Source organism: Pezoporus occidentalis, unplaced genomic scaffold (assembly GCF_034315485.1).
Source record: "Pezoporus occidentalis ecotype Australia unplaced genomic scaffold, CSIRO_AGI_Poc_V1 ctg67, whole genome shotgun sequence".
Lineage (NCBI taxonomy): Eukaryota > Metazoa > Chordata > Aves > Psittaciformes > Psittacidae > Pezoporus > Pezoporus occidentalis.
The window spans coordinates 1,258,558-1,366,447 of record NW_026916019.1 but is presented as its reverse complement, the minus strand read 5'-3'; the positions used below and the strand labels follow the sequence as shown (position 1 = coordinate 1,366,447).

The 107,890-nt window shown below is 40.6% G+C and overlaps 2 protein-coding genes across 5 annotated transcripts in view; one reads left to right on the top strand and one right to left on the bottom strand.

The window, feature by feature from the left end:
* Positions 1–26,503: 26,503 nt before the first annotated feature.
* Positions 26,504–88,361, top strand: IPCEF1 (interaction protein for cytohesin exchange factors 1). 4 transcript variants are annotated; one of them, XM_062640835.1, is made up of 11 exons: positions 26,504–26,724; positions 43,779–43,829; positions 47,899–47,935; positions 48,600–48,769; positions 57,236–57,309; positions 58,942–59,013; positions 61,827–61,888; positions 65,597–65,685; positions 71,473–71,842; positions 80,617–80,807; positions 84,367–88,361. In XM_062640835.1, the coding sequence occupies exons 2-11, from the start codon at positions 43,806–43,808 to the stop codon at positions 84,565–84,567; spliced, it is 1,290 nt and encodes a 429-aa protein (XP_062496819.1). In that variant the 5' UTR covers positions 26,504–26,724; positions 43,779–43,805; the 3' UTR covers positions 84,568–88,361. The 4 variants fall into 4 exon arrangements, with proteins under 4 accessions (XP_062496819.1, XP_062496821.1, XP_062496823.1 ...); XM_062640837.1 differs by lacking the exon at positions 26,504–26,724 and having other exon boundaries at positions 43,742–43,829; positions 71,476–71,842; XM_062640839.1 differs by lacking the exons at positions 26,504–26,724; positions 43,779–43,829 and adding an exon at positions 47,567–47,754.
* Positions 88,362–104,920: 16,559 nt separating this feature from the next.
* The window catches only part of OPRM1 (opioid receptor mu 1), a 23,634-nt gene continuing 20,664 nt past the window's right edge, over positions 104,921–107,890 (bottom strand). Inside the window, 1 exon segment of the mRNA XM_062640754.1 lies at positions 104,921–106,456. Coding sequence (XP_062496738.1) covers positions 106,418–106,456 — 39 coding nt within the window. The 3' untranslated portion in view covers positions 104,921–106,417.

The following is a 107,890-nucleotide window of genomic DNA, read 5'->3' as shown; positions in this document are numbered from 1 at the left end:
GGCACTCTTGCATATATGTATGCTGAGATTTCAGGAATGTGCACTTCAGAAATATTGAGCAGCCTTCCATTTAGTCTGCAGAATACTTGCAAGCCAATTCCTTGTGTGTTCCCTTACATAATCAATTGCAAGAGAATGCTATTCTAGATGGTAATGAGGAAGAGGAAATAAGACATAAAAATGAATAGGGCTGACTTATAGAGACAGAGTTCAAGGTGATTCTTCAAGCAATGTGTTTCCCCTAATATTATGGAATAATGATAATATTAGGCATAATGAAATTATTCAGTGTTTGACTTCTGGCTGGCCAACAGAGGTGACAAGAGTACTGTATTATATTGATTTTATGCTAAAAAATGAACTGATAACTTTTTGTTTCGTCCTAAGCAGGGCTTGTTTTAAAAACAACTTATTCCATAAGCTGGGTGCTCACTTAACAGAAAAAGCGGGGAGGGGGAGAGGGCAATTCTAAAACTTGGCCAAACCAGGAAACTGATGGTGAGGACCAGCTTTATAATTGGAGAGGATAAAAGCATTTTTTTTCACAAAAATTGTTTTCTTTTGGTCCAAATCTTATGTCCTGCTTTATTGCATTCCCAACAGGCAGTCTTCATAAACTACTCTATAGCTGCAGCCATACCCTGAGTAGGTGAAGTTAAATCCACCATCAGGCTTAAACTTTGACCTTGATGATAAATTCAGCTCACCTTTTTTACAGGTTTTACTTTCTCAAGAGCTTTTCTACATTCATCAGTAAATTTTTGGAGTCTCTTCTGCATGATCTGAGCTGCAAGGCTCTTGTGTGCATGCGTTCTCAGAACTGCCTTTGACAGCAGGATTGCCATTTTGGAGGAGGATGTGTGCTGGCTTGTGCTTGTGGCTTCTGGACTCAGATAACTTTTTTTCCCCAGCTTCCACTGTATGTGCAAGTGCCACCCTCTCAGAGTTCAAAATGCCTGTGCCCAATTGGAAATATGTGTTTAGTGCTTTGGAGTAAACTGACTTTGTCCCACTGTACAGCTGTGGCTCATTTCTTCTCTTTAGTCTGAGTTTTCCTTTGTATGTGCTGTGGCTACGGAGCACACGCTCTTTGTGGCCGCTGCCGGCAACTGCATAGAAATGCTTTTGTCATCTTGCAGGCTTCAAGGTTTTAGAATGGACAAGAGCTCTCAAGAAAGCTGCCTACTTAAACTAAAATGTAGGAAGAGCACTTCAAAAAGGCTCAGTTTGGAGAATGAAGGAAGAGGGGCCAGGCTAAGCTGAATGTATGGGTCTGTGTTGTGTTGAACACTCTTTCAGCTGTGTAGCACTAACTGCAGAGAAAACAACCCACACAAGTGCTACATTCCCATTTGTTGCTACTGCTACATTTGTGTGGTGCTGGAATATGAAACAAGCAGTCACTCAAAGTAGTTATATATAGTTCCACACATGGAACTTGAGCTGTAAGAAGCCTGACAAAAGCAGTCAAGAGCTCCTGTCAATATATAATTTCACCAAATTCTACTGCCTACACCGCTGCTGCATCAGTTTAAAATAGTAGCCCCTCTTTATCCCGTTGCCTGCGCGTTGTTAACCCAGCTCTCTGGCAAGTGCCAGTTTTGCCTTCTCTTTTGGTAGTCAGTAACTGCTCGTGAGATTGTGTCATTCCCACAGTGGTCCAAAAGCTTGCTTAGTTTGGGTTACTCACGACTCAATCCAGAAGTGGAAAGTCAAATTTAAAACCAATATTACTGGGCCAATATCACTTAGAGTTGGGATTTTTTCTACATGTACTAAATATGAAACAGGCAGCAGTTCTCTGTTATGCATACTTTGCCAGTAGGAAATAAAATGAGGATTACATATTTGGTGGAGGAAAAAAATCCAGACCTTTGGGTGTCCTCCAGTTCCTGCCAGTGGGAGAAATGTTTGTTTTAGCATGACATAGAATAGATGTGAACATTTATTTTTAAACCTCCCTGTGTGGCCACCTCATCTGATCAGGATGATGTAAAGCCACTGACTTTCCCCCTTAAGTGGTTATGGAATTAACCTAATATATTTTTTGATGACAGGGCAAAGATACATTTTCTTAGGTGATAATATGATTTGTTACCTGGGTATGGAGACAGGAATTGACCATAAAACAAATGCTGGACAGTGCTGATTTACAAGCAGAACTGTGATTACAATTTCTGTTTTTTCCCTGGGCAGAGGTGAGGATGGAAGTTTATCGAGCATGGTGGCAGCTTGGCAGCAGCCAAAGAATTAGAGGACAGCTAAGTCCAAGATACAGTGCCACTCTCAGCAAAGTTCTTTGAGGTTTTTTTGGTTTATTTTTTGTGTTTTTTTTTTTTTTTCCTCTTCTGTAAGTGTAGCTCTCTTTGAGTATGGATGGGCCAGAACAAGAACTGTTGAAACATATCTGCGGAGCAGACCTGATGAGATTGTGATGAAGCAGGGGGCTGTGCTTGCTGCTGGCACTCAGCTACCGTGTGTTTTAATATATTTTGGGAGTGCTTTGCAGGTAATGAGCCTCCAGACCCCTGTGACCTTTGCTTAGAGGCTTTTTTGTTTGGGGAAATATTTACTGAGAGCCATAGAAAATACCACAGTCTAACCTCATACAGGTATTTAATGGTTTTTCCAAGTAATCCCATGCTTCTCAGTGTTCCGTATTAACATGTTCCCTCTTCCATCTCACATCAGTGCAAATGCTTCTAATGAAATCCTCTTATACTTCCAGTGAGAATGTTAATAATGCCAAGTAGTCACAAATGGGCTGTAAATTTTTGTGTAAAGTGTAAAAAAAAAAAAAACCAAACCCCAAACAAACAAAAACCCAGAACAAAAAAAAAAAAAACAAACACCCCCCCCAAAAAAAAAAAAACCCAAACCAAAATACAAAAGTCCTTTTTCAACCTTATGCAAAATAACTTCATGAATGATAATGAAAGGAAGGATTTTCACCCAGGTGAAATGATCAGCCAGACTTCACCAGCTACTAAAAAAAGTTAATTTGATTTCATTATATGATAGTAGGAAGTAGGGGCTGTAGTTCTGGTAGGGCAACTATGGTGTTTAAATTTCTTTCCACAGAACTTGGACAAAGGCTTTCTTAAGCATAACACAGCTCTAGCTGTGATTCTTCCCCAAGCCCACTCAAAGTCCCATTGAACATGCAGAAGTCTTCATATCTTCTGGCATAGCTCTTGACTGCTTGTTTCTTGTGAGGAAGTTGGTATAACTTGTTATAAAAGTGAAAAGGATGAGAATGTAATAAATAATCTCCAAAATGAATTATTTCCTTTCCCTACTTCCTTCTTCTTCTCTGATCTTTTCCTCCCTACGTTAAGGTCAAGGGACTTTCCAGGAATTTATTGCACAAACAAACAGCTATAAAGCTTTTAATATTTACAGCATAATCTAGTTTTGTTTTGTTGTCCAAGATATTTTGGCCAGAGCTTTCCAGTCAAAATAGTGCTGCCGGCAAGACAGTGTTTCCAAGCTCTCGATTCACAAAAGAATTCCTCTCTGCTTAGTCAGCTGTTGGCTTAGACTTTGCTTTGAAGCTGCTTAGACCACCCCAAGCAGTCCTTCACCCTTTAGCTCCAAACACATCAGCTTCTTATCACTGGGGAGGAAGATCTGTTTATTTTCTTCTTCTTCTGAGTTTTGTTAACTCTGGATGCTCAGGCCCCGTTGGAGAGATGGGTGCAGGCCCTTTCCTACCTGCCCCTCTGCTGTTGTCTGTGCAGCTGCTAGGCAGAGTGGAGACATGAGAAGCCATGGAGGAACCCAGAAGCTAAAGCAGCAGTCCCTCTCTTCTCTTCCTCCTGCTCAGGAGCTGAGTGACAAGCCTCTCTTTCAGCTCCTAGCTTCATAAAGCTTTTGGTTGTTCAGGTATTTGGAAGTAATAAATTCAAAGGCAGGAAGTAAAAATGCTTAGAATTGATTTCATCTAATAGCTTCCCAGTGGAAAAGCTTGCCTGGGATGCTGCTAATGTGACTGGGCATTAACGCTTAAAGCAGCAGGCCACTGGTGAGCTCCATGGCCCTCTCTCTGCTGTTGTGCAGGGGCTGCTCTTCTTTTTCAGGGATGGGCTGGACCTTTACTAACAGCATCTGCACTGTCAGCTTCTTTCTGTCCTGTAGTCAGGTAGGGGATTTCCTTCCTCCCCCAGTGTGGCATTTTCATGAGCTGTGAGCCAGGGGAGGCTTGCTCTTTGTTAACAGGGAGAGAAGGGAGAGGCTGGTGGGGTGTCCTGGATCATATACCTGGTCCACATCAGCCATGTGTTGTCCTGTGGTGAGTACCCTGCACTTGGTTGACTTATGGTCCCAATAAGCTGTAGGTCAGAACTGGCTTATGAGTATACCCAAGCAGCAAATGAATGTGGGACTAGAGAACTAAAAACCGGAGGAAAAGGCTAATGTGATAAGATAGATGAGTTGTTCTTTGATTAGCAAAGTTTCTTCTCCTGTGGAAGTGTGGGAACAGTCTGTAGGGATGATGTGTCCCACAGCACAGTGTTAATGCAGAGGTAAAGGGAAGGAGTCGTTATTCAAAAAACTAAGTTTAGCAGTGTATAAGCTCCTTGTAAGGCATGGTCATGATTCATTCACCTAGTACTGTGCAGAAAGGCCTTCATTGATGTGAAGTGGGCAAGTAAGCTGGGATTGTTGGGGAGAGACTGCAAAGTGAAGCACTGAGGCAGACACCTGGGGTGCTCACTCGTGGGTGGGCCTTACCTCAAAAAACGCAACTACTGACTGGAGTTTGCTGTTGCGCTGGGGATGGATGTGGTTTGTGTGTGGGGAACAAGGCATCTTTTAGCAGGATGTGGAAGAGGCTCAGGTTCCAGTATCGTGACTCACTTTCCCAGTGGTTGACCGAAGAGGGGCAGTGTGATGGGAAGCCCTTAGGAGAAGCACTCCCGTTGCTATCAATACATGGTGTGGAATGAAAAAAAAACATCACCAGGAATCTGAATCTCAGAAAACCTGAGCCCCCCACGTGCCGGTATCCGTAGCGTGTGACATCTTCTACAGCTCGCTCCTCCAAATGTGGACTTCTGTCATCTAGTTTCCTATGAAGTGTTTGACGTGTTTTCAAGATGTGGAAGGTTTCAGGCACCCTCTGGACTCACACAGTGCTTGTGGCTCACATGGCTGGGTGTGATTGGAGTGAGTGGATTAGTCTGGCAGTGTTGACTCGGGGCAGGAACTGCAAGGTGAGAATTGGACCAGCCTAATTAGCTTGATACAAGTTCTTTGGTTCGTATATACATAACATCTTAAAATGGAGTGAATGTTGGTTATAAAAACACAAAAACAAGTAAAAGCTATTAGTGGAAGAAGAGATATTGCCAAAGCATGGTTCTCTGGTTGTTTTTCAGTGCTCTCATGTACCTTGCAGCCCTAACACAAGATCCCAGGTAGTGTCTTAATGGAAAGGGGCACACTAGGTGACCCTCAAAGGCTTCCTTCTGTTGGTCAAAGCACCAGGTCAAGCAATGTTTCTGTTATTTTTCTCTAGGTCTTCAGTGACTTCCCATGATGACCAGTCCATTCAATCTGTTGCCACCTTCTCCCTTTTCTAAAGTGAGCTGGCCTGTGGTGGTACAGGTGCTGCTTATGCCTGGGGGCATCAGTTGTGTGTTCCCCTAGACAGATCCAGTGTGGCTGCCCTTGCTGAGCACCTTGGGCAATTACTGCATTGTCATGTTTGTGTGCCTGCAGAAGGCGCTGTTGTGTTCCATATGCTCTTGCTGTTCTTCAGCATAAATGGGCATTTCTGCTGAGTAAACCAGGCTTGTCTGGCAAGGGGTTCTGCCCAAGGCAGCAATAGGTTTGATTCTTCTTCTTACTTTTTGTGTCAAATTTGTTTTGTTTATTACAGCCATTTCTGATTTATGGCTGCAGGGGTGAAATGAAAATAGGATCTTGTTAATGAAGAGGATTCGAGTGAACACTTGAACAAATGGGAAGCAGACAAAGAAATTAAAGAAGTAAAATCAGGCACTATTTCTTAAAATGTGAGCAGTAAACTTGTATGTATTTTGCACTATTACATCTTTTCTACCCGCACACCGTCCAGCCCCGAAGCCCGCTCTCTGGAAACTGTTAATATTATTATCCTACAAGCTTCTAGACAGTGAGAATATCTCGAGCTTTCAAAATGTAGCTGCTGGTAACTTTGTGGGACATTTACAATCAAGCTGCTGCTTATCATGCTGTTTTATCTGAGAGAGCAGACTGTAACATCTGGCTTTTCTGTTCCTTCGCAGCCCTCCCATTCTAAAACCAATGCACATCACATCAGGTGGCCTTCAAATTTATGAGTTTGTCACTAGATCCTCTTTTCACTGCCCTGTTTGGTGCAGTTTTTGAGAACAGTAAAATATGGATTTTTAAAGGCTGGAGTTACTGCAGTATCTAAGCATAGGTAGATGTAATTACTCTTCGATTTGAGGACTAGAGCTGTTGTAAGGTAACGGATACACTGCTGCATTTTAGATGGAAAGTTGCTTTTCAAACATAAATTGTGTTGATATGTACATGGACTGTTAATGACACTTGATTCAGAAATGCACAAAGGACCATTTATGCACTACTTCAGCAAAGTTCAAGTGGAAAAGCTGAATCATCCAAGCCATCTGAATGATGTGCACTATTTGGTGGTTGTTTTCTTCAGCAGGCAGCTGGTGATCTCTCTTCCTGTATTTGGAGGGAGGGGGAAGAAAAGGAAGATGGGAAGGAGTGTCCATTGTGGGGGGAGCCCTTTTGGTTCATATGTGCAAACTTTACAATTTCCTTAGAGATCTCTGGATTTGTGGTAAGTTAAACTATATTCAGAGGATCGAAGAGGCAATATATGCCACAACTAAGTTATGAAGTGATTTTATTTTAAAATAATAATGCTTTATATGCTTTTCAGGCATGATTTGCTTAATATAAGTTACATTTCAAGCAGTGCTTCACGGGGAGGACATGGGAGTTGTGGGAGTTGGGCTTTACACTGGGTGGCTACTCCCCTCTCAAAATCAAGAGGTAAACTCTGAGATTTGGTGCCTCTCAGCCACCAGCCAGAAAATGGTAACTCAACTTATCTCTTGTGCTGCCGATGTTCTAAACTTAATTTGTTTATGAACATAAGCTCAGTAGTAGTGAAGGGGTGTTTAATGCTAGAAAAAGTCCCAGCTATGGAGTAGGACACACAGGTGACAGGGCTGGGTGGGAGCAGTGGTTTTGTGAACATCCCTCTGACCCTTTCACTGCAGCTGCATCATCTTCATTTTCCACATGTAGGATGTACCTAGTTTCTTGTGGGATACTTTGTTTATGTTAACATTGGCAAACAAGCTAGCTGTTTCTTTGTGCTTTATCCTTTTATTACAGTCTGATATCTATTTAGACCACAAAGTCTTTCATAGCAAGTGGTATCTTACAGTTGTAGCTTCCTGAGTATGCTGGGTTGGTGATTCAATTGGTCTCTAGGCATTTTAGTACTAAATAGTAACAATACTGTTCAAAAGGCCTAAAGTGCAGCAGAATGGAAAAAGCAACACAATGAAGCTTTGCTCAGAGATCTTGTTGTTTTGATTTTTATTTTCTTTTTTGTCTCAAAGCTAAAGAGGGACACAACCAGCAGGCATTCACTTCTTTTGAGTCTATACCAAACTGTGACTGTGTTAGTATGAATAATAATCTGCCTAGGAAATAATGGTAAATTGCTGGTATTTTGAACCAACACAAAACAAAAAAAAGAGTCAGGGCTCTTGTTCCCGGCAGGTTCTTCAAGAGACTCTCAATTACTGCACTATAGGAGCACTTCTATTTCTTTTGGTGACTGTCATTTTAGGGTTGGCAGTGCTTGCCACATAACCTGAAGTACTTGCTCCAGTAGGTAGTTCTAATGAGGGGGCAACAGTTCCCTTAGAGGGCTGTTTGCTTAGAAAACATTGGCTTTTGAGAAAATATTAAATAAAATGGTGTTTCATAGTCTTAACAGGTGACCAAATTGGTGTAATAAGAACAAACATGATAAACATTTATATAAAAATTTTATAGGACAGATTTTATTGGGCAAGAGATAATAGGCTTAAATTACAACATAGAGCTTGAAGTTGGGTAGAAAAACCTAATGTCGAGAGTTAAGCACTGGTTTAGGCTGCTGAAGGATCCTGTGGAACCCTCATTATTTGATGTCTTTAAGAACAGGTTAGGCAGCCTCTGTCAGGAACAGCCCAAGTATGATTGATCCTGCAGGGAGGGGCAGACTTAATGATCTTTTGATGTCTCTTTCCAGCCTTATGAATCTGCAGAGATGTGAGTAGGCTGTATATAATTACATTCTGGTGGAGGTAATCAAGCACTTGTAGGTCTTTCTGGATAAAAGCCACCATATACACTCCAACTGTAGTGCTGTTTTGAGGTTTAAAGGAGCCTGAAGCAATTGAGTGAATGCATAAGAAGATTCAGTTCAGTGGCACAGGAGAAAGGACAGGGAGCAGTAACATACAAAATCAGGTATTTTGCAGTTTTGTAGTTATCTAGAATAAAATTGTCATCTTCTGCGATTTCCATTGTCATTCCTTCAGCTGAGGCACTTGCAGAACACTGGACAAACGTGGCTGCTTTGAAGAACTGTGTTGTTTTTTCCCCTCAACAAGAGGGAAGTGTTAGGGATAGTACTATACTTCTGAGTCTTCAAGGGAAAGCATGTTGGTAGTACTAAAAAATACTTTAGTCTTTGAAAACCAAAACAACAGATCTACAATTTCTACTCTTTCATATTGCTTCATTTGGTAGATAGATTTGAAAGACCTTTGCCCTCCCCCACCAACCTTTTCTATTGTAATCTTTCATTTTTAAAAGGAAAATAAGTTGCAGGCAGGCAGGGTAGCTCAGTGCTTATGGAAGTAGCTTGTTTCTGTATGTAAGTTCCTTGTTAAAACAAGCTGTGAAGCTAAAGCGAGCTCACCCTCATCTTCTTTCAACCGATGGGTGGCCCACGAATAAGAACTTTGTGTGGAGACCCAGTGATGGTATTACAGTGAGAAATTAATTTTGAATGCAGTGCAAGTTATCAGTGGCCAGAGAATCCAGAAAGCAGCACCAGATGCCCTGAATATTTTGGCATTCAAATGTCTGTACAAAACTCCAAAGAGGAGGAAGTGAAAGAGCAGTGGCAAGTCTCTTGCAAGCAATTTTAGAGATGCAGGACTTCATTTGCACATGAGTATGACAGCCCTCTTCAGCAAGAAGGATGGAGGGAAGTGGGATAGACTTTTTTTTTTTCTACAAGGCAAAGGACTGAACCATCTGCTTTTCTCTGTCACCACTGAACACTGTCTGGTCTCTCCCTCTTCTATGGACTATTAATTCTTTCTGTAAGTAACACATATACTTCTTCAGGCCTGTCACTGTTACCCTCACTGTGATTCAGTGCACATGCAAAGGCAATAGCTATTTTAGGAAACAATAGCTGAGTCTGTGCATCAGATTCCAGGTTATGTTCTTGGACAAGTTTTCAGATAATCCATTTTGTATTCAGTTAAAGTGCTTTGAAGCTATAAAGTGCTATGTTACTGATAAAGACTGGTTAGTCATGCAAATAAATGGAAATATTTTAATTAGGGCAATTTCAATGTGACTTGTACTGTGAAAGACAGCTTATGTAAACGTATTTAATAAATAATTTATTAGTGAGAACAACTGTGGTTAAGGGTGTTTGCTTTAATTTTTTGGGAGGGGGTAATAATATACATAACAAAGTAGGAATGCAAGAGAATAACAATCTGATAAGCTGAAAAACTAACTAGTAACCTCTGTTTTTAAAACTATGTAGAAAGCTACAAATGAGATATTTTTGCCTCTTCATCTTTGTTTGAGCCACAATACAACTCCTGCTAGGTTGGCGATGCTCAGCCATGTACTGCTTTAAATGTGCCAACTTTGCCATCTGGTCACTGTTAGAGTCTACCTACATGTCCTATGGAGCTATAGTAGTTTTGTTCTAGGGTTTACCATTACTCTCAAAACCCTTCTTTCCTACATCCTGACTTGGAATAACAGCAAGTGGCTGGAGCATTTGCCATGAGGCCTTTTGACGTTATGCAGGAGGTGTATGTCAGATGTGGCTAGGTTTGTTATATCTACTGCATACTCACTTTTGTATGTGTGTACAACTATGTGTAAGCTGAATAGAAATGGAGGGTGAGAATCAAGGTATCGTGTTATGCTGTACATATTCAGGAAGGCTTCAGAGAGTTAGAGGCAGATCTTTCACATTCTTGAATGAGGTTGCACCCTACACTTTTACTTCCCTTGGAAATCAGGGTCAGGTACTTCTGTGATGGGGAATGGAGCAGAATATTAGACTATTGTTATTGATATGAGTATGTTTATCGCTTCTGACAGTATACGTGGGCAATGGAAGTGATGAATGTTTATTGGACTATGGGAATACATTCATGAAATCATTCCTTGTCTTTTTGTTTTTAGTGCCAGGACTTGTTTATAGTAGGTGCTACAGAATTCAATTAACCTCCAATTAAAAATCAGGAGAAGCAACAGTTCACCTCATGGGAAACCACCATGGAGTGGCTCAATTTATCATCTGTCAGTCGGTCACATCGCCCACAGTCTATTTAATTTATGAATAAGAGGAAAAGGCTTAACGTAAATTGAATCTTCCAGTCTGGCTTCCTAGTTTCAGTGGAATTTGCCTAAGCTTTGTATGAAGTTTACATGTATGTACATCTGTGTGTACGCACATATATACACCCGTGTATTTTTGAATCCTGCACAAAGTTAAACTACTTGTCTGAAGTACGTATCAGACACAGAATGGCAGGACTTGTCTGCTGTCTTTCAGAGCCACTCTTACACCTTTGCTGCACCCTTCCCAAAGAGTTTAGACTTACAATCTATAGTTGAGACACTGTACTGTGGCAAAATTGCCACATTTCCCTGTCACTACAGTAAGTTCCCTTACCAGGAAAGGTGGTAAACTCAGGTTCAAGTGAAAGCTTTAATGATGTAGCTCATGTGTAACATCATGCCTGTATGACAGGTATATTTCTCTTTCCTTTTTTATTCTTTAAACTGAGAATATACAATAATAAATCATATCTACGGAGTAGGTATGTAAATATTTTTATGGCTGTCTACATGAAGTTCAATGCAAAACATCTTGTTAATCATTGCTATTACCTTTCTAACATAAGGGTGCAGCTGCATCTGTCTCTGCTTTTAAAAAGAGGTCAAATTGACATTTAGAGTTGTGCTTTGAAAAACTGCTGTGACTCCATGACCTTTCTAAAACTGGTGTTCTCTGCCTTTTAAACAGGGACTTTCGCTTGAAAGAATTTACAACAGATTTGACTCTCAGTCCTTCACACTTAGATCCTGGCTTCATTCCAGATTGTAGAAACAAGATTTGTAATTGCCTTATTTACAAAGTAGGGTTTCCCCCTCCCCTTGTTTGCTTAACGTGACAGATTGTAGACTATCAGGCGCCACTTAACCTCTTTGGAAAAAATGGGTTTCTTTTTTTCAATGCTTTCATCTTAAAGATCCACCTATTCTCTTGAGAAACACTCGTCAGAATTAATAGGAAAAAGTGAGTTATTCTGGATTAAATTCGCTATACAGGAGACTGCATCAAATAGTGAGTTTACCAGAATAGCAGAAACTAGGTTAAAGTTGTGCTTAGTTTTATTAGCAGAGAATTTGTCTGAAAATTGCTATTTTATTTCTCCTGTGAATTTGCAGATTTGGATAAAATTTGCATAAAACAAGTGGTTTGAATTTCTGAGCTTAAAATTATTCGAACACGGTAAATGTTTCAGGTAACAAAATCCGTACCCCAGATGCCTTCTGGCTTGAGTCTGTGGGTTATTTATTTTTACCTTCAGACTCTGCCTCTTCGATACCTGACTGACACTAGGAACCTGAAGCACAGATCAGAGGGACACACAGCACAGGGGCACACCTCAGGAAGACTTGTGCATTCATGACATGCTCAGGCCTTTCTCATCTAAACATGCTTTTCTGCCTCTTTGCTGTCCAGAACAGCTGCTCATCAGTATCTTCTTCTTCCCAGTGACTCTACCAGCAGGTCCTGGGCCCTGGTACTGGTCACAAGGTCTGTCTAAGAAAAGTATTTCTCTTGGATTCAATGCTTTTTGGTGCTTGCCTGCTGGAGCCTCTTCACTCTGCTCCGTTCAGAGGACATTAGAGGACAGGAAGGGATTTAGAGGTACAGCTGGAGAGATCTACAAACTGCAGCACCTTGTATTGGTAACCCTGGCAGACCCTACATGAGCCTGCTGGTTTTGGCCAAGATGGGAACTTCTGTGTGAGTGTGTAGATTGTGACTACCACAGTATAGTCACAGCATATTCTCATATCACTTCTTCTAGATTTCAAATATAGTCACAGCATATTCTCATATCACTTCTTCTAGATTTCAAACGGGTCCACGCAAAAGACTAGCCCTCACCTGGAATTTCTCAAATGTTTTGTTGCTGTATTTAACATTTTTTTTCCAAGTATCACCGTGTAAGCTGATGACCCTCACAGTCTGGTTGTGCAATCAGGCTTTTACCTGTACGACAAGCAATAACAGGTCAGCTAGCTGGGCTACTGAGCAGTTGTCAGTGGTAGCTAGCACTAGTTAAATATTCTGGTCTGCTAAGCCCCCTTTTTTTGTTTTCTCTTTGATTGCAAAGACATTCTGAATTGTACAAATTGACTTGTTCGTAACACTGTGACAAGCAGCTTGTGTGTGACAGCCTAGTGTACGAGTCCTTCAGGAATTGTTTTCCTCCCATGTTTTCCTATTTATTATTTGTGGCATTTGGTTGCCTGGCTGAGCTGTGTGGGTCTTTGTCTGTTCCTTGACAAACTTTTGCGGTGGGAGAAAGATGATTTGCTGTTCTCTGTGAATGGGTGGGTATTCATGCAAAACACAGACTGTCCAGTCATGCTTATAAATAAAAATCCATTCAAGATGATGGTGAGAAAGGAACATACATAAATAGATCATCTTCTGTAAATCCAGATAATAGTGAGGTCTGTAGAATCTCTTCAATTTAGGCCCTGATCCTGTAAGCATGTATCAGCCTGTGAATACATTTATGTAGCACTGTTAACATTTAAAGGACTGCTCAAGTTTATAAGATTAGTTCGAAGGCTATGGAATACCCAGAGTAATTTTGTTAAATCTCACCTATTTTGAAGTGTTCCTGTCCTCAGGCTGTTGTCATATGTATTTTGTATTTCATAAGTGGTGAAAGTTGTCCCGGGGTGTAGAGGTATTAGATGGGGACTTGCAAGTTGTTAGCACAGGTCCCAGAGCTGCTGCAGCCTGCATGTCATCTTGTGTCTCAGTAGTAGGAAAAGGAAGGTCATTGTAGAGAAAGTAATGATTAACTGTCATATTACAAAGTCTTATAAAAGTGAACGCTTTCAAAACTGCAAGTCCATCAAGAGCTGGCCACAGCTCTATATATCTAACTTGGGGTTAAACTTTTCTTATAAATGCCTTTGGATTTGCCTTCAGGAAGCAAACAGAATGATTTGTTTAGCCACATCAACAAGGTAAAATAACTAAAAGAAAAGGACTTTGGAGGTAAAAACTGTTTAAAACCACTCTGGTAGAAAAGATGGAATTTATTAGATTTTTTTTTGATTTTTTTTTTTGAAATAGATTTTAAATATGTGTTAAATATGATGGCAATGAATGTTGATAGTCATTTATAACTGTACTCCTTTTTGACACATTAAAGATTTGTAAACTTCAAAGTTCAATGGACACTGAGCAGGAGAATGATGCTCATTCCTGCGTTGTGGTTGAACTGACAGAAATGTGAAAGCCCAGATGTCTCTTTAGGGGCTAGTCGCATGTTTTATCATATACATATGTATTATTAGAATTCACTTTTGAATTGATTCCATCCCAGTGAAAAATAATGTATAGCAGAGTCGTAATGGAAACCTGGATACAATGACTAGCAAGAGAAGAACTTGAAGGGAAAGAATGAGAACAGGAAGTCTAATCTTCAGCTTTTCTATATATAGAAAATACCTCAAGGGTAAGTACATACTGTTTTGTATAAATACATTTAAAATGTGTTTTGTAGGCACATATTTTCAATGTGTTGCCATGATCGAAAACACATGCAGACTTTGAAAAATTATGTGAAGCATGCAGAGCCCTTGCTCATGCACATAAGTAAAAGCTATGCACAGTTTATACGTGTGTAAATATTTAGCTGGAGGAACAGCCACATGAGAACTCCTGCAGAACCATCCCCAAGTCAGGAAGCCACAAATTATAGGTCTGACATTTACCACACTGGCATGTCTACATAAATAAAACCAACTGGAAAGATAGGAGGGAGGGAAAATGCATTTACAAATAGTATTGGATTAGGGAAGAAGAATAATGCTAAACTTTTTTCTTGGTTCTAATCAGAAGGCAGGAAGATTATTACAGGCAGGAGCTTGCAGACTTCAACTAAACAACTTCCCGGCTCTTAGTTAGAGTCTTGATTTTTATTTACTTGTATGCATACAATCAGGGCTTTACACGTAACCATTATTTAGAGACCAAGAGGGGGCATGGTTGTATTTGTTTTTTCCCTTTCCAGGAACACCGCCATCATCTTACTCCCTCTTTATCTTTGTCAAGTCTTTGGGATGGGATGATGTCATATTCTTTATCTACCTAGTATCTACTATGATGAGGCCTTGATCCTGACCAAGGGTGTTGGCTGTTTCATGAATGTTGAATTGGGAAGCAGCCATAGGAAACCTGAATTTCTATTGCAGATGGCAACACTTCAGCTAGAGTAAATACAACTGATACTTGTAAAACCACGGAGACAACTGCTAGTTGTCACAAGGCGTTGGTACGTCGGCCTTCTTCCAGTCCTCCTGCCCTTAGCCTACGACAGAGCAAGCTCCCAGAGTTTCTCTCCCATCTCAGATCTCACACTTGCAACTCAGCTGAGCCTGGCTGTTGGAGGCTTGGAAAAAGTAGCTGCCTGGAACAACTGGTTGCTTCTTGGGTGCAGGTGTTCCTGTAGCTGGAGTGAGGACAGAAGGTAAAATAAAATCCTTTGAACTGGAGAGTAGGAAAAGGGGATGTCACTAAGTCTGAAGAGGGGCAGCAAAGCAACCGTGTATGTTTGTCTGGAGTTGTCTCTTCCTTCTGTCTCTCTGAAGAGAATCACTGAGCAGAGGTGTAATTGTGATTACATGATGCATTAATGCACTGATGCAGAGCATTAATCTGTCTCCCATTCGGCTCTGGGAGGTGTGTAGTATGATTGGTGAGGGTGTAGCAAGGACTACTGCTCTTCTTCATGCAGACTTCTTTGGGCTTTGTCCATGTCCTCTGCTCCACCATCTCAGAGGATGTAAGGGAAGAGGAGGAGAAGGGAAAACATCATGTAAGTTGAGGAAACTCTCTTATTATCTAGCAGTGACTGAAACTTTTAAATGGAGGGGGTGAGTAAAAAGTTTTTACTTGAGACTGCATGTTGTGAAACTAGAATTGAACAAAAGGTTCAGCTCTGTCATCTGGCTTCTCTGAAAAGGGAATATGAGGAGTTTACTCTGTAAGTGCTTGGAAGCTTGAGGCTAGGTGTAGGGAACTCCTTTTCTGCAGGAGGGTCACTAGGTGTAGAAAGTTTAGCTCTATCCTTAGGCTCTGCTCACTTAAGAGATCATAAGTGGACATTGCATATAACCCTAAGGAAAATGACTGTCAAGAATGTGTTTGTGTTAATGTTATGTGACAGCTGTGGGAAACTGGAGCACTGGTAGCACCTGAACCAGAGGTGTTTCTGTGAGAGGGTACCCCCTGTTCTTGCACTGAGAGCTGGCTTCTGTGTCACCGTAGCTATGGCATTGTCATCAGCTTTATTAACTTAAAATCATGAAAGTTTGGCCAACAGTTAGCCTTTGCACCTTTTTAGTTCCTCTTATTGAGAGGTTAGCTGCTGCTATTAATGAGGTAGATTGACCTTGATTGACATCTAATAACAAATACCTGTTTTGGGTGTTACCTGGGGTCTGCAGTCCTCACAGCTGGGGAGTAAGAGTTCCCTGTAATGTTTAGTGGATTTATACGTGCTATTCACTTTCCATGGGTGATCTGGGGAACTGAGATGGATGTAAGCCAAGTTTGCTCAGCACTGCAAAGCAAATAGGGAAATGAAAAGCCCTTAAATTGTAAGCTAGAGCTGGCCTGTCTTCCCTGCCATCAATCTATTCAGTGGCTGCAGTTCATTCAACAGTAGATGGTGATAGTCACTACCAGTTATTCAGTCTTTAAAATGACCTCTGCTTAATGGGGTTTCTGTGCCTGCAGAGAATCTGTCTGAACCGTATTTAATAAAGAACACAAAAAACTTAAGTTTGCAAATTAGCACTAAGGACAACATCCATTTTGATATTTATCTGTCCAGAATGAGTTTTATTTTTCTTTTAGGATTTTTAGTCACAACTTTGATCTGTTTGGAGTGATTCCACTTTCTTTTAGCAGTAACAGAAGTTGTCAGGGACTAAATCTTATTTCTGTTTAATTATCCTGGATTAGAATGCACACTGTCTCCTTACTGGACAAGATGAAAGAAAATGGTTTGAGCTGTGGTACAGAAAAGTTGTGTAAAGAGGGGCTCAAGGTGTGTGGTTTGCGATGTTCCCATTACCTGCTCCACTGTATGTGTATAAAACATGCTCTCTCTGAGGATAAGGTATGTGTACTGTTGTCAACTTCTGCAGAAGAGAGTTGAGTAGAGACCAACAGGAGGGGAAGTCTCTGTGCGTTGCCATAAAAGCTGCTATCTTCCATGAAGATGGGTAGTCAGATTTATAGCTGACTATTTATATCAAAATATCTTCCTACATATTTCCCAAAAGTTTCTCATCTGTGTATGATGTTTCTGTTGGATTTCCCTATATGTGATAAGGCAGGGAGAGGAAAGGGCACTTAAATGCTTAATCTTACTATCATTCATGAGATTAAAAATTGGTTCTAACTAGTGCTTTCTTAAATACCTTTTGTAACTGTAATCTCTAGCATTGTATAGAACTGAATGCTGTTCCAGCATAATCAGTTTCTACCGTGCTTTGGTAAACAGAAACTAGGTGTCTTATTAGGCTCTCCTTGTCTCAGAGCATAAGAGGTCCAAGGGAGTGTCCCACTGAAACCTGAACTCTCTAGAGGGTGAGCCTTGTGTACAAGCATTGGTCCCTGCATATCTCTCTGCTGGAGGAGGTCACTCTAGCAGCTATCGTGTTCTGCTCTTTAAACCAGCACTTCATCCAGCTCTAACACAGTGACTGGACCAGGAAGCATGCTGCTCATATAAATCTTCCATGGTCCAATGAGTAGCTAATAGTTAAATACTCTGGTGGAGGCCAGGTCATACACTGGCTCAAATTTAAGTGGTTAGGCTATAAAGAAATCTTGAACTGCTGCAATTGAGTGTTTCTGGCAGACAGCCTAAGGGATGGGATAGAAAGTCTTTTGTAACTACACTGCTGTACACGTATGCTTAATATGTGTATGCAGACATACTACTTATTAAACAAGTAGCTTTGCATGGCAGGAAAGGCGAGTGGCAGTTCTGCATATGGCTGGAGCATTGTGCTGCTTCTTAGCAGAGCTCAGCCTCTGTCCACTCCTGCAAGTTGTCACCAGCTCCTGTCCTCTCCTGGCAGATACAGCCCCAGAGCATGGTGGCAGCAGCATCATCCTGCTGCCTACCTCTGGCTCCCTGCATATGTGCTGGTGCTGCAGGAGGAGTAGTGTTCGAAGTCTTGGCTTTGGGGTGAAATTGCTGTTGTTGTTTTTATAATCATTGCTAATCTTCCAACTCAGGATTTCTGAGAAAGTGAGTGTCAGCACCTAATCTATAGGGATTTTTCTTCTAAGTCTGGACAAAAATTCTCACTTATAAAGATTATTAAGTAGGAAACACTTATCAAGAAGAAAGAAAACATCCTGGATAAAATTTTAATTCCAGATGTCAGTGGTTAGGGGGAATGTCAAAGAAAATGTGGCATCTGTTGTCTTTATTAGCTTAACCAAGTGCAGGAAACACGGTGACTTCAAATTCAGCATCACTCTGGTATTTAAAAAACCAAGTAAAAGTGGACATAATTGAGATGAGAATGTGTATTGACAGCAAAATAAGAGGAGCAGCTAAAAGGAGAAGTTGTTTAAAGTGACATCAAGACTGTATCAATATGCCATCATTAGAACCTAAGAGTAAATATTTATTATCCATCAAGGAAGATTTAAAAAGTGTTAGTAATAAAATGAAGAAGATAATACAAGTAAACAACAAATTACAAGAGTCTACTAGAAATAAAAAGATTTCTTTATTTCTTTTTTTCTTCCCCCCCGAAAATGAAAGTCATCAAATAGAGTAAAATGAAAAAGAATATAAGTTCTGGTAAATAAAGTTCTTTGTCTTTTTTTTTTCAATGCTGAAGTCATTTAAAAAATGGACTGAGGAGGGGGGACACCAAAATCCTGTCAGATCATTAGAAGCGGAAAGCAAACAAAGATTTTGATACTGAGTTGCAAAAGAGGTGGGAAAAGATGCCAAGACTATAAGAAACAGTGTTAAATGAGCCCTTCCACTAAATGTTTCCAGAGTAGAAGCTTTTTGTGTGGAAGAAATCTAAGGAACTGCCTCAAACTGAACTACTACAACAATCTTTTAATATGAAAAAATTAAAAAGGCTGATAGATCATAAGGACTTGGCAAATTAATAACCAGGTGGATTCACACATATCAAGAGAGAGTAATACTATTTTTTTTGGGGGGGGGGGGGGCAATAAAGACAACATTATTCACAAACCCAGGGTTCTTTGAATTTGTGAGCCAACCTGAACTTAAGGTGTGCCCCTTTGATAGAGGATGTGGTGACACAGGCAGGTTAACTCAGATCAGGAGTGCACTTCTGAAGCAAATCTGGTTATCCCCACTTACCTTGCTGTAGTTCATACAGTAGACTGATCTTGCATTATACAAAATGAGTAGCCTTTGAATAAAATTAAACAAGATGTACTCCAGGAGAGCACCACTAATCAGTCTGAGACTGATTTGTCGTTGTCAGCCTATTGAACTGCTTGCCCATGTGCACATCAGTGAAGTGGACTTGTATTTCCAGACATCTTTTGTCATGGCTGTTGCCAAAGGCTTATGACAGCTAACCAGATACAGGTCTTTTGTGGGTTAAGAGCTAATTAAAAGATGGGAAATGAAGGTCAGAAAAGTGTTACAAGAGTTTCAGTACATTTGGGCTCCTCAGCTTGAAAAAGGATTGCAAGATAATGTGATAAAGGTCTGCCACTTATGACTGGAATAGAAATGGTTGCAGGGCAGTACTGGATACCCACTTTCTCACAGAAAAACTAATATGTACCATTTACTAAACCAAATGAAAAGAGAGGAGCAACAACAACAAATAAAGAAAAAAACAACCAAAAACCCAACCAAACAAAAAAATCCCACCAAACCTGACATAAAATTTAAGCAAAAGGAAACTACTTTTTCACACACTGTACAGTTAATTTGTGAGAGTTATTGTGGATTTCATTTTGCTGAATGTAAAAATCGGTTCAAAAAGCTAGGAGAAAAGTTTATGGAAGGTGAGGCTGTTGAGAGCTATTGCCTACAGCAAAGCTGTGCAAGTCTTCCTGCAGGATGTGCCCAGGTTGCAGAATTGCAGAAGGGCTCCTCAGTTGACACAGCCTCTGTTCCTGTGCTCTCTGTTTCATTATCTGTTGTTGGCTGCTGTCGGAGGCAAGGTTTGGGAGTACTTTCACTCTGACCCAGTTCAGAGATTTGAATAAAAATTCTGCTTTTATATCCTCTCAGAATCTTGCATGTAGGTAATTCAGAAAAAATAGTAATCTTGCTATATATCCAGCTGTGGAAGTGCTTTGCTCATACTGTCCCTGTGTCAGCCTCAGGTGTGAGTTTGCCTTGGCCATTTGAGGCAAAGCTCAGTGGTAGCAAGGTGACCTGTGGAGCATGGGCCAGATGGAGAGATGCTTTGCCAAGACCAAGACAACCAAGAACACCCACAGGATACCTTGATAGCTTCTTACTATGGAGACCACCAGGGACGTTAATAGTTGTTGTAGCAGGCTACACCACTGGAAGGGAACTACATTTAAAGTGATGAAGCTGGGGAAAATATGTAGGCCTCCTGAGAGAGCTGAAATAGGAAGACCAGGTGGATGAATATCCTGTCCAGGGGGCTATGGAGAGCTCCTCAAAAGGTATGGTGTTCTTCTAAGTTTCAAATATCCTTTGAACTCTTCAGAAAAGAACTGGTGCAGGCTCTTGGAGAAAAGGTACGTGGCAAAGCAGGAATCTGTACCTTTGGCTTGTCTAATCACATATTTTCACTCTTTCGGTAACCATTAACCCTTGTTCCCCTTCATTTCTTTATTGAATAGACAAGGAACTGCTGGAATTAAAAATAAATACGTGAGGTTGAAGTTTTTGTTGAAATGCTGCTATGCCCAAAGCCTTGCATGATGAGTTGTTTGGGTCTCAGCACCTGATTATAGGGGTGGAGTGGAGGAGCTCAGAGTCCTACCTGAAGTGTCAGAAGGTGCTGTGTTGCAATGCCACAGAGTCACACTGTCTGTAGGAGTGAAGAGCAGAGGAAGGGCTCTATCCAATTTGTTTCCAATGACTCGACCTTGCTGCTTTCAGGGGAACTTGCTGCTTTTGGTTTCAGTGTAAGAGGAAAATAAATTTCTGGTCATAGTGATGAGCTTGAATATTATTGACAATATCATACATAACATTGACTTATTAATCAAGAAATATTTGGAAGGCTCCCTTATGACAAAGCAGAAACCTACGGAATATCCTCAGAATTGTTATCAATAGCAACGTAAAAGTGTTGGTAGAGGTGTCACACAAATTCTTAGGGCTTTGTTTAATCACAGTACAGCCTAGTCTTAACATTTTCACATTCCTTATCTATACAAGGGGCTTAACATTGCGCTGTTGTTAATAAGATGTTTGGAGATGTCCAGACTTAAGTCTTTACCAAGGTGAAGCGCCCTGTTGAGGCACATTCGAACCTAGGAGAAAAATGCCTTGTTAAAAAAAGGAACAGTGAGTCCCAATTACGCTTCTAGCAGCCTACTGCATATGTTTTGGCATAGGAGCCTATTCAAAATAGAGATTTTAACCACTAGACCACAATGACTCAAACGTTTACTGAGATGTATTGCAAAAGGCTTTTAGTCCCTTCTCTCACCTTATTATGATATACTGTTGATGATGAAAAATGTAAATAAGCTGGGGGTGTGGAAGAAGGGTAAAAATCATAGCTGAGCAGAGTGACTGGAGAGCATCCTTCACCCTCCTCATTCTGGTAGGTTTGTTACTGTGCCCGTGACAGCTGCTGTGGGGGAGGAAGAGAGAAAGAGGAAGTAGCAATCGCAGATGATTTGCAACCTCAGCAGAAAATACCGATGAGGAACAACAGACATGCAGCTGAGGTGGGTGCTCTTCCTGGTGAACATGTCAGCATTGCTGCATAACCCTCTTTGTTCCTCAGAGGTGTGAGAGCTCTGCAGTGAGCTTCCCTCAGCCCAAGGTTGCAGGCAAAGCGAATAAGCCAGGAGGGAATTTGATCTGGGGGAACTCAGTTAATTCAAATGAATACAGATGATGAGTATGTACCTAATGATAGCATAATTTGAAAAACCATTATTTGATAAATAGATGTGCAAATAAAAAGACCATGGTATCAGACTTTTCTTACCAATATTTGAAACTGACCTTTTGAAAGTTAAAGATTTTGGAGGCTCTGCATTTCCGGTGGCTGCATCATTACAGTATCTGAATTTACATGCAGCTCATGTAACTCTAAAGTGCGACTGAATTGAATGCACTGTTAGTGACTTATATGCAAGGTGATTAAAGCTTATTGATGAACTGTTTAATTTGATGACACAAGTCAATGGCTGTGTCAGCTTTTTAACTGTTTATCTTATAGCTGGGATGGCACATCCCTTTTTGGGTTCTTTAAAGGTAATTAGATGGGCTAGCCTTAGGAAACTTAGTTAAGGCTGTGCAAGAAATGACTTTGAAGCAAAGAGTGGGATTTAGGATTCTGTATGGATGTTAAATGCCTTGATTAGTATAGTGCTGCAGTAAAACCAGTGTCTAATGTTTAACTTTGGCAACTGTTTTCAAGGTGTTTAAGCATTTTTCTGGTCACTTTAAAGATGTTCTGATTTTCTTTTCTGATAACGCCTTCATTATGAAGATAGCTAATATATTGCCCCCCTGTGAAACAGTTAATCTACAGAACTCCAAACATTTTAAAGGTATTAATTAGCAAATCTTTATAACGTTCCTCCAGTGTACCTAATTACCATGTACCATGTTTTAAAGTGTGGAGGTAAAGCTGTGGAAGTGGTTGGTTCAAAGTCAAGTGGTAAGTCAGTACCAGTCTAGGTTGGAGTCTCTGAGTGTTTGTTCCCTACTTGAAGGCTATCAGTCCCATATCATCCACCAGCACTTTATTCTCAAAATCTCACACTAGGATTTAGCCAAGGGATAGAGGTAAATATACAGCCAATTTCCTCTCTTGATTTTGCAAATAATGCTCCCACAAGGTTGACTTGATCTGAAGGAGAGAGAAATACAAAATTGAAGTGATGTGTATAAAACCCCACCATTCTCTCAACACTGGAGTGTTCAAGGGCTGGTTAGTGCTCTCAGTATCAAATTCACTTGATTAGGTGAAATAAGTTAAAAAAGAAGCCTCACAGAGGAAGTTGGAACATCTTTATTGCTTAGAAGGAAAACTTTATGACAGTGGAAGGTGAAAGCTTTCAATCATAGAAGTTAAGTGCCAGCAGAGACTGGTTTGCATGTAACAGATGGGTGTGGCAAATATGAATCATATTGGTTGATAGAGACTTACCTCATCCCACTTGTGGTCTCTGCAGCCCGTGGTAGAAGTCATGCAACCAATAGGGCTTGTTGGTAAGTGATATGTAATCTGCTTTCAGTGGCTTTCCTATACCCTTTGGTATGTTCATCAGTTACTTAGTTGGCTGAATAGGCAAAGGAAGGCTCAGATGATACTTTATTTTCTTGTCCGGTAAGAAACCAATACAGAGCATTTTTTAATAAAAAAAGACACGGTGTCTAATGGGATTCCATTGCAAATAAGCTGCAAACTGGGTCACTTTTTTTCTGATTCCTGTGACAACTGCTGTTCAGCTTAAGGAGAAAATACAGATATTATGTCTTGATTTTTTAACCAGACAGATGCAATTTCCCCTGTGCAGTGCTCAAATACAATGGATTTGAAATCTGATCTAGGCACACAGTGAAAAAGTAGTTTGATCTGCCTGCTTTTACCAAGCTTTACTCTTCTCGTCTCTGTGAGCTGCCCTCATGTTCCTGGCACATATGATTTAGGTTATTCTGCTTCCATAATCCTTTGCTTCCTCATAGAGATTTTACCAGGTAAATGAGAATTCTTTTTTTTTTTTTTTTTTTTTTTTTGAGGGCTCTTCTCCCTCCTCCTTCCTCCACCTCCCCCCACCTCAAGTTTTCTTGCGTCCTTGTAGCCATGTTGGCAAGCTGTCAAGGACTTGGAGGTCCCTTCAGACATCTCTCTTCTGCTCCAGCCTCCCCCACCTCCCTGGATGGAAGCCTAGTGATTTCTACAGCCTGTATTTGAACAACTTGATGTATAATTTTTTAACTCTCTGCATCACTTATCCTACCGAAATTTTTATTCCTGTGATGAGCATCTTAAAAGTTAGTGAAGGTCTCTTTTTGTCACTGCTGTTGTCATAAGAAGATAATAAAACTGAGAGGATATTTCTCTTATGCTGTGAAATTTGCTGTGTATGTTTCAACAGAATGTTCCTGGAAATTAGCTCGTTTACTGCTCTCTGCACATGTGAATCACTGTTTGCCCTGATTCACAGAGTAAAACTTTCTATTCTGCCCCAACTGCCATGCTTGGTTCACAAAGCAGTGAGCTCCAAATATGGTGCCCAAATCCACTTCCTTCGGTATTTTGTTTATCACTTTTAACTGTTTGTTCCTTTCCTTTTTGTTTTATATGAATGAGAATTCTGCTTTCCCCATATAAATCATAATTTTAAATATTTATATTGAATCCCTTATCTGTTATGCCACACTGCAAAGCATTGTTTGTATTAAAATCCATCTTCTTACAAGAGTTTTTTTTCCCTGGCAATTCTTGACCATTTTTTTTACTCTATTTAGCCATACAGAATTCTTTCTATTGTTTGTTGGTGATGGTTACTTTACATATTATTCCACACAAAACTGCCACTGATTTAAACAAAAGTATTCTTAAGCCCATTATATTATTCACCATTCTCTTCCTCATTTGTCTGAACATTTTGCTCCAGTTTTGACCACAGCTGCACATTAAGCAGAATCTGCCTTTGAGCATGTCATACACCTCCCCTTCTAATTTTGTTTGCAGCAAGTGTTAAGTGAATCAGCTGAGTATTTTCCACTTCAAATATTATTAGTGGAAATTTAATATAAAAGGTGCATATACTTACCTTTGTCTTACTGTGTATCTTCAAATGATATATTGGAAAGAAGTCTTTACAGACATCATCTTAGGTATGGGTTGGAAAAGTGGAAAATGGCTCTGTTGGTAAAGATGTGGGGGGTAGAAAGTAATATAAAAAAGGTTTATTAGTATATTCTAAAGAATATATATATGCATTAGCATTTCCTAACACTGATGCAAGGTACCATATGTATGCAATGCAATACTAGTCACTGAAGTGTGATGCATTGAGTTACACAGTCAATAACTAAAAAGTAAATTAAAAGTGGAAAAGTTGTTTGCTTGGTGGGGTTCTTTTCCCCCCTAAAAAAAAAAAAAAAGAAAAAAAGCATGCAGCCATACATAATGGAAACTTTCCTTAGATTTTTCTGTCTGTGGGTGATATCTGCCTTGGCAGTGGTTCTGGCAGTACTTTCTTGCCTACAGTGGCATAAGCTTTAAGGTGCTTGGACTGTTAGTGCATTTTACTGGCATGTCCTCCTCTCACGAAAAGATTCATTTTCATAGCAAAATATCTTTTTCTGGGTGTGCTGAGCATGTTGCTCAGTGTGAACAAGGCTTTCAAGTTAGTCCCTGTAGACTGACATAAGTCATCCATTCTTTATGTTCTTATGCTTCTGCCAAGACTACTAGAAAACCCTATAATAACAACTGGCGTTTGTGGCATCAGCAAGGCCCAAATTAAATTTCTTCTGGGTGACTTCCTACAGGTGGCACTGTAATTTCAGTGTCATGAATAGTAAAGCGACTCTGGATGTCTCCTTTACCTGCTTTGGACCCTGGAACTTCCCTGCCACAGCAGAGAGAGATCTGAGGAAACACGGGAGAATCCCTAGGCAGCAGCATCACTCCACCCTGCTTTGAAGAAATCTGTCTGTAATATTCCAGTCAGTCAAAAAGAAAAAATTCACTTCAAAGCATGCAATGATCTACATTATTTTTAGCAATGCCTATCACTTTGAAAAAGGATGAGATTTAGCAGGGTGCATTCTCTGTCTTTTCTAGACCAATGGAGTATGTGAAATAAGAGCTGTGTAGAGAGCAGTGAAAATTATTTAGATGTTTGTCCTGTAGTTAGAAGTTTGTTCGTTCTTGAAGTCTGCATACTTGTGGCTGAAACTGTTGAATACACAAGTCAGAAAAGTACCCAAAACCACAAAGTTCTCTTTTTGTATTTTTCCTTTGTTCCCCAAGCCTAGTAAAAATGTAACTTACAGAAGCATCTCATATTTTTAACAGGGCTATTAATTTTGGGTTGCCATTGCATCAGGCAGTCAAAAAATGAAAATGGGAAATAAAGGTTGTTGATTTGAAACTGTTAGATCCATGTGCTCTTCTGCAGACCTTGCTGTCAGCCCCATCCCTGCTCGGATGGTGTTTCCCAAGACACACCTTGCAGGTGACTCAGGACAACCAAACTGGTAGTGCTTCATGCCCATCCTTCCGTTTGTCCTGAGGGCTCCCTGGCCTTGGCATGGCTGGGCTTGGGTTGCCCCAAGCTCCCCCATACCTGGGGGTGCAGGATTGGACCCTGTATGGCCCAGAGAGACTGAAGCTGAAGGGGTCTCTGGGAAAAAGGATAGCAACGGAGGCTTCACTGAGGCTTGGAGAGTGTGATTTGTTAAGGAACAGCTATAATATACTTTCTCCTGTTTCCCACAATATATTCTCAGCCTTTTCTTGAAAGTATTCAATGGTAGAGTTTTAAAACCAAGTTCCATTTGTGAAACAAAGAAGAACAAAAATAACCCCCAAAATAACACCCCACCCCCCTCCAAAAAAAAAAAAAAAGGAAATAAAAAAATTAAAATTACCTGCCTGGGAATATTTCTAATTTTGTAGTCTTTTTAGTCCCATCCCCTCCTCCATTTCCATCTAGCTTAGTTCTAGTGCTCATAGTTCTGGCAGGCATGTCTTTTAGCACTTGCTTAGTTGCCTGGTTTGTGGTTTGCGTAGGTATGACTTGTACAAGAGACACCAGTTTCCTCTTGGGCAATTTCATCATTTCAACCAATTTCTGTAAGTTTCCTCTCCACTTTGAGAAGTGTGGGAGCTGACAGGACAAATGTGGCTGTTTGTCAGAATTCCTTGCTGGTAAGGTTGTGGAATATTTCTTTCCTCTTAAGTGACAAATGTTGCTTGTTTCTGTTCAGTGTTTTTTTGTTGTTGTTGTTTTTTGTTTTTTTTTTTTTTTAAACAATGTGGTTTCAGCTCATGAGAAGCAGTGCTTACTTGGTACAATAAAGGAAGTTCACACTGGCAAGTAATTGCGCTCTCTTAAGGGTTGTGCAAATGATCTTATGCTTTCCTTCCTCTCCCCCCTCCTCCTGCCTTGTGGTTAAAAAAATGCAAATAGATTAATTAAAAATAATGAGATAATTAGAAATAATGGAGTTTGTGGAGTGTGGACAAGTGATAGCGTGTATGTGAATGATTTCTATTTTGGAAAAGTTTAATTCAGTTACGTTTTAAGATCCATCAAAAGTCAGGGTGACAGTCTACTCATGACTGTTTCATGTAAATAAGATATTTGTGAAGATGAGTGTATAATATAGAAATAGAAGCAATTCCTTTATTGATTTTAGGTTCCCAGAGAAAAATGTGCAAATTTAGTGTTGTGTAAAGAGTATTTAAGGAGCAATATGGGGGTAGACTGCAGTGTGCTGTGGTGACAGCACTGAGCAAGCTGATTTCTATTTTTAATGTGAAAATAATTTTAGAACACATTAACTTTCATGTTTTTCTCATGGAAATGAAATTGGATGAGTAAAGACCCTGCAAAAAGAACTATGTGAATGGGCTTACCCATCCTGTGAACAAAAGGACAGCTGCAATTAAAATCTCCTGTCCTTTGCATTGAAACAGAAAACCTAAACCCCTGGCTGCATCTCTGGACTTGAGTTTTCCCAACAAAATATGCTCTCTGGTGAGAGCTGAAATTAACAGCTTGTTTAATCATTCACTTATCTACTTGTTTCCAACAAGTTATTTTTGGTGTGTAGGGTAATATCTTTCTTTCCTGGGCTCAATTGTATTAATTTGATTTCTTGCAAGGTTTATTATCCCTGCTCAGGAACTGCAGTTCAGCAGGAGTTTCTGTCAGTTATGCCAACATTCAATGGTTTGTGATAATTCATAAAGGAGAAATTGTTTGGTAACTTCTCTTGAAATGGCCTTTCTGCTAATGTTCACATGATCTTTCTGTGCAAGCTACTTGCTACTTGTTCCCACACATACTGGGAGTCCTGATTCCCTGTAGGGATGCCCAGTGGTCAGCATTTGCATCTCACTTGTTTGAGTGTGTTTCCCTGAGCGGGTGCAGCAGCTAGGTTCTGCTTGTTCAGCATGGCACACTCTCTATTAGTGTCTGCGCAAGGTGGCTGGAGAAGGCATCAAGACAACGTGGGCTGAAGAGCTTCCACAGCTGTTAAGATGCTCTCTGTTTTGTCCTTGTTAATTCCAGATGTTTCCCATTGCTGCCCAGATCCATCCCTTCCACACTCCTGCAAGATCTAGCTAAACTAATAGGGACTTGGTTGTGGGTGAATAGGATGTGGGCTGGTTTAGATAAAGAGATAACTGCACAATACTGTTGTCCTACTGTTATTTGATTAAATAATACTGATATGCATTCTGCTGCTAATCAGCTTGTCTTGTGGAGGTCCTAGCAGCTTCTCAGCTGGTGCTGGATTCTGGAGTAGCAGCAGTAACCCAGAGAAATGGTTGTGTTGCTAAGTGGCATGTTGGGTAGTTTTAGTGTCTCTAGGTGGAACTGTCCAAGTGATCACTCAACCACCTGCTAAATGCACCTAGTACTACTTATGGGGCAATGAGCTAGTACTGTTTATGGGCCTGGAGAAAGTGTCCTGCCCGATGCATCACTTACTGCTAAGGAAATTATGCTGATTGTGGTTATGTGGTAATGTTGCATGGGAAACTATACCTATTACCCCTTTCTGCATCTCAATTGCCCTCTCAGCTGAAGCAGAGCCACATTTCTGTCTCTTAAGGATTTCTTCTGAACAGCAATACATGCAGTTAAAGGTGTAGCTCATCAAAATGTCTATGTGGGTGCCCTGTGTTTATGCCTTAGTGACATACATTTCTAAAAATATTTCCCTTCTGCAAGCCTTTTCTACCCTCTAATTGTTCACTTCTCTTTCCTATCATCAAGTTACAGGCTGGCTGTCCTCCAGTGTCTGCTTCTTTTGCTGCGGGGCATCTCTGGCGTAAGTCCTGTGAATAGACTGAATTTTTCTGCTGGGATGAGTGTGTCTTTCCTCCTTTAGTCCTGTCCCCTGCCTCTGGCTTAGCTGAGTCACACTTTCTCTGTGCATACATTTTCAGTTGTCCCCATGTTCTTGTCTACTCTCCAAACAGGTCTTGCAGATTGTTTTCAAGGGAGGTAGATGAATAACATGGCCTTGCCTTACCTACCCTTACCTACTACTTCTTTAACTGCTTGCTCTCTTGCAGGTTTGGCTTCCTCATCTGGGTAGAGCTCATCTTCCTTTGACTTCCTTACCTTGCTTTTCCCCAGAAACTCCCCTAGTCTTTCTCCCTTTTTGTCAGCTGGTGTGTTTTTATTTTGTCTATTAAATACAATCAACCAACAGAAATCTCTGTTCTCTGCCATCATTTTCTGCTAGCAGTTACCTTTGATTTTTGTCTGAAAATCTCTTCTTAAAGCCTTGCTACCTGTGATTGTGTCTGTCAATGGTTTTCTACCTGTTTCCTGAGGCACACAAATTGCCTTTCAGAGGGTCTTGGTATATCCCAAAATACTGTCTATAGTCTACTAAAAGATCTATCCTCTGATCCATTTTATCTCTGCACCCTATGCCCAAGTAATTCACATTACATGACCTCTCTTCCATGTGGGCAGATTTACTATAACACCAAATGCAGTGTTTGAGCTGTTTCTCTGATATCTCATGGCTCAGCCTTCAGTTGAATCCAGCACAAAAGATTTCTGGCTTTCTTAAATCATCCTTGCTTATTACTCACAATGACATTATGGTCCAAGTGCTTTCTTCAATTCTCTATGTCCTCATTTGCAAGCTGTGTTTAAATTTTGCACACATTTTCAAATGTCTTCACTCCCCATACACAGAAATAAACTGTCATCCAAGTTGTCATTATCTCATCTTGCATTTACTGAAATGTCCTATTCTATGGCCTTGACAAAAGTAATTTCACCACTTCATATCAATTCAGAAACTCACTGCAGGGATAATTTTCTGACTCTCCTCTGTTGAATCTCTTAGCCTATTTACACTGCGGAGCATCATCAAACATACTGAACCTTACCTTTCATTTTGAAGTCCCTGGGATCTTTCTTTCCCTGGGTTCCCTCTCTTAGCTGTACAGACATTTGAAAGCGTTATATTTCATCATTTTTCAAAGCCACTTGCTATGACACTAAGGCAAACCTTGAAAATGTCTGTCCTCATGTGTGTTGAGACCCAGCATATGATCCTGATGAGTGTTGTCTCATTGTTATCTTGGACTCCACCTGATTCCTGTCTACATCCTCTTTTTTGTATCCTTTTTTAAACTGGAAGCTGCCAGGAGCACTTACTTACAGTAAGAACATGGATGAAAAGAGAAGGTACCTGAAGGATGGTCCTTTAAATAGAAATAAACACACTGCAGTCCCTATTGCTAGTAGTTCAGAAAAGTTCCTTCAATATTTTGGGTGATACTGCTATACATAATTTTATGTAATTGCCTGCTTTGTTATATTGTGTAGCTGCTTTGGTATCCCTCTTCCTTCTTGCAAGGTCTCAGGAGATGCATGCTGTTATTCTTTGGTGAATCCAAGTCTGCAAGGTTCTTCCAGGAGCAGCTTCTGGGTACAAGCACTATCAAAATACCATACCAGCTTTAACTGTGTTTATTTTCTTTTAATCTAAAGCAAATGTGAGTGCTAGGCAATTCAGTTTAGCTTAAACCTCTTTTGTAGTTAATATGTCTCAGCTGACACATAATAATTTGTGTTTGAGCTTTCTTTAGCTCCCTAATACAGCATGTAAATTGTATGGATCTAACAAAGTGCAATGTGAACAGAGATGGTGTCAGATTTTCTTGCAAAGCAACCGTGTGAAGGTGTTTGCATCTCCACATGAAGTAGGAAGCAGCACTTCCAAAATTTGTTGTTGAATATCTATTCAGTTCAGAGCAAAACAGGAATTTGGAGGGTAGGGCATGGGGGTGGATGGGGAAAAAGAAGTAATAATAATTATTATGTACTGGCAATTTGGTGCACTGAAGTGGGTCTTTTCAGGTGTCATTTTTGCCTTTTGTTTCTATCTGGAGTCTTGTGTGTTGCACCCAACCACACTACTGGCGTTAATGCACTTTTTCTCCTGCTGAGATGAAGATTGAAGCTGTACTCTGAAGTGCCACATAGCACTTGCATAGATCTCCAGCAGTGTTTTGTCTTCTGGATGCATTTCCAGAAAAGGTGCACTGTGGAGATATAATCCTAGGAAGACAATGAATTACAGCAACTTAATCCTGGTTTTAGGTTTCTGCAACCACAGAAGGGACATCTTGGTTTCGTATTGGTTAATTGCTGAGTCTGTAGGGTTTTCTCTAGTTTCCCCCACTCTGGTTCTGATGAGATAGATAGACTTTCAGGTAATGGTTGTGTTCTAGCCTGTTTGTTTCCTTATGGAAACCTTTGGACAGTGTTAGAGACAGCAACTCAGCTGCTTAACTATTTTGCTTCTATTTTTGGGCCATAATATTGCCTCATACTATAGCACATGAATAATATATTTGGGTCTTATATAGCTGCCTGCAGATGTGTAAGGGTGCTCAGTAAGAGTTTGTACGTTTTCTCCATTGCTGCTTCCCCTTCTTTCTCTTTTAATGAAGTGACACAGTAGGAACATACTGGTTGCACATGCAACACATTATGAAATGTGCTGAAAATTTGACTGACATCCAGTTTGAACAGCTGTACAACCTTCTGACCCAACTTACAAAGCCTTGGGGAGTTTCAGCCTTGACTATCTCAAATTCAACATTTCAGCATTTCTTTATCCTAATATTTGCAGTCAGCTCACATTCTTCTCATAAGAACTGGGCTTTAAATTCTGTAATGGCAGAAATAAAACAAAAAACAAAAAAACAAACCCAACAGAAGCATTTTGAGAGTAATGAACTCTTCTGGAGTAGTTTGATCTGTTTGTGTATCTGGGAGGGGTTTTTTATTTGTTTTTTTTTTTTTTTTGGTTGGTTGGTTGGTTTGGTTTTGTTTGGAGCACCTTGATTATTTTTTTTATTTTTTTTTTTTATTCCTCATCAATCTCAACAAATCACAGATTGATGGTCAAAATTCTGTCCCCTTCATGAGATGTGGGTTCCTTGTACCAACCTTCTTCTGAATTTGGGTGCATTTCATATTATCGCTCAGTTGTATGTAAGTTATAAAATTGAAATTTAAGGACTGTAATAGAATTTGAAAAATAAATATTATTCAAATTAGGAAGTAATGAACTTTAGATGCAATATTGTGGCTTGATTCTATTTAATGTTTTTATCATCTTATATTGGGTTATAGGTTTCAGCAAAATTAAAGATTAATGAAAGAAAGGAATTAATATTGTGGAAAAATACAAGTGAAAAAAATTGTCTAAGTAGTCATTTAGTTGTTAGACTTGTTATCTAATTTGTGTTTTTAGATAAAAACAATTCCCTTAACTTTCATGGTAAGAAAGCAAGACTTCTTTCAAAGTTGTATATTTTAAAAGAAATTTTGTTACATTTTCTGTTTTAAAATCTCTCAGGAGGGCATTTTTTCTTCATTTAATGCAAACTGTTTTCTCTGAGACTGTAGAACAGAAGTACAAAGTAGAATGAATAATAGCTTGAAGGTGGGAAATCTGTGGTTGGGATTATGGTGTTAACTTCTTAGCATAATAAAACTCGCATTAGTTGATGGGTTTTAAGATTGTCATATGGGAATGTTAAAGTTATTGAAGTGTGATGCTCATCTTGTTTACATTTAGACTTTCATCAGGGTATTTCTTCATCACTGAAAAAATGAGAGTGGAATGGACTGTAACAGCTCTTGCTCAGAAGATGAAGTGCTTGCTGGAGTTGAGTAGGACTTCTGCATTCAGATGTTCTTCTGGGGTTGAGTAGGACTTCTGCATTCAGATGTTCTTCTCAGAGCTCTGTGTGTTCACTGAGGGGTTTCTGGTCATGCCCGTGTGTCTATAAAGCACCATCACCCATCATGAGGCAGTAATTCAGTTGTGTTCTGCCACTGATGTGCCTAGAGGAATTGTACCCAATTTTTTTTTATGATCTTTCAATCTTTCCAATCTTTTCCATGATTTAACAAGACAGGAGTATTACAACTTTGTTGTGCTTGATGATGCTTGCAGAACAGATGTGCTAATTTATAGTATCTGGTCAGAAGGCTTGAGAAGCTATCTACGTGCCAACAGAAACAGGATGTTTCGTGTCATTTTCTTGAGTAAAGCCTGAGAGATCAACTAGGAAGACAAATACACTCTTCCCTTCCATGTCAGAAAAAGTATGTGTTGAAAGTTATGTCATCAAGTTAGTTGATTTAAAGGAAGACAATTTTAATTATGAGTGCTTCAAATCCTTATGGTAGCTTTAGACTTTTGAGCTGGTATAAATTACAGCTCTGCTGCAATGGGAAATACCAAACGTGGGGTTGCTTTTCTCCAAGCATTTACTGCTCATTAATTATTTGTACTACTATGAGAGTTTTGTTGCCAAATATTTTTGTTGCCAAAATAGTGCATGGCATGTGAGGGAAAACTGAAGTAACAATTTAAAATAATTTATTTAAAGAGGATCATAAAAGGAAGAGTAACTACTGAGGCTGCAATTACTGTGAGCTATGCATTGCCATTATATAGTTGATAATGCTAATTTTATTTTGTGTTTTATCATTGGGAAGGCTGAAAGTTATCTTTTCTGTTTGTTTTTCTTACAGAAAACTTGAAAGATGTATGTGTAAGAATTAAGTTTTAAAAATTGAGATACTCTAGAGTTGAATACACTAAATATAAAATGACATAAACAGCTGGAGACTGGTTTAGAAATAAAACGAAGAAGAGGGAGAACCTTTCCTTACAAAAAAAATGAGAGATAAGCACAGACTTAACTTTATATGAAGTGCTGGGAGAGCCATAATACAATGGAATTTAAGGCAAAAATTTTGGTGAAATACAGCTTATGACATAAAAAAAAAAACAACAAAAAACAAACTAGATCTTCTGAGAAAATCTGGAAATTGTTCCTGTGAAAGAACAAGTTCAGTTTTATGTAAGTATTTTCTCTGTATTACCTTCTTTTTTAGAATTATGCTCACTTTTCAGATTTTACTACAGTGAGGGCGACCTTACAGAAAAAGAAGTAAGGAAAAGTGCTCATTTCTGTGAGATTCAAGAAGCAAGTGACTGATGTACTCAGATCTGCATTTGCAGGAATAGTAAATTGGCATCTTTGATTAATTTCTGTGTGCAGATGTTCTGGCAAAGGTTATAGTGTTTTAGAGGCAAGAACTGTAGTAAATCCTGAATGCCTAAAGGCGCTGATGGCTGTGAAGTACTGCAGCAATCTTTATGGAACCAGTAACAGCTTGGGGCTTTTTCTAAGTTTCATTCCAGATCTCAGAGCCAAGCAGCTTTTTATGCTATCCACCTTGGACAAGACCCCCTCTTCACACTGCTGGAAGGTTATTTTCTAGCAAATGTTTCTTCTGCGCTCTGTTTGGTGAAGCGGGCTTTCTTTTCTTGCTCACTGCAAACATAAGTCAAAGTAAAGACGTCTGGTAGCAATTTGAACAGATAATGAGAATTAAGGTAGTTAAAATAAAGCAAATCTACTTCTGTAAAGTCTATAGAAGCAAGGAAGCCACTGATGATTAAACCGGATTCCCAAGGCAAAGTGTTTCAAAAGCACCTTCTTACCGTATCTGAGCTTTTTTCCTAGAGGTGAAGTTTCTGCCTCTCAGCAGTCCATATCTGGTCTAACTCAGATATACAGAGAACAGCACCGGGCTCCTAGTTGCTGGCCTGCCAGTCCTGGACCTTCTAAGGTTCTCTATGTTATACGCTAGTATGTGGACCTGGATATTGAATTGAAGAATGGGTGTTGGGTTAAATATCCCTAGAGAAGCTTTGATGTGAGCAGTCTAGTTTTCTCCATTTGCTTATTCCTGGGATAATGCCTTTCACCAACAGAGAAAATGAAAAATCACCACAAACTTCTGTGGCTGATCAGACTATGTTGTAGTGAAGTAGGAATTCCATCCTCCTCTGGTTCAACCTGATAGGGCAGTTTACATTTGTTCACCTGCTCTACTGCAGAGGTACCATTTGAGTACAGTGCATGTAGTTTGTGTACTGCAAAGGGTGGAAGGAAGAGAAACTCTTCAATGCTCCTGACCTCTTAATGAAGACTCAAATGGGACTTTCAAGACTTCTGTTGTGAACTTTGTGAAAGTAGAATGGAGGTCTTTGGTGAAAAAGCAGTAAGTCCTCCTGCAATTTCTTCCTCAATGCATCCTCACGAATGCTGGTCTTTTGTATAATGTGGTTGATATTATGAACGTTGTCTGAGGGGAAAAAAAAAAAGTAAAGGATACACATCTAAACTTCAGAGAGTGCAAACAGTAGCAATTATTTATGACCTTTTGTTCTCAAATTCAGGAGCTGAAAGTGTGGTCATGTTATCCTGATGTATTCCATTGCAGTTGTGGCAGCTGTATGGGCTTGAATTTCCTTATTACATCACTTGTCATAGGGGCAGCTTGGGAAATATTGTTCAGGTTACTGGCTTTTTGGGCACGGGAGAAAACTCCATCCACAGTGCTCTGGAGAGTAGCTGTGAACACAGGAAGGACTGGTCGGCTTCTGCTCTAGCCTTGGCTTTGCTGCCTTAGATCAAATTATCACTGTCCATGAGATTCTTCCAGCAATGACTATATAGGTGCTGGACCTTGCAGTGTTCCCTCAAAACTGTGTTTGCTGAGCAGCTGACCTGAAAAAAATAGAGGGAATGATATTCTCACCTTATCTGTGTCTTTTTACAGGGGACCTGCTTCAAGAGAAACCCTTGATTGTTGTCTCAGGAGGGTCTATAGACTTTGGGCTTTTTTTTCCTGCCTCTTCTCTGTGTCTCATATTCTGGGCTAGCAAAGAACTATGCATCTTTGGAAGAAAGCAAAAAGCCAAGCAAATACTCCTTTAGACCTGTAGTGTTTCCTTAACCCTTAACTGCACTAACTCTTCATTCATTTCTGCAGTCAACTTTTCCTGCTTTTATTGCCTGCCACAGCAAAAGGGCCAGCTAGGAGGCAGTAGTAATTGCAATATTGCCTGTAATGTTTCTGCAAACTTCTTTGGCCTTCAAACATGACAGCACTAGGAATCAGCTCCGCACTGTAAGGAGTCTGCATGCAAACTCACATTTGTGGCAGCCACACTTCACTAAGCATGCCATTTTGATTTCTCATTTTTGTCTGTGAGGCCACAGGGGCAGCTGGAGCATCTCTCTTCTGCTTGACTTCTCCTTTCTTTTTCCAGCCCCTCTCTTCCCAAAGGCAGTGAGCATGGGCTCCTGTAACTGCTTGTTCAGAGCTGTCAATGCTTCCAACCTGCTGCTCTTGGGCTTCCTGGCTGGACTGACAGGACCTGGCTGTGATTCAAGCAGGGCGATGTCTGTGGGCCTTTTCCATCTCCAACACAGGAGCAGTGAACTTTGTTCCAGTGTTTCCTGGCCCTCTCCCAAACAGAGTCATAAGTTGTCTTTTTTAATTGTTTGCAGGTGAGGGGATTGAATAATTTCAAAAGCATTTGAAAATAAAGTTATACCTAATGATACTATAATGCGACAAATGCAGTTTCTTGCTGCTAAGCCTACGATAAGAATCCTTTTGGCTTTTCAAAGGGTAATTTTTATTTAACAAGCTTAAATTTACCCATTGTGGACAAAGCTGAAAGCATACTCTGTCAATTATTACTTATGATTATGCTTTAATGGACTTGTTTCTGATACTAATGGTGAATCTGTAGTTTCATCTGCAAGTGGAAACATGAAGTCATGGGGATCAAGGTGGGTGGGACACAACTTAACTCGGGTGGGATGGTCCATGAACTTCTGTGAAAAGGGCCTTTCTGCCTGTTTGTCATTGCCCTGTGGCAAAGCACCAGCTTAATACCCAACTTTCCTGGTGAGCCAGTAAATGAGAGAAAATCTGCAGATCAAGAGACTCCTTGTACAAGTAAGACAGTCAATTTAGATAGCTAATTAACCAGTTAAGTAACTGACTAGCTCTGATTAATTAGTAGTTAATGGTAAGGTTCTGTCAGATTAAATTGACCTCTAGTAACCCAAAGGACAATTATGAGCTTACAGTCCCTGTGATTATTTTTCCCCTGCACTTTTGCAAGAACCCCAGTTAGAGGTAATTTGATAATTTAGAGCTATTATGTAAGGCTGTCTCCTTGCCACAGGACGGTGCTTCAGGCATTGCTATAATTTGGGGCAATGCTAGTCCTAATGCCTGGTAAGTGAAATATATGATTAAGTAATAATTGATTTTTTAGGGAAATTTTTGTAGCACTATTACTAGTTTCATATTGCCTGTCAATTCATTGCCCATTGAAGTGCAGATTGCTGCAGGCAGCCAAATAAACAGAAAGCAAGCAGAGAGGTTAAAGCTGGTGAGCCATGGGAGAAATGTAAACAGAAGGAAGGCAAAAAGCTTATTCTCCAGGTTGTTTTATAGCCCTGACTTGGTGCTTGGTAAAGATGTCAATGCCATCTGAACAGGAACTGAGCTATGAGCATTTTGGGCGCTTCTGCAACACAAATAATTTGAGTCATGTTACATATCTCAAATATTTTGCTCAGAAGCAGGAAGGCATATGCCCATTCTGGATGTCATCTGAGGGATCCCTGGAAGGCATGTCTGGCAGGCTTATACCAATCTCATTGCAGATCGACACATTCATAGTTTGTAACTGGTAAAAGACAGTATTGGGCCTTTTGAATTTTGACTTCCACAAGAGGGCTATTACTCATGAACTAAGATTGTGTTTGCAATGAGAATCATTAGAATCTCACTGCTTTTTTCCCCTTTTTTCCACCTTTGACATTGCCTTTGATCTTTAACAAAGATATTTCCATCTCTTTCAAAAGAGATGTTGTAGTCAAATGGAAATGATTGCAAGATATTTCTGATAAGTGACTTGCTGTGTTTCCACATTTGTTGCATCAGCTATTACTCATGTACCTACTCGTTTATTACTCTTCTTGAAAGAGGAGGAGTGAATTGGGATTAATAAAGCTATTCAAGCTAATATTTATAATTTAGTTGTTGAATCAAAATTAAAAAATAAAAAATTGGAATTAGGAATCTTTTAGCTGAAGCCACTTCTGACATATAGAAATTTAGGTATGTTTTACAAATATATAACGTAAATCCATCCCCTTTGCTATTATCCAGTAGATCCATTACGTTTGATTCTCCAGGAAGTGATTCAAGTTTGTTTTGTCCTTTATAAAGACATTTGAGGTGGGAGAGGTTTCACTATGTTTTATTGTCTGTCTTTGGTTTGTTCCACTTTGCAAGTTGATTGAATTGAACATCCATTGAAGCAGGCTGCAATACTGGTGCATAATTTTCCACATGTGCCTTAATCTGTAGGCTGGAGGATTTCCTTCTCCTTGTGTTCCTAGTTCTTATTGGAAATGGAGATGCTTAGGAAGAGGGCTGGAATTCCACATCCTTACCTTGGTGTTTAGGGTTCATCTTTGGGGTGACACCCATCTTCAAATTCAATGTTCATCTGAGTCAGGACAAGGATATGCACATGGGTTCCCTGAGTGCTATGAAATGAGGTGGTCTGAGCCAGGTCTTCTCATGCTGCAAGCTCTACCAGTTGGGAACTGGGACACGCTCCTGGTGGTATGGACTTAAGTGTTGTGTCCTACTAACCTCTTGTTGGCTTGCCAAGCTCCTGAGCTCAGGTGTAGCTTTTGGTGCCTTGAAAGCAATTCCGCCAGCAGACCTGCCAGCCCTGGGCATGCTCCTGGGCTGTCATGGTATGACCACCTACCATTGCACAGAGGGCATTCGAGGGGCAGAGCTCAGCAGGGGGTGCTAACTACAGCTTCTGGGAGGAGATTATTGGGGGGGGGGGGGGTGAAAGCTATGGTTCCCAGAGACAGTCCCTGCACATTCATGCTGTACCACCTGATAAGGAGGGTATGATTAGCTCTAGTTGAGTGGCCATGTTTATCCAGCTCCTTCTAATTATATCTGTTTAGAAAGGATAGATGATTTTCCCACAGTGCTCCTGCAGAAAATTGAAAGGAAACACTTCTTTTACTGTAATGCAGAGAGAAACAGGTATGCCCTTCTGAAATGCTGGCTTTACAACAGTTGAGTACACTTGAGCAGACAAAAAAATTCTAATGCTATTTCTCAGTGTAACTAATCTCACTCAGATTGGATTTACTTAGAGGAAATAAACTCCAGTTATGTGTACACAAGTTATTTCTGCAGTGAACCTGTGATTTTTTTATTTTTATTTTTAATATCTTTCCTTACATAGGGAATAATAAATTAACTAGAACAAGACAGAAATCAATGCTGCTTTTGAAAATAGGATGATAGCTCAAAGTTCTCTTATCTAGTTTCTGAAAACTAACTAGAAGTTTGAGTTAAAGTCACTGAGAAGGTTCTGCTGAAATCCACTTCAACTCCTTTGGCACAAAACACTAAGGTGGAAACTTTTCCTTGTCAGTTAACTAACGCTTCTGCTCCTGGTACCGTGGTTGATTCGAATCTGTGCAGTTTGTATAATTACATCCCACCCTCCCCAGACTGAAAGCACACAAGAAATTACAGGAAAAAGCCATGTGTCACAATAATTGCTGTAATTTGGTCTGTTATTCCCTTGATTTCTGGCTCAGTATTTTAGCCTTGATGTTAATTTTCTTGTATAACTAAAGGTGTTTCCTCTTCTTGTTTATACTAGCTATGATTTCTAAACATCCTTGAAATTATTTGCCATAACATCTCTCCTCATCATGATACTAGTTCAGTTTGAGGCACTTACAGAAAGTGCTTCTTTCTATTTTTCAACAGAAAAAATTGGGAGCCAGAAAAATATGTATTTGTTTGCCTTTCTATTTTTGGTTTGAAATTGCTGGAAGCCAGTAGGTGGGTTTTTATTTTCTGTTTTAAGATTTTATTCTCAAACTAAAACAAATATGCATGAAAAATAGCACATATCTTAAGATTACTTGTTCTAGTAACAGGAAAAAATTCTTGTTAGAAATGCTTCAGAAGTGTGGCTCTATTTCTGCAAATCTTTCTTGCTCACTTCAGCAGAGTTTTGTATCCTCTTCCATTTCACTCAGTGATTCTTTCATATGCAAAGGGGTGAGTTTTCTAGGAACTTGGCTGCACTAAAAAGTTGGTATGTTTACCTTGTACACTGCACTGATTCTTTTGTCACGTATCCATCCTACCAGGCAGAGGACAATCACAAAGGGAGCTGACTATTGTTTATCAAATGAAATCACCTGAAGTGTCACCTAAATAGATAACTACTAACTTTGTGTATCTTTGGAAAAGAAACACTACTGTATCACAGTATCACAGTATGCTGGAGATTGGAAGGGACCTCAAAAGATCATCTAGTCCAATCCCCCTGCCAGAGCAGGAACACCTAGATAACGTTACACAGGAATGTGTCCAGGCGGGCTTTGAATGTCTCCAGGGAAGGAGACTCCACAACCTCCCTGGGCAGCCTGTTCCAGTGTTCCGTCACCCTCACTGAGAAGAAGTTCCTTCTCAAGTTTAAGTGGAACCTCTTGTGTTCCAGTTTGCACCCATTACCCCTTGTCCTATCATTGTTTGCCACTGAGTAGAGCCTGGCTCCATCCTCGTGACACTCCCCCTTTATATATTTATAGACACTTATAAGGTCACCCCTCAGTCTCCTCTTCTCTAAACTATAAAGACCCAGCTCCCTCAGTCTTTCCTCATAAGGGAGATGCTCCACTCCCTTAATCATCTTGGTTGCCCTGCGCTGGACTCTCTCCAGCAGCTCCCTGTCCTTCTTGAACTGAGGGGCCCAGAACTGGACACAATATTCCAGATGGGGTCTCACCAGGGCAGAGTAGAGGGGAAGGAGGACCTCTCTCGACCTACTAACCACCGCCCTTCTAATACACCCCAGGATGCCATTGGCCTTCTTAGCCACAAGGGCACAGTGTTGGCTCATGGTCATCCTGTCGTCCACTAGGACCCCCAGGTCCCTCTCCCCTACACTGCTCTCTAGCAGGTCGTTCCCCAACCTATACTGGAACCTGGGGTTGTTCCTGCCCAGATGCAGGACTCTACACTTTCCCTTGTTATATTTCATCCCGTTATTCCCTGCCCAACTCTCCAGCCTGTCCAGGTCTCGCTGGATGGCAGCACAGCCTTCTGGCGTGTCAGCCACTCCTCCCAGCTTAGTGTCATCAGCAAACTTGCTGATAGTACACTCAATTCCCTCATCTAAATCATTGATGAATATATTAAATAATACTGGTCCCAGTACTGACCCTTGAGGCACTCCACTAGTTACAGGCCTCCAACTAGACTCAGCCCCATAGACTACAACTCTCTGGCTTCTCTCCTTCAGCCAGTTCGCAGTCCACCTCACTACCTGGTCATCCAGTCCACACTTCCTCAATTTAGCCGTGAGGATGCTGTGAGAGACTGTGTCAAAGGCTTTGCTGAAGTCAAGGTAGACCACATCCACCGCTCTGCCATCATCCATCCACCGTGTTATTTCCTCATAAAAGGCTAAGAGATTGGTCAAACATGATTTCCCCCTGGTGAAGCCATGTTGACTGCCCCTCATAACCCTCTTATCCTTGATATGCTTTAAGATGGCACCAAGGACAAGGTGTTCCATCACTTTCCCAGGGATGGAGGTGAGGCTGACCGGTCTATAGTTACCCGGGTCCTCCTTCTTGCCCTTTTTGAAGACCGGAGTGACATTTGCCTTCCTCCAGTCCTCAGGCACCTCTCCCGTTTCCCAAGACTTGGTAAAGATGATGGCGAGTGGTCTAGCAATGACTTCCGCCAGTTCCCTCAGCACCCGCGGGTGCATCCCATCTGGACCCATGGATTTATGGACGTCCAGATTGCTCAACTGATCTCTAACCCATTCCTCATCGACTAAGGCAAGTCGCTCCGTCGACCTGACTTCATCTAAGGTCTCAGGGGTATAGGGCTCTTCAGGACTGCCTGCAGCAGAGTAGACAGAGACAAAGAAGGCATTCAGTAACTCTGCCATCTCTGCATCTTCTGTCACCAGGGCACCCATCCCGTTCATCAGTGGGCCTACATTGCCTCTGGTGTTAGTTTTGTCTGCCATGTACTTGAAAAAGCTCTTTTTGCTGTCCTTGACCCTTCTTGCCAGGTTTAATTCTAAGGAAGCCTTAGTCCTCCTAGCTGCCTTCCTACATCCCCTAGCAGCAGCCTTATATTCCTCCCAAGTGGCCAGCCCCTCCTTCCATGACCTGTAAACTCTCCTCTTCCACTTGAGCATACCCAGCAATTCCCTATTTAGCCACACAGGTCTCTTGGCCCTCTTCCTTGACTTCCTACGTGTCGGGATGCTCCGATCTTGAGCACGGAAAAAGCAGTCCTTGAATGTCAACCAACTATCTTGGGCCCCTTTTCCTTCAAGCAGCCTTGCCCATGGGATTTTCCCTAGCAATTGCTTGAAAAGGCCAAAGTTTGCCCTGCTAAAGTCCAGGGTTTCAATTCTACTTGGTATCCTACTAGTCCTACCACACAAGATCCTGAACTTCACCATCTCGTGGTCGCTGCAACCAAGGCAGCCCTCTACCCTTACTGCTTCAACCAGACCCTCCTTGTTAGTGAGGATGAGATCCAGCAGCGCTCCTCTCCTGGTCGGCTCATCCACCATTTGCAGGAGGAAGTTATCATCCACACACTGGAGGAACCTCCTGGACTGCGGCTGGGTTGCCGAGTGGTCCTTCCAGCAAACATCAGGGAAGTTAAAATCCCCCATGACGACCACGGCCTGTGACTGTGAGGCCTCTCTCAGCTGCCTGTAGAAGGCCTCGTCAACTTCCTCACCCTGATCTGGTGGTCTGTAACAGACACCTACAACAGTATCCCCCCTGCCAGCCTGCCCCTTAATTCTCACCCACAGACTCTCAACTCGCTCATCATCTGTCCCCAGACAGAACTCGGTGCATTGTAGTTCCTCCCGCACATAAAGAGCAACCCCACCACCCCTCCTGGCTGGCCTGTCTTTCCTAAAAAGGACATAGCCCTCCATGACTATATTCCAGTCATGTGAGCTGTCCCACCAAGTCTCTGTAATTGCCACCAGATCATAGTCTCCTGACTTAACACAGGTTTCCAACTCCTCCTGTTTATTTCCCATGCTGCGCGCATTGGTGTACAGACATTTCAGGGAGCGAGCTGAGCACACTGTCTACTGCTGGACTGCGCAGATTTTTCTATCTGGAACAGAAAATTACAATTCATTATAAAATGGGTAGTCCAGTATGAGATCTTATCCTGTCAAGGAACGCTGGCAATTTACCTAACTAGAATTCCCAGAAAATACTGGGAATTACTCAGCCAAAGTGGAAATAAAAATCTAGACTTATTCAAAAGTAAAAAAAAACCCAAACAACATGAACCAAAAAAAAACGACAACAAAACCCAACTGAACCCCTATTTTACATATTGATGTATTTCCTAAAAAAATACCCCTCAAAAAACTCAAACCCAAAACAAAACCCAACCAACCATAAAGCAAATCCCAATCACATCCATGAGCTTTGTTTTGTTTATTTCATAGAAAAGCTTGGATGGATTTGTATCAGTGTTCTTTATCACTGGTTGACTTCTAAATCAGTAAAACCAGTTCACATAGCATTGTCTTTGGAAAAGGTCCTTTTTTTGAGGGGGTTGGTGGAGAAAGGAGGGTAGAAATTGGCAGGTCAAAGGTTATTAACACATTTTTTTTACTCTACTTCCAAGACTTTCATTATATGAAACCATAATGCAGAGCTTAAGTAAACAATACTTTCTCTTTTTTCAGCTTCCCCACTAAGCTTTGAAACCATTCATGGAAACTGATGGCAACGCTGTTGTAAGTATAACTGAAGTTATGCCAGGGTTACTGATCAGATGAAGAGGTAGTACATTGGGGTGGCATCCTTGTAATCATAGAAGGCAGTATCAATGTCTATACAAGATCTTCCTTATGGGCCAGGCCAAGTGGTGAAATCAACACAGGCTGCCCGCGTTCTGCTCTAAGAATTAAATGGGTGACGTGCTCAGTGTCAGGCATCCCTGCCCATGGCAAAGGGGTTGGAACTAGATCACCTTCAGCTTCTTGCCAACCCTCACCATTCTGTGATCTTACTAATACGTGCAAATACCAGAAGGAGGGGTGCAAGATGATGGAGCCAGGTTCTCTTCAGTGATGCCCAGTGAGAGGACCAGAAACAATGGGCACAAACTGAAACACAGAAATGTTCAGATGAGGTTCCCTCTGAACATCAGGAAATACTTTTTTACTGTGAGGGTGACCGAGCACTGCACAGGTTGCCCAGAGAGGTTGTAGAGTCTTTATCCTTGGAGATGGTCAAAAGTTGTCTGGACATGGTCTGGCTGTAGGTGTCCTAGCTTGAGTTGGGGGAGTTGAACTACATGACCTTCTGAAGTCCCTTCCAAGCTCAACCATACCGTGATTCTGTGGAAAAATCAGAACTCTAAACTGACAGAGGTCTCTCACTGAAGCTGTCAATTTTCTGGTACATTTTTGCTCATCAGCAGTGCCCACCTGGCACAGGTGTGGCTGTGAACAACACTTGGTTGTACAGCTCCCTTTGCAACTGGCTCATGGGTGTATTTGCCACGAAGAAGGATGATGGATAGCAAGCTTGAAGCCTGCACTGTTCTGCAGGATCACTGTTCCATCTTGTTCAACCCTCAAGCTGAGTAAACCAAAACCTACCAAAAAAGATCAAAACCTACCCTGTATTGCCAGCCTTGCAAAAAATTACAACCCTCCTAAAGATGCAAATAGCTGTAACATTTTGCATTTATTTCAGAGCCTTCTGAGGATTATTGCTCTAGGATTTTCCCTGGTAACAACAAGAGCTTGAAATAGATCCAATTTTGTTTTTTGTTTGATTGTTAGCTTTTTGTTGAACCTGTGATAATGAAATAAATAATTTGTTATCAGGAAACTGAGCTTTATAGAGAACCTCCCACCATTGTCAGAAGCATAGTAAAATCATGACATTTGGTTCGGTTTCAGACTGTTCTAGTGACTATGTCTCATAGTTACCATACATTCACATCTGAAACTGCTGTTACACACCTGGTCAGTGTCTCCGGTTGTACTGGTAATAACTCTGCCTTCCATTGTTTTCTCTTTGTTCTGCGCTGGCATTAATGTCTCCATTAAGAGTGAAACCCCAAAGTGTCTCTTAATGTTCACACAAAGTCACTGAAATGAGAGATTGTTGACTTCCATATTGTGTTGTATTCTTGTGGAAAGCTGAGTTCAGTCTTGCTGGTGAGGCATTTTATGAATTTTGTCGTGGATTCATTTCAGTATAGTTTTTCTATCGGTTTAAGATGAAAACAGTTTTTACTGAAAACTGTTTTTTTATTTCATAAAATATCTGACTTCAAACACTGGTGCTTTGGAGAAAGAGGTTGCATATTTTTGTTCATAAATCAACAACATTTGGGAAGGCAATTCTGTGAATAACACTGGATTTCACTGCTACAGATGTTTCTCGTGTGGAGCAAACCAGGTATTTTATTTTTTAAAACACGATGCTGGGTTTCTAAACATTACTAAACAAAACATTTAAAAGTTGCTGAACTCCAGGTTTAGGATTAATTGTTGAAAATTTACTTCAGCTTTCAGGAATACTGGGAAAGACAACCAGAAATGTAACTTCATTTACAAAATCTCACTCAGCAATAATATTATTACAGATTTATCACTGATTTTATCCAGGCAAACTAGACACAATGCTGGCTGGGCAAAATGCCCTTCCTTCCACCATTATTTTCCCCAACTCTTCCCACAAAATATGAGGGATGGGGATTCATCACCTCTGTCAACTTGCAGCAAGGTTACCATCATTATTGTTGAATAATAAATGCACATTTGTAAAATTCTTTTTGCTTTTACCAGCAACCAGTTTTTTCCTCAGTTTGTATATAAAGTGGACCCTAACAGTTAATTTACATAATATGGATATTAACCCTTTCTTGACAGATGAGGCATAGACTGTGTTATTTTAATTTAGATCATCAATAAAGTTAGTGAAAAGATTTACTTCCTTGGCTGTTAACAGAGAACCACATCCTGTCTCAGTATTGCTATTCTTGTTGTGCAACTTTATATCGGTCAAAAGATAAAATGATCCCACTTCAGTATCATGGCAAAGATATGACATTGCCCCACTACACAGTTTTTGTGCAAGGAGAGCTGATTCATATTTGTTTTTCTTAATATCACTTTGAGTAGTTTTAAAGGAAAGTAATTAGTGTGACTATGTGACCCGTTGATTCGCTGAGGTTATACATTATTTCTGTGTGTCCTAAATAGGACATTATTTTCTTTGGAATGAAGATATGAAGGGTGGACCATATAGGATGGGGAAATAGCAGAGTCTCTAATAGAGCTGATGTGTTTTCTCATTGCTTTTCTTTGTCTGTTGTCATGGAGAATAGTCAGAGAGAGGCAGTGGTAAAATTAAGGAAAAAATAAGGAAAGGAGGAGAAGGAGAAAAGGAAAATGAATATATGATGATTAAGCAGGAGTCTGGGATTATTCCTTCCTGGTAAAGCCTCCCACAAGTGTGTAGTTCAGGTCATCTCAAATAAGCAAAGAAAAGCACACAACTGTGATCTGCGGTTCTGCACTCTATGATGCATGCTGCAAAGATCACTGGTTAGAGAAAGTTCTAGCTCTTGTAAACCTTGGTGACAGTGGTCTCTTCTATTTCCAGATGGCGTAGCTTTACTCACCTTTAATGTGCCTGTGAGAAGAGCCATCAGATCCTTCAATAATTACGTGAAATGGGGTTTTGTTTTCCTGAAAAGCTGTCTGGCTAGGCAGAGGGGCTGCATTAGGGATGTTCACAGCGTAGCTCCGCAGTGGATCAGGTAGCTACCAGCTTTGCATAGCAATGTTGTGGCTGGCATATTAAAATATACATTATCCAACATACACTTATCCAGCATTTGTCCTCTGGAGGCTTCAAAACCTCACTAAAAATGGAAAAAGGTGAATGCTTTTGCTCCCATGCTAAAGATGGAAAGGTTGAAGCAAAGAGAAGTCAAGTGATTTGTTCACAATCACATGAGCAACCAGCCTGTCTGAGAATTTACTCCAAAAGTCAGACCTTATATTTCTAATGACCTCTTTTTTGGTCTCTGGTCTTCTCTTTTAGTTTCATTTCCTATGCCTTTATGTGGGATAAAATACATAAACTGCAAATAAGTAAATATAATAAAATTGTGTTATTTTTGCAGTGACTAAAACTCATGTGTGGAATGGCAAACTTCTGGCATATGTATGTTTTACAATTTGGATAATCTGCCAGGTTTGTGTGATTTTTCTTTCTTTTTTTTAAAGTAATATTCTGAAAGTCTTACATGGGGGAAATACATTCTCTGCCCTAAATAAAAAAAAAAGGAAAAATAAATTTCTGGTTTTGTTTGTTTTTCAGAATATCTTAGAATGAGATAAATGACAAACAGGCTTCTGGTGTATATCTTTAATATTCCCACGTTTGTAAATCCCCCTCGTGGAGTGTAATGAAGCATTAAAATGCTGGAGTGCTGACTTCTATTTTTTAACTTCTAAACACAGAATATAATTCAGGCAAACATATAGCAAAGTAGAAGCTGCCTATGTGTGTGAAACTGGAAGCATCAGTAGACAGACACATGTAATAGTTACGTTTGCTCTTGCTCAACTATTATATACATCAATTTTAATTAACACATTTTATGCTTCAGCTGCTAACATCCCTTCAGCAGTGAGTGGGTTATGCGTTTCCATCCTGCATATACCACCAGCTTCACCACAACGTCCTTCTCTAGCTTCCCCCTCCCCTTTCTACACAAATGTTGCAACACAATCTGAAATTTCCTCTTTTCTTTCCTTCCTGCATTTCTTACAGGTTCCCTTGCGTCAGAAGACAAAAAAGAAAAGTCAAGGTAATGAGAGATTGATTTTTCTTTTCTCTCCTGGGTTTCTCTTTTGTTATTTTCTTAGTATGTCTTATTTTTGGGAGGGTGAGGATTTTATACTGCTACTCAGCTCGTGGAAGGCTGCTTTGTAACTCCACTGATTCTTGCACTGATTCTGAGAAAAATGACAACGGGCTGTTCCTTTGGACTAAATCCTTGCGGTATGTTAATTGAATCAAAGCTGAAAATGAGTGAGGTAGAATCAGCTGCCTGCACATACACACACACTAGCGGTTTTCATGTACTTGGCATAATAGTTTTTCTCTAGCTGACTTAATAGATGTATTCTTTTCAGTGCAGCTGTGTGAAAGCTAATACATGCATGCTTCTCTTAAAAGGATCAAAGGATGTATTTATAATTTACAAAAACTCCTATATTGCTATTTAACATTAATTAGTATCTGCTTTATCTGCAGCTTACTATTTTCCTTCTGCACATCAGAATGCCTTTCAAATGAGCGTGTGTTACTGTCACAGCCGTTATAAAACTGAAAGATTTCTACGTGTATTTTAAGATATGCTTGGGTGACTTGCTGAGATTACTCGCTAAGTAAGGTTGATATCTTTAATTGGCATCTTTCCTGGTGATGCACTTTTAAACAAGCAGAACACTGTATTTTTAATGGCACAGGGTTCTTTATAATGAGCCGACGGAGGATATCGTGTAAAGAGCTGGGGCAAGCTGATTGCCAAGGATGGCTCTACAAAAAGAAGGAAAAAGGAGCTTTCATTGGCAACAAATGGAAAAAGTTCTGGTGTGTACTGAAGGAGTCATCGCTGTATTGGTACAGCAGTCAGTTGGTGAGTACACCGTTCATCCAGCTCTGGGTGCTGGACAAACAGATCTGCTGGGACCAAGAGAAGGGAAGCAGGGATCACAACTTAGATGCACCCGGGAAATGTACAGATGACTGGGTTTATTTCTTAGTCCTGACATTTCTTGTAATCTGGGAAGTGTCTATGTGAATGTGAAACATGCAGAAAACTGTGTTTCAAGTTCAGCAAGTACTTGTAAAATGTTAACTTGCTGTCTGTTCTGCCCTTTAAAGCTGCTCTTCACAGGCAGTGGTGGCATTTGAATTTGGGAAAGGTTTTCTGGGGTTTGGCAGTTTGTAGACACTTGCTATCAAGACTCAAAACAGGAACACTTTTTCACTGCTAATTAGTTTAATTTTGAGAAGTCTCTCCTGTGTTTCTCTCAATCCCCTTCAACGCTGAGATTAATCTATTTGTTTACTGCACCTTTTTTCTCCCTTTTTTTTTGTTCTCTCTCTCCCCAGTTCATACTGGTAGGGTTGCAGATACGAGCAGTGTCAATTGGTGAGGTTTTTACTCCTGGTCTTGCTGATGTTTCATCCAGAGCAGTGTAATTAAATATTACCACATTCTGCTGACTCTTTGCTCTGATGAGTTGATGCCGAATGTCAAATCTGCAGGACGACACTGTTTCGAATTCAAGGTCCAGCTTTCTATTCAGAGGATAAGCTTCCCTCAGGACAGCTGGTATAGATAGCATTTCTTTCCTGCTGATAGAGCCCAAGTAGCCTACTCTACTTTCTGTGCCAGTGTGAAATAATCTAAGATGAACAACAGCAAGGCCTGAGTTCCTCTAATCAATTGAAGAAACTAGGAATTAAAAGCTGAAAAAGGGTGATGGGAGAAAGAGGCAACGAGAAATCCAGAGTAACCTCCTTAATGAAAGGTTATGGCTGAGTGCAAAGCAGCAGTGAGCAGTCATCAGCTGGCTTTACTCCAGCCTGTTTGCTACAGCTGACCTTGACAGGGCAGAGGGTGTCTTGCCCATCCAATGAAGATTTGAGCATAATTTTTCTCTTTACCTTGTTGTCTTGCACTGTTACATCTAAAAACCTGCCATCACATTCAAATGATGGACTGACAGAGCCCAGAACTAGGGTGTGCAGAGGGTTAGGGGACACCAGCAACAGCATAGGTTGAAACTTAGCAGCTTCAGTGTGGAACTGTGGATGGGCAACAGGTTCTCTAAATACAGATGAGCTGCTCTGGCAATCAGCATGTCCCAGGCCCAGCAAAGGATGAAAAATTAAAGAAACCCTTACGAATTCTTAGCATTTAATGAAATTAAATGCACTCTGGATTTTTTCCCACTTGTTTTATTTCTATTGCAGTAATCCTTATGAAAAACCTTGCTGTTTCAGGGAACAAAAAAAATGGCTTAAAACATTAAAAAAAAGTAAATCCCCAAGCTCTAAACAAAACTTCACTCATGTAAAGAGTATTTCACATTCTCCCTCCAGTTGTGGGTATAGTGTTGTTTTTTTTTTTAAACAGTATGAAAATTTTGACTAGCATTTAAAGATGTATTAGTTATCCTTTTCGGAAGGAAAACTGAAAACAACTCTATTGGTCTTGGGCTGTTGTTTTTGTGACATGATAGTCTGCTGTAGCTTCCTTTCAAGACCAAGTCAAATACATTTATGTGAGAAAGAGAAAATAGAAAGAGACACGGCAGATAAACTTATCAGTAGCATTAATACCCTACTTCTGTCCAAGCAGTGTAAAGAAAGGTGAGCTGGCTGGCTGATGTGCCATTTAGACAGGGAAAGTGTCAGAAAGGAATTATTCTGAGGAATAAACAAGCTGAGAGGAAATAAAACAAGGCAAGACTATACAAAGTTTGCCTTCTGGGAAGACAAGGGTATTGAGGGAGCTGTGCAAAGTCCTCTACTTCCTATAGTTCCACTGGCCTGGCTAAAATCTGCACGCAAGATCCAGAGAAACTATGGGGCATGCTGATTCCAGTGCTTCTAGACAGGATTTATCATTTGTGTGAACTCGTCCTTTTAGTTCATGCCTGCTTTCTGGCTGCTACTGACTGCCCCCAGATGAACAAGGCTGAAGAACGGGTGGCAACATTTATTTCAAATGCTCTAAAGAGGTCATATGGCTTCAAAATTCTGCTGGCTTATGTCAGCCTTTCTCACCTATCACAGTTCTTGTAAACATGCTAGCTGGTAGCATCTCCTTTGCTTTCAGCTTCTGCCAACTCTCACACATTATTTTATGTTAAAACCCCAAGGTTTCCTTGGACAACTTCAAGTGCAGCCTCTGCACAAGTGTAGATTCAGGCATTGTTTGCAGAATGTCAGTAACGGTGAGGTATGGGAAGGTGTCCTGTGCTAAGATCTGCTTACTTAAACTGATGAGACCACAGCCATGCTCAGTCTCATATCTGAGATGAATTAGACCTGTTGTATTTTCACAGATATTTTCATGTTTCAATTGATGAAACAGAAATAGCAGCGACATAATAACTTGCTTGATATTTCTTCTTACTATCTGGCTTTAACGCTGCTTACACTTCCATTGCCTTCAGTGAAGTAAATTTTCTGTCCCGACAGGGCATTCAAGATGACAATCCTAAGTTCATAGTTATGTGGAAAAAGAAGTCCTGCTCCTCATGTGCCTGACGGTTCTCATGATGGGCCCTATTATACAAGCTGAAGCAAAAGGTGTTGGTGGAGGAGCAGTGCTGAGGTCAAAGGAACCAGGGCACACTGGCTGCCCGTAGCTCTGCCTGACTAGTTTCATTCCTGTGAGAAACAAGCATGTTTTTTCGTGGCTGTGTGGAAACTGCAGTCAGCCAGACACTGACAACTGTAGCATAGCAACAGGGTGCTGGACCTTTTTTCTAACAGAGATGGAGAAAATAGGGAGTGGGTGGAATTTGTACAGGAACGTGTATTGTCTTGGATTTGGGTTGGTAACCTCAGCTGACACCATGTTCTCTATGAAGTGTCTTCAGGCTCCCACAAAGCTCTGGATGTTTCTGTCACTGATATAATTTGCCTTCAAGCCTCAGAACTCTGGTTCTGGGTCTTTCACATGAGGCAGGCTGGGGGAGGCAATATAGGACGCTTGTGGTGATATTTACAGATGGTATTTCCTTGAATTTAACATAAAATATGTTGTGCAAGCCACTGCTCAAAAAAGAAAAAATAATAAAATGCTGAGAAGGGTCAGCAATAGCGGATCAGACACACCAAGGGCCAAGCTTCCTCACTGAACGCAAACCAGAGCACACAGGTAAATCCAGGTTAGCTGAGGTGCAGTGAGTGGTGATTTTAGGGCCCTGATAGTCTCAGCAGGCTTGGGTACACTGCCCTGAAACTTTTTCCCATATAAGCTTGCTCTTGGTATAATACATGGATAACACATGAGGCAGGTAAACTTTTGTTTGCAGCATGGAGGTGCCCAAAGTCTGGGGAGGTGAAGATGTTTGGACTAGGAAGAAACACAAAAGGGATGGTTTTGCAATGGAAACATGGGAAATGTCAAAAAATGGATCTGAGCAGTCAGACTTTCTGGGTGCATTCAGAAATACCAGGCTCCTTGGACAACCACTTTTTGTTAGCATTTGGTTTCTTCTATTGAGTAGGCAGCTGTTCGGCTCTCTGTAGGCAGCTGTCTTGAAGACAAGTGTTTAGAGGACAGAATGTGATCCGCCCCTTTGGCAGTTTTACTTATACTGAAACTCTGTAGGGAATCAGTTCTCCTGCATAGGAAAAGGAGTGGCAGGGGAAGATTGTCATGTGTAATCCCAGGCTCCTGACTCTCTGAGCTTGTTGCAACTGTGTTGGATAGTGTTGGCTGAAAAGGGTCAGAAGACTAAATGTCTCTGTCTTGTGGGCCTTTAGGATAGCTCAGCTGTTTTTTCAGATAGAGTTGAAATACAGTTTTGCAGGATGTGTTAATGATGGTTGTCATGGGGATTCAACTGAAAAGAAATATAAATATAAAAATCAAAGGGTTGCAGGCTGTGATCTACTGTCACTATTTATCTTTGTTTTTTTTTTCCCCTTTTCACTGCATTTAAATTGGTCCTCACTCAAACAGCTTTACTAAGAGCTGTATAATTGCAGTCTTTTAAAGCAGAAATCTTCTCCTTTGAGTTACAGTAGCTGCGTATGTGGATGAAAAAGTCATTGATGTTGGCTGATTATGCCAAGGGCTTTGAGGACCTCTGGTCCAGTATCTGACGCAGATTATTCACAGTTCTATAGGCTGCGCCACTGGTGTACTTGGCAGAGAGAAAAAGACTAAAAAGGCTTGAGGACTGATCTGTTTCTCCAACATCCACAGGGTTTTCTGGGGGCAATGCTGAAACATGGTGATGGAGAGCCATGAGGAGTGCCCTGAATCACAGATTGAAGCTATTCCACAGTAACTAGATACTTTCACTTTGCAGCATAATTTTTAAAAAAAAATCTTTCTGCACCATTACATTCACTTTAAATATTGAAAAAGGTCTATTAAATTATTTACTATATCTCCTAAAGCCACAACATTCAGGCAATGTATTGAGGCAAGCTAAAAAATTATATTGGCCTCTTTCAGTGGATTTATGCATTATATTTCAGAAATCTATGAAACCTTTTTAAGCAAAAAGCCTATTTCTGTGAAAATATGGTTACTTTCTTTTTGCATCAAGCATTTTCAGAAACTGTTGTAGGGAAACAATTTCAACAATAACAATTGGGCGTAGCAAAAAGTGCCGATTTATGTGTTAGGCTAACCTGCATAAAACCCACAAGAGATAACAGCCTATTCTTTTAAACATCCTAATTAAATAGGAAACAGGTCAAGGTCCTTTTAATCTACACTTTTTAGGGCTATTTTACAGCATTGCAATAAAATCTGAAGGAAGTTTGAGTGAAATGTGTGAGTTAAATAATAGCACGCTTAAAGTGATGTTAAAGACAATATTTTTGAGAAAAGAAAACATTTAAGACTTCTATAGACTTTTAATGTTTTAAAATGTCGTTTTCATTCCAAGAATGACTGAAAGGATGACTTTCACATGTTGTGTTCCTAGTGTTTATTTGGAACTGTATATGCTGACTGTAAGAACAGTTGTAATGTTTTATTGTTATGACTTGTTTTTCTTTTTTTTCCTTCCCCTTTTCTGGTAATTATGGAGCTACATACTCATCAACCCCCCATTTTTTGTTATATAGTTGGCATATTTGAGGTATATACCAATAGTTCATTAAAAAGAAATCATACCATTAACCTCCTTCTTTTCACTCATACATAAAATGAAACATTTTAAAGTTCCTTTTCTTATAAATGAACAAATGTGAAATCACAGAATTAATACGCAATCTGAATGTCTGAACGTATTGGGAGCGTATGCATATGCGAAAACATAATCTTTTACCAACTGGAACATGTCAAATACTGCATAAGGAGTCTGGAGATTTCTCCGTAGTAAGTAAGCCTGGTAAATGTGAAGTACTGAAATCAAAGCCTACAGACCTATTTTCATTAACAATTTAGACAGTAATCCTCTAATTTAGATAGTCATTGGATATGTTAGCGGTTCAATCCCAGCATGCGGAGTTCCATCTCTGCATGAGTGGAAGCACCTCTGATGAGTGTCCCCACGCTGGCTTTACTGGGTCCTGGTAATTCATTAACCCAAAACAAAATCTGAATGCTCAAACATTTGCATACACTGACAGTAAAGACAGTGTCATCTAATGTCATTGCATAGACTTAATCACCTCATGAGTGCTTGTGCAGCATCCTAAGCTATTAGTGGCATACAAACTAGACCAATGGCTACTGAGCTGTGGTTGCATTTGTAACATGTAAGGCAAACCTACTCAAAAACCTAGTCAACCCACTCACCCAGCTGATGGCTTACTTACTCAGGCCATGGATTTATTAGTGTATGGGTGAGAAGGTACCTTCTTATGGATCTTATGGGTCTCTGCTTTTTTAAAACTGGGTTTATTGATTCATACTACAGAGAAGAAAGTGTCAATGTGTGTAATAATGGCTTTGATAACTCATGAACTCTTTTTGAGTTGTCTATGGTGTTCTTAAACTGGTCTTGGGAACCAAACAGGAATATCAATGTTCTTGCTGCACCTGGTGTAGTGAGTTACCACACTTTTTGGTACAGAAATGAAGGATAGTGCGTTCTCTATCTCTAGTACAATGCAGTCCCTGAATAGGACTCCTCTTTTATTGACCCGTACTCATCCGCTCATCTCCATATACTTGCTGTAACTATGGTTCTGGGATGGAAATACTAGCTTAAGGTGTAATCGACTGAAATATACATGTAAAGAAAAAAAAAAAAAGACTAAAAAACCCTAATCGCTTTTGTTTCTTTAGTTAATTGTTGTTTTATCTCAGTGAGTTTACTCTCACTAACTTCCAGCCTGTGGAATGGAAACAGAAGCTCATCAAGCCAGGCTCTAAACAAGTCGGACACATACAAATATAGTCAAAGAAAGTTAAAAAAACAGAATAGCAAATAAATAAGCACTCTTTTGTTACAAATGAAGTCACATTGCAAACCCAAAAATTTTTTCCAGCCCAGATGCTGATAAACATCATGGTTCTGTACTGAAAGTAACAAAACTGTTCAAGTGTGTTTTGGGCTTTTTTGTTTGTTTGTTTGAGGTTTTTTTTTTTGTCCTGGAGCAGGCAAAACCATTTACTAGTGAAGATGCAAAATGCAAATTTAATACATGTAAGCTTCAGGAATGATGGTTATTGCATACCAAAGAACAGATAAGCAAAGGTGCAGGGAAGCCACCCACTGAAATATCCATTCTGTATCCATACTTCTGTTCTCAGAGATTCATGCTTTTGAGCATCAAAGCTCAAAGACTTGTCTCGGTGAACAGCTTTTTATAGTCTCTTTATATTCATGCATAATGTGACTTGAGTAGCTGTCAGTCATCTTCATTTGTCCTCTCTCTTTGTAACTGTTGTGTATATTTTACCTGCTTTAACTCAGTGTACGTTTTCAGAATTTTAATGTGCCCAGGGATAAGAGCTGGGAGCAGCAAAACTGTGAGTCATGAATGAAAGCTCTCTATAGTCTGGAAAGTACAGTTTTTCCTGATATTATGTGCTATAGACTTTTGCCTGCATCGTTGCTCCTCTTACAGAGTCCAAGGCTAATTGCTCCTGATTTGGTGAATATAGATAGATGTAGTAAAGAAAGATATTTCAGCTGCAGGCAGCAAGAACAGGGATTTGAGGCTGATAACTTCAGTTTTGCTCTGACAGGGTTCAGCTGACCCAGAACAGAGGTGCCAGTGCTCTGTACACCCTCTCCCATCCAGAAAGGGGTGTCTGCATATAAACAGCGTACTGTAAATGTCTGTCTGGCTTTTGCTACCTCCTGTACCATGCCTGAAAATTTCTGAGGAGAGTGATATCTGGGTGGCCAAAGCTCTCTGAGGTTGGTTTGCAGTGTTCGTAACAACAGAGCTCAGCTCCATAGGGCCATCCCCTTGCGCTGTTTCACCTCCTGGCACGGAAGCAGCTCATATTGCCTCTGCTTTACATACAGGCGTATATAAATGAGCCTACAAAATAGTCCATGTTACAATTACCCAGGGGAGACCATCTCTGCCTAGCATCATTTTGGGTCACTTCTGAATTCACATTATTTCAGACATGTATTTTTCAAAAATATATAGATCATTATATGTGGTGCTGTTATGCATCTGTGAAAAATGCATGTGTGCTGTATAATGAAACAAATGCTCCTTTGAGATTGTATGTAATATCCAGACTTGAAAAGACGATATAACCCTTATTCATCCTTTCTTATGTTATCCATCTCTTTTAAGGGTCTTCTGGGTTTAGAGCTGAAGTTCAGTAGTTTCATTTTCTGTGTTTTATGCACAAAGCAAGGCTGGTCTCTTTGTTGAAAGCTGTGTGATCACTGATGGCTGCAAAGGAATTGGGTTCCAACAGCTTTCTGCTGGTTTTAGTCCTAGTTTGATCCAAACCTAAATTGTGCCCTGGACAATTTCAGTCTCTGGACTAGACTTATGACTTATTCAGGAATCTTAGGTAAGGGTGCTCCGATACAAATTCTTTGAGGTGAAGAGAGGGAATCTACCTCAGCACTGTCATAGGAATTGATGATCCTTCCTCTTGCAGCCACTTTGATATCTAGAAGTGTACAACAAATCCCATGCTCACAGACTGCCACTTGCAAAGACAGGAACGGTGGCTTTCTAGCACCAAGGATTTGCACAAGTAGTAGCTGGTATAGGAATATTTCTTGTTCCCAAATATCGGCCAAAACACTGGATATGATCTGTCCCCATGGTGATAAGCATATATTTTCACAGTATAAAAAGCTGTCAAAACCAAGCATTTGCATGTTAAATATTGTTGAGCATTGGAGTCTGGCAGCTTACCAATAGGTTGATGCGGTGATTTTTACTTTTTTTTTTTTTTTTATTACAGGCTGAAAAAGCAGAAGGATTTATCAGACTTCCAGACTTCAGTGTGGATCGAGCAATTGAATGCAAAAAAAAGCAGTACGTTTATCTCTTGCCTCCAGTTTTGCATGATTTTTACAACATTGTAAGGAGTTGAATCTCAGTAGTGCCTGGCAATGAAGCTGTGGGGAGTTCTTCTGTGTTGTATTAATAATGAGATATTAATTGAGCTAATGAAAGAAAACCATATTGCAAAACTATTTTTGAAAATACTCTACCAGATGTGCTGTGTTAAAACTACAAATTAAACAGTAGATCAGCATGCCAGATGCTTTTTTTCCCCCTCCTCTGTTCACTGATTATGAGCAAGTTGCAGTCCATCTCGGATACCTTCTTGTAGGTAAGGAGGTCAACAACAGTGCATGTAATGCTGATTACCTCCAAGCTGGAACTATTCTTTAGGCTTCAGTGGTGCAGCTTTGGGCTGTACTTGAAGCCTTTGGTTGTACAGTGAATACAAACCCTGTTTGGCAGGGTACACATTTCAAAATATTCTCTCCAAACACCACATGCAGCACTGATGTCCAGCCCCTTCTGACTACACTTCAAAGGTTTGGAGGGGTGTTGCTGCTCTTCAAAGTTACAAAGCTCAGCATGGTTTTTATCCTGTCCCTCAAGAGAAAGCCTCTGTACTTCTACTGAGATCTCACACTGCGATTAGCTGTAGGTGTTTCTGAGGTTAACTGTGGGCTTGACTCCTCCAAAGAAAGGGGACATCTATTTTGAATATGGAGAGCTCTATTTTGTTTTCTCAAAGTTGAGTCCTATGGTACAGTACCATGGGAAAATGTTGCCCTTCACTACTGCAGCTGTTGGCTGTAGGTGATTGCAAGAGAAACACATGTTCATCACTTACTTGGGATAGGGTAAATCAAGAGAGCTGTGAGGAGTGACCAGAGCTGCTGGGTCAGCTGGGTGTGCTTCCATGGGATAGAGTAAGTTGCTTAATGAGGAACAAAAGACAGAAACCACACAGTCCCTGGATTGGAGACTATGTTTTAGGAAAAAAACAACCAACCAAACAAAAAAGACTGAAAGTCTTAGTGGTGGATGTTCAACTAAAACCTCGGCAGGGGACTATCCATTTTGTTTGTTTCCAGCCTGCCATCTAGTTGCCTTTTTGGTGCCTCCTAAAACTGGTTTATGAAAAGACAGTGAAGAGTCAGCCACTCTTCACCTGCTGCATGCCACTTGTGATTTTATTATTCCATATGTCCCTTCCCCCCACCATCAGTTTTCCATGCTGCAGGGTCTCAGCCTGATTAACCACTCATGGAAGCTGTTTCATACCTTGGGTCACTCCTGGTGCTTTCTTGGAACTCTTTTTAAGTTTACTTTGCTTTTCAGAGCTGCAGGAAGAAAAACTTCACATGGTATTTGAGATGTGGGCATGCAACAGAATTATGTAATTCAATAATGAAAGTCTTTGTTTTATTCTTTATTCCTCCCTTTTTTGTTCCTGTAGTTTATATCCTCTGAATAATGTGTGGCCTAGGATATAAGCTAAAAATACACTAGCATTTTAAGGAAAGAGCTATTTGGATGGATAAGATGATCCAGATTAATATAGTGGAGTGAATAAATATTTTAAATAATTCATTCAGCTATTATGTTTTCTTTCTTACGTAAACCAGTTTTCTTCATATCTCTTCTATTTTTCTTTTCTTGAAGTGCTATTAAGATCAGCCACCCACAGATCAAGACATTTTATTTTGCGGCAGAAAATGTTCTGGAAATGAACACGTAAGTAGGAGTGACTGGCCATGTTTCATCCTGTCTCATGCCTGAGAATGCCCTTTGAAATTTCATTCTCTCCCTCTCAAGTGGTTGTTGACAAAGTTATTCAGGGAATTACTAAGTCTGTTTTATTTTCTGGTCACTGTGTAGAAGGAGCCTACTGCTATTTGGTCACTAATGACAGTTGAAATCAGAATTCCATTATTAGCTTGATTTTGATACTAATGTTGATGATATTTGCTGGTATAAATCCCTTTCCATTAGAGAGGTGCTAGGATTTGATAGCAAGTTCATCACCTTAGGACAACTGAGGGAAGAAATTAACAAGAGAGAAAAGCTTAATATAGTCTTGTCCCAGAAGTGATCTAAGGCTGGAAAATTATAGTGTCTGCTTTGAGTATCATGTCAATTAACAGGGAAGGTTACAGGGATAGGAAGGGCTGATTCTTAAAGTATGTAAGCATTTATTTCAGTGCCAAATTATGTTGCAGTTAATCAACCCTCATGGCAGATCAGCAATTTTCCTTCAAAAAATATCTATAAGAACAACAATTCATTCACAGAGTTTTGAATCAAGAAGTAAAATGATACAAATACTACCATTTTAGAAACCACTGAGCTATCAGAAATAGATATTCCATGCTATCGATCCAGTTCTGGCTGATTTGTATACATCTCATATCTTTGTATTTTTTTACTTCAGATTGCAGTCTGTTCATAATGCTATTACATTAAATGGCCAAATACAGATACAAAGCTGTATAATCTAAATAGGAAGAGAGCTCCTTTCTTAATCCATTATTTTAATCATGTCTCTGCTGGTGACCTTCGTGAGATTCTTCATAAGGCATTTACTGTTCTTTCCTCCTACAGACAGGAGACCTCATACATATTTACCACAGCAGGAACGGATAGAGGTTGAAAGAACATGCTTGACCTATGAAAAGGGATATATATACAGAGATGTACGATACTACAGTAGTGTATGTACATATACCTATGTTCATAAATCTGTAGATGCATACAGATGGTGGAGAGAGAACCATCCGTTCATGTATCACCATGTTTCCTGTCAGAGCTCCTGAACAGAGTGAGAAGCTCTTGAGGCAGATGGGCTGAGGAGGACTAAGAATGAGGGACACCTGGACAGGAATATTTCTGTAGGGAAAGTAACCCTGATTGAGAGAGTAGACAGGGAAGGATGCAAGGAGAAGGAAAACGAAAATTAGAGCTAATGGAGGACATTAGTGAGTGCCAACATCCAGTTTGGAGCCCAGTTGGAAATTCTCAGTGTCCTAAGGACACTTTTGAAACGTTTAGTATTATGTGAGTGAGTGATTGAATTCTATGCAGGTGTCCCAGCTCTTATGTCCCCAGACTGATTTTCTTCAAACTCCACTTCAAGAGTAAATATCAATTTGGCTTAAAGCTAGACAGCCTAGCATTACAGCAGCTTACACTACACTACAGTAATTCTTCACTGTTGTAACTGATAATGTTTTCCTTGGCAAAGTATAAAATACATGCATTTAATACATAAAGTACACGCATACTCACGCATATGTCAAAACAGGCTAAAAGACATCTGTTCTCTTGGCTCCAGTCCTGCAAATACATATGCATGTGAGTGGTTCCACTGAACTCACTGGGGCATTCATGTGTGTCGAGTTACTGGTGCGCATAAATGCTTGACAGATCATGACCTTCTGTAACTCTTCATGCATATATATTAAATCAATAGTAGATTTATTAATACAGTAATTTGCTTCATTAATTTAGCATGTATTTGCTATTGTCATGCACACATGAACAGTAAACGTGTGCTGGCTAGCTACATGCATTTACCTGGCCAATTGCACATGGCTCCTAGCAATCTGTCTGATCTTTTGGTTAATGAAGTCTTGATTTTAGTAAACCTTTTTTCCTGTTACAATTTTTTTATTAAAAAAATATCATTCTATTTGCTGTTAGAAGAAAGTCAATAGTCCACTCTTGCAGAAATGTCACTTTGTTTTCTTGAACTGTTACGTGGCTCTACTGTTCATACTGCAATCTAAGAATCCAATTACTTTGACAATGATCTTACTAGCAAATTTTCCATTGCTTCAGTAGAATCAAAATCAGGCACAATGTTTTTTCAGAGTTATGAACCTTAATTCCTGTTTTTCATACTTTCCTATTTAGGCCTTGAGTTTTAATCTGAAAGGCTTGAGCCTTTTCACTTGTTAAGTTCTTAAAACCTGGATAGATCTGAATGAAACAATATAGAAAAAGTATACCTAGGGATTGTTTCTAGCACTAGAAGAACACAGCCAGCTAGGAAGGGAAGTGGAAAAAAAACTATCAATAGCTTAAAGAAACACAGGAAGTGAGACTTAGCAAAACCAGGAGTACAAACAAAGTTGAAGAAAGCAGTATAGAATGGTCAAAAAGTCTGGTTTTAAATGGCTTAGATTCTTAGACTGTGCTGTGATAGCTTTGGCCAAGGCAGCTGACATGGTCTTCTATGGCTCCAATCCATTTTGCTTCACTCTGGTGAAAGCTGATCCCTCACTAGCAGGACTAAGCCACTGAAGTTCTGCTACAGCACACATAAATACTTTTCCTTTAGCTTTGATGAATGCAACTCCCTGGTCATCAGTAGTGATTTTTTCAGGATCAGGGAAAGACGATGTCCCAGGCAACTAGTCCTGCTCACCACAGTCTTCAGGTTAATGAAAATGGATGTGGTGATGCAGAACACATCTGAAAGGGACAAAACTTAGTCCGAATAGCATGTGAGTATCCCTAACTCTATATTCCCTTTGTTTTAAACACAGGTGGCTAAGTAAGCTGGGGATGGCTGTAGACCCTCAGGCACCCAATGGGAAGAATGAGGAAGGTATGCTCCTAACAGCAGCTTCAGTGTGTAACTACATCATGTTCCCAGTTTTTGCTTGGCCAAATTTTTGTCAGCTCTTTTCCTTCTTTTAAATTGTCAACTTGGGTCTGTCTGTCAACTGAGTTCAGAGAAATGACACTGACACAGCCCAGGGTAATCACAGAAAAAGAAATAGTGGTGAGAAATAGTACCACTGAGAGACACTCAGCGATCTTGTGAAAGATAACTACTTTCTGGCAAGTTGCTGGCTTGCTATAAACCTACTAAGCGCAAAGAGAAACAGCTGCACTACTCTGTGGTTTGAGCTGGTAAGGTATATTACAGAAGTTGTGCTAAGGCCTGGGAGCTCACTAGCTGGGGAGCACCTTGTGCAGTGTAGATCCATCCCTAGTGTCTCCTCTGTTCATGGAGGTTTCAACAGCAATGTTGGAGGGGGGAGAGAGGGGGGTATGTGTGGTAGTAGTGGTGTGCTGAAGCCTACAATTTGTTTCAGAGCCAAGCCCAAGAGCTCATTGTGGAATGAGTAATTTTAAAGGGTCCCTAGCTATTTATTTATTAATTTGCACACTGACCTAATAGAAGTTTTTGGTGGGAGGATATCAGCACCTGAATCACAAATCTGAGCAGAGGACAAAGCAAGTCACCTGTCAGAGCGCTTGGAAAAGCTGCTGGTGAGGACACATACGCTATGAGCTAGTTCAGAATAAGAAGTGCTGTAGCTAGTCTAGCTAGTGTAGTTAGCAAACCAGGGATGGACTCTGACCTGAGGAATACATATCATCGTATGGCCTTTTGACTCTCCAATTTTAGAGTACTGGTAGCCAGTACCTTATTTAGAACTGCTCAGGTTATGAAGGAGCTGTCATTATGAAGTAACTGGTATTTGTAGTGGTATGAACACATGAGTGATACAGCTTGCTTTGTCTAAGCATCACTGCATCCTTTTTGACATTTCCCTGACTATTGTAATGATTTATGGTCCAGGCTTTGGACATGTAATTCCATTGTTGGTTAGTATGATCTAGCTCTGTTTATATTCTGGCTCCATTTATACTCTGCCACTAAAAACAGCTTTGGGGCTGGTAAACATAGTATCACTGATTTCTGGAGATTCAGTAGGTCTCATCAATTTCTCTGTTTTCGGTTCATGGTTCCTCTTTATTTCTTGTCAGAAAACCTGCTAATTCCCATATCCCTAAATTCCTACAAAATGCTGTGTCTTCTTTGAACCCAGTTTTGCATCAAAACAGTCTGAGTTAATTAGGATAAAGGTCTATAATGAGTATTAGGCTATGTAGCCAGAAGTGCATGGCAATTTTAGGAAGGAAGTGTTCAAATATGTTGTCTGTGTCTTCACAAGTTTGTTGTAAGATGAGGATGGTAAAATTCTGTACATGAAAACAAATTATTTTTTTTAAAAAGCCTCAAAAAAGTGTAGTATTGGTTGTGTTGGCTGAATCAAGAGTTAGAAAATGCTTCAAAATGAATCAGCCCACTAATCTTAATTAAAAAAAAAAAAAAGACAGGAAGATACAAAATAACCCACTCAGCAACAGGTTATCTAATAGACCTGCAATAAACACAACATAGCCAAGATTACTTCAGCTTTTAAACCAGTGGCTCATTTCCCCTTCAGAAAAAGGCATTCTCATTCTGGTGTCTAACACCTCCTTGTCTTTCCACGTATGTTTTGTCTCAGGTGCTCCAGCAGCTGCCTCAAGTGTGGGCTCAGCACCCCACTGACAAGCCTGGGTGGATGTGTCCCTGCAGAGGCATTGCTGTATTTCAGAAAAATGCTGTCATTACCCACATTCACTTCTGTTCCTGCTGACCTGGTTCTCCCCTCTGTATCACACACCATAACTCTTCAGGGGGTCTTGGCTTTTGTAATGTCACTTCTTGTGTATTCATGTACTTTCCATACATTTTAACCCCCTCCACCCAACCCTATTTGCCTGTTTAGAGTATCAGAAACAGCTGTTGATATTTTTTTTCACTTCTTCAGTGTGCCTAAAAAGGGAGCTGTAGAAACAATAAGCTCTTTACTAAGAGTTATTCAAGAAGGCATTAACAGAACCTTAGAATTTGATATAGGCCTTATTGTATCCAGTCTCAGTCGTTTATGCTAACATGTGCCAGGACGTTTTCCCAGTAAATAGAGTAGTAGTTATGTCATTAAAAACCTCTACAGTTCTGCAAACAGTATGGGATAAAAAAAAAAATAAATCTCTTCACTTTGCTAACAGCTTAGAAAGTTCTCTCATATGTGTAAAATTCTCCTCTCTTAAAAATTTGTTTCCCTCACGCTGTTCTTATGAAAGCCCCCAAATGACATAAAAGTAACAAAAAAGAAAGCATTCAGGTATCATTATAATGAAAAGATGAGATAATCACAGGTGATTTCCCAGAGACCATTGCCAGCACACTGCTTCCTAGTGGTGTGAACCCACGAAGCTCAACTCTTACAAAGCACTCCCCAAACGTAAACAACCCTTGCCCACCTGGGACGGAGCTGGAGGGTTGCTTCTACCAGAGAGACCCAGCTGGTCTTGGACAGCACAAGCTGTTGTGTGCCGCTGGAGGCAGGAAAGGGAGTTCAGGGTGCTGGCTGAGGAGGAGACTGCAGGGGTAGCCTCTGCTCTTGTGACATGTCACTTGCGCACATTGTCCTCATTAAGCTCTGATTGTATATTCTAACCTTTCATGTCCCCAGCTCAGTTGGGTGGGGGTGAGCACTGTCACCCTCCACATATGCTGCAGGGCAGGATGCAAGCACTTGCTCCTATAAAGGTTGGATGTGAAAGGCTGAAGCATGCCAGGAAATTTAGCAGAGGAGTGTGATCTTAGCCAGTGGTTACAGCCAGGACTTGGGAATAGGAAGCAGTGGTTTACCACCTTCTCTTTTCTGTGTCTTATTTTATCAATGATTATTACTTCATTTAATCCACTTTATAAAAGCATCTGAGAAAATGCTGCACAGGTAGGTGACAGAAAAAACAACCCAACTGCTTCTCTGCCACATGTCAAAAGACTGCAAGGCTCTACCAGATTGCTTCATATTGAAAAAATAAAAATGAGTAGGGTGTATAGTCCTAGAGTTCTGTGTTTAATTTTAGTACTAGCTCTGCACGTGTACTGCCACGCTGCACAGTGTGCCTATGTCAGCTACCATGTGGTGACAGACAGCTCTCATGGGGCTGCTCTATGGTTTCCAAAGCACCATGCAAGCAATCTGTTTTCTCCAAAATTGCAGTCAAAACACCAACGCCTGTTGCTACCTCCAGGAAAACTTACCGGTTAGAGATTAAGAGACAGCATCTGCTACTTTCAACAGGTCTCCCTAACTCCTACTATACATGATGCAGCCTCTCTTTTAAAGGCTGCTAAGGGAGGACAAAGAAACCCTACCCAGGCCTATTTGTGAAGCTATCAAGAGCTGCATCACCAAATGTTTCCATTCATAGCAAATTAGCAATTTTTTTTTTTTTTTTTTTTTACTTAAAAAGGAAAAAAAAAAAAATTGCCTTGAAGTACTGTAACATTATCACAAGTGAGTTAATTTTCACTGTAGGAGACACAGACTTGTTACAGCGTGGTCTGCAGCCCAGGACATGCTACTTGGTCATCTTTGGTTACCACAGCTCTGTGAGGAATAAATGAGAGTTGGTCTAACACTTTGCTTTTGCTCATTTTCCATGTTTGCTTCAGAATGCTACAGTGAAAGTGAACATGATGATCCAGAAATAACAGATATGCCACCTCCCCCCTACACAGTACAGCCAACACCACCTCCTTTGGTAAGTGTTACAGTAGATGGCTTGTCTCTTGTTGCATGTCTCTTGCTGAGGTGGTGGGCCTTTGAGGAATAACCTAAAACAATGGCTAGAAGTGTTCACCCTGCATGCCTGTGAAATGAGCTGTGCTGCCAGGACCCTCACACTGTAGAAGAACAACTCCTTCAGATGGAAGAATATTTATCTTGCTGGAGAAAGGAAGGTGTCCACTCTGCCTCATACACATGCTGTCTTTTCTTTGTGAGGTTTTTAACACACTGCCATAACCTAGTTTTTCATGCTATTCTTTTCTCCTTTATTTTTTTTTATCTGTCCCAAATCTTCTTTCTTTTTGTGACCCCAGTAGCATCATCCAACAGATTTATACTTGGTTATTTTGAGAGAGTTGTTCTCAAGACTGATGAATTTGAAGCTGCTTTTGTGGCAGTGAAGGGAAAGAAGCCTCTTATTACAGTGATAAAATAATTTCTTCTACCTCTGAAAAATAGACTATGAAAAATTAGGCATCCTCCCAAAATATGTTATTTTTTCTCTATTGCTGTAGCGCATTTGCCCAGAATATTCCTTCTTGCCTTGTTTAATTTCATAAATTAGAATAAGCACTATGCACCTTTATGTGTCTAATCAAGTTGACTCACCTAATTGTTAGCTATTTATTGCCCTATTAATCTTGTTTCTGTATTGTTGCTTTTCTCAGTGATCTCATCTCCACTTATGTGCACTTTAAGATACCAGGTTTACTGAATTCTTTGTTTAGAAATGAGTAACGTGGTTTTGGATGGTAATGCAGCTGAAATAAAGAATCCTGAATTCAAGCCTTTCCCTTCCTTAGCTGAAAGTTATCATCGAGGTTAGCAGTAATATCCTTTGATCTGAGTCATCTCATTGCATTTCATGGAAGGGAAGCATCTTCTGCCTTGTTGGTGTGGTACAGACTACTGTACAGCGTGCTGAAATGACATCTGGTAGCTGAGATGGGCACAGAGGCGGTGAAGTAGGAACAAATTTGAAATATACAGATGAGCTGAAGAAGCTTGTGTGGTCACAGGCAATAATGAAAGGAGACATCGTGCAGAGGGTTGCTTGTCTGGCATAAAGCTGGGAGTGTGTGTCACACTGTCACCCACTTGTCCCCTTCTGTTGCAGACAGATAAGTCAGCATTCGCTTCCTCTCCTGAAACAGTTGCCTAATGTTAATCACTGTAAAACAACTCACCTGGCACTCAGGGGGTGTGTGGTGTTCACTGCTGTGTAAAATGTGATTCTTTATTGCCTATATTAACTGGAAATCAAATGTGGCTGAGTGGCTATAAATATCAGGGGAAAATAGGAACCTTGGCAATATATCTCCAAGAGTTATTCTGGGCCTAAGGCCGATAATGAAGAGTCTTGAATTTTGTATCTCAGTGGCTTTCCTTTAAGAGGCTGTAGATGTCTTTTCCATCTGCTCACCTCTGAGTGAATGCTGCATTTTTCCAGATGATGAGTTTTAAACAGGTGCTGTTTTTTAGTTCTCTGTTTTTCTGGCTTCCTGCTGCTTGTCAGTCTGTTGCTGCAGGGGTGATCTCCAGTTGTCTCCTTCCCATTTGCTGCTCTTCAGTGCTGGCCACCACGTTTTAGCAGGGGATGTGTGGTGCAGATGTTGAGGTGTTCAGCTTCCTCAGCCTTTCCCCTAAAGATTATCTTCCTTCCAGCCTCTACCTCTTGCAGCTGACCTCCTTTCTCTTCACCCCCAGCTTAAAATCCCTTCCCTCACAGATAGAGGTTAGTGTCTCCTGAGCAAAGTTGTCATTTTTTCACCCCAGAAGCATCCACTGGAATAAGCTCCAGCTGCCATATGTCTGCCCTATGCTCAGCTTGCTTATGTTGTGGGGAGGAACAGTTAGTTACCAATGCAGCTGTGCTTGACTGCAAGTCAGAGTCTTTTAAATACCCATGTTAATGCCCCTTACCCTTCTGGACAAATTCTGGAGCAAGAAAACCATTGGAAGGACTGGGAAAGCACAGCTTCTACTGGAAAGTCAATTTTAGGAGAAGAAATCTTGGTTGTCTCAGGGAAGGCTGGTTAAACATTGCTTGCTGTCTGTTTATTCACCACAGACTGTTTGAATCAAGCTGTAAGGTCCCAAACATGTGATGGATTTGGGTTGATACTCTGTGGGTACACCACTTTTGGAAGGACTGCTTGAATCTTTTCAGATTGCTACTGGAAGAGACATTCTGGAAATGCAGCCCAGGATGAAGAATGCCACAGGCGTGATGGGTTAATTTGTTTTTCTTTTTTTTTTTTTTTTTAAGTCAGATTTCTTCTTCCTGAGACAATTTTGCAAAATAGGAATTAAGAGCTATAAACATTTTGGAAAATCAAGCCAATGCTGTCTTTCAGCAGAAATACCTTCAAACATCTTCAGATCAGCTCCAGACTGAAAACTATTAGTCTGGAGACTAATAGCCACTCAGGTGCAGGCTATGTTATGTGTTGGAGGTGGGGTGGGTTTTGTTGTTGTACTTCTAGCACAAAGTTTTCGCTTGCTGTTCTGTTCTCTGCTGACCCAAACTGTTTTGAAGGTTAAAAAAGAAAAAAGTAGTGATCATGAGCTTTCTATATTTATTCATGCTTTTGGGTGCTGTGGAAGAAAAAAAGCAAGTCAGGAACAAGTAAATTTTTAACATTTGTAGGAGAAAAGGTAAACTGACCATCCACATTAATTTCTCCACATGTGAATGGATTTACAGTTCAAAAACCAGCAGCTATGTTGAGACAATAGATTGTAGCAGTCCCAAAAGAGCAGTTGAGGTGTTTCGTGGTCATAATTTTTCTCTGAAAATGCCTAGAGACTCATTGATCTCCAATGGAATCCTTGTGATCTGCTTACTTCAACATCTGTTTTTTTAAATGTCTTCAAATGGAGATTTATTATTATATGGATAATTGCTAAACTTGGAAAGGAACCATTTGAGTAAGGCAGGTAAGCATTTGTCATGCCAAAGAAAAAAACCCCACAACATATGTAGAGAAAAAGAAACACATTCTGGAAGTCATCTTTATTCTCACCCACATTTTTTTTGTTTAACACACAATGAAAATGAAAACTAAAATATATTCCACCCACTGAGGCACAGTTTTCATTTCAATAGCATTTCCTTTTGCAGGGACAACTGCCACAAAAATAGAGGTGTGATCTAACATCTTTTTTTTCTGTCTTTGAATAATTAAAATTAGACCATCCACACCATGTGATCAAGAACTTTTACTGTTCAGTTGCTTTACTGTACAAATGCTTCAATAACTTGTCCTTGTGATAGGAGTTCTTAGATAAATGCTTTAGGTCACCTGTGCTCTGAAGGGTCATACATGCAGTTTATGACAGCATCTTCTTGTCCTTTACTTTAGGTTGCATTTATTAAAGTTTCAATTTTAAAAATGAAAATGCACCTGAAACACAACATTACGTCTTGTAATAGGAACATAAGTTAAATTTGGTCCCTCAGTGTTTGGGACAGTCTTGGAGGAAAGGCATTAAAAATTTACAAAAGTGAAGGAAGTGCTACAAAGAGTGACCCACAATGTGTTATTGGTAGTCCTCATCTTCTGAACTGATTAGTAGCTGTATGAAACAGCTACATCAGAAGCAGAGGAAGACAAATCTGCTTTGCTTTTTTAATGTGAAAAGAAAGTAGTATACGTTACAGCAACACTGAATAGCAGAAGTTTATATATGATGATAAAAAAAATCCCCTGTCACTGTGGTCTAGTTTATATGAATGCATCTTATTTCTAGTTTACCAGGTTATAAATAAGTATTCCAGGCTAGTCCCTCTGTTGTGTTTGCAGCTCATCTGGGTCTCCCTAGAAACACCTTCTCAGTAATTTTCAATACTTTCAATCTGGTTATCATCCGTTTTAGTTATTAAACAGATCTACTCTACGTAGGTATTGAGAACATAAACTGGCCAGAACTGTGGTCCATCAACTCTGGTATTCAGATTCTGGCATTAGCCAGTAGCAGATGATTTGCAGGAGTAAATTTCTGCAGTAGCAGATCCAAGAAATCTAGCATGATGATTTTGTCAAGATTTCTGATGATTTCTGCTAAAAGCTTCACTTTGAGTCTTTGTCTTCCTTTTTCTTCTATTACTTTATTACTGCCAATAATCCTCTTAAAGGTATTTGTATGTATATTAGTGTGTTTGTGCATGTATTACTTGTGTATTTGGCTCTCTTGGCTCATCTTTCAGTGGTGTTTTGTGACTAAGAAGCAGAGTGGTGCTAGTTCTTCATGTGTGAGTTGTGTAGATCCGGGCATTTATTTGCTTGCCTAGGAAGCTATATACTTTGTTCTTTCTCTCAACCTGTCTTTACATGGAACTGTGCATCTGTCATAGCCTCACTTATTAAAATCCTATCTTCTAACGATGATTGTTAGATGTCTCTGAGACATTTCTGGTTTTATGTCCTCTCGTTGAGGCAGAGTGACAAGTACAGTAAGGAGGGCCTCAGAACGTCTTCATGGCATTCTTATGTGTTTCTAGCAAAGTTTTGGTTCCCTTTCAGATTCATGAATGGTGAATGTGGTGGTTTAAACCCAGCCAGACAGCTTGTTCATTCACTTCCCCCGCTTCTTGCCTTTCCCCTACTCCTAGAGGGACAGAGAGGAGAATCTAAAAGAATGCAACTCCCACGGGTTGAGATAAGAACAAGTTTAGTAACTAAGGTATAACACAAATCACTACTGCTACCACCAATGACAATGATAAAGGAAATAACAAGGGAAGAGAATACATCACCTCACCACCAGCCGACCGATAACTTGCCCCCCCAGCCCAACCAAGCACCGACCCATACCTCCTCCAACCCCACAGTCTCCCAGCCCTTCTGGCTCACTCCCAGTTACCTCCTGGGCATGACGCGCTGTGGTATGGAATACCTCTTTGGTCAGTTTGGGTCAGGTGTCCTGTCTCTGCTTCCTCCTGGCTTCCCCTCCTCCCTGGCAGAGCATGAGGCTCACAAAGTCCTTGGCCAAACCAAAACATCATTGTTATCAGCTCTGTTCCCGAGCTGAAAGTCAAAACACAGCATTGCACCAGCTACCAAGAAGGAGAAAAATGACCGCTACTGCTGAACCCAGGACAGTGAATCTTAGCAGCTAACAAGCAGCACAAATATTATACCATTCCCTGTTTCTTGCCTTCTGCCACATGACTGACTGCTTTTTCTTTCTACAACTAACTTGCCATCACGTTACCCGTCAGCCTTCTTGCCTTGGTGAATGGTTAGTCCCTCAAATGGACCAGGCAAAATGGCTTTGCGTGCTGCAAAGGTCAAGGTACTTCAGTGTTTCGGCCCATTTCTGTCTATCTGTGGTAATGGCATTGGTGGATTTATTGAATGCTTCCAGAAAACTTCATGTTCAATGGCTAATTCAGAGTTTCTCTTCTGCACAGTTGATCAGACCAATAAAGCGAAGACAAAGTAAAGAGTGAATGGGAGTGTAAGACCTAGCATAGAAGGCTATACCAAACATTTTTCCTTGGTCTTTTATTTCTGAACATTGTCAAGTTTTTATCTGTTTTATCTTTGGCTTGCTTTTGGCTTATTTTCTGAAGTTACTGCTCTGTAGGAGATTGAATGCTGTAACTCAGGCTTGTTTGGATGGATAATTAATCAGATTATATAAGGTTTTCATTGACATTTCAGCTGCATATCTATAAAGTGTACAACCTAGGAACAGGAATAACTTGGAAATAATTTTTCTTTTTTCTCCCCTCACCCTATTTGTTTCTGGAAAGCAGGATCAGCAGAAGTCTTCTTGCACCTCAATTCTATCAAATGAAGCATCTTGTTCCCTCTCTTCTCCTGAAAGCACTTTCAACTCCCAAGAGTCATCTTCTTCCTTGACATCCAAAGTGGTTTATTCCGAGAGGCAGTCCTGGCTTGACCTAGTTAACAGCTCTGCCACAGAAGATGGTGATCAGCCTTTAACTTTCTGTGTACAGATTCACTCTGATGAGCCACCAGAAGCAGACTGCGGAGAAGTGGCAGAAAGCCAGGAGGCTGGGCTTTCCAAACCCAGTGGTGGATCCCCAAATTCTTTTTTAGGTCTGGATACACATTGTCTAGCTGTGCCAGATGCAATAGGACAGAGATCACTAGCCAAAGGTGAGCTAATGAGATTTTTTTTTGTCTGCAGAGCCATACATTGTGGGAACTCGGGGGGTTTCTTCAGCTTCCTTTCCCCTTCCTTCCTTTATGTTCTTCACTGAGGAGTTTTCCAGTGGCATATCATTTGTAAAAATCTTGGATTTATTAGGCGCTACATATAACTTAGTATCTAACTGGTAAGTACCTATACAGCTTCTCTCAGATTTTACCTATATGTTAAGATCATAGCTTCTGTATAAAATCCCAAAGTAGATGTATTTTTATTAGCTTTCTTTATTTCAATACAGATGTCTTATTAGTTAGGAGTGAACCAATATTTTAAGAAAGTGTGTCACAGAACTGACACCCTAAGCAAAATGGCATATGCAGGAAGTTGTAATTATGGCCATGTAATTATGGTCAATCCAGTTTTAAAAATAAAAGCAGTTGCATTTACTTCCAGTACATATTTCCTATTTGTTTCATTGAGCTTCATTGTAATCAAGAGGAAACAACTGCAATCCTGAACCAGAAAGTCCATTAAGATTGGATTCTGTTTAAAGAAATGGGTATCTGCTTAGGTATTCTTCTACCAAAATGTATTGCTAAATTAAAAAGGTGGCAGAGTTCCAGAGTTTGGTTCCTGTTACTGTTAATAACTCTCATGCATAGCAAGGCAATATGTCTTGCCTTTTGAGCAAAGCTGCTTCTTCCTGTATTAAAGCAGTTGAAGCGTAAGAGGAGTTTCTGGCATGCAATGTGCTGAAGTGAGAAGATGCACAGGATGCTGCCTAGAAAGGTAATACCTAAGGAAGCAACGATGTTCTTGTGCATCAGCTCTACCCATTATCCCAAATCCCTGTAAAGATTTGAAGCAAGGAGCATTGTTGTCTGAGTGCAATGCAAACTAAAGGTGCATCCAAAAGCTTGGGCTGAAGGTAATGCAAAGGTGGAAAGAAACAGTATGGGACTCACTTCATACTTGTTTTTTTTCTCTGGAGGTGAACTCAGCACTGATTGAAAAATGATAGTGTGAGGCACATTAGGTACATTGTCAGTGTCCAAATTGTTTTACAAATATAAACAGTTAACCTGCCTTTAGTTTGTCATATGTTTTTCTGGTTTTACAAGAAAAATAAAAGGAAATTGAGCAAAGTACACATTCCATCAAAAGTGAAAATTAATTCGGAGGTTTTTGTGCTCAGCTTCAGCATCCACCTTCTAGGTTGCTCTGCTAGAGACCTGTAGCAATGAAGATCAGTGAGAATTAAAACAAATAGTGTGCCTTTTTTTTTTTTTTTTTCTGTGGCAAAAAAAGAGTAGATGTTTTGAGAGAATTGCTGTGGAATCTGATTTCCATGAGTTCTGGCACTGCAAGTAGTGAAAAGGCTGGGACTTGTAAAAATGGGGTCCCTAATGAAAATGTCACAAAGCTGTATTAAATGTATTGCCTTCCGTAATTCTGGGTGAAATTCAACTAAGTAATGCCTTAGGTACATTAATAGGTAGATTCAAGTGGGTTGTTGGAGCGTAGGTCATATCATATATGGCATGGTAGCTTATAGATCCTGTTGAGCAAGATTCAGTGGCTGCTGTTTAGAAATCTAAACTTTTGCTTAAAATATGGTACTTTAGTAGTGTCAGCAATCACGCAATAATGTATAGGTTAATACTTTCCATCGTAGCTCTGAGGGTGACAAGTACTTTTATGGATGGTCATAGAATTAGCATGACGCATTTGACAGGCTCAGTAATGCTAACCAATAAAACCAATATAAATGTAAATCAAAGCACATTTTGGTATAGTCCTGCCCTTTGCAAGCTGGTTTTATTTTCCTAAAAATATTCCTAGGGAAATGGATTCTTCTACTGCTTACTGATTAGCTAATGTCCAACCCTTATTGCAGCACATTTCCATCCTAACCAGGCCAGTGATCTCTGATGGAATTCCATAAATAGATCATTTTAATGGGACCGTCACTATGGAAACCATATAACCTCACTAGTTACTGTCTGCATCATAACCCATTATTGAACAAGCAAGATGTACAAAATACGTGCATTTTTCTTTATCAGTCTGCATAGTGGGGGAGGGGACAGAGTGTTGGTGTGTGGGACCTTCCCCCATAATGACCACTGAAAAAATAAATGAAATAATGTGCAAGGAGATTAATTAAGCTACCCCAATTTGAGAATGAGGTAGAAAAAAAGGATTAACATAAAAATAGCATTTAAGTTCCAAACGAAAGTTATCAAAAAGAGTGCAATTCTGGTTCTGTGTCTTTTCCTCCAAGAATTTCCCCCTCCAGCTAGTTGATAACTCTTGTTATCATTGAAACAAGAATATATACTTCAGTGCAGTCTGTATTATTTGCATTTCTGAACAGTGCATTTCTGACAGCTGATCATGTTTCAGAGCAATGAGACTGCATCCAGGAGACAGGTTAATCTTGCATTGAAATCTGTCCTGAAAGCACGTCCTATCTATGTTCAGATGGCCCTTCCGTTGTCAGGACAGCTATTTGGTCTTTGAACCCACTCCCCACAGAGCCTTCATGTTTGTCCATGCTCTCCTCTTCTCCTTGTGAGGATAGGAAAAAAACTGTCACACTCTGCTTTGTGACTACATTCTGCTTAGTAAAACCCCATAAGGAATTTTTAGTTGTACTTGATAGTAGCCTAGAGCAGAGGGGAAAGTTTTCAAGAACTGAAGAGCACTTTTGTTGGCAAAAGTCAGACATGGAAGCCAGTGTGGCAAAAGCTGGCACCTAGAAGGCAGAAAGAATAGGTGTGGTTTTGTGGGAAGAGCTTATCATGAAATTACAAAAATAGTGAAGAAACCTCAGTTATGAGTTAAACAATGAAAGATTTTCTCAGAGATATATGGATGAATCTCTGCAAGAGAAACTACAGATTCAACTAAATGATCATGGATTACTTTTTCAATTAAAATTATTTAATGAACTCTGCTAAGCAGCTGTGTCTGGTACAGGGTGCTGTACCATATGATATTTTTAATGACCTTTCCAGGCACTTTTAGTGATGTTATGACCATTCTCAGCACCAATTACTAGGTGAGTTTATATACCAGGGAGTAATACAAAGGTACAAAAAAGGAGAGTTTAGCAGTTTTGTCTTTGAAAGATCATAATTATATTTCCATTTACTTTGTGAGAATACTGAATATTAAGTATTAGAATTGAGCTCCATGTTGCAGCCTGCTACGTGCACAGTGACAAAGGATTCAAAGCTGCCTGTGACACAAAGAAACTAAAAGGTAAACAAGAAACGGTTGAGAATACAAACAATTATATGACTACGTGCTCTGTATCCAGAAGCTGGCTTTGCCCCGTTCAGGATGGCTTGATATGCTCTGCAGCCAAACTCCATCCTTTTTATTTCTTCTGGTACCCACTGTAACAGAAAGTATCTGATTATGACCCATGAGCACCATCTTCAGAAACTATGGTAACAAAAGGAAGGCACAGAAACTGAGAGGTTATTATAAAAGAACAGGAATATATTGTATTTATTAGGGGATCTTCTACTATAATGATAACGTCCTTCTTCCTTGCATTTTCTGAGGGTTTATTATCATATTAATACCTCTTGGCAAGAAATTCTTATGGTACCACTTCCGGTTTATTTTATCTTAGTGCACAGAAGCTGGTAGAAATGGTGTGTGCCGGTATTTTGAAAAACATAGAAAGTTTTTTCAAACACCGCCTGACTTTTGCCCAGGCTGGTTTTATGGGAAGGAGTTGGTTAAATAGGAGCTGGATGCATTCAATTCCTTCTTTTCTCAGAACTGACATCCTCTTCCCCTCTGGAGTCTGCCTGTGCCAGTAACAGCCAGAACAGATCCTCTGATGTGCTCTGGCCCCTTAGTTCCTCTTCAAAGTTACAGAAAATGGCTAGACCATGACTGGGACTAGCCAAGAAGTAGGCCCATCATGACAGCAACTGTGTAGAGAAACAACTGTGTTTATTTGAATGATTATTTTGTTTCTTATTAAAAATGCCTTAAAAATCACAATGAAAACTGTGGTGTTATGGTTTTCTGAACTCTCTGAAAAAGATATTTAGTGCTGTTTCCATTTCTCTCACTGTCTGTTAAAATGCTATCCCTCGCTGATGAATCCACTGTACTGTTATAGTCAAGAGCATTTAACTGCTGATGGTAACTTACTTTTCCTATTATTTTCTCTCACTCTCTCTTAACTTAGATTTTGTAAAATATATTCTGTTAGAGGCAGTTTTCAATTTATAATGCTCCTTCTGCCAAACATTCCCTATTTCTGTATCGTCACCACTCGGAAACAATCAGCTTCATTTTTCACAGCTGCTTTTTGAAAAGTTCTGGATAATTTCACTTTTGTGGGCTTAAAGAGCATTAAAGTTGAGATTATAGGATGGCTCCTGTACTGCTGCTGCAAGGTGGGGAGTCTCAATACCTTAATGTCTCCCACCTGGGGCAAGTTGGCCGACAGGAAGGTGGAAGTTGAAAATTGAGGAGGTGAAAAGCTGGACTTTTGAACCTCTGGAAGCTTGCTCTTGTCTGTAATATCTCCTGTTAGTTAGAGGGAAATTCCAGATAAGTGGCATCAAGCCACAAAATTGTTTCACATCTCCTGAAGCAGAATTTGTCAGAAGTTATATGACTTGCTTGAAATATTACTTATTTTCCTCACCCCAACCTAGAATATCACTTTCTTTTGAACATTAGAATATATCGAGGCACAACTTCCCTTTTCCTCAGGTCAGCACTGGTTATTTTCCGATCTCCTCTCTGTGAAGTCTGACAAAGTTAAAAAGCTATATGCTACAGAAGTTTTCCAGAAGTGCAATGAAGCTTTAGCAGGCTGCAAGGCTTGGGGTGAAGAGCATGGTGAGGGATACACGAAGAGTGATCCTCCCAGTGGCATCACTCAACAGAATTGATTAGTTAATACTGCTAAGGGAAAGGGAAAGTGCAGAATGCACATGCTCCCCTGTGTGCATGTACATGCTCATAAATGCACACAGTACCTAATATCCTTCCACTGTTGTCTGTTCCTTAACACTATCATTCAGTAGGTCCTGAGAGAAAAATGAATGTATTTAATCTCTAAAATAGGATAAGATAAAGAAGTGCTGTAATAGCATTTCTGTTTCCTAACTTGCATGCCTGAGCCAGCAAGTGGTTAGCTTGAGGAGTATCAGTGGAACAGATAACTTGCAATATTATATTTTGAAGTGATTTTAAATCTGCCTGAGGTTAGCTGTGTGACTTGGCTCGAAAAACTTACGCCAGAACAGTGTTAGTGGGGCCCAACCTGCCCATGTTATAAAGAACTTTTGCCAGTGGAATATATCCATCATTACAAACCTTCAGAGGTTAACAAAGCTTAGGGAGGCTGAAACAGACAATTTACTGGTTTTCACATCAGGGTCTGAGCTTGTGTACTATGTGCTTTTTGCATAAAGTTTTACTTTGTGATGGAAAACAAATGTTTAGTAACAATTCAGTAGTATTGTCTAGACAGCCCCGGGTTCATAGGAGGAATACAAATCACCAAAGCCTGAAAATACAGGACTGGTGAATGCCTGTGCTTCTGATAGAAACTTCCTCATCTGCAGGTCAGTGCTCTAACTGCAAGGGAATTAAACAATACCAAGTTCTGGGAAAATGTGCTGTGAACGTTTGAATCCGGAGGAAAAAGTCCAGTCTGTGCTTAAGCCTTTAAGTTACGTGCCTTCATCTCTGTTATCCAACCTTAATTTTCTCTCAGGTGTTTTATGGGGAAAACAAGCAAGGAAACTACAGGCAGTGCTTACTTTGTTTACTTTGGTGGCATTAAGAGCCTTGTGAAATACATAATGCACCATTGTGTGAGTGAGGAGAAATATATTTTCTTATCACAGGTAATTTTATTGGGCTTGTTAATTGATTGTCAGACGTAATGTCTCTCCCTTTCTTCCATTACCTCTCCCCTTTTCAGATTTACAGCATCAATTTAGTATGTTCAGTGGCAGCTTCAAGCCTGCAAAATGTGTGCTTTTGCTTTTTAAGCTTGGCTCCCGGGAACTCAAGACATTGAAGGTGAAAGTCCAGATAGGTATCAGACAGTGAGCCCTCAATTTATAGAGGCTTATCGGCAGTCATACTCTTTGTCAATAGCAACAGTATCTGCTTCTATGCAAAATCACAGTATTAAGGCCTTGTTTTGTTATTTCTGTGCTGTTATAGAATCATAGAATGGTTAGTGTTGCTCAAGGTCCTGTCCAGCCTGGCCTCGAGCACTGCCAGGGGTGAAGCATTCACAACTTCCTTGGGCAACCCATTCTGGTGCCTCACCACCCTCACAACAAAGAACTTCCTTATATCTAACCTGAACTTACCCCGTTTAAGTTTGAACCTATTACCTGTTGTCCTATCACTGCAGTCCCTGATGAAGAGTGGCTCTCTCTGTTGGAGAACAACAACTTGTTGTTGATCCTTGTTGTGGGAGAAGTTCACTGCTTATCAGTGCAAAGAAAGATGGAGACAAAAGTACTACATAACACTTACCTGGCTCTACACAGCCTGCAGGTTTCACTCATGCTTGTTTTCCAACTGTTTCCTGAAAACCCATTTAGCTGTTTCACTGACGCTCCCTTTATCCACCCAATCTGAAGTGAAGAATGTGGCAAATTCCTTTCCCTCTGGAATTACCTGACCATGATCAATCCTTTGGGGGTAGGACTAGTGGAATAATAAAAAATAGGAGAGGAGTTTAAGGTTGCAATCTTGAAAGAATGCAGGAGCTGAGTGCATATTGCTGGTCAAGTGCATCATCTGGTAGCTTTTGCTGGGCTTTTCTGACTTTGGCTCCATCTTTTTCTGTGCTAGTACTGTCCTCTTCATCTTCACCCATAATGCATGGAAGAAGAGTGTTCAGTGAGGGTGTTTCCGCATGCTTACTGCTTTGTAACCCTTTTAGGAAACTGAGGAGCGTAATAAATTAGACTTAAGAAATATCTGGAGCAGGGACTTTATGTCCCCATGGCTTGACTGTTTTTTAAAATTGCTATACAGGATCAATGGAAACTTTTTTTCTGCTTATATACTTCTTAGTATTTGATAAAGGTAATTTTATCTCTCATAATGATACTGTGTATAGTCGTGATGGGTAATGTCTACAGCAGAGTTGAGCCAGTCCTTTGCAGGAGTTGGCTAATGAAACAAATAGCTGCTTCATCCCAAGAAAGTAGGCAGGAAGCTAGTTTTATAATTACGAGCCTCATGGCATGACCTGACAGTTTCCAGGAAATACTGCTGCTGTGTATTATGACTTACACTTGCGATTTTTTTTCTATTTCCCGCAGCTTGTTAAATATACAACAGTTTTCCTTTTCCTCCCCCAGCACTGTACCAATGTTGGACGCTATATTTAGTTTTTGTCAAGTTACAGCAGGTTTTTTATAATGACAAAATAATGGAAAAAAGACCAGCAACACAGTGAAGGCAAATATTTGTAGCGTAGCATAAGCTTCTCTTGTAACCTAAATATTTAGAAAGAACTGGAGTGTAGGAGGATGCCGTTCTTTTTAAAACATGGAAAAGATAAGGAGCAGACTCCTAAGTGTGCTGATTATGTCGAAGCCTTTATGCTGCAGCGTAAGTAAGTCAGAAAAAGTTTTCTGACTGAAGATGGTTTAGAAAAGTCAATGTTTAACTTTTTGATAGAAGAAAAAAGTGCCCAGCCAATTTGACTGTCACATGGAGGACTGCAGTTGAGAAGAAGCACCACCACTATCCTCAGTGAAATAAACCCAGATGTTATCCCGGTGGATCTTGAGGGATTCGTTAGCACCCTGAAAACACCAATAACTTTAAGATTTTCCTTTAGCTAACACTGAAGTAGAAAAGTTTGCAGTGTGGACTGAGGGACAAGAAGACAGTTGCACAGTCTGTTGCTGAATATGGCCTTCTGCCAAAACACATAACTCATATATGCCTGGTGCATTTTTAGATTCTGACTGTTCATTTTAAAGCTGTTTTATTTTGAAAAATGTCTTTGCTTCAGTTTTTATCTTATTTTAAGATTCTTCATTCTCAGCTGTTTACTAGCTTTTCCTCTCATTTCCTCTCTGTCATGGAAGATGGTGCTGCAGCTTGGGAGCCATCAGAATAATTAAGGTGGAGATAATCATGGCTCTGTTGTAAGGCACCACAGTGAATTCTGTGCTGCAATCTATGAAACTCAGGAGTTAGGCATCATGTGTCCCAAGGGTTCTCGCTCTTATATTTTTTCTATATATATTTTCTAGGGACCTTCTCTTGAGTCCTCTGAAATGTCCCTATGCTTTATTTCATTGTTCAGTTTTTTTAAATTCTGCTTTAAAACCTGGCAATGAATTGGTACACCAAATAGAATTTGACCTGTGAGTTGCCAGGTAGAAATGTAATTCACTTTATGCAGCATGTAAGGAAGGGTAGATGGGTATAAATGTTATCAAAGTTGTTCTCATTCAAATGTAGCATCACTGACAGTTGTTCCCTCTGTGGTATACTTGGAGCATGAAAGCAGCACTCTACCAGTGTAAATACATGCTCATATCTGTTTGGATCACAACCTGATTCTTAAAAGAATTTGAGTTTGGTAATATGTTTTTCTTATATGCATTATTACTCTATAAGTTACCCTAAAAATTGCCCTTAATTTTAACTCTAATACCATGACTTTTTGACTTGGCTAAGAGCCTTCCTGATGGCTGAACATTTCCTGCCACATTTATGTTCTTATACCCAATCTATATTTTCTTTGCAGATCAGGAAAAATGTGATAATGATGAGATGGAGCGACTTTACAAGTCATTAGAACAAGCAAGCCTGTCTCCCATTGGTGATCGTCGGCTGTCAACAAAGAAGGAGCTTAGGAAGTCATTTATCAAACGCAGCAAAAACCCCTCCATTAATGAGAAGCTCCACAAAATTCGAATGCTGAACAGCACATTAAAGGTGAGATTGCAGAGCTGGCCAGTGAAAAGCCTGAGAGAAAGGCACAGTTTGGCTAAAAAAAGCAGCAAGGTTAGACTTCAGCTAAATGCTAATTACATATTTACTTAAAGCCCCAGAGAATTTGGTTAAGATTTTGAAACTGTTTTCTACTTCATTCTGAATACTGCTGTGTGTTTTGTTGTTCAATTTGAACTGGAAGCAGAGGCAATAGTTCAGAAGGGACCCTTCTTGCGGAAGTTCCAACCCTCTTGGAAAATTTAATAAAGAAAGCTTCTTTTAGTTAGCTGGAAAACTTGCAAGCTCAGCTGAATACGCTAAACAGGGGAGCCTTAAAAAAGGAAGAGCAGACAAAGTACATTGATGATAAAGCATGAAAATGACCCTGAGCCAAAAAAAGTTTTCCTTATGTGATTATTGGAGAATGTACAGGATGTGCCAAAGCTATTGTAAATACCTCCTGTAACTAAAATATTTTTAATAACAAAAGCATCCTGCTTTTATTTTGGAAATGCATCATGAACTGAAGGGGGGTGGGGGGGTGGGGTGGGGTGTGTATGCGCGCGCGCGCGCGCGCGCGCGCGCGCGCGCGCGCGCGCGCGCGCGCGCGCGCGCGCGCGCGCGCGCGCGCGCGCGCGCGCGCGCGCTTCAAGGGTTGTTCCCTGAAAGGGCCAGTAAATCTGTCTGGAATATAGGGATTTATGGGGCTGTTTACTCACCAGCTTCAAGTATCACGGGATTTCAAAACCTGCTTCTGAATGGTACTGAGGGAAACAGAAAGCTTAATCATAGCATTTAAATTGTGAAGAGAAGAAAGAATAATGGAAACCTGGGACTTCACTTGTCTCTTTTTGTATGAATTAGAAGCAGGAATTTAATATCTTTCTTCAAGTGAGTGTATTTAGCTTCAGGCATTATAAGCTGAAAAAAATGCATGTAAAAACTTCTATCAGTGCCATCATTGATGTGATTATTAGCTGCAATGGGAGGCTCGGCTTTGGCATCTCAGTCTGTGTTAAAATTCCTGAAGATACAGTCAAAGAGATGAGTGGGACTAAAGGCCTTCTTTCTGGCTCTGTTTGAGACCTGGTGAAGTCTTTGCTCAATATCAGAGTCTTCAGTGACATGGTACTGACTAAAGCAGTATTCACCTGCACCAGCAAAAAAGTGAGCCTATTTTATAACAGAAAGTTAGTTTAAAAAATATGCCTATTTTATGGGACAGGAAGCTAAATATGGAAAATACTGTGAAGTGTTCCCTCATAGGAGCCTCCCTAATAAATCTAAGAACCAGTTAGTAGAAAATAGAGTTGTATCATCTTGTGGGATAATCAATTTCATTAGTATGGAGCTGAAAGGAAGCCTTACGGACAGACATGAGCAAGGATAACAGCTTTGCATTGATTGAGTAAGGGAGTATTATATAAGTTGTGATTAGCAGTATTTACAAACTTAGGTTTGTCTAACACTTGCATTTAATATAGAAAAATAATTTTTGGAGTGTGCATAATATATAAAATATGTTGATCTTTTTTGCTTTCCCCAAACTAAGAAATTGGAGTATTGACAAGACAAATATAGTGCAGAAATTTTCTCACAGAGTTCTATACATAGCAGTGTTTAAGTTAGCCTGTCTGGAAGGCAAATGCCTGCAGTGAGAAATTGTTGTATTTTTTGCATCAGTGGGACTATGTGCTTTTAAAGTCAATTTTCTTAACGTGTGACATGAGACATGAGATAATTGGAAATGATCTATTGGAAATTGAAATATCAGGATTTTTTTCACATCTGATCCATATTTACTCTGCTTTAATTAAAGCCCTATTAGCTTGAGATGTGATTTATGCAAGATTCAGTGTAATTTTAATGTTGGACTTTTGACTCCACATCTTTAACAACAGCTGCCACAACATATCATTAACAAAACATGCTTTGCATAGCTTGGAAGAGAGGGAAGCTGTGTGCAAATGCATCACAGTGAATGTGGGAAAAAGATTTAGTGGTATAGGAAGAATTCTATGGCATTGCTTTTTGCCACCAAGTTCATCCACTGAAAATACTCTTCTCAATCTTCTAGTTCCATGCCTCCTCTTCTTCTCTTAGGCTAACTGTGCATATCTCTGCATCAATGCCAGAAGCCTTCTTCCTTCTTACAAGGCTGTTCTTACAAGGCTTCTTCCTTAGGTCTTGAAGGTAGGACCTGTGTAAGTTGAATAAGCTTTTGTGTTTAAAAAGAGGCTCAGGCATAAGAGGAATTAGAGTAGCTGATAGTTCATTAGACAAATAGTGGGATGCAGATGTGTAGGCAGCCAATTGCTACTATCAGGGAAGTGGTGTGAATTTGTAGGAACTTATTCAAGGTGTTTTCAAGGCAGCCACTAGCACAGAGTGTCCTTAGGTGTGATAAAACTGGTGGCAGCAGAACATTATTGGAACTATTCCACTGCTTTCAGATATTGGAGGGTAATGGAGATGAGCAAAAGCAGTAAGGGCTTGTTAGCGCAGCATGTTGCCTCCATTAAGAAACTGTAGCTGCTAACTAAGGCTTCTTTATCTTGTCTGCTGCATGGATAAGCAACAAGGGCAGGAAAAGCAGGGTGCTTTGTTGTGTCAGAAAATGTGAGGACATCAATGAATATAAATATCTGAAAGGAGAGTGCTAAGAAGGCAGAGCAAGACTCTTTTTGGCAGTGCCCAGCGGCAGGACCAGGGGCAATGGATGAAAACTGACACACCGGAGGTTCCCTCTGAACATTAAGAGGGTCAATGGGCACTGGAACAGGTTGCCCAGAGAGACTGCGGAGTCTCCATCCTTGGAGATATTCAAAAGCCATCTGGACATGGTCCTAAGCAACTTGCTCTAGGTGGCTCTGCTTGAGGAAGTGGGTTGTAGCAGATGCCTTCTGGAAGTCTCTTCCAATTTCAACCATTCTGTGACTCTGTGGCATAAAGTGTCTCAGTGCCCCTATACTAGTGACAGCTCACATCTTACAATTGATCCAGGGTGCTTGCAATATATGGTCTGAGCTGCTTTGCTCTAAAAGTAGAGACCAGATTTATCAGTGGTAGCTGGTGGTAGATGTATTAGCAGCCATGTGTCCTGGACACTCTACTGCCAGTGCACAGATTATATCCAAAATTATTTTCTGCCTAGCTGCCAGAGAAGTGACATTTATGATTTCTTCAGTGAATAAGTATTTTTTTAAGACAGTTGCAACTGGTGTGAAATGCAGAAACAAACGTTGTGTCTAGTTTAATGCAAGTACTAACTTGTGAGACAGCATAGCAACGTCTAATTTTCAGTGAATCCTCTCTCATGAAGCTTTGCTAAGAATCCTATAAAGCAATCTACATGAAAACAAAATCTGGCCTTCAAATGGGATGGATTTCTGCTGTGGATTTAACTTTGATCTATGATCTAAAAATGGAAACAAGTTGCTAGGAGGATGGATAATTGTCACTTCTTGTTGTGACATGGTTCTCTAATGTTCCCAGATTGTTTTTGGTCTGGACAATGAGCTTGATTTTTTCAGTAGGAAATAACCACTTATTCTCTTCCTAGTGTAAGGAGCATGACCTGGCCACAATTAACCAGTTGCTAGAGGACCCAAAGTTGACAGCAGTGAAGTACAGAGAGTGGAGGAACACAAACATCATGCTGGTCCACGATATTTATCAGCAGCAGGAGGCCCAGGATGTATCCACAGAGAATAGCGAGGAGCAAGAGATGACTCCACAGCCTATCACTGAAAGTTCTATCTGAGGCCATGTTTCAAAAGGTTCATTGCAAGATTTTTCCTCATGGGTCTTCACGTACAGGCACTTTAAACTTCTGCATTTTGAAGTTTGTTTTTTCCAAGTGTTCTTCGGAAGGAAAACAACCCCTTCTCCAAAGCTTTAATACCTCTCGCAAAATTCATTTCATGTCAAAAGGGCAAATCTCCTAGGTTAAAAAAACCATGCCTGAACCTGGGCTGCATACCTAAAAAGACTACTTTATGAAGAAGTGAAGAAATGTTTTTCCATCTTTGGAGAAGTAAATTAAGTATGTCCAACTCCTGGAAGTCACAGAGCTGTGTAATACGTATAGTATAAATGTGAGATCTTTGGGGTTGTTTTAACCATGTAACTTACCCTTAAAGGAAGCCAGCACAGTGCCAGCAGGATATAGTCTACTCTCTACCATTTTACCCTGTAAGGTAACCTGATGTATGCATTTTCATCTCTACCTTCACTTTCGCAACTCTACAAGTTTAAACTCAGACAAGTAGAATAGTAATTATGCATGAGTTTATACTATAGACACCTGTCACCTGTCAGGCACCTGATTTGTGCTCTGCCTGATGTTTTATGTGTTTCAAATTTATTTATGGACCAGACCAAGGTATTGTCTTTCTACATGAAGAAGAGAAGGTCTCTCAATGTTTGCTAACTCTTCATTGAGGCAGCTAATGCTTCAACAAGTTTCAACTTTTCTTACGGACTTGGCAGAATTCCTTGGAAGATTATTTTCTTCTTTCTTATTTTTGACTATTGGGAACGTATGAGGTACAAGTTCATCCCAGATTCCTACTTAGGAAGGTGATCAAATTCACAAGGCAGAAGCTAAATAATTAAATCCCTGATGTGGACCTGAAAGTGTAAAACAGAGCTGCAAATATTTTTGTAAATATATGTCATTTTATGGCTTATATGAATGTGACTATGTACTGTATATATGTTTTATTTATATATTTATATATGCTAATTTCCTGATGTAGATAGGCACACAAGGACCAGATTGACTTGAAATGCCTCTTCGGTTTTTGTTCCATTATGTATCACTGTAATGGTTCTACAGCTGAGATTACTCTGGGACATCTGTTGTAACTTTTCCTTCTGTCTTTCTAGCTTTGAGTTTTAGATGAAGAAAATCTGTACAACTTAAGCCAGGAAAAGAAGTTTTCTAGAAAGGTTCAGAATTTCCATTGGGACAAACAATAATAAGTATGTTAAGAGGTTTGCTGTAGGATCATAATTTTTTGACTTCATTGTTCTCAGTAAGCCAAACCGAACCCTAAGCTTGAGTTTTATCCTTCTTATTTTCTGCATATATATAAATATGAGGAACTTTGCAGATGCTGAATATTAAAAGACAAGAATTAGCCTTCCATCCTCAATTTAATATCTCTACAGGAACTGTGGCAATCTACTATTTTGTAAAGATATTATTTGCTATTTTTTTCAACATTTTATCTTTTAAAGTGACATACACTATACAGATGCAGCCATATATTCATTAGTCTTTATACATTATATATTTTATAATAGCTTAACTGAGAAAACAAAAAATAGTGAGAACATGTGAAATCTTTTCCACCTATATAGTAGTAAGTCTTACTGTTGATATTGCATTTTTAACACTCAGTAGCTTTCCTTTTGAAATAATGAAATTAATGTCCCTGTGCATCCAAAAATGGCAGTTTAATGCTGTTCTGAGTGTGAGACCTGAGGAGCAGATGACAAGCTATAAGAAAAGGGAAATAGAAGGAAGAATGTAGGCTCCTTTGATCCAGGCTTTAATGGCAAAGGGTCAGAGGAAATGGGGGCTGGTTGGATGCAGAAGCAGGGCTATGCTTGGGACAGCATCATTGCTTCAGGTATAAAAGGGTTTTGGAGTGTCAGGGTGAGGACTTATAGTAGGGTCCGAACTTACTAATTGGGGCTAATCTGCTGCTGGGTACCAAATATTAGCTGAGACCTGAAAGTGGGTGACAGACTAAATGGGGAAGCAGGCAAAAAACAGGTTAAAAAGGTATTGGTTTTCAGGAATTCGCAATTGAGCAGTGATTTCATCACTTCACTAATTCCAACTAGGTAGAAATTAAGTAAACTCAGTACTTGGTGCAATTTGATTTAGAATAATCTTACAAATTGAGCCCATTTTTTTAGTTCCTTTTTTTTTTTTTTTTTTTTTAAATCTTTCACCATTCCCAAAAGACCCTCTGGACAGTGAGTGTCCTGCTTCTAACTGAAATTCTTCAAATTCTTCAAAGCAGATGTGTAAGTGGGAGAGGGATAGCCCCTGAATTTCACATGATGTTGATTAACCGCTAAGAGCACACTGAAAATTAGGTGTGGCAGGGATTAATCTACTTGGTCCATCTCAATTTTGACTACCTGGTGCTAAATAACTGATGAATAATGGAGGTCAAATTACACGTATATTTTCTCTTGCAAGAGTGAGTTTCTCATAAAACAAAGCGTGTAAGCACCTTTCTTCTTCAAAAGCATCTTCACTTAAAAACAAGCACACACTTAAGTGACCTGTCAAACTGGGCCAGATGAGTCAGCACCTTGCAGTTCTGAGCAAAGTCCCAGTCAGCTCTGCTGAAGTAAATTTGCGCTATACAAAGGAAAGCACTATGTAGTCTGCAAGTGCTGTGCTGGCTCTTCTCACACTGTGTTTGTATAAGCATATACAAAAGAGGCTTTCCAAATACAGAGATAGAGAAATGTCTTTGAACTGCCCAAACTTTACTGTTGTTTTTGACAGATTATGTAGCCTAAATTAACTTTTAAATTATTCTTTTTCAGATGGTCAGTAGATACTTATTGTTGAGCTACTGAGGTTTTGGAAACCTGCTGAGGATGGGTTGTATCACTCTTGTAGAAAAGAATAGAAAATTCTTGACTGGGGTTACTTTAATGCAGATCTTACTTTAACAAATTTCTGTGTGTTCAGGAAAACAAATGTATGGGGCTTATGCAAGTGCATTGCTGGGAGTCTTTCTCCATTCTCTTCTGCTACTGTTTAGATCCAAAACAAATCTAAAGTGTGGGAAATGCAAAATAAAAATTATAGCAAAATAGGATTCATTTCACAGCATTGCTAATCAATGTGACAGTTTTCACCTGGTGCTGGGTTCATCACAAGGGGCTGTGCAACAATGAGAAAGCCACAATCAAAGAAAGAAGTGTGCACAAGCTGGCAGCTACTAGTGACGCAGCGGGGAGCCACCTTGGCAGGAGAAACTTGAACAACTTTGTGCTCTGCTCAGTGACACTTGGGGTGAATGGTATCTGTTGGTCTGACTTTGGAAGGCCTGCATTATTGACTCATAGTGTAGGGAAACTGTGACATCCCTTGTGAATGTCCAAACGTCTTTAACTGTCTGTTTAACCATCTGCCTCATGGGACTTGTTTTATATACTTTTTCAGGAGAAAGTGTGTGCATAGATGTGTGCACATCCGCAATTACTCCTTTATTAGTGAAGCTTTCTGATATTAGTGCAGGAAGTCCAGCTATGTAGATTTTGGAGTAACTAATGACAATATCTAATTTCAGTTGGTTTTGCAGCCTGTCTCTGGTGACTTTTCTGGAAATCAAATCTGTTTTGTTGGTGTAAATCTCATGAGTTAGCAGAATGAGGTGGAATCATATTTCCTTTCCTAAGATGGGGCAGGTTTCGTATGGGGACTGTGAATTTTTTCTGCATCTAGTTCAGAGGATTTACTCCAAATTGGGTTTCACCTGAAACAAGAATAAATAGGAATAAATAACGTGCTAAACCTTTTTTTACCTTTCCCAAATAACTTTCTTCTTTGGAGAAAACCTTCATACTGATAGAAAACATTGTTATGGGACAGCCAAGGAGGGAGGGGAAGAAAAGCAGTGGTATTTGATTTAAAACTATGTAGAATCTCAGAATTTAAAGTGATTTCTAACTAGGAAAAATTACGGGCATGCTGCATCTGTTATGTGTGGCTGTAAACTTACATGTCTCTTAGAGATGTAGTATAATATAAAAACTTGTATTTTTTGACTCTTGAAGTAGCAAGGGAGTCCATGTAAGCATACTTCTATGTGAGGAACTCCACTTTCTGTGGTTGAAGTTTGGGATTTGGGCTTTTTTTGTTGTTGTTTTGCTTGTTTGGTGGTACAAAAGTGACCAGTTGCAATGAGGTCGTGGGCTTACTTTTAATTTATAAGACATGTCTTTCTGTTAACAAGAAGCCAAAGTGGTTTTCTCGTAGTAGCAGAGCCAAAGTGGTATTTCCTGCTTTATGTGGGGCATTTTGAAGCAGCAGACATTTTAAGATGTCAGTCAGCATTTCCTTGGTGGCTTGAAGATTTATCCCATTTTGGTCTGCTTCAAGCTGTCACATTCTTGCATTTTATAAACAGGTTTCCTTACTACCGAAAACAAAAATTGAGGTGAAAAAAAACCACAAACCAACAGAAAAACAGAACAGAAAAGCTTTTTCTGAGTTCAGATCAGGCTGAAATTGTTGTGTCAGTGCACAAGGGTAATAGGACCTTAGCTTGCCAAAAGCTGGGCATTTCAATGATGAAAAAAAGATTGTCAGGTGCTGAGAAGAGTATTACATTCCTTGAAATTTGCTATGGGAGAAGTTCCAAGTCCTGTCTGCTCTGAAAAAAAAATTAATGCTTTTCTAATTTATTTTCTCTTAGAAAAAAATCCAAAGAGAGCTGGCAGAAAGGTAAAAATGAAATATGCATGTAAGTGATATTTTATCAACCTTGATGTATTGCCTTGAAATGATTGACTCTAGATGACTAAGCCTTTAAAGCAGAAAATCTGTTTTAATTACCACATTGTCTGAGTTTTATTTTACCCCATGGTCTGTGTGAGGTCTGTTTTGAGGATGCAGATGTATGGCCTTTTCATAGGGCAAATGGCTTACATCATCATACCATAGCTTAGGAACCATGTGAACTCTTAACATTCCCTGTGTCCTAGATGCCTTAGGACCTACCCAAATTATTCTGACTCTTGAAGTTACTCATGGAAATTTTACATTCTCCCACCTAAAATTAAAGAAAAGAGAATATGAAAATATCTCCCACTCTCATGTGAAGAGAAGGTAGCACTAGTCTAGCAAAGATTCAGGTAAGTTACTTTATTTACGAACATTTAGCAAAATAACTCACCTGGTGAATGCCTTATATGCATAAAAATAGCAGTACTCTTGTGCAAAGCTTTCGGTGCTGAGGACTGGCTAAAAGGAAGAATGGGGTGTCTATTTCATTACCCTCTGTGTGGACAGGGAAAGCCATGCATAGAGGGGTATTTGCAGTGGTATCTGTTAGACAGTGGAAGGACCTGCAGCACCATGAAGGTATATGGAATCTCAGTTTGGTATTCAACCTGCTAAGCCTATTTTCCCCTCTCCCCCTCACTGGTTTCAAACTCAAAGCATAATGTTGGCAGTCAGCGCTGTCTTTTTACTGCTTGTTGCCCACACGTGTGACTTGATTTTAATGGAATGATACACACATCATGCAGAATGAGAGCCTTATGTTTGCACTTGTCAATTAAACACTGAAAGGAGAGAATAATTTGATCAGCCTTTTTTTTTTACTTTTCACTGTGGATTTTTCAGTTTAGTGGTATATAATAAAATAAAGTTTTGCTGGTTCTTTAAACAAGCAATTTCCCCTTGGGACTAATATTACTATAAAGCTGACTAATCTGGAATAAGGAAGAGTCAATAAATGGTTTGACTGAGGAATGCCTTACACTAGTTGGCAATGTAATTTTTTGAAACTGTTGTTAAATTAGTTAATTCTCTTTACATGGTTGTTGTAGCCTCCCTTAAGGATAGATGGTCTCTTCTAATAGACATGAATGTTCTTGAATTTTTATTGGTTTCTTAGCTCACAAATCAGTTTCAATTAAAAGAGGATTGGGATCTTTGTCAAACGAGTTTCAGTTTAGGCAGACAGGCCAAGCAGATAGCAGCACAGTGAGGTGTGTTTCCCAAGAAATGAGCTCGTCTAAGGGCTTGGCTGCCTTGAAGGAAGAACATCCCTGTCCCTCTCTGTTCCCCAGTCTCCTACATGTTCCCACTGCTTTCCTTGGGCTAATCTGCTCATCATTAGGCACCTCTGTCATCTCAGCCATCTCAGGCAGCAAGGAACGGGCACAGCAAGCTGGATAGTTAACTACTGTGGTAGATGACAGGTTCAGTGCTTGCCAGAGCCCTCATGAGGGAGGCAGCTGTATTGTGTAGGCAGAAGCAGAAGGAGGACAAGAGCTGCATAAGCAGGAGGAAAGAGGGGACTTCTTTTAAGAGCAGAACCAAGTGATGGTTTCCCTTCCCCCCCCCCCGCAATACACGGTTGTGAAGACAACCTAAGGGAACAGTTTTCATGAGGGGTGTAGGAGCTTGTGCTCTTACTTTCCATGCCTCATACGTGGCAAAATGTTTTGTTTCTGGGCCTGAAAACAAAACTCTACAAAAAACAGTGCAATGTTTCCTTAGGCTTCTTCCTGCATGTTTGCTTCTGGGATGCTAGTGCAGGCATGAAAGAGGCAGTGGTTGGGGCTGGAGCACCATATGTGCACCCGTTTATGCTAGCTATGAAACTGCAACTCACTGGCTTGAACAGCCTCTTGTTTTCCTCTGGCTTTTGATTTACGCCCTCCTCTGGTAGTACAAAATATAACTGATTCCAAAGTTTTATAAGGATAGAGATAAGCTGCTCATCATGATATTGTCTGCTTAAAAAACCTGCTGGGCTTCACAGAGCTTCCAGGCAGTCGCTGTCAGCCTGGGGTCAGTATGGCAACACCAGAGGGCAAAGGTGCTGTTCCTGGCATCTTATCTCACCTTATCTCACCGCTTCACATTTTGGAAAGGCTCAGTCATCATTCTTCTGATATTATCATGGGCTGGTTTATTGCTGGAAGAAAGCACCTACTGTCTGGAGGAAAGTTCCTGTATTACTTTCCTGTGCTCAAGAAATGACCTAGTTGTCACTAGGGGATGTTTAACATTGTCTGACAGAAACCTTGGGAATACATGGGATATCGCACACAGTGACAAACTACTCTGTTATTCTGATGGGGGAAACGTCTACCTTTCCTCCTCCCACTTCTGGGCAGAGTGGTGTCAGTTACGGGCAGGTACACAAGTTCTTGTACCGCCGGTGGGAAAACAGCTTCTTGCAAACAGATCTCAGTTGTTTTTCTGATGGAGAAAAGTGATCCCTCAGCACAGCCTGGTGGCTGCTAGAGAGACAGCAAGCGAGGGAGGAAATCACAGGTTTCTATGTCAGAGGGGAAGTACTCGGGCTCCTGCTCTAGGTGTGATGGTCTCAGTCTACATGTAAGCAAGTTTTACAGTGAGGTGACAGTACCTGCTGCATGTGGAAAAATTGAGCTGCTGTCTGGCACACTGGCCCTCTCCAGACTTGAAACACAAGCAGTAAATTGATACCAAGTCCAGTCTGAGAATAAAGATGCTCTTTGAGGAAAAGCAAGTTTATGCTTGAGGGGCCAATGCAGGAACTGAGAAAGAAGTGGTCAGTCTGGGAGGGAAGAGGGGTAATATTGCCTGTGGGAAAATGAGAAGCATGAGATCAGTGGAAATACACAGCCTGCCATACAACTGATGACTTGGGGTGATCTTTAATATCTGGTTATTTAACATCCAAGAGTCTCAGCTTAGTAACTTGTTAAAGCTGCCCTGCAGACCATCCTAAAAGACGAGTGTTGAGAGGTCAGAGGCTGTTTTGTGGAAAATGCTCTCCTACTGGCATTGAGGGCCAGAGCAAGATTCTAATTCTGTCCTTCATGAAACATCTATGCAAGGCTGGAAGAGCCCAAAAGCCACAGAGGACAGCTGAAAATTCAGAGGCATCTGCAAAGTCCTCAGTCCTTGTGATGGCAGCCATACTGGGGTAATCTACAGGTCTATCTGTGCTCTTGTGCTCCTGTTGCTGAAGCAAAAGGTATGTTTTTAAGATGAGTTTTATTAAATCTTAGTTTTATTACAGACAGTAAATTCAGTTCACTTTGGCTAGCACTTAAGTATGTAAATTACAGCAGTGATGAAGATGACCTGGGTAGTGGTGTCCTTTCCTGGTAATTTGAAAAAAATGCTCTATAAATGCCAGAAGGAGTCCCAAATAACATTTCCTGCTGCTGTAAAATACATGTATCACCTTTCTAGCTTGATGTGACAGTTTATTATGAGCATCATTTGTTTTCTGTGAAATAATTTATTCTGCTCATCTTGCTGATGACAAGTTGAGGCAACTCATGTGGCTGCTTCTTATGTGCTGTTTCTGAACTGTGTTTCTAACACAAAAAAGGATGAATTATGGTTCTGATACTGGTTGGAAGAAGAAGGTGAGAGACTCGGGACTGAGGCAGTAAATAAAGCTCAGCACTTTGGAGGTGATGACACAAACTATATATATGTCTTGCAAAGGGGATGTGGTAACGTAACTCCTGAAACAAAGGAAGGAGACCAGTCCCATGAGGAATCAGAGGATTGATGAAGGCAGAGTTTGTGCAACAGCAGGAAGGTGTTGGCTGGTTTGGGAGCATGGCTGCTTTAATGATTGCAGGGCAACCCAAACCATATGCAGGCCCAGGTGCGGGGCTAGAGGAATGAGAGCTGGCTTGGCCAGACCTTTCTTCCGGATGTTAGCACACATCTGTTCTCAGACATGATGCTGATTTGTGGATCTGGTTCCAGCTTAGATCTCCTGGTCTGGTTCTGCATTTTTATTTCTGCTTGAGAACATCTGCAGTAAGGTACAGGATGGCAGTGGCCAAACTGCCTGGTTTATTGGCCTTGTGACAAATAGAAAGCCCCTGGAATACAATTGTGTCCAAGGCTGGCAGGGGTTTCTTGTTTATATTTCAGTGTTGGTCCAATTGCTTCTGCTGATAAAGTTTAGTCTAAAGTTAAGAACAGCTTTTGTGTCAGAGAAAGTGTAAGTTAATATCAGGTGTAAGAGAGGGCACAGAGGTAAGCACCTTATCATGCACCAATCTTTGCTTTGTTTCCAGCTTTGGCCTTGATGTGCGCTAGGGGGATGTTTATAATTGAATTTAGACTGTGTTAGGGTTCAGGACAGAAATAATTTAGGATGTCTGTTACTTAATCCTTCATAAACAATTGGGATGGATTTAAGATAGAAGATCCAGAGGTAGATAGGAACTTGTCTCCAGGGCTGCATTCAGTGTGGCATAGTAAGAGCTGAAGGTAAAGATTATTTTCTAGGCAGCAGAAAAAGCTTGGAAGATATTTTAGGGTTAGCAAAGGCTGTTTCCTTCCTTCTAATTTTGATTCGGGGCTGTGTGACATTCTCAGATTAGGGTGACAACTAGTGTTTGGGCTACAGTTAGTCCATGTACTGACATTTGCTTCTTAGTCTCTGCCCACCCTAGACCTACTCTACTTGTGTCTGTAACACCCTTAAATGTAACTTGGTGTCTCTTTCTAGATACAGCATTACTGCAGGCTGATCAGTCCTCGACCACACGAATGTATCCTTAAGTAGGCAGAGACTGAATACTGCTTTATAAACCTTGAATATTGTCTTAAACTTTTATCTCAGTTCTAGAGGGCACCATCCCTTCACTCACTAGGCAGGTGACCTTATCACAGGAAGATCTCAAATTAGCTACACAGGACTTTCCCTTTGTGAACCCATGTTGACTGTGCCTGATGATCACGCTGACTTGGGTGCCCAGGACTTGGGTCCTCACCATAAACAGCATAGTAGCAAATGCCACTTGATGAATTGAGAAGGAATGGTGAGGAAATCTTGTATGCTCTCTACATTTCTGCAAATTTAGTGCAGAGGGAACCAACCCCCCCTATCTTTCTCCACTGGGATAGCCACAATCAAATGACTGCCTGTGGTATAAAAGCCTTTACTGAACATACAGAACATACAGATTAATTTACAGGGACACCCTGCAGTGGTGCCCAGTCTGTGGCTGCCATGGGCAGAGGCATCCTCCTGGGCACAAGCACTGCCTCACAGCCAGCATCCCAAAGGCCTTTCTCCAAGGGATGGAGGACGAAGGGGCAGCAGCAGCAGGGCTGCGGTGGGCAGGGCTGGGGGGGCCCCATCACCCCCGTGTCATAATGCCGCCACCCACCAACGCAGCATCACAATGCTCTGGGGCAGTATAAGGCAGCGTCCTCCCGCATCCCACTGCCAGAGGGCCCGGCTTTGCCACCAGGACAGAGCTGGCAGCCTGAAGGCACCCAAGAGGAATTCCTTGAGGCACCAGTGGAATTACTTGGAGGGGCAGAGAAGGGAAGACTGCCCGAAGCTGCGGGAGGTTCTCTGCTGCAATTCTGGCTCCTGGAGGGGGCACACTCATAGCTTATTGGATGGATGGAAATCCTGCTTCAGTCTTCGGGGAGATCGCCGTCCTCATCTTTTGGGGAGATAGTGGGAGTAGCCATAAGAAATAGGATCCACTTACGGCCCGGTGCCCTCCCGCCGTGCTTTGGAGCTCCCACCGCCAGGCGCAGGAAGGGTTCTTGTCCCTAGGGTTGGTCAGGCCAGCGGCATTTTGCTGTTGTTGGAAGCCCCTGAGATGGCTCCAGGTGGAGGCAGAAAAGGCAGTGCCAGTGTCCCCTTAGAGGCATAACCAGCCCGTGGACCAGGAGCCGGTCTTGCTCACATGCTCAGGGAGTAGCCGATCGCCAGCACTGGGGTCAGGAAGGAATTTTCCCCTGGGGCAGATTGGCATTGGTCCCCGGGGGTTTTTTGCCTTCCTCTGAGCACTGAGCATGACCACTTGTCAGGGCTCCTCTGGTCCTGGTGCTCTGTGTTGTCGCCTGGTGCTTATGCTCCACAACGGTGGCCCTCGTGTCCTGCAGCCTGGCGGGAGGAAAGGGCTTTTTTCTCCCCAGGCTGGACCAGCAAGAGTCCCCAGGGTTTTTTGCCTTCCTCCGCAGCCGAGCACAGCCTCTTCACGGGGCCCCTTTGGGTCATTGTGCCCCAAAGGCAGTGGCTCGTGCTTCACGCAGGTGGCCCTCGTGCCCCGCATCCAGGGGGAGGCAGCCTTCTGCACTCCCAGGGTGGCCCCAGCGTGGCCCCCGGGACTCGCTGCTGTCCTCTGTAGCACTGAGCACCACCCCGAGTCAGGTCTGCCCCGGCCCATTCTGGCTGGGCTCTTGCGCTGCTCTCGCACCACCACGGCGCCACTCTGAAAGATTTAGAAAAAAAAAATATAATCTAAACTAAACTAGACTAAAATTAACCAACCTAAGCTAAACTAAAATAACATTATTTATAGATAAATAAAATACTCTTTCCACCTGTAACCTTACTGATTTGTGACTTTGAAAGTGGTTTTGGTGCTGAAAACCCCTTGGCATTGCAGGTAAATAATGGTCTCATCATTATACAACTCATTGTGAGCGCAGGGAAGGGAATGGAATAGAACAGAATGGAAAGCAACAGAACAGAACAGAGCAGCTACGATATGTTACGCATATAGCTCTGCATGACAAGCTCTGACGCAGGTCTGAGAGGCTATCTGCAGTGCGGGTCCCAAGGCAGGCCGGTCCCAGCCATTAAGGCCTATGAACACCCTCTGGACCGTGACAGAAGTAGGCCTGCACTCCTCATATACTCTCCTTTAGCCATGTACAGGGTGCCACTGGAGAGAGAGCATTGGGCCAGATGGGCTCCTGGTGGAGTGCTGTTGTTCTCAGGCTCTCGTGTTTTGTTTCTCCAAAAGAAACAACTCTGGCATTTTTAAACACCAGTATGTGGGAGAGGGGTGGGATTGGGAGTGGGTGGAAATCACAAGGAAATGAGCAGGTATTGCCCACATAAACAAGATTTGCAACCATTTAGCTCAGGAGCACGTCCTGCTTCAGGCTGAGGGCTTGATCTTTGAGCCTTGAACTTTGGCCTCTTCAGGAACCTGCTTAGGAAGGTTCCATGGGATACAGCCCTAGAGGGCAGGGGGGCCCAAGACTCTTGGTTGATATTCAAGGATCACCTGCTCCAAGCTCAGGAGTGTTGCATCCCAACTAGAAGGCAGTGCAGCAGGAGGGCCAGGAGACCTCCTTGGATGGATAAGGAGCTCCTGAGGAAAATTCAATTGAAAAAAGAGGCTTATAAAAAGTGGAAGCAAGGACAGGCAGCCTGGGAAGAGTACAGGGATGTTGTCCGGGAAGCTAGGGACCAGGTTAGGAAAGCTAAGGCCCAGTTAGAATTAAACTTGACTGGGGATATTAAGGATAACAGGAAGGGATTCTATAGGTACATAGCAAATAAAAAACAGACTAGGGACAACATAGGTCCCCTCAGGAAGCTATCGGGAGAACTGGCTACACAGGATTTGGAGAAGGCTGAGGTTCTGAATGACTTCTTTGCCTCTGTCTTCACTGGCAAAGGCTCTGACCACACCACCCAAGTCTTGGAAGGCAGACGCCGGGACTGTGAGAATGAAGACCTTGCGCCCACTGTTGGAGAGGATCTGGTTAGAGACCATCTGAAAAATCTGAACGTGCACAAGTCCATAGGTCCTGATGAGATCCATCCGCGGGTCCTGAAGGAGCTGGAGAATGAAGTTGCTAAGCCACTGGCCATCATATTTGAGAAATCATGGCAGTCAGGTGAAGTTCCCGAAGACTGGAAAAAGGGAAATATAACCCCCATTTTCAAGAAGGGGAAAATGGATGACCCGGGAAATTACAGACCAGTCAGTCTCACCTCTGTGCCTGGCAAAATCCTGGAGCAGATTCTCCTGGAAGGCATGCTAAGGCACATGAAAATCAACAAGGTGCTTGGTGACAGCCAGCATGGCTTCACTAAGGGGAAATCCTGCCTGACCAATTTGGTGGCCTTCTATGATGGGGCTACAGAACTGATGGACAGGGGTAGAGCAGTTGATGTCATCTACCTGGACTTGTGCAAAGCATTCAACACTGTCCCACACAACATCCTTGTCTCTAAATTGGAGAGACATTAATTTGATGGATGGACCACTCGGTGGATATAGAACTGGCTGGATGGCCACACACAAAGAGTTGTGGTCAATGGCTCAATGTCCACCTGGAGACCAGTAATGAGTGGTGTCCCTCAGGGATTGGTGTTGGGACCGGTCTTGTTTAACATCTTCGTAGCTGACATGGACAGTGGGATTGAGTGCACCCTCAGCTAGTTTGCCGATGACACCAAGCTGTGTGGTTTGGTTGATATGCTGGAGGGGAGGAATGCCATCCAGAGGGACCTTGACACGCTTGTGAGGTGGGCTGATGCCAACCTCATGAAGTTTAACCATGCCGAGTGCAAGGTCCTACCCCTGGGTCAGAGCAATCCCAGGCACAGCTACAGGTTGGGCAGAGAAGAGATTCAGAGCAGCCCTGCGGAGAAGGACTTGGGGGTGCTGGTTGATGAGAAAATGAACACAAGCCCGCTTCAGTGTGTGCTTGCAGCCCAGAAAGCCAACCGTATCCTGGGCTGCATCAAAAGGAGCGTGACCAGCAGCTCAAAGGAGGTGATCCTGCCCCTCTCCTCTGCTCTTGTGAGACCTCACCTGGAGTATTGTGTGCAGTTCTGGTGTCCTCAACATAAAAAGGACATGGAACTGTTGGAACAAGTCCAGAGGAGGGCCATGAGGATGATCAGGGGACTGGAGCACCTCCCGTATGAAGGCAGGCTGAGAAAGTTGGGGCTGTTCAGCCTGGAGAAGAGAAGGCTGCGTGAAGACCTTATAGCAGCCTTCCAGTATCTGAAAGGGGCCTATAGGGATGCTGGGGAGGGACTCTTCATTAGGGACTGTAGTGATAGGACAAGGGGTAACGGGTTAAAACTTAAACGGGGGAAGTTTAGATTGGATATAAGGAGGAAATTCTTTCCTGTTAGGGTGGTGAGGCACTGGAATAGGTTGCTTAGGGAGGTTGTGAGTGCTCCATCCCTGGCAGTGTGCAAGACCAGGTTGGATGAGGCCTTGGGTGATATGGTTTAGTGTGAGGTGTCCCTGCCCATGGCAGGGGGGTTGGGACTAGATGATCTTAAGGTCCTTTCCAACCCTAACTATTCCATGATTCTATGAGTCTATGAATAAATTCACTAGATCAAAGCTATCCCTCTAAGAAGCATCTCATACAAAGCCAGTATCCAAGAAAGTGGCTTTTTTTTACATGCCCTGAACAAAGATACCTAAAAAACAAAATACAAATTAGAAGAGAGTGAGAAAAACAAACTGAACAGTGTAAGTAAATTTATCATGCAGGAAAATTCAGTGAAACTAGGATTACCTATACTGGAGTAAAACCCAGGGGAAGTTTTAAATGTTATACATGATGTTTTGATGTTATGTTGTTATCTCCACAGGCTATTTTACTAAGGTTTCCCTTTCCCACTCTTAGACCACTTTCCATTTAACATTACTGCCTCTGCTTTGTAGTTGCTATATTGCTTCTTGTCTTGTGCAAGCTGAGTGGACCTGCTGCTGCTTCTTCCTCAACACAGCAGCAGTCTTCTGTTCATTGTGTAATGCTTTTCTTTCTGGCCCAATGCCTTTCTAGAAATTATTGTTCCTTCTAAATGCATAGTTTCTATTAAAATATTTGATGCCTGTTGCTGGGCTTTTTTGCAGAGATATCCATAAGAGTGTGAAGAGAAACATCACTGTTTTTCCTCTAAACTTATAATGAAAAGAACATTGGAATATAATTTTACACAAAAAGTGTTATGAAGCAAAAAACACTGTGAGCATTCAATAATCTTACAGGTTTTAACATGTCTTTCTTCAAGATCAAGGTGTTCTGTTTTGTTGCAAGTAACATCAGCACAATCTGTGAACCTGTGTCTATGTGCAAATTTGTGTGCTTCAGAAAAGGCTGTTGAATTAGAAGTGATTAACAGGAGTAATACACAATAAATGTCTGTCTTTCATCTTAGGCATACTACTTTCATATTGCTCACTAATGTAGCACGTCGGAATTTAGCCTGATATGACAAATGATTCTTGAGGCTTTCACTGAATTGTCCAACAAAGGAAAAATACCTTCTGTTTCTTCAGCTAATGCCAAAGTTAATTTGGTACAGTGGAACTAATTTGGTGCTACATTAAAAACTGAATACAGTTTGTGTGCAGTTATTGTGCTGATCCTTTACTGTAAACTTTAAGAGAGATTAGGAGTATGAAATGGTTACAAAGATCCTTATCCAAAGAAAACACTATGTCCTGCCCTTAACTTTATGAGTCATTTCACTCTTGGACTTCAGGAGGTTGCAGATGACTCTACATCCCATAGGTCAGCTGTGTCTTTCTCAGGAGCTGTGCAGTGTCTGTGCAGATTCCTCTGAATCATAAACAGAAGTTATCACTGCTTCCGATCCAGGCAGTAGACTGTGGGTCAGGGAAGATGTGGAACTCACATAGCGGGGTTTCATCTCTTCCAGAGCAACAAAATCATTGAAAGACTGAAGGCTGAAGAAATCAAATTGGCATTGCTGCCCAAAGAAGCCTCACAGTTCAGGCCCAGGGGCTGACCTATTCCGGCTGCCTACTACATACAGACTTGTCTTTGGGAACTGTAGCTACTGTGGTTTCTCTTATGTTACCTCCGCATACTTTCTTGATGCATTTGGTTTACGATGTCTGGATGCTCACTTTCTGGCTGGTGGTACCTATGGAACAAGTGGAACTTGGGGATTGATGTGGTTTTATATCATCTTTATTCTGCGGTATCCTCTTGCCTTGTGTCATTAGGCTAGTTCCTGATGTACGCAGATGTGCTCCTTGAGGACAACAGTTCTCCTCTGGTCTTACGCAGGCTGGGAATGCCTGAGAACAGTGTGTTCATTAGCTGCTGGCTTGCTTCATCTTACTTTTATTCACAGAGAAATGTGGGTGCAGAATGGACATAAAGCAAAGCCATTAATATAGAGTATTTATTTGTTTTATTCTGTATCCAAAACTTCACCCTGTGTGCTGTACTATGCAATTACCGAATCATAGAAACACTATTTTGAAGGGATCTCTGGATACAGTAAGTTACTTTTCTGATATTTCTCCAAATGATTCAGTGTCTGATTGACAGAGATCATAGATCAGTTAGCTTTTTTTGCTGTGGACATAGCTTCTTTGACCACTCCTGTTATATGCTAGTAATATGAAAAAGTATTCAGCCCTAGTGTATTTACAACCTAGTGTAAACACAGCATGACAAACTGGAAGACTGGCAAAGGTCCAATAAATAACTAGGAAATAAAAGACATGGTGGAAAATTAAAAGATGTGTCAATCCTTCACAAGCGAGTTCATTACAGAGGAACTTCTGTGTTGCATTCTTCATAGGGAAGAAGCCTGAAGAGCTGTCTCAGAATGAAGTGTCAGCTGAAGTGACTTAGAATAAATCAGGTTTTCCAATAGGATCAGAAAGTGAGGGCCAGATGTTACTTACTCAAGTGTACTTAAAGAACTCAAGTATGAAATTGCTGAGCTATTAACTGTGTTGCATTATGCACTTTACAACTGACTTTAGAACTAAATAACACAGTTGGGAACCTCATCTCTACTTTTTTTTCTTTTTTTTTTTTTTTAAATAGAGCCTCAGGAAAGGGGAACCATTGACAAGTAATTCTGACCTTGACACACTTGTGAGGTGGGCTGATGCCAACCTCATGAAGTTTAACCATGCCAAGTGCAAGGTCCTACACCTGGGTTGGAGCAATCCCAGGCACAGCTACAGGTTGGGCAGAGAAGAGATTCAGAGCAGCCCTGTGGAGAAGGACTTGGGGGGGTGCTGGTTGATGAGAAAATGAACATGAGCCAGCAGTGTGTGCTTGCAGCCCAGAAAGCCAACCGTATCCTGGGCTGCATCAAAAGGAGTGACCAGCAGCTCAAAGGAGCTAGATCAAAGCTATCCCTCTAAGAAGCATCTCATACAAAGCCAGTACCCAAGAAAGTGGCTTTTTTTTACATGCCCTGAACAAAGATACCTAAAAAACAAAATACAAATTAGAAGAGAGTGAGAAAAACAAACTGAACAGTGTAAGGGGGGTTGGAACTGCATGATCTTAAGGTCCTTTCCAACCCTAACGATTCTATGATTCTATTCTATGATTCTGTGATTTTTTTTTCAGTAAGCCTGTGTTGTGGTTTAAACCCTAGCCAGACAGCTTGTTCACTCACTCCCAGTGAGTGGTGCTGGGCTGAGAGGAATTGAGGGCGGCCCCCCCCCCCCCAGGGCTCTCCCCTTCCCCGCTCCCAGAGGAAAGGGGAGGAGAATCGAAAGAGTGCAACTCCTACGGGTTGAGACAAGAACAGTCCAGCAACCAATGTACAACACAAATCACCACCGCTACCACCAACTACAACAATGATAAGGGAAAATAACAAGGGAAGAGAATACGATACCACCGGCCAAGAAACAAGTTCCACCCGGAAGCCCGTGTCCTTCCGGGTAACTCTCAGTTACCCCCCACCCCGGGCATGACGTGCTGTGGTATGGAATACCTCTTTGGCTAGCCTGGGTCTCTGCTTCCTCCCAGCTTCCCCTCCTCCCTGGCAGAGCATGAGCCTCACAAAGTCCTTGGTCAGGGTAAACATCACTTAGCAACAACCGAAAACATCGGCTTCACCAGCACTGTTCCCAGGCTGGAAGTCAAAACCCAGCACTGCACCAGCTAACACAAAGGAAAAACATGACTGCTACTGCTGAACCCAGGACAGCCTGATAGATGGAAGAGCACATGGATAGGAAGGTGGCAAGTATGACAGAATGAAGAACAACTGATCCAGGGTTTTAGAGGTCATTGGATAAGCTGATGAGTGTATGGCAAAAAGTGATCCAGCTGAATGATATCGTATTCTCTGTATGTTAGTGCATCAGCTCTAAAAACCATGTTGGATGCTGTGGCTCACCAAAGGCTTTTAAAAAAAAACCAAAGAATAATGATGTATGGTGGGGGAAAAAAAAAAAAAGCCTTCGTGAATTAACTGAATGAAAGGCAAAACACAAAAGTAGGAATAAATAATAAATGGAAGGGAGGTTTCTAGTGATGTCCCAGAAAGTCGCTGTCCCATTTTGTCGTATGTTTCATGTTAAGAGGAGCATGCAGTGAAGAAACAAAATTCCTAAAACCACACTTATTTAAAATAGTCAAAGCTAGGTCATATGTGACAAAGAGATCATGGTATTTGGTGACTGGGGGGATCAAACCGTGGATCAAATGCAAAGTCAAAATATACAAAATAATGCATGCACAGGAAAAAAATCCAATATGTACTTATGTACAAAAATGGCAAGTAAATTAGTTGTTGCACAACAGATAAGATCTTAAGAGTTATTGTGGGTAATCCCCTTAAAACATCTATGAAGTGCTCAAGAGTGTTAAAAATGGCAAAGAGCATGCTAGGGAAAAATCAACTGACGACTTTTACAATAAAATCATGGTGAGCATGAAGAAGAGAATAAAAGTAGTTATTATTCCTTACTGAAGAGTCACATTTATATCACCTTGCTCAAATGTCAGATTGAAGGGCTGTTACTCACTCTTTTTATTTTTCTCTCCAAATACAAGAAATAGTTAAGCCAGATAAACTATCTGGTGCAACTTCTAAAATCAACAAACCAAAAATATTTCAGCACAACTCAACCATGGAATTCCTTGCTAGAACACATTTTAGGTAACAAACCCTATCGATTTATAGATTAAGGAATTTGACTGGTAACTCTCATACAGAAAAAAATCACCCAAGTGTTTTAAAAATGATGAGTACTTCTACAACAATAAAGGACATTATCAGGACTCTGAGACCACTGGGCAAAGCGTCTTGCATTTAAGACAGTAAATTCGTTTAGCCTTCAAAACTGCATAGGAACATGCGGGTCAGCGGGAGGGCAAGCAGTAGCTGCAGGCTCTGCCTTGCCTCCAGGTTTAGTGGAACAGGCAAGCTTGTTCCAGTGCCTGGGCATGTGCCCAAACTGTTTAATAGGAGAGCCTGGGAAGCTTCTGCCTGCCAGAAGCTGGAAAGGGAAAGTTTCCTTCTGCTCACCCTGTCTTTGCTGGAGACAGCCTCCTGCACTGGCAGGCTCCTGGAGCTGAGTGCCCTACAGCGAGTTCTCAGCACAGGAGGGACATGTGCAGTTTGGATCAAAACTGAATTCTGCCCATATGATTTTTAATCATTAAGTTTTTAAAAAATAATGAAAATTGGGATATCCATTTTCTAAAAATACTTGAAAAAAAGCAGCATACTCTTCAAAGCAGTCAGGAAATTTATCAGAGAACCTTCAAGGCAGTTGTGTCAGTATCAGTTGATTGCATGGTATTTTTTAAAGCTAAGCTATTAATATACAGCATAACCTGTTAAACAGTATGTATCAATGCATGTTGCAAATATACAAGAGACACAAACATTTTTATTAAAGGTTTACAATGCAGATACAGAAGTTGTCTAGTAATATGCTACTTACTGCGAAGCACTAACAATGAACATTCAAGTCTTCTGGAAAAAAACGACATTTTATTTATTTTTGCTAATGTTCTGCTAATGAAATTTGCTTTCTCATATCCTTAGACTATCTAGGCTACAACAACATTACTACTGCTAAAAATATTCACAGTCAGGTTGCTCAATTAATTACTGGACCATTGAAACCGAAAATATCTTTAATAATATTAGGCTGCCTGTTGGCAAGTCATAGCATTTTGTCTATGAGCTTCATTCCATCCTAAATAGAGAAGAAAATAACAGTTTCAATTTATTATGAAAATTCTGTGAAAGCCGATGAACTTTTGACTAGTCATGAAGCTATGATTTTAATGAAACATATTTCTGGTCTATCGACTAAGACTTTTCAAATATAATTCAGTGTAATTCAGTTTCATGAGGTGGTTGTATGTGAGCACAGCAAACTACTCAGAAACCATCAGATTGTAATGACATGTATGATGTTAATCCATTTGCATTTCTTGCATATTCTGTGTTCTTGTTACCTAAATAATACTGCTGTGGAGTACAAAACAGTATATCTAATTCTTCCTGGTGCCTGTCCTTTTGCCATTTAAAAATTAGATGCAGAACCTCTTACAATGGTGGAGACTCTGGTTTAAACTTTAATGCCGACTATGAGGGGATCCTGCTAAACTAATGCAAAACTAAATATTAAATCCCTATGACAGCACAATGGAATTTTCAATAGAAAGGGAAGGGTTGGAGGAATAAGGCACTTCTGAACTAAATATTAAATCCCTATGACAGCACAGTGGAACTTTCAATAGAAAAGGAAGGGTTGGAGGAATAAGGCACTTCTGCTATACCTATTTCATATTCTGCTGATAATACAAGGCTACATATTTAGCTGCAACACAGTGATGAAACTCAAATATTACTTTTATTTACAACTTGCAAGGATTTAGCCTTCAATCTTTATTACACAGTCCATGGCAGAAACAAACAAGTTCACATTAAAAGCATACTGTTACACAGATTTTAACTATGAAAATAAGAAACACATTTTGGCTGAAGAAATGAAAGACAAAAAAAACCCTGTTCCATTGAGTTATATTTTAGAATACATTTAAATTCACCAAAGTACATTTTCCCCTGATTAACTACTGATGATTTATTTACAAAGCAAGTAACAAATAGTGGCTAGAAAATACATTTCACCACAAATTATCTAAATGGGTATTTCTATTTTTTTGTACTAGAAAACAGCTAAGGTGGTATTTACTTCATTACAGTGTTTCTTTCATAAATCTTTATGTGTTTCTCCAGCTAATACAACATGGGAGATGCAGACTGTATTACATTAGTTAGAAAAACAAAGAGATTATGGGTTTGGTTAAGAAAAAATTTAATGCCTAGCAAAAGATAACTTAAAAAAACTAACACACCCAAACCCCACAAAAGGTCTAATGCATTAACTGCTCAAAGTACTTCACATAGGGACATACAAATTCAGAATCTTGCTCACAAGGCAGCTGAAATTTAAGAAACTACTTGAAAGAGAAGTAGTCATCAGCCTGTGGTAGCTCTGACAGGCTTATAGATAGATTTCTATTCACATAGGAATTTGTTAATAGAGTCTATGCTGTTTTGGGAATCATTTGACAGTCAACAACAACATGGAATAATTTCATTTACATATCTCTTTTAGAAGAAATGATAGCTCATTGTTTTGATTTTAAAGTTGGGTTGTGGTTTTTTAATGTGAGAAACAGAAGCAGAAGGTGTTTTGGTTTTCTAAGTGAGCACAGAAAGAAATATTTTCCCATTGAAATTGTGGAACATGCAATCCTTGTAAGAGCAGATCTCTTGAAATGCAAATATGTTGTTCTAGATGATCTTGTGAGACTTCAGCACACAAATAACCTGCACAGAAAACATCTCCACAAATAAATATTAGAAGTAAATTGAGTACCCAACAATATTACAATTTTATTTCCCCTTATTCCTTATCATTAAAAGCTCACCTTCATTTTCCAAACTACACTGTCTAGCCTTTGGATTTTTGTTCCCAACCTGTTTAACACCTCTATAACTTGTCAAGAGCATGTCAGACTGCTACAGGTACAGTAGCTTTGTTTTAGCTTAATGTCTGTATTCCTGGTAAACATGACTTTTGAACACTGGAGACTGGCAAGCCCCCGTATTTCTTGGCTCTGCTTGCTGTTAAGTTCCTGCTTCTGTTATGCGCAATGTAGAAGTGCTGCAGAAGCAATTTTTGACAGAGTGGAAAAGCAGGCACTTTCCTCTGGTACATTTTTTAGGGAAAGCGTATCCTACACATTCCCATAGCATATGCCCCAGACACACTGTGGCACTGGTGTGCAATTGGTTTGAGAGCTATTGAGGCAGGAGGCCCTGTCACGGCAGTGGAGTAGTTTCAGCTTCTTGAAGTTCCAACTGAAAGGAAAGAAATTGCAAATACAATGAACATTTACTTGATTTCTTCCCACCCACAATTTTGTGTGTGTGTTTGCATGTGTGTTGTTTCAATTTTTTTTTAAGAGGAATTCAGTTTTCATTTGCAGCTATTGTCCTGCCATATACAGCTAAACAGGTAGCCCAGAGAATAAGGCAAGACTATGCCTTTGACATGAAGAAACAAAAGGCAGAGGAAATGATCATAGTAAAATTTCATATCTGACCTTCATAGTCAAAGAAACATCAGAACTGAAATTTAAATTAGAATTAAAATATATATCATACCAAGACAGTTATCTTTTTAGAGGGGAACTCTTGATGCATTTTGTGAGTATTGAAGGATTTTGCTCCATCCCTGCATTCTTTTTGTAGCAATAGCAGGGGAGTTAGTATTTTAGGTTATACATTCTGTGTTCACATCAGCATGTTGGCCAACTTCTGGATTTGCAGTTAAAGTCTAGCTTAAATTCTGTGTAAGATGGATTTATATCAGCAAACAAACCTAACAACCTCTCAGCCCTGTTTGTCCACAGTATCCATGTTATGTCCTATTTGCATACAGATGTTTTCGTCAAAAAAACTGCTTACTGCATGGCACGTCTTGAAAGCTGGCAACCTTTTTTTATTGTCCAGCAAATATTGGCGTGCAGCGCTAGAATCAGTTTAAAACAGAATGGAAAACACTGCAAATAAAGGATTTACAGTACGTAACTGAGTCAGGTGAAGCCTGATAGAGAAAAGAGAGGGAATGTGCTCCTGTAAAAGCAATGGGACACGGGTAAGGATTTTGGAGCAGGGAGAAGGAAAATGCAGTTTCTAACTGGATTGCTTTTCAAGCACGGTCAGGACAGTGAAGACTGTTAGGACTTCTGATTGGGAGATATACTTCTCCAAGGCCACAACATAACTGAAATGCTTGTTCAATTTCACATGCTATATTTAGGGATTTTCTTTATTCTGTATTGGAAATATATCTCCTCAGGTCCTTTTGACCTTTTGCCCTGATCCTAAATGTGAATGTCACCGTCTTTTGGAGAAGTCCAGACCCAGGAATGAATTTTGAAGTCCATATTCACCTATCCTTATGGATTAGATAAAAAAGCATTTCTTTTGATTTTTTTTACCAATTAACTTTTTCTGATTTGTTAAGAAAAAAATTGAAATGTTTTGTTTCTCGTTTATTCTAATTCACAGTTTAAGAAATGCCCAAAACACAGGCAACCTTAGAAGTCATTTAGTTAGTTATGGTCCTCATAGAACAGTTTATTCTTGTTACCTTTCATGAAATAGTCTGATGAACACATTCTGTTTTCTCTGCTACCTAGAATATTCATGAAGGGCCGATCTCAGTGCAAATCAGCTACAAAAGAAAGCCCAGTTTTAAGGATCTGTTGAATTTAGACATGCTTTCCA

Bases quoted from the DNA above. Each gene is read 5' to 3' on its own strand.
- IPCEF1 (XM_062640835.1), top strand. From the start codon at position 43,806: ATGGAAACTGATGGCAACGCTGTT. The intron at 47,936-48,599 runs GTAATGAGAGAT...TTAATGGCACAG, and splicing joins GACAAAAAAGAAAAGTCAAG to GGTTCTTTATAATGAGCCGA. The intron at 59,014-61,826 runs GTAAGTAGGAGT...TTTTAAACACAG, and splicing joins AATGTTCTGGAAATGAACAC to GTGGCTAAGTAAGCTGGGGA.